This window comes from Thalassophryne amazonica, chromosome 14 (genome assembly GCF_902500255.1).
Source record: "Thalassophryne amazonica chromosome 14, fThaAma1.1, whole genome shotgun sequence".
NCBI classification, from domain to species: domain Eukaryota; kingdom Metazoa; phylum Chordata; class Actinopteri; order Batrachoidiformes; family Batrachoididae; genus Thalassophryne; species Thalassophryne amazonica.
Window position 1 is genome coordinate 39,463,260 of NC_047116.1, and position 144,179 is coordinate 39,607,438.

General features: G+C 40.8%; 1 protein-coding gene and 1 long non-coding RNA gene across 2 annotated transcripts; one reads left to right on the forward strand and one right to left on the reverse strand.

Annotated features, from left to right (window-relative positions):
- Positions 1-28,757: 28,757 nt before the first annotated feature.
- Positions 28,758-101,606, reverse strand: ikzf2 (IKAROS family zinc finger 2). The gene is given in 15 exon segments (XM_034186505.1): positions 28,758-30,135; positions 30,138-30,402; positions 30,404-30,472; positions 30,474-30,679; positions 31,589-31,621; positions 31,624-31,719; positions 32,260-32,352; positions 32,355-32,382; positions 32,384-32,397; positions 43,070-43,237; positions 48,865-49,041; positions 71,095-71,112; positions 72,854-72,955; positions 99,082-99,128; positions 100,833-101,606. Coding segments are annotated over 14 exon segments (1,569 nt in total). The 5' UTR covers positions 99,110-99,128; positions 100,833-101,606; the 3' UTR covers positions 28,758-29,863.
- Positions 101,607-108,432: 6,826 nt separating this feature from the next.
- On the forward strand, positions 108,433-121,814 carry LOC117524839. Its single transcript, XR_004564875.1, has 4 exons — positions 108,433-108,442; positions 110,087-110,091; positions 121,310-121,317; positions 121,685-121,814. It is a non-coding gene; the product is annotated as an uncharacterized LOC117524839 (long non-coding RNA).
- The last annotated feature ends 22,365 nt before the right edge of the window (positions 121,815-144,179 follow it).

Here is a 144,179-nt window from a genome sequence, read left to right on the forward strand (position 1 = left end):
TACACAATTTCTCGGATACTCACTCAACTGAAAAGGCCACCGAAAAAGCCGTCTGAATCTTCCGAATGGTTTCCAACATGGACGTGCTTTTTGTTGTGCGCCAATGAGTGGCTCCGTCCCGACACGTGAATTCCTCCGCACGTCTATCGATCTTTTTACATGAGGATAGTTCAATATCAATACCAGTGTTGGTATCGATATTATTGATATTAGCATCGATCTGCCCACCTCTACATTAGACACAAGGGGGTTATTCCTAAAATGAGCAGATTGATGCGATATTCCATTTTGAATCATAAACATGCCTAAATTGTACACACTGTAGCTTTACAGCCGCACACAGGTAAAATAGGTTATAAGATACTCTACAGAGGAACAAACACGATGAGTGTTGTTGGTACGCACTGAAAGGCAGTGAATATGACCCAAGTGGAATAATGTAAAAGGGCTGACATTTACCTTTAGCACTTGGTTTACAGTATGTCTGGTTGCCCTTTAAAGCACTTGCAATCATTCTGAATGTGACTTCTTCTGTTGACCCCTTTTAGATCCAGCTCTGAATACAGTTCGCAGCAACTCCGTCACAGCCAAAATGAAACAGATTTTGTAAAATACACAGTCTGAGGAAATTTATTTTGGGATATGACATTCTACCACTGGCATTTAGATAGGACTTGTAATTGGTGGCGCTTCCTTCTCTGCACTCGTCTGTGTGAAAAAACTCGTTTTGCATTCACATTTATTTCCTGTTTTCAGTTCAGCTACATAGCAGCTGTGGCATCCATTTATGACAGCGGCTTTCTCCTCACATCCCGGCGCCACCTTCCCTCAGTAAACCGTCCTGTGATCTGATACCTGACAAAATGTGTGTCGCTTCCCACTGATTTTTCACAGTTGCTCAGCAGGTGTGCAGTGCTCTACAAAACCTCACTTTGTCTTTTCCATCACGGTTTTTTGTCTTCTTGTGTGAGACATATTCATGTCTCTTCTTTCATGTCTATTTCTCTGTCCCTCTCCCAGTCGCCTCTACAGTCTCACTTCACAAGAAGACACAGTTTCATAACCTGTTTCGTTGACTCCTCCTTTTTTTTTGCCTCCCATATTCTCTTCAGGCGGAAGACGACGTTGATTGCAGTGTTCACGTTTTTGTCTGCACGGTTCCATTCTCTCCTGCCATGCATTTTTGTACTTATTACTGTTGCCCTCTCTAGACATGGCTGCATAACGTGGGTAAGTAAAGGAAGGAAAGCGGCAGTTCCCCCACAGTCCTACTTCCTCCCCACGCTTTTTTAAGCGCTCTGACCACAAACCAACACTACCGAGAGGCTTTTGCAGTGACACCAAGTCTTCCTCATCAGCATGATGGTGTCTCTGCAGATTGTCAAAAAACATGCATGAAAAGTTGACAAAAGCATCTCATCTACTGTCTGCACGTTTAGTTCCAAATATGCATCAAATTTAGTTGCAAACTTCATGATAGTGGTTTAAAAAGTGTAATGTGCAACAATATTACAGCAACATACTTTTATTATATTCTGTGACTTTTAAACGGTCTGTGTGAAATGCATATTTTAAGATATGAAAAATATTGCATTAAGGAAGTCATAATATGCAAAATTGCATTGAAGGAGTCATATTATGCAAACTAGTTTTTAGGTACCTTTTACAGGTAAAATATGTTTGGGGTTAAACAGCTTCCCAGTTCAAAAATTCCCAGAAAGCTGCATCTGTGCACTTGGAAACCTGCTGTAATCAAATTTGAGGCTTGAAATGACTTTTCATAAAGTTTTGTGTTACTGAACTCCTGTTTGCTGTGAGAGACACGCCCACTGAACCACACTGTGCTGCATGAGACACACACACACACACATACAGTGTTTGGACGTAAGATCGACATGTCAGCTGGATTTGTTCAATAAATTTACATGAGTATAACTATTTGCAGAGTACATGTATCAGTGAGCCATTCGTTTTTCATATTTTATTTTATTCATGAAACCAAAAATAAATAAATTAAAAAGAGAGAAAAAAACAGGCATTTGTTTCAATATTTGTTTTAATGAGCCCAAATGAAAGATGGATAAAGGCTCCTTTTCCAGCTTCTGATTTATTTATTTTTTATTATTTATTTTTATTTTTTTTATTTATTTATTTCTCAAATCAAAAGGGGAAAAACACAGATTTAGTCCATCCAGAGAAACTATTCGCAGCGCTTCACTTTTCCACATTTTGTTATGCTTAGTCCAAAATATTTTATTCATTTTTCACTCAAAAGTCTCCTCACAACAACCCCAATAATGACAACATGAAAAGGATTTTAGAATTTTCATTCCTCAAATTTATAAAAAAAAATCACAAAAGAAATAACATGTAAGTAAGTATTCACAACCCTTCTTTGCTCAATACATTGTTGATGCACCTTTGGCAGCGATTACAGCCTCAGAGTCTTCTTGAATAATGATGCTACAAGCTTGAGCTCTGGCTGGGTCACTCAAGGACATTCACAGACTTGTCCTGAAGCCAACTCCTTTGATATCTTGGCTGTGTGCTTAGAGTCATTGTCCTACGGTAAGATGAACTGTCATCCCAATCTGAGGTCAAGAGCGCTCTGTAGCAGTGTTTTCATACAGGATGTCTCTGACATTGCTGCATTCAATGCTTTCCCTCAATCCTGACTAGTCTCCCAGTTCCTGCTGCTGAAAAAACATCCCCACAGCATGATGCTGCCACCACCATGCTATTGTTTGTAGCTAAAGCGCCTTGTGGTGCTTCTTTCAACAAGAGGGTGACTTTGTCCTCTCCATGAAAAGCAATTCTGAATTGAAGTCATATGGCAGGGCCACCATGATTTACCACATCAGCAGGCACTCACCAGTAGATGACAAGAAGTTGTTGGTGTGTTTGGCTCCATGCCCATTGGAGAAGAGCACCAGGAACCTCCTGCAGGTGGTTAACATGATACCGGTGTTAGCATGTAACCTCTCTTACAGCACGGCTCCTGCTGCAGGAAAAAGAGGCTCCAGAAGCGGCACTCCACGTGGGTAATTTTCACCACATTATGCATCAATAAATTACTGTATAAATGTATGGATAACATATTAGGAAACAATTGTGAGTGAATACATTGCTTCTGATGACATCAATGACATTCCTCGAGGTAAGGCGAAGGGAAAATATTAGGCTTGAGCCACAGTGTTGTTGTCCATTCAGTTGCTCCCATTTTTTTGTTTGGGGTCGCCACAGCAGATACAGTCAGATCGGCATTTGGCACAAGTTTTACGCTGGATGCCGTAACTCAGGGCCTCACTCCATCACCCATTGATTTAAAAAAAATGCTTTTGAAATGGTCCATTTTATTTGGTTTTGAAATATTAAAACACAAATGAATAAACTAGGTTTGCACACACAGAGTTGTCAGGCATGTGCTCTTACATCAACAGATTCTTAGTCCATGCTATCAAATCACTCACTACCACAGTACATCAAGGGCAGTCCCAGATAGTTAGAAAGTTAAGTCTCACCACAGTCACAATTGTTCGAAAATGTGGGTGTGTAAGAAACTGAACTGGGTGTGTGTGGCTATGTGCACTTATAAGTGCACGGCATAGCTAGTTTTTGTTAAGCTGCAAAGGGCCGGTCCAAACATCCACCATTACCTGGCAGGAAAAACAGGAATAGGTCTCGTCACTCTGCAATTGCACAACAGGCTGAGGATTCACACTTGGCTGAAAAATGTGGAACTGCCCATGTCAATTGAAACCATAAAGACAGGGCTTCACTGCTTGTTTGAAGCTTCCGCCAAGCAAGATTTTTTCAGAAGCATTTAAAAAAAAATACACAAAACATACTGTGTTGTTCTCATGAGTCACTCTGAAACCCATGCACATGTATTATTATGTTAATAATAATATATGTTAAGTTTTTTTTTACACCACATGCTTAAAATCCAAAAAGTCAAAAGTTATTTTTGCTAATATGTACGAGGTCTGTCCTACTAAAGTATTGTACCTTTTATTTTTTTCAAAACCTATATGGATTCATTTCATATGTTTTTACGTCAGACATGCTTGAACCCTTGTGCGCCTGCGTGAGTTTTTCCGCGCCTGTCGGTGACGTCATTCGACTGTGAGCACGCCTTGGGAAGGAGTGGTCCTGCCCCCTGTCGTCGGATTTTCATTGTCTGGAAATGGCGGAATGAAAAGGACTTTTTTTCCATCAGAAATTTTTCATAAGCTGTTAGAGACTGGCACCTGGAAACCATTCGAAAAATTTATCTGGCTTTCGGTGAAAATTTTATGGGCTTCACAGAGGAATAAGGACTTTAACTACAGCTTTAAGGACCCCTTTAAGGACGGTCGGTGCGCCGCGCTCCGAGCTGCGACGATGAGGCACAAACCACTAGATCATTTCTAAACGGATCGCTCTGTGGATACGAGACCGTCATGTGTTCTTTCTCTGGTTATCACAAGAGCTGGACATCAGCCATTTTCGGGCAGATTTCACTTTTTACAAGAGATTTTGTCATGGAAAGCCGCGAGGAGGCTTTGCGCGTCACGACCGATTCGCGTGATGAAGCGAGACAAAGGAACACCTCCGTTGCGGAGTGTTAGAGGACAAGTTTGGACATGTCCAGCTCTCCACAATTCTCTTATACTCACTCGACTGGTAAGCACTGAAAGCCGAGATAGGCATGACCCAACTTGTCCTCTAACACTCCGAAACGGAGGTGTTCCTTTGTCTCACATCCAAAGCGAATCGGTCGTGACACGTGAAGCCTCCACGCGGCTTTCCATGGACAAAATCTCTTGTTAAAAGTGAAATCTGCCGGAAAATGGCTGATGTCCAGCTCTTGTGATAACCAAGAGAAAGAGCACACGACGGTCTCGTATCCACAGAGCCATCCATTTAGAAATGATCCAGTGGTTTGTGCCTCGTCGTCGCAGCTCAGAGCGCGGCGCACCGACCGTCCTTAAAGGGGTCCTTAAAGCTGTAGTTAAAGTCCTTATTCTCTGTGAAGCCCGTAAAATTTTCACCGAAAGCCAGAGACATTTTTTCGAATGGTTTCCAGGTGCCAGTCTCTAACAGCTTCTGAAAAAAGGTCTGATGGAAAAAAAGTCCTTTTCATTCCGCCATTTCCAGACAATGAAGATCCGATGAGGGGGCGGGACCACTCCTTCCACAAGGCGTGCTCACAGGCGAATGATGTCATCGACAGGTGTGAAAAAACTCACGCATGCACACGAGGGTTCAAGCATGTCTGACGTAAAAACATATGAATGAAATCCATATAGTTTTTGAAAAAATAAAAAGGACCGTTACTTTATGGACAGACCTCGTATATGTTGTGGGCACGAAAGAGCGAAGCTCTTCAGCATCTCACCATGTCATTTAGGTTGTTCAGAATGTGTTTCAGTAAATGCTTCTGGGGAGCATTAGCATGGCTAAAAACCTTTAGCTTCGAGGGGGCACAGCTCTTCCTCCCCCCCCCCCCCCCCAGACCGCCCAACTATGGCCCTGTTAACCCCCGCCATTTTAAGCATTTTGCTTTATTCACATCTCACATGCCTGGAAAGTCCCACCATCTTATCCTTAACCTTCACACTTTATTTTCAGTAAATGCTTCTGGGAGCAATAGCATGGATAAAAACCTTTAGCTTCAGGGAGCCACTGAACTCCTATGAGATCCCACAAGATCTTACCTATTCTCAATCCATGAAGGTCAATCCAGGAAATGTTCAACACCAGTCCTCTTTCACTGTGGACTCAAAATTTGTTACTTCCTGTTTGCGGCGCCCTGTAATCATAAGTGAGCTTGAGGCGCTTTGCTTGTATAAATCACACTAATTGAGGACAGTGATTTTGAACTAGATGTTTATTGCAATTTTAGGCTGTACACGTCTCGTGATGTTTATGTGCACAGGGTAGGTTTGATGCCCAGTATGAAGTGACTGGATGAGTAGATCATCCCCTCCAAATGTGAGACCATGGTCTTCTGTCGAAAAATGGATCAGGGGACTGTTATTGCCCCAAGTGGAGTTGTTCATGTATCTTTGGGTCATACTCAACAGAGGTGGTAAGATGGAGTGAAGGATCAATACATTGGGGCTGTGGACACGGTAGAGAGAGATGAGCCAACAGGTTGATTCTTGATTTACAACCCCTGGCAAAAATTATGGAATCACCAGCCTCAGAGGATGTTCATACTTCAGGTGTTTAATTTTGTAGAAAAAAAGCAGATCACAGACATGACACAAACTAAAGTCTTTCAAATGGCAACTTTCTGGCTTTAAGAAACACTATAAGAAATCAGGAAAAAAAATTGTGGCAGTCAGTAACAGTTACTTTTTTAGACCAAGCAGAGGGAAAAAAATATGGAACCACTCAATTCTGAGGAAAAAATTATGGACTCATGAAAAACAAAAGAACGCTCCAACACATCACTAGTATTTTGTTGCACCACCTCTGGCTTTTATAACAGCTTGCAGTCTCTGAGGCATGGACTTAATGAGTGACAAACAGTACTCTTCATCAATCTGGCTCCAACTTTCTCTGATTGCTGTGCCAGATCAGCTTTACCAGGTTGGAGCCTTGTCATGGACCATTTTCTTTCAACTTCCATCAAAGATTTTCAATTGGATTAAGATCTGGACTATTTGCAGGCCATGACATTGACCCTATGTGTCTTTTTGCAAGGAATGTTTTCACAGTTTTTGCTCTATGGCCAGATGCATTATCACCTTGAAAAAATGATTTCATCATCCCCAAACATCCTTTCAATTGATGGGATAAGAAAAGTGTCCAAAATATCAACGTAAACTTGTGCATTTATTGATGATGTAATGACAGCCATCTCCCCAGTGCCCCCTTACCTGACATGCAGCCCCCATATCATCAATGACTGTGGAAATTTACATGTTCTCTTCAGGCAGTCATCTTTATAAATCTCACTGGAACGGCACCAAACAAAAGTTCCAGCATCATCACCTTGCCCAATGTAAATTCGAGATTCATCACTGAATATGACATTCATCCAGTCATCCACAGTCCACGACTGCTTTTCCTTAGCCCATTGTAACCTTGTTTTTTTCTGTTTAGGTGTTAATGATGGCTTTGTTTAGCTTTCTGTATGTAAATCCCATTTCCTTCAGGCGGTTTATTACAGTTCAGGTCAAAGACGTAAACTCCAGTTTCCTCCCATTCGTTCCTCATTTGTTTTGTTGTGCATTTTCAATTTTTGAGACATATTGCTATAAGTTTTCTGTCTTGACACTTTGATGTCTTCCTTGGTCTACCAGTATGTTTGCCTTTAGCAACCTTCCCATGTTGTTTGTATTTGGTCCAGAGTTTAGACACAGCTGACTGTGAACAACCAACATCTTTTGCAACATTGCATGATGATTTACCCTCTTTTAAGAGTTTGATAATCCTCTCCTTTGTTTCAATTGACAGCTCTCCAAGGTGTGATCACTCCTTTGTAGATGAAGACTAACGAGCAGATCTGATTGATGCAGGTGTTAGTTTTGGGGATGAAAATTTACAGGGTGATTTCCATAATTTATTCCTCAGAATTGAGTGAGTCCATATTTTTTTTTCCCTCTGCTTGGTCTAAAAAAGTAACCGTTACTGACTGCCACAATCTTTTTTTCTTGATTTCTTATAGTGTTTCTTAAAGCCAGGAAGTTACCATTTGAAATGACTTTAGTTTTGTGTCATGTCTGTGATTCTGCTTTTTTTCTACAAAATTAAACAACTGAATGAACATCCTCCGAGGCGGCGATTCCATAATTTTGCCAGGGGTTGTAGCAGTCAATTTACACTCTTTTCATCACCAATGGTCATGAACTTTGGGCAGTGTACAAAAGAACAATATCGGTGATATAAGCGACAGAAATGACATTCCTTCTTTGGGTATCTAGGCTTACACTCCGGGACAGAGTGAGAAGCCTTGAATATCCAACGGAAACTTGGAGTAGAGCCGCTGCTTCATTGCATGGAAAAGAGCCAGCTGACATGGTTCAGGCTTCTGGTGAGGATGCCCTCAGTCATCTCCTTCCAGGCACGTCCAACTGGGTGGAGGCCACAGGGAAGACCCAGGACATGTTGGGGGATTATATCTCTTGCTTGGGAACAACTCGAGATCCCCCAGAAAGCGTTAGAGGACTTGGCTGAGGATAGGATATAGTGGAATAAGCTGTTTGGTCTAACTGCCACTCGAGCCAGACCCAGCTAATGGCCCCTCTACACCATAGTGCGAAGTGCGGACAGCGTGAAACAGTTCGAAATTAGCAAACCACAAAAGATCGCGCCCGACGTGCAGACGTGCTCGCCAACAGCGCAACGGTTTATGCGCGTCATGGTGTCTGTTTAGGGCAGGAACAGCAGCTCACGCTGCTGCAGCTGCTCGCATTGTGTTCCATGGGAAGAGCTGCAGCACATCGTGCTGCTGATTTGGAGGAAAATGAAATGTATTTTCTCAAAAAAAGAAAAAAAGTGCTGTAATAACTGACCAAACTGCATTTGCTATGGTGTATTTCTGCTGATATGTGACTGAAAGTGGCGTATTTGTCGTACTGTTGGGCTGTCATATGGTCCTGCGGTGCCCCACTCACATCCTGTCAGACAGACCGTGATGTTCAGATGGCCTGCTGCATGTCCACAATAACTGACGCTGCCGGTCCAGCGGGACCTGTGAGCATGCGCGCTCTCTAGCCCGTCACAAGCGATATATGTTTTTATGTTTCCGATGTGAGTACAGCAAGCGCCCACACACATGCGTGTCTGTCAACACCGTGCGTGTTCTGCATTTCTGATGTCCAGGACCAGAGATGTCAACAACTGCCACGCCCCTGTCCATAAAGGCACAGACCAAAGTGTCTCTCTCTGATCAGATGAGATGCACCTCGCCTGTGGAAGGGGGGAACCACACGCATGCACGTGTTGGGGGGAGCCGAGCGACGCCACATCATGGCAACTCCACAGTCATGTGGAACTTAGGACAAATTTCACAGCAGTATGACAGTGATTGTCTGCATACTGTTGTCGTACCAAGAGTGCGCTGGCCACACATTTTCTAAGTGCCTTGCGAGCGGTGTTAGATGTTCATGTGTGTTACCTGAAATTTGGCCGACACCTGCCACGAGAGGGTGCAATGGGTTCGCACAGCGCACACTTTGTCTTTGAAGCGCTTGTGTGCACAAATAGTTGTAGCAACAGGTGTACGAGGCGCTGGCGACAGGGATGACATTACACGGTTTGCACACAAATTCCTGCATCATGTGCCCTAAGTGTGTCCTTCGTCCAAACTTCACACTATGTGTGAACTGGCCCTAAGCAAAGAATGAATGAATGAATTATCATTATTAACACTCTGGGGCTGACGCCATCGTATATGACGGCTAAGACCAAGCTTTACTAAATTATAAATAACTTTTTAATGATATGAGATAGAAACTTACTTTATTTTTTTGCTGAAAAGTTAACTCCGCAGACTTTCGAGCCAGCCATTGGCCATCTTTGTACTCCTCATAGAAGCCGTGTGATGACATGTGCAATGTGAGTGTCCAATCGGAATTGGTTCACCGTCACATGGTTTTGCAAAATCCAATCGTAGGGCAGATTTTACCTCACGTGAAAGCCAAAAGCTCGTTTTCAGGAGTGATATGTTACTAGTTGGCCCTTTTGAAAAGCCCCCTGGGTGCTCCAGTGAGTACATACTATTGGTCTCCATGCAGCCTGCGCCATTATGCACAGTGATCACTGAAGCAGACGGAGAGCCTCTGATGACAGTCTCGTGTGCTCAACCAAGAGTGTGTAACCATCAGGATTGCTCCACTAGTTTGCATGTGAATGTTACTGGATAACTCTGTTGCTTTCTCAGCATAAGCACTGTTTACCATATCAATGGAGCGAGGGGGTGGGCTGCTCCTCAGACTGTAAGGAGCCAAGGTGGGCCAAAGTATGAATGAAAGCTGCTTTGAACAGCGCAGACACTCCAAAACACAGTAGAAGTTTGTGATTAACCTTTGTGTAATAGCAGACAGAAATTGCTTTGAGATGAAGACAACAAAACGCACATGTATATATTGTTCAAAATGTGCATTTGTGTTTATTGTTTGAACCTTTTTTGTTGTACAGTCTTTCACACAAGACCTCAAATACCTTTATAAAGTGTCAAAACAGTTGTTATTATAATTTGCTGTGTGTTTTGAATAAATGTGTGTGGAAAATTATTTTTTGCTTACTTTTTCCTTTCTTATTTTGATTGTAAACCTTTATTACACTTAGAAACACATCAAAAGCATATATATTATGAAAGCACAGGTTGTCCTGAAAAAAGGAGACATAAAACGTGAGTGTGGGATGCAGGGAGAGCTGTTAACAGCAATAATAAAACATTTGTCTGCCACGCGAGTGAACTGTCACAAAAAATGCCCTGGGACCCCAGACAGTACTACTACTACTACTACTACTACTACTAGTACTACTACTACTGCTGCTACAATGATTGATCTTATTATTACTGATAGCCATGGGCATAGAAACGGGGGGAAACCATGTACATCCCCTTCTGCACACATAAACACACACACAGAACTCCATACTGAACATAAAAAGGCATGCCCCTTTCTCCATTAATCAACACTCAACTTTTTTTCATCAGTTTTAGAGTATTGGTTTCATCTTTTATGTCCAGCCTGTTTGGGTCATAGTAATGGAGTGCTCTCTTCAAGGTGGATAATGTCACATTTGTAATGCCACAAATTCCTTCATCTTTTCCTGAGGTTGTGGTGGACCTTTATGATGAAAGCCAATTCATTCCTCGGTGTTCATTTCTTCCTCCTTCCTCAGTGATGGAAAATGACAATTAATTTTTACAACACTCTCCACTAAACTTCACTTTTCGCACAGTTGCCCCGGAAACCCCACTAACATACCATGCAGTCACTGTCTGTGTGACAGGCTGGAAATTTAACTAATGTTGAAATGCTCGATGTGGCATTGGTTTTTTCATTACGTCTTCAAGCCATACATAACAAACAAATGAGCAGCTGAACCTGAGACCTCTTGGTTGTAACATAACTCGAATGTGGTGAGTATTTTTAAGTAAAATTATATGCAAAGACAGCTGTGTTGTTTGATCAGATGGAATATGCCCAGTTTTTGAAAGTTTTCATCCAAAGTGTATGTAAAATTATGCCTGCAGTTGTATTTGGATGGCACTGTAGACAGCTCTTGTCAAACTGAATCTGCAGAAGAAACTTCATTGTCAGTGCGATCTGAGAGAGAACAGCTTCCATACTGCTTTCAAAGCTCCCTCAACCCTCAGAATACACAATGTGGGCAACATGAATACCAATAGTGTACAGGTTATTTCTTTTCAAGTATCAAGATTTGCAGTCTAACCAGTCATTTGTAGGTGATTTAACAGATGAGCACTTTTTTTAAATTTTTTATTTTTTGTGGGAAGAAACTCAGCAATGACCCAGCTGCAATTACATCCATTATTCTCTTCTAGAGACATTGTTGCCACCATGAGTTTCAAATCCTACATTCTTACTAGCAGGTGACATCTTAAGGCCATTCGGAGAATCCAGTTTGGAGTACATCTGGACATATTTCAAGATTTTAGTATTGACTTCTGAAGCCCAACAGCTGTCCTGTTCACTGGGTAAATAAAGATGGATGAAACCCTTCACAAAACCTTTCCCACTTGAAGGATGTGTTTTAGTGGGTTATGAGTGACATGCACAACTGTGCACATCCACACCTCTTTTGAAGAATATTCACTCGACAAATGTCAAATTACCCTAATTGCAAAAATATTCCAAGGTTCACTTAGTCTCTAATTAAATGGATGAGGCAATAAGCGAAGTGCGCAATGCATCTGCGCATGCGTGGGTCAAACGGGGGCAAAAATCCCAGCTACCACACTCACACTGCTCCTATTGAATTTCATATACAGTAGCATTAGCGGACTGTAAAAGTTAAGGCTTACAGGGATTGTTTCAAAGGCTTTAAGCCTTAAGCGACGCATACAATAATGGCAGGGGCGCATTGTGCTGTTTTCACATGTTCAAATGGAATTTATAGGCTTGAAAGTTGGCTGAAAACACATGATTGCAAAGCTCCGCCGAGTCCACACAAAGACGGAAAGAAGAAGAAATGTGGTTGTAAACCTCCATTCATTCTACACAATGTCGCCACAGAAAAGAAAGATCCAGACGGACGTAAAAGACAGACTAAAATTGTAAGTGTCTTGCACACATTTATTTTGTCAATATCCTGAAACTGTGCCGCCGTTGTCGTGCATCGGCTCATGACTGTAATGTCACGCCATGAATGACGTGGCGCGTAATATTGTGATATTGACATGTTCTATAAACAAACTGCATGCATGCACATATCGTTGTATGTCTGTCAACTTATCAAAACAATCGTGACACCAAAGAAGTTATATGTGAGACCCACCTTACTTGTCGTCATTATGAAGCCGGCGGAGTAGCGATTTCTCATCCCTGCTTAGCAAATATTCTGCAATATCCACAGTTTCAGTCTCTGGACTTCGTCTAACCATCCGTCAATTGCCTTCAAGGGGTCAGAAATTTGTCTCCAACTATCAACAAGGACCGGTCATTTTCGACAGCGGCTCTCTCTTTGGCACTAACGGTAGTTTCTGTAACAATGCAGCACACGCAAGCACAGCCAGCTCTTCTTTCCACTTCTGTCCACTGCCGTACATAGTCCTGGTTGTAACAGGCAATCTGTGGAGCTTACTAAAACACTTTAAATCGTCAACTTTCCAGCGGTTGAAATGATCCAAAACACAGCACTCCTCACTGCTTTCTGCTGCCATAGCTTGTGGGTTGGTAGTCGAACAATTTAGCCTACCCATAATGCACTGTGCGGCCTGAGATGCGCACTTCGCTTATAGTACCCATGGGCATGAAGACAGTAAGGGCAATAGAAATGACACATCTGACCCAACGACCTTCACCTTTTTGACCCCAAACTTTGACCTCTGGCTGACCTTGCCTGGATAATTCTGGATAATTATTTCATTTATTTATTTTCATTTATATAGCAGCAAATCACAACAAGGGTGCCTCAGATGCTTCAATATAATATTATAAAAATATAATAAAAGAAATGCCCTTTCAAAATGTGAATAGGATTTTTGCTTTTCTGACATACAACTATTTTCAGAATGAACAGCTATTTGTTTAAAAGAAGTTGTTTCCTTGACAAAATAAAGCATCAACTGGAATTGCACATTATAATAAAGTGACATTAAATCCTGGGAATGGAGCAAAAAGCTGGTGTTGAATGTACAGCTTTCCATTTATCTTTCGTTATTAAATATTGTGTCTTTAAAATGTCACTTGTCAGAGGGAAACACTTTTTCTCAGAAAGCCACAAAGTGAAGGCAGCGTCATTGCTCCTGTGGTGAAAGAGAAGGTGAAATGAGTCAAACAGAGCTGTGATCGATGGGAACAAACAATCAACTGACAAGCAGGTAAATAGAGGATTCTGCAGATGAAACGATACAGTTCGGGCTGCGTTCAGGCTTTTGTTCTGCTTGTTTTGCAAACGCCTTCAGGGGGCTTTGATTTTGTGTGTGTGTATGTGTGTGTGTGTGTGTGTCAGGCACAGATTAAAGAAGCAGAGAAGACACGGCTGCTGACATTTACAGGATTCGAGCACCCACCTGCTCACAGACAAACAATGAAAAGGAACAAACACAGATCATTACGTTATAAACAGGCAAATGCTGAGGTTAGATACAATGCAGCATACATTATGTCCCTGCAACGAATACGCAGGATGTACTGTACTAGTGCCGGTTTAGAACCTACTACCCAACCGTTACTGTAACACGTAGTAGACGGAAGCAAGCAAATAGTAGGGAAACAATTTGGAAGGACTATGCCACCATATGTTCATACCCCCTATGCTGAGAAAATGTCCATTTTGCAGCAGCAGACTTAAAAAAATTTCTCCTGCTGTATATATTTACAATGCCACATCTCCGTGGAAGCTGCTACTGTTTTCATGTGTGTCCACTACCTTTGAGTTTTTCCAGGAAGTTCCTTTTCTTCAGACATCAGTTTCCAGCTATCAAAAAGGATATACTGTAGTGTAATCCTTTTGCACACTTTAGAGGTTACTTATCATCTGAATACTATTCTACTACTAGTAAGTGCTTACTGAGTATTTGGACATGGAATGTGGACTGTGTTGTACTGCTTTCTGCTGACTATTTGCATTCTGCCTTCTGATTCACATTAAATCCCAATTGATTTTCTGGGGAGAAGTGTGCATTTTCCAATCAGTATTTAAGTTTTGCTTTTTTTTTAAGTTTTCATATCTGGGATAATTACATAAAACATTGAATCATCAAACAAACAACCAATAAATTGGCTAGGTGAAATTTCTATGGTGACTTTAGAGTCAAATATTGGGGAACCTTCATTCTTTGCCTGGATCCGGATTCCACAACACAATGCAATAATCGTCCAACTGATCAAGATGTTGCAATGTGATATTTAATTCACAAGCTGAAACAAAAGAGTATCTTCCTGATCTTGGTTTTTCATTGTGATGTTGTATCTCTCAGCTGCAAAACCCGCATATTGATCTGGATCACTCCCAACAAATCCTGAGCCAGAATCCGGATCCGGATCACCTCCAAAATTCAGTGGAGTCTTCCATGCCTGAATATTTATCTGTGAAGTAGTTTTGACGTAATCCTTCAAAGCCCAAATGAAGTGAAATCTTGATCCAGAATCCAGATCCAGATGACGTCCAAAATGCAATGGAGTCTTCAATGGCCTAATATCTATCTATTGTGAAAGTTTTGTCAAAATCTGTGCAGTAGTTTTGACGTAATCCTACAAACAGACAGACAAATAATTCAATGCCAATGATTTTATTATGTCCTTGGCAGACATAACAATACCATTTGTTTTACATATAAAAAAAAAATCAGTTGTAGGTATGTGTGTTCTGTCTATCTTTAATGTAATATGCATTATTATCACTTTATTGAGGCATTGCTAGGCTGGTATCATAGATTTATGTCAACACTACCTAGCTATACCCACCCACTGTGTGTAAACAAATGACGTCATAGTGCGTGCAGCCCAAGAACTGTCCGCAGAGGGAAAAAAACAAAACAACAAAAAAGGCGAGAAGTGTGTGTTGGTCCCAATATGGATATTCCAGATAGTACGACAATGAACAGCAGCCAAAGCAGCGACCTTGATGAGGACACACTGCCGAATTTGGAGAGCAGCGCGTGCCAGCCGACACGACAAACGTTAAAGTGAGCCAACTTTTTATGTACGTGTTACGTGTTGTGTATCTCAGTAAAGTGATAATAATACAAATAACATGCTTTTGGAGGGCGATATGCATTTTCTGAGACCCTCCATCCATGCAGTCGCCCAAAATGACAAATATTCGCCCTCATCTATCTCGGGCGAATATCTGTCATTTTGGGCAACTGGGCATGGACGTCGGGCCTCTGAAAATGCATATCGCCCTCCAAAAGCATGTTATTGTATTGTCATACAGTGTAATATATAATATGTGGAGTAATGTATGTATGGACTAAGTACTTATGGACTGAGAGTGTCTGAAATGTCCAAATATTTATGAAGTTTCCTTCCTTCCTTGATTCCTTCCTTTCTTTCTGTCCGCAATGTGCAGATATTTGCTCCTGATGTTAACAGAAAGTTCAGTGAGTATTTGCCTTTAATCTCACTCAGTTATGTCTTTCATGCTACTCATTGCTTAAATCAAAGACAATTAAAACATTGGTTGCCGAGCAACCCTACTGACAGAAGCTAAGCAATCATAAATGTTTGCTAACTCTCACACCCAAACATTGCTCACTTACTCTGCTGTCTCTGAATAAGCAGAGTGGGATGGTGCAATGTACAAATACTTCTGGACCTGGGTAATGGAAATTGAAACCAGGCTTCAAGGATGTATTATGTAATATTTAAGTTACCATGACAACCAACTAAAAGCGTCTTGACATACATAATCTGTATTATGTTAGCCTACAGATTCTGTTTATCTGAAAAAGTCACAACATTTATGAGCTAAAGTTAAAGAGATAAAGTATTGATCAGTCAAGATCAATGTTCCTTGAGCAGGATTAACATTGCCTCACCCAGTTCTGTCATTGCCAAGCCACTGTCAAAAACAAGGCAATTTACCATGGAAACAGGAGAAAATTAAATAAAAGTTAATTAAATTAAAATCTGTGTTTTAGATGAGATCTCACACCCTGACATCACACTGCTAGTAATAAATTCACTTATTATTATTATTCATTTATATATGTATATATATATATATATATATATATATATATATATATATATATATATATATATATATATATATATATATATATATATATATATATATATATATATATATTAGTATTATTCACTTATCTGTTTTTGTGTGAGCCTTTAGCTACAAATTCAAAGATAATTGTATCACTCTTCTTTCTTTTCATGATCTGTGCCTCAGAGTACAGTTTGTTTGTTTTTTTTTTTTTTGCTACTGCTAGCCATACTTTGGCTCATTTCTCTGTGCTTATGAAAGTTTAGAACTGCGACTGCAAAAATGTAGATGCGTGAGTACCTATGTTAGTCCATCCCAGCCAGATTATCTAGAAGAAAACAAAAAAACAAACAAGAAATGCTATGATATTTTGACTAACCAATTTAGAAGAACACATAGTGATGTGAATCCTTGTTGCATTAGGTGAACTTTGAAGTACTGGATCAATCAAAAGGGTAACTTGTTTTGAGTAATACTCCACAAATGTACTGGCACCTGCTAGATGATGAGTGGAGGTGTTTGCCTTCACGACTGCCAATTCATAAGTGATGGATGGTTAGTGTATGCTGGATAAATTGTCACAAATTATGAGCAGCTACGTGGGCAAATTGCAGATGAAATATACTCAGAATAGGGAACTACAAGTGGAATTAGACAATACATAGAATGGGAGGCTGGGAATAGTGCTAAAACTTTTCATCAGTTCCACCAATTAGTAATACTAACTCGAAACACTGCTCCTGTGAATTTGGAGACCAGTTTGAAATTGTTGTGGACTATGTGTTGGAATGAAGAGATCACTAAAGAAACATATACTTGAAGAAATAGATAACAAAAAAGGAAACTAAAACCATGATCAAACAGTAGATAGGGTGTGTGGCTTGGGACACTACCAAATGCTTTTGTTGTTCCATTATTTTGGACACTGTATCAAAGAGAGGACATCATGCATTGGACAAAATAGGACCACAATATGTCACCAACTGATTCACAACAAACACTTTGAAACATGCCAGCTGAGTTTTACCTGAAACATTAAGAGAGAATATCACATATAGTACTTGTTGTTAGGAGGATTGTTTAAAAAAACAAAAACAAAATAACAAGCAACATATCAATGAGCCCATTTTCATATAACATGCTGAACAGTGTGTGTTTAATCTCTAATAGATAAAATTTAAATATGTGGAGATGAGAAACTACAAATTAGTGAAGCCAGAAAATATACAACTTGCAAAATTGAATAATATAACAACTGATTTTCATAGAAGTACAAGAAAATGTTTGAATGTTATAAATCTGGGTCAGAGAGATGGGATACTTAAAAGTAAAGAAGACAATACTCTAATTAGCTTGTTTATATATATGTAAATAAATAATTATTATTGAAACTGAACCTGGTCCCGAAAAGCTACCATTACATTTTTATTTTCATGTAAATCAGGTGAAGCTCATGTTGGTATCTTAAGCCACAAATGGGAACAAATTCATGAGTGAGCACATATTACTCAATCTCTGCAAAAGTGAAAAAAAAACAACAACAATCGATCAAAAGTGTAACCTTTGAAGAGTACTATGAGTCAAGCAAGACAGCTAGAAATGTAACCAAATGTGTGAATGCAGGTTCTGAGAAAAACAGCAGAGCTTGCTTTGCAAATATTTCAAAAGCTGTTGTTAGCTGACATTCTAAGATAAGTGTTAAACTTTCTTGTGAGACAACTTATTGAATTCTCATGCAAAAAAAAAAAAGTGAGTGCTGTGAATCCACACTAAGTAGCCACTAAGCTAACGTGAGCATTTCTTTTGCACGTAACATATATGTAAAGCAGCTTAACTATTGTAGATTCAGAGATACAAAAGTTGATGGAAAATACATTAATCTCTGGTGGATATTAACAGGGTCGTTCACCTCGATCTTCCATTGGGTTATTGAATTTATCATTCATTTGATAGCCTGAAAATGAGAAAGAATTCTTCCACAAAAAATAAGTTTTTGTCTCTCTCTCTATTATTATATCCAGAAAGGTAATTATCCTTGCTTCATGAAAATTTAGTAGGTACATCTTATATATTATATTCCAATTATAGGGTGGAACTATACTAGTATACTAAGAGTAAAATAGAAGAGTAGAAAAGAGCAGAGAAGAGCCACTTACTGTAGGTGCTGGTCTTGAGAATCAGGGATGGTAGGTTGAAAAGCTTTTTTATCCCATGGAAACTCTCCCTACCCACCCAAGCGGCTCAAGAAAAAAGGTATATATAATAATAAATAAGACATAAGAAAGATAAGACATCATATACTCGTATATAACTGATAATTAAATAATAAGGGTAATAAACAACATATATAAAAAATATGGTATTATATAATATACAAGAGTAGGTTTTAAAACCTAAATATTAATACAGGAGAAGATTGTAGTATAGGTATTGTAGTATTTAGACTAGTAGTAAAATTAAATTATAGTTAGTAGGCTAAGCTACAGTATAAATCTGGTATTTATTATAGAACAGAAGCTATGATGTAATGTGTATTGGTATATATCTAAAGTAACTCTGCTAGCATACTATAGGAAAATAAAAAGCATAATCTATATGCTATCAAATGGAAACCTAAGACCGTGACCTGAATTACTGAGATCTTTAGCTTCACAAAACAAATTATTTGTGCATGATTGAAAGATGATGCATAAATCATTACCTATGATCTGATTAATAATAATAATAATAATAATAATAATAATAATAATATTTTATTTGTAATGCACTTTACATTCATGGAATCTCAAAGTGCTAGTGCAAGTGATTAACTGTTGTTAGCATTTCAAAAATGAATCTTTTGCATACGTATCAGATATGAAATGATGCAAGCAGACTTTCCACTTTTTTGTCAGCTCCTGGTTTTACAGAGTGGTTTCAGACAGCAAAGTTGTCATCAATGTTCTGACTCATTCTTTGATCTGTCTGCTGATTTTGGTATACAAAACAATGCAAACCAAGGCCCGCTGTGTTCTGCCTGCTTAATGCATTAATCGTGGAAAAGCGCGCATATACTCAGCGGTGTACATTCATATTTGACTTTTTAAGCTGATTATACCTAACAAGATGCAAAAAAAAAAAAAAAAAAAAAACCTTCACTGAATACCATGAAATCGTAGCAAGTTACTCTGAGTTCCTGTGTTTGTGGATCTCTGCTTTACTGGTGAAAACAAGTACAATGTAAATTTTGTTCTAGGGTGGATTTCCCCTTTTTGCCAACATGATCACGTGTGGAATTGATATCCAGGTAGTGGCAGAGAAGTGATAGCAAACATTTTTGATCAAGCCATCAAGGTTTGCGATTCATTCACTGATTTATTTAATTTTTGAACAACAAAATACTTCAGTTACAAAGAAACCAGAGCGCTGCGCTCATAGAGTACAAACCTCCGCCAACATTTGTTTTCAGTTCCACAAATCTTTACCTTGGAAAACATTTTCAAGGTCAAAGTCCTATCAGAAGTGGCTTTTCATAAGCTAAATTAGATGTGATCAAATGTCAGGAGTATGTATGTAGTTCGTGCACTTGAATCAATTTTTTGTTTTGTGGTATTGTCAGGTACTTTTTTCAACTTTTGCAGTTTCTGAATTCTTTTGCAGATAATTTTCGCAGAACATTGGTTATATCTGCTATGCACAATTGGTCATTGTTTTTTGGCACTTGGATTCCGACTGAGAACTGGAAGACAAACAGGCATAAAATTGTACAGGCACACTAGCTTAAATGCTGATATGTATGCACAGACATGATCATATGGGGGCAGAACAACCAGGTCTGAGCGCACACAGCACAGCGAGCTGCTTCCACATGATGCGTTGTCTGTCCTGTGGTGTGCCATCCACAGGACACGCGTGTCGGGCCAGACATGCACGCAGGCTGGCTGGACATGTCAGGCCAGCAGATGTGGACATGATAAGAGCGCACTGCTTCATTCATGTCATGTCATGACTGTACATCTGTGACCATGGGTCATCTACAGAGGAATAGACGGTTCATACTTGTATTGTTCGCTCAATAAGAGAGATTCAATAAAATGTGTTTTTTTATGGTGTGTGGTTTTATTTTGTTTTCTCCACAGGAGAGGTGCAATGTGGTGCAGCATGTTCCAACTGTTGTTTTTTTTTTTCCTCCACAACAGGCGCAATTATGGCGCTTTTTCGCCATCTACATCGTCTAATTTCTTTAAAAAAAAAATACATTTATCTCCTTGTTCATTTAAGGCATTTTACGCTCCTGTTATAGGACAGCGATGGTAGCGCAGTGGTAAAGTTTCTGTCTGTTAATGAGAGCTTTTGTAAATTACAGGTTTGAATCCCACATGTGGCATGTATTTTTTTTATTATTATTTTTTACCACAGCAGCTGCGCAATGTGGTTCGACATACTCCAGCTGCTCACACTGTGTTCCCGCTGTGACAGTTTCGTGTACGCACCTGAGTGTACACAAAACCATCGCAGTGGGATCATTCACGCCTGCCCGACTGTGTGTCCCTCCCGACGTTGGCTTGATGTTTTTGTGGTTCACTCATTTGGGCTGTTAATCAGTTCTTACCTATCAGGATATGAATCATCAGTAAAAAAAAGTAATAATCATATATGGGCTCCAGGCTGGTCAAAATCTAACAAACAAACAGAAAAAAAAAAAAAAAAAAAAAAAACAGGAGCAAAAACAATAACCTCCTCCAACTTTGTTGGTGGCGGTAATAAAATAGTTTATATATCTCTTGTAGCTCCAATACCTAAATACCTCTGTTTCAAAATTAACAAACCAGGCACAGTCATCAAAAAATTTCTTTAATAGAGAGAAACCCATGCCTTAAAAAAATATGCATTATGTTCTTCACAGCAGTATGTCTTCATGTAATGTCGTGGATTTGGAAAATAATTTGAACAATCCTGCATCTTCCTTCACCATAAATCAGTGTTGGATTGAATTATATTGTGAAAAATTACATATATTTCATTATTGTACTTCTTTGATAAATAAATCACACGTTTTAGGACATAAAAATGCACACCCTATTCAAATACCTGAGAGCCCTCACATCAGAAAACTGTGATCAATATCAGAGATGATCTATCAGTACATATTTCTGGAAATTTGAATATTCAGTGCCAAAATATACTGTACACCTTTCATATATTAATTCTTAAAATACAGTGCACCTGAACTGTAACTTTTACATTGTTGTAAACATTTTTAAACTTTAAAGATTGTTCACAAAATATTTAGTAGTTACATTTCAACAAAAATGAAATTAATTCTCAATTATTTACAAAGAAAAAAATCCCCACATTCTGAAATAATAGTACTGACTTTTAATTTTTCAAGTAAACTCCTCACTCACACTGAAGACTTTTTTTCTTCCTCTTTGTTCATATGGCTGCTTCAGTTGAACAATATGTATACAGGCAAACCCGCCTTCATCACAACATTGTTATAAAAATAATAAAAACACTTCACCATGAACAAAAACAAAGAAAAAATGCATTAGAACATGATTTCAAAGATGCATTGTAAATACTATCTCTGTCCAGTGTTGCCACAGTTATTTGAAAAGTTACTTTATTAGTTACCTGATACAGTAACTTTATACAGTTACTGTATTAGCAGCAGCCGACAACTAGTAACTTATAAGTAATGTAACTAATAAGGTAACTAGTAATCTAACTTGGTTACTCTTAAGATTGAGTAATCAGCAAAGTAACTAATCAGCAAGTAACTAATAGTTACTTTTCTGAGTACTCAATCTTAAAAATAACCAAGATAGATTACTAGTTACTTTATTAGTTATATTCAGTAGCTGCTAATGTATACTGTATAAAGTAACTTTAAAATGTAACTGTAAAAAGTAAGTAATAAAATAACTTTTCAACACTGTTAACACTGTTGCTGTCCAATATCACTTTCTTGCTGATTTTTTTTTCAATATTCCTTCAGACAGGGATTAAGAACAAAAAAGTTTCAAACAATAGGATGACTTAAAAGTACATTTTAAAAGACCCTAAAAAACATAAGACTTTTAGATACAAATTATATACAAGAATAATACAGGAATGTATAGAGATCATATCGCAGCTGGAGGTGAAAAAAAAAAAACTCCAGTGCCGATACTTATCCGACCTTAAGGCCCTGTCATACCTTGACGATTTAGCCTGCGTACGCCGACCGTATTAAAACACTGGCATACGCTGGTGTACGTCTAATAAATTTATGCTAGCTGGGCAGCAGTTGTGCATAAAAGAAGCAACTCGTAAACACAGAACAAAGCTGCCTTTGGATCAAAAGGACATGATAACATGGACGAGCAGACCACTGAGTTCATTATTACAGACAACTGAGGTTAGAGCACCGATCAGTGCAAGAACATCAGACAGCAAAACCAACAGCAAGCCAAAAAATTTCCAATATTTATGTCTGAGAATGTCATTTCAAGGCCAGAAAGATGACTTAAAAATTGTGTTCTATCAACATGATGATTTTCCATAAAATTTTAATATCTTGATACAATAAAGCTGCCGACAGTCAGTTCAAGGACATAAAGTGCATGGCAAACTGCACAAAGCTTCCTATTTTTCTTACAGCGAGAGAAAGTACATGAGAACAATCTGCATCTGTTTATCCTTCAACATACTGTAGGTGCAGAGCAAAAACAATATGTGGCATTGAAAAGTGGCTCCCCCCCACCCCACCCACCCCCCAAACAAGCTATTTATCATTTGCATATTTGAGCTTCAGGTGTTAGAAAAGGTTAACAGAGGTGACTTGGGATGCTACAGCTTTGGAAAGTACTGTATACAATGTGTTACCGCCCCGCTCTGTCTGTTGTACTTGCTGTCTGGTTTTCTACCTCTCTGCAAAAGGTCACACATTAATGTGGCAGCATTCCAGTCGCACAAAGAACAGGTTTAAGTGAGAAAGAGAGAAAGAAAGAGAAAGAGTGAGTGACATTCGTGTGTTCTTGTGTCAGCGAGCGACCGGAATCGAAGATCACTTTATTAATACCACAGTGCGGCTCCAATGCAAAAGCAACTACCATGCATGTCAATTTACAATGTCAATTTAATTCAATTTCAATTTATTTTCATTCATATAGTGCCAAATCACATCAAGATTGCCTCAAGGCGCTTCACACAAGTAAGGTCTAACCTTACTAACCCCCAGAGCAACAGTGGTAAAGAAAACTCCCTCTAAGGAAGAAACCTCAAGCAGACCAGACTCAAAGCAGTGAATGTCCTTTTTTATCCACAATTCCCTTCATTCTTTTCATGCAGCTTTGAATTATTATTATGTGAACGTCACATACGTATGAATTATTATTATGTGTTGGTCATGTGGATTTTTTGTAGGTCACAGCCTCACCTGCTGTGCCTACAAAAAATATTCAGTTGGCTTGGGCTTTTGTTTTGTAACATTTAATTCATAAAAAATTGATTTCCTGTAAATTTCCTGTATATTTGTTTTGTAAATTGTGTCGGTAGCATGGCCCAAGCAGAGGGTCACCCCTTTGAGTCTAGTCTGTTTGAGGTTTCTTCCTCAAATCATCAGAGGGAGTTTTTCCTTACCGCTGTTGCCTGTGTGCTTGCTCTAGGGGTTAGTAAGGTTAGACCTTACATGTATGAAGCGCCTTGAGGCAACTTTGTTGTGATTTGGCACTATGTAAATGAAATAAATTGAAATAAATTGAAATGAAAAAGGGAATAAATAAAATAAAAATCAAGCTTCATTGTATAATAAAATAAGTCCCTATGATGATCTAATTTGAAATATAAAATATAATTCAAAGTATAAAACAAAAGCTGTAGATGTATGCAACATTTCAGGCTAGTTTTATCAATTATGACAAAAAAAAAAAAATGGAAAGAGCATGGCCAGCCCAGTCTCACGGTTGTTTGTGGCGGCATTACAAAAAGTACATTAATCTATGGGTTTGTGACAGGGGCACTTTTCGTAATAGGACACAAATTCATTTAGTAATGGGGCACAAAATGTGGGGTAAGTCTGGGGGGGTTATGGGTTGGATTTGGGTAGACACGTACGCTATGGTTAGAGTTAGGGGAAAGGGGAGGATTATAAACAGCACAATAAGAAAAACTGCGTCACAAAAATTGGGCACTTTTTGTAACGGGCGCACAAATTCATTTTATAATGGGGCACAAAATGTGGGGTGAATCTGGGGGGTTATGGTTTGGGTTTGGGTAGACACATATGCTATAATTAGAGTTGGGAGAAGGGGGAGGATTATAAACAGCATAATAAAAAAACTGCATCACAAAAATTGGGCACTTTTTGTAACGGGCGCACAAATTCATTTTGTAATGGGGCACAAAATGTGGGGTGAGTCTGGGGGGGTTATGGTTCGGGTTTGGGTAGACACATATGCTATGGTTAGAGTTAGGAGAAGGATCATAAACAGCACAATAAAAAACTGCGTCACAAAATCTGGCACTTTTCGTAACGGCACACAAATTCCTTCATGAAATGGGCATGAAATGTGGGGTGACATGGGGATCTGGGGGGAATTATGGTTAGGGTTTGGGAAGGGTAGACACTTACTCTATGGTTATAGTTAGAGTTAGGAGAAGGGGGAGGATTATAAACAGCACAATAAAAAACCTCATCACGAAAATCGGGCACTTTTTGTAACAGGGGCACAAATTCATTTCGTGACGGGGTACAAAATGTGGGGAGAAAGGGGGGTCTGGGGGGATTATGGTTAGGTTTTGGGGAGGTAGACATGTTATGGTTATGGTTTGAGTTAAGAGAAGGGGGAGGATTATAACTAGCACAAAAAAAAGTCACTAAAATCGAGCATTTTTCATGACAAAAAAACTGAGTGACCATGCATGCAGCGCACTAAAGAAGGGGGCCACCAAATACCCGTGACAACTCTGAAGGCATTACAAGCTTCAGTGGTTGGTTTTAAAGAAACTGTGCAGCTGCACCAGTTACAGCTTTACGCTAAAATGAATGTCAGTTTGAGTTTCCAATAGGAATTTGAGACTTGATGCTCTGACAAGATCAAACTGAGGTTTTGGAACTTCAGAGTAACCACCATGTTTGGTGTAAGCACCCCTTAAAAGCATGGTGATGGCAGCAGCATGCTGCTGGGACATGGCTTTGCTGCATCCCCCCGAGAGGCTTTGGGGTAAAGACTGGAACATGAATTCAACAAAATACATCAAAAGACGTCAGAAAAATAAAGTTTGACAGAACTTGTACAGTTTTGCAAAAAAGTTGGGAGAAATTGCAGTCAGATGTGCAAAGCAGACAATGACCGATCCACACAGATTAAAGGTCAATATTGCTGCTAAAAGAGCATAAAACAAAATGCTCATTTGGAGGATGAGAATACTTGTGAAAAATGAACATGTTTGTTTTTATTTCAGTTATATCATGTTGTACAGATTTGTTTTCAATAAAAAAAATTCTGCAAAGAAGCTTGATTTCATATATATATATATATATATATATATATATATGGACTGCATTTATATAGTGCTTTTCCATCTGCATTAGACGCTCAAAGTGCTTTACAATTATGCCTCACATTCACCCCGATGTCAGGGTGCTGCCATACAAGGCGCTCACTACATACCTCAATAGGGGATTAAGGGCCTTGCCCAAGGGCCCTTAGTGATTTTCCAGTCAGGTGGGGATTTGAACCCATGGTCTTCTGGACTCAAGCCCAACACCTTAACCACTAGACCATCACCTCCCCTAAGTGTACTCACCCCATTTATATACGTATATATAAATGGGGTGAGTACTTTTAACAGGGACTCTACAATATGTCCAAATGAAAGCATGATGGGCTTCATAATGTATGTTGATGATTCAGTTTAGTTGAATTTATTTATACAGTGCCAAATTACAATGTAAGTCACACCGAGGCGCGTCATATGTGTAAGGTGTAGTAGCCTTACCAACCCCCTGAGCGATCACATAGGTAACAGTGATAAGGAAAACCTCCCTCAGGCCTTTTTGATACATTTTACCGTTGTTATAGAAACATTGTTAAATGTCTTATATCAAGCCACATTTGCAAACTGCAGAAAAAAAAGTTGGACTTCCCCAGGCACCCTCATCTACCTTAATTTAAACAAAACACAAGTATTCTCTGAATATTTTTAAAGGTGCCATATTTCATTGCACCCTTAGACAACTTTCTTTTACAGTTACAATTTGCCCAATAAAAATGGAGCATTCTCAGCATTAATAGGGAACAAAACAGCAAAATGGGCTACATCCTTTATTGACTTACTTTACGAACTGGCTCAGATTTTTTTTCTTCCTTTTAAAATATTCTGCATCTTTTCTTCTTTTGTGGCATCAGTCCATTTTTTTTTGTTTCCTTATCAATAATCTTTTTGTCCAGTTTAAGTTTCCCCAGTGCAACATAGGACTCGTTTTATACACTAGGCTCTAATATGAACACGCACATTTCCTGTAGCCTCGGTAGAAAATTGCAAAGCAAAACCCTCAGTGTTAATTCAACTGGCATAGTGTTAAAATAACACCATTCCAGAGTTTCTACAATGCTCAAGTGCTACAACTGAAAATAACACTTTAAAATAGTGTTAGCTTTTTCACACAGTGTATTTTTATATTACAGAGACCATTCTAACACTGTTTTATAGCGTAACAAGAGCACCGCCTTCGGAGAGCACAAACCTCCTCTAACACTAGTTTCCAATTCCACAAACTTTTACCTTGGCAAACATTTTCAAGATCAAAGTTAGAAGTGGCTCTTCATAAGCTAAATTAGATGTGATCAAATGTCAGGAGTAAATCCATAACAGAAAAATGATAGCGATTGAGATACTTTTGATTGAGATATAATGCAAAATGTACACCAAATGGGATTTTCAATATTAAATTCAAATGTCCACCAAATCCACAATCTGTATCAGATCTGGATCAAACGTTGTCAGGCAATAGTGAGTGCCAGTTTGCACCTCACTTTCAAATATGACAGTGATTGGGGCATGTTTGATTCAGATATAATGTAAAATATACATTAAATGGGGTTTTCAATGTTAAATTTAAATGGTCACAAAATGTGTAATCTGGATCAGATCTAGATCAAACGTCAGTCCATAAAGGATACTGTCCTACATAGATGTCCTACATGTTATAGATAGGGATTTTTTTTTCCAATTTTCCAAGATTTTTCCTGACTTGACCTTGAAAATTTAATTATTTTTTTGAATATCAGGATATAAATCTTCAGTAAAAATCCATAATGATATATGAAAAGTTGTGGGCTCCAGGGTATTCACAAACAAACTAACAGGGGCAACAACATAACCTCCACAGGTTACCTGACTGTGTCACTGGACAAGACACTTTATCTGCATCTTCTGAGTCCAGGCTTCAAGTTCAAGTCTGGTTGTATGCACTGGTCCTGTGCATAACTGCATACACCACAATACAAAACCTGCTTGGGTTCTAGATGGTAATCAACCAGGCAGACAACTGGTCCATCCCCATCTCTTAAACGTAGCCATCTGTCTGCTGCACCCAAGGGAAACATGGGCATTCCATTGACCTTTACCAGCTCCTAGGGTCCTCAAAACTGAAGCAAACGGGTGCTGGATTATGCCCACAGAAAACACACTACATGGTCAAAATTTCTTAGGTGGCAATCCCTCACAATACAAGTGATACTCCTCATCTCAATCTCCTGAAGTTCCCATCCACCTAGATGTAAAATGGGTGGCCCGTCTTGGCTGGGGAATAAGATGCAATGGACTTGTGTCTCATCCAGGGAGAGTCATATGCTCTCATCTGGTTAACACTACAGAATCCAAGGATAAGCACTGGGCCAATGGATGTCATGGCATGTATAGGACTTCTTTATTCGTCATTATCTAATTATGTGGACATACCATAGGGAACCCAATTAACAACTACATACACTCTACTAATTTTCTGTACACTTTGAGCTACCATGCAAGTGATACAGCTCCTTATCCAATGAGCTTTCTGAACAGCAGTCGGTAACTCCGTGGATAAGGAGTCGCCTGCTAATATTCATGCTACCTGTGTCCTTGGATAAGAACCTTAATCTGCTGTGTCCCAGTTCACACAGCTGTAAAGGGTTACCGGGGGAGGGGGGGGGGGTCATTAACTTGTATCCGTTTGGTACATCTGGCATTTGTCGGTGCAATCCTTCCGTCCTCTGCACCGGCAAAATGTATATTCGTTTTGTAAATTGTTTTGTCAGTTGTGTTGCTAGCATGCCCTAGGCAGAGGGTCACCCCTTTCAGTCTGGTCTGTTTGAGGTTTCTTCTCATATCATCAGAGGGAGTTTTTCCTTACCCCTGTCTCCTGTGTGCTTGCTACGGGTTGGTAAGGTTAGACTTTACTTGTGTGAAGCACCTTGAGGCAACTTTGTTGTGATTTGGCGCTATATAAATGAAAATAAACTGAAATAAATCTGTTTCACACTACATAATCTGGAGATAAGCATTGGCACCAGTGAGCAACAGGGCCTATATCGCCTTCTTTCAGCAACCACAGAAATCTGAAACATTTTCTAATCTACACACAGAAAGATTGAGAATTACTTCATCTTGTACAGTCACCGGCCAACAACCATTCACTACAGTGTGTGTTCATCCTCCTTTCCCTTACAGAATTAATTGTTTTGATGGTCATCAACTCTGTTAAGTTGCAAAGCAAGCAGCAGCTGATTAAAGTTCTCTGTAACTTCAGTTTACATGAGTACATCAACACTTGATAGAAATTATTAATTGTCAGAAACTGCATCCATTGTTTGACTTCATGTTCAGGCCTGAATTAATTTTCATTTTATTCAATTATTATTATTATTTTTAAGTTTGCATTTTCAATCACTGACACTAAGCTAGGTAACCCAGTATGTCCGCCCGCTCATTAAAATTATGCAAAGGTGTGCAAATCAATAACAAGGCACAGTTTTCTAAATGTTTACATTTGATCAAATTGAGATTAGTTCACAATTGTATAACAATGTAGTGAGCCTGCTCGAGCATGTTCCAATAATTTTAGGAATAATGACTCAATCAAGTCTAAAAATATTCACTCTGGAACCCCAACAAGCACATGATCAAGGCACAGGGCAGTGATCAGATGAGACGCTTTCAAACTCGACATTAAAAAAGCCTCAAAAGTCTTTTGACAGTTGTTCTGTCATACAATCAAAGAGCATTTAGAAAAGAAAAAAAAAACTAAAAAAACAAAAAAGCAAAACAAATCCTTCCCTTAATCTTAATTAAACAGAAAATGTATCTTTGGCCCATACCTTCATGTAAATGTGTAGTTTGTTCACAAGTAGCTTAAAAAGACGTTTATGATTGTGCTACACTTATCTTCAATGCTATTCAGCCGTACAGTCTTAGAGGTCCTCGTATCAGAATCGACATACAGCTCTGTACGAAGCTGCTGCTTCATCTCCTTCTTTGTGTCCCCCCTGTCCTCTTACTGAAAGGTGTGCTCACCACGGACTATATGTGAGGAGAACTCATAGCGGTCTTTGCTGCGGTGACCACAGATGTTGCACTCCATTGGATCTCTGTAACCATGGCAGCCCATGTGGATGGTGTACATGACATGATCCAGAAAGAGCACTCTGCAGTGTTCACACTGGAAGGCACGCAACTCCTGGCCCCTCCCGTCCAATACTCGTACCCCTTCCTGGCTCACAGGCTTTTCTGCAGTAATTCGCATTATCCCAGTCACCATTCCACCCCACTTCTTTGTGATGCTTCTGTCAACCGATCAGCTGAGTAGACCACTGATGGACTAGCTTGCAACCTAGGGCACAGAGGGAGGTTGCTGCCATGGTAACTCTGCTTCTCCTGAGGGCTGCTGCGAGCAGAGTCCGCTGAGTCAACTCCACTGTTGCTGGGAGTTTCCTCTTGGCCTGCCTGGGGTTGTTTGCTATGCCTGGGTAAAACACTGGAGCCATTTGAGGTGGGATGGTTGGGGAAATCAGGGGTCTGAGGTGGCTGATGTGGGTGTGTTCAGAAGCGGGTCACCACTTCCTGGAGGCTCTGTTCGATGATTCAAAGGAAGGACATGGTGGAAGAAGAGGGTTGACTATGGGCATCATCTCGGCCACAGAGAGAGGAGGACCTGGGTGGTGCATCACTGGTCTAAGGGTGTTTGTTGCCAGATAGGGGATGGCATTGCTGATTGGTGGGTCCATCATGTGGGCTGGCAATTCATGCTTCTCATACTTAAGGCCCATCTCATAGCGTAGATCATGGTAATTATAACGTACCGCCTTTTCACCTGCAAGAAATGGAACAACATTGCATAGAATTATTTTATTAACTATAGTCTCATGTTTGATGCAAACCTCAAAAAATACATTTAGTTTTAAAAGTACATGAGAAACATTTACAGAACCAGTTAAAAAAAGAAAAGAAAAAATCTTCATCACACATTTCTTCACATTTGCATCTGGCTGATATTTTGAGGCTTGTATTTATATTTTGCACATTACATTGTGTTTGTGTACACGTTTAATGGCACGGAAAACCCCATCCATCTAGTGCACTCTTTAACCCCTCCAGAACAGGGAAGCGGTGAGCTGTTTCTCTCGATAAGAGAAATGACAAAGTTACAGGTGTACCTAACCACAGAGTGAAAAACATTTCCTTGCTTCTCAGTCTTCTGCGTGCTCGAGCCTGCTGAGTCTCTTCCTCTAATAGTGTGGTAAATAACACCAAATTAAGAAGAAAGTTTAAAAAAAAGAAAAAACAAGGTCTGCGCTGACAACCACAAAAGTACATTTTGCAAAATTGCATTGCATGAATTTACACAGACATCGAAAGAGGAAACAAATGAACAAAATAACTGCAAAAACAAGTAGATGTGAAACACAATGTCTTAAAAATTAATATGCAATGTCATCGTCAAAGTGTATTTTTCTATACCGCTGTCTCCATCAAGGCTCAGATTAATGAAATTTGACTAATGTACTGCAAAAATTTAAACGAAAAAGCTGATATCAAATTCCACAATCATCACCAGTTTGGATTAAATCCCCGTCATCAAGAGGAATCAGTGTTCCAGGATAATTTATGGTCAATTTCAATTTCAGTAAAATAAATAAAATAATAAAAATTCTACTTCTATGGCCATGTCTAACATGAACTGCAGAGGTTTTATTAGAATAAGCTGTTTGGTTGTACCCACCCACAAATTTCTGTGTGGGTGTGCTCTTCCTCTGCCCACATTGCTCTGCAGCCTTTCAATAACAGGCGGCCGATCAAGAGCAGCCATGGCATTGGGCTCTGCTATGGTCCTTGACTCTTTAGAAACCTCACCTGCAAAGGTTAAGCACAGGGAAATGGGGAGTGGGGAGTAGAAACATGGGTAAACAAAAAAAAAAAAAAAAAACAGACCAAAAAAAAAACTCAGGAAATTTCAAACATATCACACTTATTAGGAATTGAATACTTATGAATCATTTATAACGATTAAGCAGATCAGTTAAGCAGGTTCATCCAAACCCTTATTTTCTTTAAAAGCGTGAATAATTTAATTAGCTGTTAGTTTTATAGCAGAGGTCACTATTGCACATGAATTGCACAAATTGTGCATAAAAGTTTCAATAACAATACACATCGGAAATACATATTATTAGAGTACGTGCAGAAAAAAAAATGTAATTAGTGGTGTTGTGAAACTCAAAAAAATTCTATGTATTTCTTCTTTACTCAGTTGAAAAAACCCCTTTCATCCTGGATTAAATAAACTCAGTCAAGTCATTTTAATTGTGAATGTGAATCCAAATTTGCAGTGCACTGCACATATCTTGTCTTTAGGCCAAAGGCGTTTTCACAGTTTCAGTCAAAATGAATTACCTGTGTAGGGGCTGCTGTTGGCGCCCAGCTCCATGCCGATACCCTGCAGATAATTATGGCAGCGCTCTTTATGCTCTTCCAATGAAGTTCGTGCTTGTAGCTCCGCCCACAATAGTTGCATTGTGTGTGGTTTGCCAACTAAAAGTGAAAAGACATTAAAAGAGCAAAAGCATTTAATTTCGTTCACTGATGCACTGAGACAGTGGGTGGCATCCAGTGAGATATGATGCAAACTCGATGCAGTGCGTAGTAGTAAACAGTGTGAAGAGAGTACTACAAAAGAAGCCGGCAGCATGCCTCTGAGATCATGGATGTTCCACTACTAGTGTGAGGATTCCACACAACTTTTGCCAGATAGAAAGAGAAGCTGTGGGCGAAGTACACAAATATATTACTGTGTGTTCTAGAAACCAAAGTGTTTTGAAATGCAAACTTCAAGGCACAACTGACTCCCACTGCTGTGACATGGCATGAGTGAAAAGGGGAGTCATCATGCATCCCATTGCCGGGGTCGGAAAACTTATTCCCAAAGTCAAACGGCAGTAAGAGGTGTCGCATGAATCATACCATGATTTTATTCAGTTTCTTTGTATCTCAGCAAGTGGAAAAAGGAAGATGTCTTAATACTGTACATGTCAATCAAACTTGTCTGTCCTACCTTGGTGCAACAATAGGTGGATTTGGATTTTGGTGTTCAAGTTATTGATCAATGCACAAATTAATGACAACCACTTATGCCAGTGTTTCATTCGATTGAAAAAGACAAAAAAGTCCTTTATTCCTTTTAATTACATGCAATTGCATCCTGACAAACATGACTTATACTACAGAAAGTACAGTATATCATAGACTGTATAGTTTATGTATATTTTAATCTGCTGTGTTTTTTTTACTAGTTTGGGGAGGTCCTGCGACTTATACTCTGTGTGGACTTAAATACCCCCCCCCCCCCCAAAAAAATATGTTTGCTTGCAAAAAAAAAAGAAAAAGAATTATAAGACTATTATACACGGTAAAATTCACCCGATTAAATTAATACAAACAGTGGAACATATGGGCTCACTCTGACTAGAGTGGGAACCATATGTACATGGCAGTGTTAATTCAACACTTACCAGGATCAAAGCACTAAACAAAACAATTCCAATGGTAAAAGAATAAATGACCAATAATCAAAAGTACACTGCAACAATGCACAAATGCATTCAAAAGTGAAAACACAGACACAGAAAGTGTGATCTATAGTCTGGTGCAACTTGGGTTACATGTTTTCCTTTGAAAGAGACATTTTTTATTTATTTTTATTTTATTTTTATTTATGTTTTTGACAGGGCTACTTATACTTATACTCTAGAAAAATATGTTTAATTTTTATTGATTTTAAAGCATTTTATTATTTATTATTTATTTATTTGACATTTAAGGAACGATTAGAACCTGAAGCACTTCAAGAATGTCATTGGCTGAGTTGTCTGGAAAATGGGTAACAGCGTGGATGTTGTGTCAAATGCCTGTGTTCTTTAAATGTGTGTCTTTGTTGAGACTTTACTGCTAAACAAGTCTACCTACAGGCTCAAACAAAGCAACCTGAGCCTGAACCTTGTCAACATTATCAGCACTGATGCATTTTAAGTGTAGAATTTCAAATATGTCCAGAAATAAAATAATGCAAATGAACCAACTTTGTAGATTCAAATATTGAAAAAGTGAAAGTAACAGGAAAAAATGCTCCCTTATAGTGAAATAAAAAATTATTTTAATGTTAATTTACTGTCTTAATGTATTTAGAAATTGTTTAGGGTCTTGTTATCATATACACACCATTATTATTATTATTATTATTATTATTATTATTATTATTATTATTATCAATTCTATGTTTTTCATTTGTTTTTAAATGGACCACAATGGAAATAGTGTTTTCACTTTCTTGTGGCATTCATGTATTTTTAATGTATTTACAATTATATTAGGTACTTATGCTGAACTTGCAAAAAAAAAAACAAAAACAAAAAAAAAACATACCTTTAATATAAAGATGATTTACTGCCTCCTGCTGGATTGAACGTCTGAGTCTAGAATGTAATTATCAATATCTATTGTTCAGTGTTGTTAGAGAATATATGTAGCTTCTCAAAAATATTAGTAGTATCAACATTCAGTTTGGCAGAGTTCATCCTGGACCCAAAATACATAAGCATTCTGAATGGCAAATGTCAGCTCTCCTTGAGTTTGTGCCTGATTGAAATTGTATGCACGCACAATGCACAGACAGATTTTTGTCTTCTGCATTCTGCTGTAAGAAAGTGATTTTGACACTCAAACAGAGACAGTGGCAGAAGACATCAAAAGCACTACACTTTTTACTTATGGTACTGGGAGCGTGACACTTAAATTACTCATGGTAACAGTAACATAATACTTAACTAACCTAAGCCAATTGAACTATAACAACACAATAAATCAATAACACTAACAACATGAACCACAATAACAACATTAAATCCCAAAACCCCCAAACTCCCATGGTGCATTGTAGCACTGGTTAGCTAAAACTGCTAACTTCTCCAAAAATATTAGTCCTATCAACTTTCCGTTATGACAGCGTTCATCCTTGATGACACATTGATAATTTACAGGTAAACTTTTATTTGCACAAATGTCTTTCAGCAAGTCAGTGGATGCAAACATGAACTTTCCAAGTCACTGAATTTGTCGGAATTCTTTTGTGGAACATGAAATGTAACATGCTGATATCCACAAAGTGTATAAATACACATGACCCAGAAACATTTAACAGCAACATAACATACACAGGTATAATGGTGATGCTGCTATTACTAGATGAATCTGTGTGAATCATAAACATCACTGTGAGAACAGAGAAACCAAACACATTCCAGGTCTGAGGCACTCTCACATATGCTCATAGATTTGGAGCGAGGGTGACAGTTCAGACTGCATGTGAACATAAGTCCTCTTTCACTTGCACATGGAGATTGTGGTTCTTTTTTTAAAGTTAGGTGACTAATGTATTTGATCTATGTTACAGTCCTTTAAATGTGCCAATGTAGATATGTCACAGGCCAATCTTCCATCAGCAAGCACTTCTGAATGGAATCATATGGAGATTTAACAGATTTCTGCCATTCAGTAATCTTGTGGTCTATGAAATGATGGCGGTATTAGCTTAACCTGAAACTCTGCTCAGCATGTTTTTTTTGTTTTGTTTTATTAGAGTCGGAACATATATAACAAAACGTGGGGGCTAATGACAAGAGTCTGAGTAATGCTCAAGCGTGGAAGCAACCACAGTACTAACTCATATCTTTCAATACAGTAATATTAATGTGTAGCAAAAGTGAACTTTTATGAAAACAGCATTATGGAAATGTCTTTGTTGCTTTGCCTCATGAAACTAAAACCGCTCACCAGGTCGCATTCTGTCAAAATGTTTTTTAATAACGTAAAGGACATGTTGCACGTTATTTAATGTCCTGGTTAACAACAGACACAAAGTATTCATGATTGTAAGACTATCCGTGTGTAGCGGCTGCACTCTGCGTTGTGTTGTTATGACTCCGCTAATTTGCTCCACTCGGGACGCAAACTCACTATCCTCGGCATGGGAGTCGGACTCTCTAACCAGAAGGCTAAAACCCAGGCTCTGGCTCTGTGACCACAGAATCCTTATGAGCTGTTGGGAGTGAGGTTTACTAGCTAAATATGCACAGCGACACCTACTAGCCTCCGTTACATGTGCACATGTGATCAAAATGAGCTGTCGCTGATGTATTTTTTTGCTAATTATCCCTCTCACTCGGTGAGTCAGCAGGTGCATTTCTGGAAAATGTCTCACTCTGCATTTCTTTCCGTTTTGCGATGTGTGACATGCATTTTAGCAAATGTAGAAACATCCGATGGCCTGGACCTGGACATTATTCGCTGGCTGGTGATCATGTGCCATCTGTGTGTGACATTGCCAGTTGGGACCTCTTTGCTGTGACATGGACCTGGACATTATTCCCTGACTTACAATCGCACGCCATACATGCATGACGGTGCCAGTTGGGACCTCTTTGATGGTGTGGACCTGGACATTATTCTCCGGCTGGCAATTGGGCATGATCCCTGCATGACAATGTCTTTGATGGTGTGGACGTTACATATTTATTGTTGGAAATCATTCTACAGGTAGATATAGCCCAAAATGGCTCCCACTGTGAATGTACACACGTAACTGTCAGCTGTTTTTTCAGGCTGCCTGAGCACACAGATGTATTTCTTAGATTGTTTTTTACAGTGATGTACATCATTGACAACACTTATAAGCATGCACAAAGCTATAGGTGCCCTGACACTTGCACAACTTTGATTCACACACTTCGTCATGATGATCCACCCCGCTATATTCCCAGCTGGATGCCGTGCTTTGTTCCACTGGCTGCCCTGTGTTGTGCGCTGGATGCTGCGTATATAAAATAATTATTTCATAGCAGATTAATCATTTTCTCTCCGAGGTGGCTGTTGAAAATGCCTCTAATCGCTTCTGGAATCACAGAGGACTGTTCCAGCTGCCGTATCCCCCCCCCCACCTTTCTCGTGCGCTTAATGAGGTGGAGAACCCATATGGAACCACCTAAAAGATAATTATTTGTAATGTTTATATTGTAATGGCTTGGTAAAAATGGTTGCATGTTTCATTCCTTCTTATGAGCAGCTGTAAAAGTACATTTATGATCAATTTAACATCTCATTATAATCTTTCAGATGAGCTGCGCTGTGATGTGGTGCGCTGATGCAATCACTCGCACAGTGTTTTTGAATTGTTTGCACAATGTTCACTTGAAGTTCACATAATTAATGCGTGATGGAGATTTTGACATTCAAAAAATTTTTTACAGTTTACAACGGTTTAAAATGTGTTTGAGATGCATACTCTCCTGCACGGCAGAATGCATGCAAGTGCGCGGATCAAATTTGTGCAAGTGTCAGGGCACTAGGAGAGACTCTTTTTAACAAGCTGCATTCATGGCTATTGGACGTGCACATGCACCAAGTCTTCTCACAGTGGAGAGCAGCTGATGCTTTTATCGTGAATACATCAAAATGAACAGTTATCACTTAAAAACGAGTCATCATAACATGACATCACACCTATGTAAACTTTGCAATTGATCTGTGGCTCTGTTCTTAATGTTAGCAGCTACATTCCATTCAACGGCATGCTGGGACTTTTCCACAAAGCTACGTAAACACTGTCGGAAACACTCGGAAAATCAAGTACTCATGAGTACTTTGTTTTCGGCAGTCTTTTCAGCTGTGAAAGCTGTATACTTTGAGAATGGTCACGGAAGTGCACTAACAACCTAAATCTAAATTGTTATTTCTGTGCAACATGTCCTAAAAAAAGAATATATATATATATATATATATATGGATGCAAAGAGTCCACCTTTCAATTTCTATTCTTATTCATGCAAACGGTCCACACTGTGTACTCAGACTCACTTGACTGATTGGATTTGGCTCATGGGAATTACTTGACTTTTCATCTTTTGTCTTACGAAGTGGTGAACTGTTTTAATCATCAGGCACCATCTTGTCTGCATCATTTCACCCAATGCAACTGTGGGTGGAAATTATCATTTGTCAGTTTAGTGTTGAACTTGGCTTGAGGAATACTAGACAAACACAACCTTTGTGCTGATAATCTTCAGTCTCTGTCTTGCTTGCCTATAATTTTCCCTGGCTAGATCCATCATTGGTGCACTGTTTCCCACTTTTTGCTGTAGCTATTTTCCTTGGTAGGACATCAGTACAAATCTGTCATGTTTGCAGCAACACAGAAACGTCCAGTGCCCATTGCAAGACATTCAAAGCAGCTTACTTATGAAACATTAAATCTGAACCACACTTTCATGGCTGAGCAGACTGGGTAGTGGGATGTAAATGTTCTTTACCCAACCTTGGTTATTACAGGGGTTAAAAACAACAAACATACAAAAATTGAGGTGTTAAACAAATTTAAATTTAAAGTGATAAAAGGAAGTGAAATAGAGAAATGGGCACGGTCAATTGTGGACTGAGGTCACATGGACGTCCCAACAGGAGGCTGGAGTCGATGTAAACACCCAGGTATTTGTAAGAATGAACCTGGGTGACCTCAGCACTGTCAGTACCAAAGTGGGGTGTGGTCTCCCACATGTTGTGGATCAAAAACAACCTCCTCAGTTTTCTTGACGTTGACAGTGAGATGATGGACTTTACACCACTGCACAAAGTTCTCCACCTCTTGCTGTGTACACTGATGTATCCGTGTGTTGTGTCCATGAGTCCTAAGATGGCAGTGTCATCAGAGAATGTGATGATGGAAGTGCTGGAGTGTCTGCTTTTGCAGGTCGGTGTAAAGGGTGAACAAAACTGTGGAACTGACCCAGCCTGCAGTGCTCCAGTGTATGATGGATTTAAATCTGATAATGTATGGTCACTCTGACCTGCTGAGTCCCTACTGGTTAAAAAATAGTTTGTATTGAGTTAAAAAAAAGCCCCCGTCATGAAAATTGACTCATTTCATGCTGGGAGCATTAAAAAAAAAAAAAAACGTGAGACTGGGCTGGAAAAAGTATAAGGGACCTAATTGACATGGTGAGATGGTGAGGAGATTCATGTGAGAGGCAAATAAAGAATAATGCTTAAATGGCGGGGGGGGGGGGGGGGGGGGGGGGTGTGTCAAAGGGCCCAGGTTGGTGGGGTGGGGTGGTCATGGGCTGCCCATAAAACCAACATTGGTATTCTACTTCGCAATGATATCTTCATGAACCCACATCTATGTACCGTTAAAGCCAATAGTAGTTTATCATTAACAAATCATGTCAGTCTATTTAAAGTACCTTCATCTCAAGACCTTCATACACCCAAGCAGTTTTGAACTATGGTGTATCACATGCAATCGACATGATATACGAGGTCTATTAGAAAAGTATCCGACCTTATTATTTTTTTCAAAAACCATATGGATTTGAATCACGTGTGATTACATCAGACCTGCTTGAACCCTCGTGGGCAGCAAGAGTTTTTTCACGCCTGTCGGTTACGTCATTCGCCTGTGGGCAGTCTTTGAGTGAGGAGTCGCCCCCCCTCTCGTCGTTTTTTTCATTGTTTAGGAATGGCTCAGAGACTGCTGCTTTGTTTGATCAAAATTTTTTCAAAACTGTAAGGCACAACTGAGTGGACACCATTCGATAAATTCAGCTGGTTTTCAGTAAAAATTTTAACGGGCTGATGAGAGATTTTGGTCTGGTAGTGTCGCCGTAAGGACGGCCCACGGCGCCTGACGGCGATCTGCGCTTCGAGGCAGCAGCGTCTCGCCGTTTTCAAGTTGAAAACTTCCACATTTCAGGCTCTGTTGACCCAGTAAGTCGTCAGAGAACAGAGAACTTTCAGAAGAAGTCGGCATGAGGAGTTTATTCGGACATTCCATTGTTAATGGACATTTTGTAATGAAAGAACATGCGGGCAGAGTCACATGTTGGGCCGGACCCGACCGCGGGGGGTCGCGACAGGAAAAACACCTCAGTTGGAAAACCTTAACGGGCATGATCCAGCAGTCAGGTGCCTCAGTATTGAGGACCTCTGTGGCTGGAGACTGCCAAAAGGACAACCATGTTTAGCCTGGCTGTGGCAGATAGATCGTTACTTTGAGAGCTGGAGTTCGATTGGTTTTCTGCTTGAGGGGGTGGGGGGACCTCTGGCCATGAGAAGTAAGGGTGCTGAAACAGTATTTTCAGTTGCTTTTATGATGCTACAGCCTATAATGGAATCTGGTATCATTAGTTACAACACTTGCTCTCCTTTTTTCTCAGATCTATTGTGTTATTGATGATGATAATGTATGCGTGTGTGTATGTCCAATGCCAGTGCCCTGTCTCAGAGTAAGAGGTTTACTTAAATGTGTGAATTTTGTAACATTTAAACAGTGTGTGTCACTTTCTTGGATGTCTTCTCGGTGGCTTGACAGGGCACCAACCACAGAACCCCCAACCTAAATTCTTATACCATGGCCAGGGCAGTTCCATAATGTATTGGATGCACTGACATGAAGCACCAGCACATGATTCCAGAGCTAACCTGTGACCTTTTCATTTAATCAGTTTTTAATCAAAGACAAATCATATTGTTCTGGATGACTCTCAATCATTCCACCGAGTTTGGTGCAAATTGGATCAAAAGTCTTTAAATTATGTTGTTAATATATTTGTTAAGGACTGAAGACAATACCCCTGCATTTGGGAGATGGTGGTAGTATGTACATTGGCCAATTCATTACAGTTAGATAACCTGTTGCAGAACCACAGCCCCCCCAAAGCCTGCATCACTATGTGAAACTCAAACAGTGATGTTTGGTAAGTCAACTCAAGTATTCACTTCAAGCAGTGACACGTCACATCATGAGGGCTGACCAAACATGATAATCAAGTTAACCTGAATAAATACTTGGCAGACTCAAGGTTATGAGAACATTTGTCAGAAAATAGGCCAAAATTTGAATACTCTCATCACCTTTTCATGACAGGTGTGTATCAACCTACATCAAATGGAGACCTGGATAATGTGAGGTAGAGATACAAACTCATAACAACTGAGTTCAAACAGACGCACGTGCCGCCAAGCACATCTACCAACAAAGAGGTCAGCATAGACTATGAGTAACCATAGTGGAGGTTACAAAGGCAGAAAACAATTATATTGTCTGACCCTGATTTCAAAGGTGCAAAGGAGGGGACAGCACATCCTCTTTGATAAGAAGTGGGTTACAGTTAAGAGACACAGTCAGCGCTCCACGGGTTTCTCAGCAGTTTCCTCCGAAGCGAGTCAAGCAGCTGAGAAACGCCTTGTCCTTGGTACCCAACCACACAACACTCACGCCACTGTTTGAAATGCATACTAAAAAAACACTTCTTCCCACCACTGTAATGCAATCACCAAGTCACTGATCTTTAAATGTAAAAGCTTCATCATGACAAAATATCTCTAAAACAGGAAATGGACATTGAACCATTTTATGAACCATATCAATAGTCATTTCAACTTTCTGAACTACACAGTTATTAAAAATAAAGTGAATCAAACTGATTTGTACATATTTCCTAATATATATATATAGAGCAAAGAAATGACAAAGAATAGAAATGCTGTAATAGATGTTATTTACCCCATGTTGTGGCAACAGAAGTTTTAAATTGAAATGTTCAGATTTTACAATTTCATTTTATAAAATGAAATAAAATAATAATCTATTGATTTATAAAAACACTGTCAAAGATGTCAACATAATGTACTGATGAAATCCAACAATAAAATTCTTGTCTATGATCTGTCATTGTTTTGATGTGGGCATTCCATAGGTCACTATGATGGAGCTTGTCCTGCTAATGGCAGATGGGGAAACATTTATTCATGTTTTTGTGTCTTCCAGAATTGACAGTTGCAATGTTTACTTTCTGGATTACCACGTAAGAGTGTGAGACTTCTGCAAATGGTCTGAAGAACTCTGTCAGAATTTTGATTCTGTCATTTCTTCATATTCTCCCAAAGACTGTGAGAGCAGTTTTCAAGGTTTTGTTGTTGATATATAAGGCTCTAAATGGACATGTACCCACCTATGTTGCCAAATTTGTGAAGCCGTATGTGCCTTCTCATGCCCTGCACATATAGGATGTGGGGTTTGTTTTGTAAGTTGTCACATTCTAGAGCATATTTTCTCCCATGCCCCTACTTTTATAAGGTCCACTTTGATTGAAATGTGAGGAGAATTTGAAAACTTATCTCGATTAGACAGAACTTTCTTAATCCCTTGGGCAGACTCCCTCAGGGAAATTTAGATTGTGGCAGCATTGTAAGCATAGTAAAATCAACAGTGTAAAACTAGCACTGGTGATTTTACTGTGTAGTAGCACGCAGGGTAAGACGGACACAGAACGTCAAAAGTGAAAGTTAAAAAAAAAAACAATTTGCAGATATAAATATGAATACAAACATATTGATTGCTACTGGCTACTACTGTTCCTCTCCTTCCCGTCCCTCTGTCTTCCTGTTACTCCTCCTCCCCCTGAGTGAGGAGTTGCACAGTCTGATAGCTTGATTTATTGTCTGCTGTTTATCATTAGATTTGCAGTTTTATCTTATATTATCTATATCTGCTTTCTTTATTTGTACTGGACATTTAATATTTACTGTTTTATAATATTTGTTGTTCTTTGTTTAGTTGTTGTGGTTTGATGTTTTGATGTGAAAGCCTTTACATTTTATTTAGTTAAAGTGCTACATAAGTATATTCTAAAACTATTATTATTGTGAAATTTTGATTAAATTCAACCCTTTTTCTCATAAACTCTCGGAGATAACCTGAAAGAAATATGGAGGTTTGTCACTGAAAAGAATTCTGCATTTTAAAGGAGAAATGTTATTTAAAATGTACTTATTTCTATTTATTTATAAGTAAAATATTTTTGGAGGTTTTCACTGTTTTTAGAATAATCTAGTTTGGTTTTCCTAATGTGTAATGTAAGGCTGAGATCACCTACAGTGACATATTTTTCAGGGTTCCTATGCTATAACAGAAAACAACATTAAACATGGTGAATTTAAAAATATAAAATTCATTTGATTAAGAGAATGACAATGCTGTCACACCCACACAAAATCTATGACTTTTTATTTTCGTATGTCTGGTGATTAATAGTGCAAAAGTCTTTTGGAGGGCAGAGATGAATGAGTGGAAAGAAACAAAAGTGAGGATGAGTCTTACCAGCATGAGTGCGCAAATGACCTGTGAGGGCATCGCGCCGTCGGCAGGCGTAGCTGCAGAAGGGGCATTTGAAGGGTTTTTCTCCTGTGTGCAGCTTGATGTGCCGCAGCAGATTTCCCTTCTGGGTGAACGAGACACCACATTGGTTGCACTGGAATGGCCTGTCACCTGTGAAAGGCGGGCACAGGAAATCACACCACACTCATTGTGGAAAACGTTTTTAGAAAGCGCAGACAACCCTCCACATACTTTTCATGCCCTAAAGTAAGTCCCTTCAGCGCTACTTTGTTTGCACTTGGGTTTCCCACAGCAGGTGGATCTGCATGTTGAACTGGCACAAGTTTTACGCTGGATGCCCTGTCTGACACAACTGTACATTAGGGCCCTGTCCCACTGGAGTTTAGGAGGATTTGCGTATGGATTGCGCACAAAACTGGCCCATATCCACCAAAACATCCGCAATATCCGTGTAACATGCCTGTATGAGGCGGCCATCATCCGAACATGCCCGTGATCATCCGCAGAGGCATGCATGTCCGCAGCCAGGATTTTTGAGCTGTTCAAAAATCTGGATGCAGATAATGTCCGCCTTACATACTCCATATATACTCAATTCATACACAATACATACTCACTCTATGCACTGTATATCTGCCGTTAACCGCTGATACCCGCAACTGACGAGGATTTGCGGCTTGGCAGCGGACCGGGACAGTGTGCAAAACAGATATATTGCGTGCCCATAATGTCCACATCACAAACTAAAATATGTTGTAGCGAATGCATACAGATTGACCACGACAAAGGCATTTTTATTACATCTGACTTTGCAGCTGGATTTCACTGGTCAACAATGGGTTTTGCTACCTGGTGAATATTAGCTGATATAAGGTATTTCAGGTATGCTGATTCCAAATCTGTATCAGAATTTGTCTAGCACATCAGGTTCTTGAGTTATGCACATGCCAATATTTAGCTAATCTATTGCTATTATGGCGCTTCTCAAGCCAATGTAGATTGTGTTAAAATTTTCTAATTTTAGAATAAAACAGAATTTAGCACTAATTTGGGTGATTTTGGGTTGCTGAATCCAAATATGGTAAAACAATTCAATCAATAAACTGCCAATATTGAGGGCCAACATTGGCCAGAAATTGTAATTTTTTTGTAATGATTGCTTTGATCAGTCTACAGATGAAAACCCAAGTTTTTGTGGTACAGTACAGCAAGTGATGGAATACTGCTGGAGTACTGAATATATATATATATATATATATATGATATATATATATATATATATATATATATAGATATATATATATTATATATATATATATATATATATATATATATATATATATATGATTAATCTAGCCTCAAAAATAGTTGTTCAATGTTCTAAAATCAGAAATGCAAAATATGAAAAAAGAGACCTAGAGATATTGGCAAATGCATCAAATCTAGCACACTGCAAATGTTTATGAGAAAGGAACAATCTATCAAAATCAAAATCAAGACGTGGCCTGAACGAGTCCAACACACAGTTGGAAAACACAATGTAAAACTTGATTGATCCACAGAAAGTATACCTTCCTCCCCTGCATATAAAAACTTGGCCTCATCAAGAACTTTGTGAAGGCAATGGATCATAGCTCAGATGGCTTTAATACCTGAAGCAAAAAATTGGGGCAGTCCAAAGTGATGCCAAGCTTAAAGCTGGGATTTTTGATGGACCTCAAATACGTGAGCTTATTAGAGACAAAGACTTTCCATCTAAGCTCAGACCCCTTGAACTAAGAACATGGGAATCATTTGTGCAAGTGGTACAGAATTTCTTGGGCAGCTACAAAGCCACAAACTATGAAGAACTAGTTGACAACTGCTCAAATCATACAAACGCATGGGCTGCAGAATGTCACTTAAGATTCACTTCCTGCACTCTCATCTTGAGTTCTTTCCACCCAATTTGGGTGATGTGAGGTGATGAGCATGGTGAAAGATTCCACCAAGATATCTCTGAAATGGAGACCAGGTATCAGGGGCGTTATAATGCAAACAAGATGGGTGACTACTGCGGTTTCTACAGCGTGAAACGTCTGTGACCCACAAGCGCAAGAGCAAGTGTCTGGCTCACTTTTGAATTGTTAAGACTAATTGTGGAGTGTATTAATTTGAGTTTCCTCATAATGATGATATTTTGTTATCTGTGTAATTTTTTCACCAGCTGTGTGTTCATTTCTAATAAATCATTGAGAACAATTTGGTGACTGACGTTTATTGGTATAGTCACATACTCAAAATCTTGACATGCTAGAGAAATTCTGTTTGCATATTTGAAATCAGCATACTCAAATTGGTCAAAATCAGTTTGTTTCTCTTCAGGTAGCAGACAAAAAGGTTTTTTTTTGTTGACCAGTGTTTGCGGACAATCTGTGAATGGCATAACAAACACGTCACATAAACCCAAAGTGTGGCAGAAAAGACGTAGCTGCTGCAATCCAGGACTTTTATTTAACAGCAACAAAAGGAAGAGTTGCTGTTTATAGCCACAACTGACGCTGAAGCCTGTTTTCTCGGACACTCTCAAAAAAAAAAAAAAAGAAAAAACAATGTCTCACACCCCCAGCGGCTTCCCCCCTCCCGCTCCCCAAAACTCATGAACAGTTAAACCCTCGCATGACAAAATGAACATGACTCTGTGATCAACTTGTCCAAGTCCAGCAAATGCTCCAGAGGCTGTATTGTTGGTGTGAATAGTGATGCCGAAAGGAGCGAATACTCTTCTTTTATGACTGCATTGCAGATGCTGTGCACGCGCAACACATGCGCGATGCATTCATAATATACCCGTAATACTGCCGTGATAATCTCAATGTGTTGGATCAGTTCCACACTACATGCGTTATATAACCGTGATTGGTTCATCATATATCGCTATAGTAAGTCCCTTCGGCGCTCCCTTGTTTGCACTCGGGGTCGCCACAGCAAATCCAAGTTGGATCTGCATGTTGAATTGGCACAGGTTTTACGCTGGATGCCCTTCCTGACGCAACTCCACATTACATGGAGAAATGTGGCAGGGGTGGGATTTGAAACCGGAGCCTTCTGAACTGAAACCAAGCGCATTAACCACTTGGCCACCACCCCCCTCATCATATATTCGCTATATTATTAATATATCCAGAATTCATACTGGGACATTGTCATTTTGGCCATTTTGTTGTGGACGACAACAAACGCCCGCGATTTGTATACTCAATTCATGCGCAAATTAACCTCTCCCCAGTGGGACACGGGCCCTTACATGGGGAATGTGGCAAAAGTGAGGTTTGAACCAAGAACCTTCCGCACTGAAACCAAGTTGCACTAACCATACTTTTCATGCCCTACCGACCCAAATTAGCTGTTTTTAATTTATGTTGATATAAAGCACGATCAAACATATACTAACTATACTATGAACACGTGATTTTAATTATAATGAAGCAAAGCACGTTAATAACAATAGGACACATTGAATACTGTGTGTATTCTCAGAAGTATGATACAGATCTGAGGTTGTAAAAAAATATTGTAAAAAAAGTATTACATTTTTTGGCAGTTATTTCAGAAAGTGAAAATGTATGTATATATCCTTGAACACACCACACACACACACACACACACACACACACACACACACACACACACACACATATATATTTTTTTTTTCCTCATTTCATACAAAGAAAGATGTAAAGCTTTTTTATTTTAATTATATTGTAATTATGACCTACTGCTCTAAGAAATATATAGTAGAATCACAATAATAGATTATTTCATTTCACCTTTGAGTCACTATTTTTGCAATTTAAATACCATGAATCTCTCATTCTGGTTCAGTACACACAACCACAATCAATGAGGAAGACTGTATGGCAACTTGTCAGTTGTCCAGAATACAATTACTGGCACAGAATGTCACTGCTGAAAAGGGCTGGGTGCACAAAGAGGGCTGTATTATAACATATTCATGGAAAGATGACTTAAAGCAAAAAGTGTGGTTGGAAAAGATGCACAAGCAACAGGGAGGATTTTAGCTTTGAGAAGACTGTCAAGCAAATCCAATTCAAGAACTTGGGGGAGCTTCACAAGGAGTGGACTGAGGGTGGAATCAGTGCATCAAGAGCCACCATGCAGAGATGTGTCAAGGGATGGGTTATGTGTTGCATTCCTAGTGTCACAGCAACTCCTGATCCAGACACAATGCCAGAAGTATCTTACCTGGGCTAAGGAGAAAAAGAACTGAACTGCTTCTCAGTGGTACAAAGCATTATTTATTTTTTAGATGAAGTAAAATTTGGGGTTCATTTGAACTCAAAGTCCCAGAAGTCTGGCGCAAGAGTGGAGAGGCACAGAATCCAAGTTGCTTGAAGTTTCCAGAGGTCAGTATTGAATCGGAGTGCCATGTCATGTCATGGTGCCGGTCCACTGTGCTTTATCAAGTTCAAAGTCAACACAGCCACCCACCATGAGATGTTAGAGCACCTCATGATTCCATCTGATGACAAGCTTTATGGAGATCTTCATTTCCTTTTCCAGCACTACTTGGTATCTGCCCACAGTGTCAGAACTACTGGTAACTAGTTTGCTGACCATGGTACCTGACTGACCAGCTAACTGCTCTGACCTAAACTCCACAGAGAATCCATAGGAGGCTGTTAAGAGGAAGTTGAGACACCAGACCCAAAAATAGAGACAGACTGAAGGCTGCAATCAAAGCAACCTGGGCTTCCATAACATCTCAGTCGTGCCACGCTGCATTGATGCAGTAATTTATTGAAAAGGAGCACCGAGTACTGAGTCCGCAAACATTTCTGTAATATAAATTGCTTGTTGTATTTTTAATCCTATGAAATATTCCAATACTTTGAGATACATTTGTTCTACGTTTGGAGCTGTAGGACGTAATTATCAAAATTAAAATTAAAAACAATGCTTACAATATTTTAGTTTAGATGCAAAGTCCAGAATGCATACATTTCAACATCGAAATTTTGGACATGTACTTATTATACAGTGTTTGTCTGTGTCCAAGGTGCATCACACAGGTTGTAACACACCTTTATGCCCTTATTCACATATTGTATATTTCCAGCATCTTGTCTCCATTGGGTATAACTACTCTATTCTCTCGACAGCAAAGCATTTGACATTTAGCCAGTTGGAAAAGAGAAATACGATTCTAATGTTGTGACAACCAGAACGTCAGTTGGAACAGGTTATGGGGGATTCCAGGGATATCTTTTTCCTGATATAATTCCAAGTCTGAACAACCGCTCCTCCCTCCCTCACCAAAAAAAAAAAAAAAAAAAAAAAAAAAAATCACACCCACTTCGAAGACGACAAATGATTTGACTCACTCAAAATACATGTCAAATGCACTACCCTGGTTTCAGTTGCTAAAAATACATTTATCATGAGTTCAAAACTAAATGAAAGGCATCAGAAGGGCTGTGGACACTCTGCACATCCACGGCATGAATGTTTTTCCACCTCTCTCGCCTTCTTGTCAGACAACTATTGCCTCTGTAACCCCATTGATTCTGGAGATATCCTGGAAAATGTTTTTTTTTTTTTTTTCAGAATACATTCTGGATAAGTTTCACCTTCACCTTTGATCTGTATCAAAATTTAATAATCTGGAGACACGCACCCAAGTTGGCGTGTAATAATGACAATAAATAATTTCAATAAAAACTAAAACGTTACAAGCTTTTCCTGGATTCTGTGAATGTACATCTATAGATCCATACCATTAGGTTGCCGATTTCTGGCGTCGGGTGCCACAGATGGGCGAGACAACCCATCTTGTTGGTTATTTGGGCTGTTAGTCATGGCTTCATCCAGTCCCACTCCTTCTTCTCCAGTTTGACCAATTTCTTCAGGTTCTGCATTACTGCTGTACTCCTCTTCGACAGCATCGTCTTCTTCTTAATAGTCTGCTCTGTAATGCAAAACAGGTTTACATTAGTCATTCACACTGTAGGAGTGCCAAGAATATCATGGGCTCGCTTTACTAAGATCCCAGATAATGTGTATTAAAATATGTGGGATATCCAAACTTTTGTCCGTTAGGGTGGAGTCACTTTTGTGCGTAGACTAATTACTCGATTGACAGATGGCGGTAATGTGACATAGACAGCAGTATGTAGATGAAGTTGTTATGTGTAATAAAGGATGTAAGTGCAAAACAAAATAAAATCAGCCACTTGAAGGTATACACTTTATGCTGCACTACGCATGAACTCTGCCACATAACTGAGCATGTTCACGCACAGACAATTAAACAAATCTCCAATTTCAAGCACATATTAATGTTCCATACAGGGTATTATTCCAATGCACATCGACAACTGTGTGTTCTGTGCATTCCACTGGCAGAAAGGCAACATAATTATTCACAGCTATGGCCTGAGCTCATCCTGGGTAGTATTGACTTCATTCTGGACTGGCGTCAATTGTGATGGTTGGTAGTGATAATCAAAGGAATCATATAAAGGCAAGCCTGGGCAGCGTCTTTCTTGAACCAGGAGCGGCTTTTCATTGCTTACTGAATACCTTCTTGTGTACAGTATCATGAACTACAGCTTTTATGATAATTATATTTCAGTCCATGAAATTAGAACAGGCGCACACTTATTTAGATGATATCTTGTGAAACCACTGTCAACTTTTTCAAATCCTTAAGTGTATTTTTTGACTCGCTTCTATATATCTGAAAATGTATGTAGACCATTATGTCACCATGGTTCTATTTGGTCTCTTAATCTGTGTGTGGACACATTCTTCTGAACATGATAACTGATGAACAACAGTGACACCAAACAGTAGATATCCCCTGGGGAGCAAATGAGTTGATATTAATTAGAATTCAGGAATTTTTCTTATAAACAAAATATTAAGTTGTTTCAGCTTCTCCCGTTTGGTGAGGTTAGGTGATTTGGACACTTTAAATTGTCCGTAGGTGTGCGTGTGGGTGTGAATGTTTTTGTTTGTCTATATGTGGCCCAGCGACAGACTGGCATCCTCTCCAGGGTGTACCCCGCCTCACGCGCTATGACTGCTGGGATAGGCTCCAGCTCCCTGCGTCCCTTAATTGTAGTAAGCGGGTTCTACAACCCCTGGCAAAAATTATGGAATCACCGGCCTCAGAGGATGATCATTCAGTTGTTTAATTTGTAGAAAAAAAAGCAGATCACAGACATGACACAAAACTAAAGTCATTTCAAATGGCAACTATCTGGCTTTAAGAAACACTATAAGAAATCAGGAAAAAAAATTGTGGCAGTCAGTAACGGTTACTTTTTTAGACCAAGCAGAGGGAAAAAAATATGGAATCACTCAATTCTGAGGAAAAAATGATGGAATCATGAAAAACAAAAGAACGCTCCAACACATCACTAGTATTTTGTTGCACCACCTCTGGCTTTTATAACAGCTTGCAGTCTCTGAGGCATGGACTTATTGAGTGACAAACAGTACTCTTCATCAATCTGGCTCCAACTTTCTCTGATTGCTGTTACCAGATCAGCTTTGCAAGTTGGAGCCTTGTCATGGACCATTTTCTTCAACTTCCACCAAAGATTTTCAATTGGATTAAGATCCGGACTATTTGCAGGCCATGACATTGACCCTATGTGTCTTTTTGCAAGGAGTGTTTTCACAGTTTTTGCTCTATGGCAAGATGCATTATCATCTTGAAAAATGATTTCATCATCCCCAAACATCCTTTCAATTGATGGGATAAGAAAAGTGTTGAAAATATCAGTGTAAACTTGTGCATTTATTGATGATGTAATGACTGGCATCTCCCCAGTGCCTTTACCTGACATGCAGCTCCATATCATCAATGGCTGTGGAAATTTACATGTTCTCTTCAGGCAGTCATCTTCATAAATCTCATTGGAACGGCACAAAACAAAAGTTCCAGCATCATCACCTTGCCCAATGTAGATTCGAGATTCATCACTGAATATGACTTTCATCCAGTCATCCACAGTCCACGATTGCTTTTCCTTAGCCCATTGTAACCTTGTTTTTTTCTGTTTAGGTGTTAATGATGGCTTTTGTTTAGCTTTTCTATAAGTAAATCCCATTTCCTTTAGGCGGTTTCTTACAGTTCGGTCACATACGTTGACTCCAGTTTCCTCCCATCCGTTCCTCATTTGTTTTGTTGTGCATTTTCGATTTTTGAGATATATTGCTTTAAGTTTTCTGTCTTGACGTTTTGATGTCTTCCTTGGTCTACCAGTATGTTTGCCTTTAACAACCTTCCCATGTTGTTTGTATCTGGTCCAGAGTTTAGACACAACTGACTGTGAACAACCAACATCTTTTGCAACATTGCGTGATGATTTACCCTCTTTTAAGAGTTGATAATCCTCTCCTTTGTTTCAATTGACATCTCTTGTGTTGGAGCCATGATTCATGTCAGTCCAGTTGGTGCAACAGCTCTCCAAGGTGTGATCACTCCTTTTTAGATGCAGACTAACGAGCAGATCTGATTTGATGCAGGTGTTAGTTTTGGGGATGAAAATTTACAGGGTGATTCCATAATTTATTCCTCAGAATTGAGTGAGTCCATATTTTTTTTCCCTCTGCTTGGTCTAAAAAAGTAACCGTTACTGACTGCCACAATTTTTTTTTCTTGATTTCTTATAGTGTTTCTTAAAGCCAGAAAGTTGCCATTTGAAATGACTTTAGTTTTGTGTCATGTCTGTGATCTGCTTTTTTTTCTACAAATTAAACAACTGAATGAACATCCTCCGAGGCCGGTGATTCCATAATTATTGCCAGGGGTTGTATATATATATATATATACTCAACAAAAATATAAACGCAACACTTTTGGTTTTGCTCCCATTTTGTATGAGATGAACTCAAAGATCTATAACTTTTTCCACATACACAATATCACCATTTCCCTCAAATATTTTTCACAAACCAGTCTAAATCTGTGATAGTGAGCACTTCTCCTTTGCTGAGATAATCCATCCCACCTCACAGGTGTGCCATACCAAGATGCTGATTAGACACTATGATTAGTGCACAGGTGTGCCCACAATAAAAGGCCACTCTGAAAGGTGCAGTTTTGTTTTATTGGGGGGGGATACCAGTCAGTATCTGGTGTGACCACCATTTGCCTCATGCAGTGCAACACATCTCCTTCGCATAGAGTTGATCAGGTTGTCAACTGTGGCCTGTGGAATGTTGGTCCACTCCTCTTCAATGGCTGTGCGAAGTTGCTGGATATTGGCAGGAACTGGTACACGCTGTCATATACGCCGGTCGAGAGCATCCCAAACATGCTCAATGAGTGACATGTCCGGTGAGTATGTCGGCCATGCAAGAACTGGGACATTTTCAGCTTCCAAGAATTGTGTACAGATCCTTGCAACATGGGGCCGTGCATTATCCTGCTGCAACATGAGGTGATGTTCTTGGATGTATGGCACAACAATGGGCCTCAGGATCTCGTCACGGTATCTCTGTGCATTCAAAATGCCATCAATAAAATGCACCTGTGTTCTTCATCCATAACAGACACCTGCCCATACCATAACCCCACCGCCACCATGGGCCACTCGATCCACAACACTGACATCAGAAAACCGCTCACCCACACGACACCACACATGCTGTCTGCCATCTGCCCTGGACAGTGTGAACCGGGATTCATCCGTGAAGAGAACACCTCTCCAACGTGCCAAATGCCAGCGAATGTGAGCATTTGCCCACTCAAGTCGGTTACGACGACGAACTGGAGTCAGGTCGAGACCCCAATAAGGACGACGAGCATGCAGATGAGCTTCCCTGAGACAGTTTCTGACAGTTTATGCAGAAATTCTTTGGTTATGCAAACCGATTGTTTCAGCAGGTGTCCGAGTGGCTGGTCTCAGACGATCTTGGAGGTGAACATGCTGGATGTGGAGGTCCTGGGCTGGTGTGGTTACACGTGGTCTGCGGTTGTGAGGCTGGTTGGATGTACTGCCAAATTCTCTGAAACGCCTTTGGAGACGGCTTATGGTAGAGAAATGAACATTCAATACACGAGCAACAGCTCTGGTTGACATTCCTGCTGCACGTGCCCTCAAATCTTGCGACATCTGTGGCATTGTGCTGTGTGATAAAACTGCACCTTTCAAAGTGGCCTTTTATTGTGGGCAGTCTAAGGCACGCCTGTGCACTAATCATGGTGTCTAATCAGCATCTTGATATGGCACACCTGTGAGGTGGGATGGATTATCTCAGCAAAGGAGAAGTGCTCACTATCACAGATTTACACTGGTTTGTGAACAATATTTGAGGGAAATGGTGATATTGTGTATGTGGAAAAAGTTTTAGATCTTTGAGTTCATCTCATACAAAATGGGAGCAAAACCAAAAGTGTTGTGTTTATATATCCACATCCACTGTCACAAACATATATATGTTTGTCACAGTTTATGTTATTTTCATTAAATTTTGCATTAAATTTCACCATTTAATGCAAAAAAAAAAAATGCAAAAAAATGCCTGTAATATGCAGGCTCAGGCACATATAGCACCTAAACACAAGACACCCAATCCAACGTACTTCACAAGAGCAACATGCAACATTAGTGGACCCGGATCAGTTGGGTGACCACCCACTCTGGCCACTACAACAAGAATCAGTTTAAGATAAAAACATTTACATAAGTAATGTATATACAACTAATCTCTCTCTTTCTCTTCTCTCTCTCTCTCACACACACACAGAACACGCACTGACCCACACACACACACACACACACACACACACACACACACACACACACAAAACCATTGCAGTTTGTAAGCAATAAACAAGTAAAACTGATGCAAAAAAATAATAAAATGCAATAACCAATTAAAATTTTAACAAAAGAAGAGGAAAAGAATGATTCAAACACAACTAAGTCCATGCCAGTTACAAGAAATAGAAAACAGAATTAGCCATGCATTAACACCAAAGAATTCAATCTTAAGTCTCCTTAGTCCAGAGAATTTTGTTTCTCATAACTCCAGGCAGATCACCATGTGCCTTTTACGAAGACTTCCGTCTGGCCACTCTGCCATACAGGCCTGATTGGTGGATTGCTGCGGAGATGGTTGTCCTTGTAGAATTGAATTGAATTGAATTTATTAGGTACATATATGCTTAACAAAAATGCCTCGTACACAAACAAACAAACTCATAGACAAAATAGTTAAAAGAAAGAAAAGAAAACAATGTACATAGTGCCCAAAAGGCATAGGCAGAAGCAATGCTTATCAACGCCTACACCCCTCCGTACAGTCAAATTAAACCAGACTATGTGCCTGATCATGAATAATCATTTCCAAACAAAATGTGAAGTCACATATCTCCCAAACAGCTCCTTTTACGTCTTAGTTACCACCATACGAGGTCTGTTAGAAAACTATCCAACCTTTTTATTTTTTTTTAAAACTATATGGATTTGAATCATGTGCGCTTGCATCAGCCAAGCTTGAACCTTCGTGCGCATGCGTGAGTTTTTTCATGCCAGTCGGTTGCGTCATTCGCCTGTGGGCAGGCTTTGAGTGAGCACTGGTCCACCCCTCTCGTTGAATTTTCATTGTCAGGGAAATGGCTGAGCGACTGGAGCAGCGCTGAATCAAATTTTTCCAGAAACTGTGAGAGACAGCCAGGTGGAAACCATTCAGAAGATTCAGACGGCTTTCGGTGAGGATACTCTGGGCGTCACACAGATTAAGGAGCGTTACAACCGGTTTAAAGACAGCGCGCAATGGCGGAGGGCGCGCTGCGCTCCGAGCGGCCATCGACAGGCTGAAATGACCAGATCATTTCCAAAGTGAAGGCTGTGTTGATCCGGGACGTCGTCTGACTACCAGAGAAATTACAGAAGAGTTGGACATCAGCACTTTTGCGGCACATTCCATTGTTACAGGAGATTTTGTAATGAAAGACGTGTGGAGGAATTCGCGCGTCAGGACAGAGCCGCTCATGGCGTGCAACAAAAAGCACGTCCATGTTGGAAGTCTCACAGGACAAGTTGTGACATGCCCAGCTGTTACACAATTTCTTGGATACTCACTCGACTGAAAAGCCACTGAAAGCCGTCTGAATCTTCCGAATGGTTTCCAACATGGACGTGCTTTTTGTTGCGCACCATTGCGGCTCCATCCCGATGTGCGAATTCCTCCGCAGTCAAGTAAGGTGCAATCAATGCGCAATACAGAGTATGTAGTGATTTATCATCAAGAATGTGCTTAGCCTTATTTAAAAAAACTGTAATAGTTTTTGATACTTTCTTTTGAATATGTTGAATATGAGCTTTCCAGTTGATTCTTTAATCAATTATCACACCTAACAACTTGTTCTCTTTGACACATTCTATGTTTACCCCTTCTATATTTAACTGTATTTGTGCATCTTTTTTATGATTTCCAAATAACATTATTTTAGTTTTGGACCAATTTAATGACAGTTTGGTGATATCAAACCAACTCTTCAACTTTATCATTGCAAATTATCTCCTGAACAAAACAGGTTTGTGTCATCTGCAAAAAGAACTGCTCTGAACACATCCAAAACTCTACATAAATCGTTAAAGTACAAAATAAATAACTTTGGTCCTAACACAGAACCCTGGGGAACCCCACAAGCGATGTCCAGATACGAAGAACAGCAGTCTCCAAGTTTAACAATCTGCTTCCAGTTTTCTAAATAGCTTTTAATCCAATTCAGAGCCACTAATCTGATCCCATACAGTTCCATCTTTTGAAATAATATGTTGTGACTGAATGTGTCAAAAGCCTCTCTTAGGTCAATAAATAAACCTCTTACTATTTCCCTGTGATCCACATGTTTATTGATCTATTCTACTGCATCAAGCAATGCCAGTGCAGTGGACCTTTTTGCTCTAAAACCATACTGACAATCATCACGCAGGTTGTGTCATTCTACAAATTTATCCAACCTGCTATTGGATAAATTTAGAAGGAAGGTTCTTCTCTCTCCACAGAAGAATGCCAGAGCTCTAAGAGAGTGACCTGGTGGAACCGAACATCTTCCATTTACTGATGATGGAGGCCAATGTGCTCATTGGGACCTTCAAAGCAGCAGAAATGTTTCTGTACCCTTCCCCACATTTGTGTCTCGGAACATTCCTGTCTTGGAGGTCTACTGACAATTCCTTTGACTTCCTGCTTGGTTTGTGCCCTGACATGCACTGTCAACTGTGCGTCCTTATGGCCCTATCCCACTGGGGAGAGGATTAATTGCGCATGAATTGAGTATACCAAGTATGGGCCAAAAATGACAAATGCCCCAGTATGAATTACGGATATATGAATAATATATAGCGAATATATGATGAATGCGATCGGCTCCAGCTGCAGCTTCCTCTGATTCAGGAGGTGATTAGAGCCATTTTCAACAGCCAATTTGCAGAATAACATGATTAATCAGCCACGAAATAATTATTTTATATAGGCAGCATCCAGCGCAGAGCGCGTGGCAGCCGGTAGAACAAAGAACGGAGTCCAGCTGTGAACACAGCGCATCTGATTTTCATCCGCCGCAAATCAGATGCAAAGCAGATGTAATAAAAGTGCTTTATCCGTGGCCAATCTGTATGTAGTCGCTACAAGTTATTTTAGTTCGTGATGTGGACATGATGGGCATGCAAAATATTCATTTTACACACTGCCCTAGTCCGATGCCAAGCCACAAATCCCTGTCAGTTGCGGATATCAGCAGATGACGGCGAATATACAGCGCATAGATTGAGTATGTTTGTGTATGTATTGAGTATGTATGGAGTATGTAAGGCGGATGTCATCCGCAGGCAAAATTTTGTGCAGCTCAGAAATCATGTAAATGGAAAGGGTGCCTCTGCTGATAATTGCGGACGTGTGCGGGTGTCAGACGACTAATACAAGCATGTTTTAAGCATATTGTGGATGTTAAGTGAATATGAGTCAATTTTGTGCGCAAGCCATACGCAAATCCTCCTAAACACCAGTGGGACAGGGCCCTTATATGTAGACAGGTGTGTGCCTTTCCAAATCATGTCCAATCAACTGAATTGACCCCAGGTGGACTCCGATTAAGCTGTAGAAACATCTCAAGGATGATCAGTGGAAATAGGATGCACCTGAGCTCAATTCTGAGCTTCATGGCAAAGGCCGTGAATACTTATGTACGTGTGAGTTAGAGTGTTTTTTTGTTTTTGTTTTTTTTTTTAATAAATTTGCAAAAATCTCAAAAGCACTTTTTTACATTGTCATTATGGGGTCCTGTGTGTATAAATTTGAGGAAAAAAAATTAATTTCATCCATTTTGGAATAAGGCTGTAACATAACAACATGCAGAAAAAGTGAATTGCCGTGAATACTTTCTGAATAGATTGAATTATTGAATATTTGCAATAATAAAAGACAAGGTCACACATTTCTCACTTTTTTCACAACTTCATGGGTTACATTTCACTGCTGAAAGTGGACTTCATGAAGAAGAAGATAAAAAAAAAAAAGCCCAAATTGGCCTAAATTTCCAATACTTTAGATTGGCTCAGACCATCCTGAGATGAATAATTTTTTCCTTGTTTAGTCAAGATGCACTTGTGTGGGGAAAGAACCTGTCCAGTGGTCCTTGGGTAATGTGAGCTTTCCACCCCAGATGAAACTGTCTCTGAAACATGTCTTTCCTGACATGAGGTGCAGTGGATTGATCTGGCAGGTTAAATTACAAAGTGTAATCTTTCTTTGAAATAAAGAATTATTTGGTGGTTATCACAGGAGGATATCTGACTAACTTTGCATGTTAACACAAGACAATGTTAAGATGGACTGATGCAGTGAGAAAGAAACAGAGAGAGAGAGAGAAAATGAAAAGAAAAGGGGAGAGGGAAACAGGCTGGTCTGGTTCCTAGCGCTCTCTGTCCCTGGGGAGAAAGGGAGTGCCAGAGGCCCTAAAGCTTTTAACACCTGTCGAGCAACAGGAGACCGGCTGGATGACAAGTGAAGAGTTGTACTTGTTCTTTCGTGTGTGTGTGTGTGTGTGTGTGTGTGTGTGTGTGTGTGTGTGTGTGTGTGTGTGTGTGTGTGTGTGTATATGCGTGTGTGGTAACAGCACCAGGAAATTATTTACCACCTGCAGTCACTAGTTGTCAGTCGCCAACAATTACTGATAGTAGACATGATCACAATGCAAATTTAAGCATTGTTACCATTTTTAACAGTACTCTTAACAATAGTAAAATCTGATCTTAAGAGACTATCACGGGAAAATAAATGTTAAAAAAAAATGGTAAAAAATAAATGTTAAAAAAAACATAGAGCATCAGGGGAGGTGAGGGTTTAGTGGTTAATCGTTGGGCTTCAGACCAGAGGATCCTCAGTTCAAAATCCAGACAGACCAAAAAATCACAAAGAGCCCTTTGGCAAGGTCCTTAAATCCCTAGTTGCTCCTGGTGTGTAATGAGTGACTTGTGTGGCAGCACCATGATATTGGTGTGTGTGTGTGTGTGTGTGTGTGAGAGAGAGAGAGAGAGAGAATGTGAAGCATCTTTTTAAAACGTTTTGAGCTTCTAACATAGATGGAAAAGCTCTATATAAATGCATCTCATTTACATTTACTCAGTTGAGAATGTATGGCTGCCAAAATGCAACATGTCTTTAAAACCATTTATCCCCAAGCAACATTGCAACCCTTTGGCTACAGGTGGGGATTGAACCCATGACCTTCTTGCTGTGAGGTCATGAGTTGATTCCCACATGTGGCCTTTCTGTGTGGAGTTTGCATGTTATCCCCGTGTTTGTGTGGGTTTCCTCCAGGTGTTCCAGTTTCCTCCCACATTTAAAAGACATGCAGGTTAGGTGGATTGGAAACTTTGTAATTGTTCAGGTCTCCTTTGCAAAAGAGATCTCAATCTCAGTTGGACAAACCTTGTTAAATAAAGATTAAGTAAAAAAATAAAACATATTATTAGTATTATTATTATTTTGGAAATGGACGCTGGATTTTTGCCTTAGCTTACATAAGAAAATGATATGTATCGAGAATAGGTCTGTATAGGACCAGATATCTTGAATCAAGTCTGGGAGCATGTGTTGGTGCTGTTTCACTGGGTCCACCACACTACAGAACTACCTTGGTTCTGAATGGTAACCACCCTGGGAGACAACTCGCCCTTTCATCCATCCATCCATCCATCCATCCATCCATCCATCCATCCATCCATCCATCCATCCATCCATCCATCCATCCATCCATCCATCCATCCATCCATCCATCCATCCATCCATCCATCCATCCATCCATCCATCCATTTTCTTCTGCTTTATCCGGAGTTGGGTCACAGGGGCAGCAGCTCAAGCAAACCCTCCCAGACCTCCCGATCCACACACACCTCCCCCAGCTCCTCTGGGGGAACCCCAAGGCATTCCTAAGCCAGCCGAGAGATGTAGTCCCTCCAGCGTGTCCTGGGTCTTCCCCAGGGCCTCCTCCCAATGGGAAGTGCCCGGAACACATCTCCAGCAAGGCGTCCATGCCCGAGATACCCGAGCCACCTCAACTGACTCCTTTTGACATGGAGGAGCAGCGGCTCGACTCCGAGCTCCTCCCGAGTGACCGAGCTCCTCACCCTATCTCTAAGGGAGCGCCCAGCCACACTGAGGAGGAAACTCATCTCGGCCGCTTGTACTCACGATCTCATTCTTTCGGTCATGAGCCAAATCTCATGACCATAGTTGAGGACTGGAACATAGATCGATTGGTAAATCAAGAGCTTTGCCCCCCTACTCAGCTCTCTCTTCACCACAACGGTCCGATACAGCGACCACATCACTGCAGATGCTGCACCGATCCATCTATCGATCTCACGTTCCATCCGTCCCTCACTCGTGAACAAGACCCCGAGATACTTAAACTCCTCCACTTGAGGCAAGGACACTCCACCGACCTGAAGAGGGTGAAGCACCTTTTTCCGGTCGAGAACCATGGCCTCAGATTTGGAGGTGCTGATTTTCATCCCAGACGCTTCACACTCGGCTGCAAACCGCCCCAGTGCACGCGAAGGTCTTGATTTGACGAAGCCAACAGAACCACATCGTCCGCGAACAGCAGAGACGAGATTCTGTGGTTCCAAAACCAGACCCCTCTACACCCTGGCTGCGCCTAGAAATTCTGTCCATAAAAATAATGAACAGAACCGGTCACAAAGGGCTGCCCTGGCGGAGGCCAACGTGCACTGGAAACAGGTTTGACTTACTACCGGCAATGCGAACCAAGCTCCTGCTGCGGTCATATAGGGACCGGATAGCCGCCGCGACAGGCACCAGAGACCTTATGACCACAGCTACGAGCGGCCGTATCAACAATGGAGGTGGAGAACATGGTCCACTCGGACTCCATGTCTCCAACCTCCCCTGGGATCTGCGAGAAGCTCTCCCGGAGGTGGGAGTTGAAGACCTTGCTGACAGAGGGTTCCACCAGTCATTCCCAGCAGACCCTCATGATATGTTTGGGCCTGCCAGGTCTGACCAGCTTCCTCCCCTTCCAGCGGATCCAACTCACCACCAGGTGGTGATTGGTCGACAGCTCTGCCCCTGTCTTTACTCGAGTGTCCGAGACATGTGGCCGAATGTCAGATGATACGACTACAAAGTCGATCATCGACCTCCGGCTCACAGTGTCCTGGTGCCACGTGCACTTATGGACACCCTTGTGCTCAAACATGGTGTTCGTGATGGACAAACTGTGATTAGCACAGAAGTCCAACAACTGAACTCCACTCTGGTTCAGATCGGGAAGGCTGTGCTTCCCGATCAACCCCCTCAAGGTCTCACTGTCACCACCCACGTGGGCGTTGAAATCTCCCAGGAGAACACTGGAGTCCCCAGTCGGAGCGCTACCCTTCCACACATCTCCACGTAATCATCTATGTATTTGCAGCAGCCAGATGAAACGCGGGCATCTTCCTTGGCCTTTATCCCTTGGTGGGGTCCTCAGCAGTGAGGCACGTGTGTGCTGGATCATGCTCACAGAAAGTGAAACATGGTTTCAATGTCACAGGTGTCATTCCTGTCACAATGCAAGTGATACTCCTCTTCTGAGTCTTCAAATGTAACCGTCTGTTTGGCACAGAGTCATTCAAGAGTTACCTAACGATGCTCTGAAGTGACCTCGTACCAAAGAGATCAAGTTACAATCTTTGGTCACTGGGTAGAATCCAAGTCTCACAACCCTATAATAAAACAATAACAATACCCTAAATCTGTTGTTTTTACAGTAAAAAAAGACAGAATAATTGGGTAAATCATATGTGTGTTTGTATATATATATATATATATATATATATATATATATATACGAGGTCTGTCCATAAAGTATCGTCCCTTTTTATTTTTTTTAAACTATATGGATTTGATTCATATGTTTTCACGTCATACAAGCTTGAACCCTTGTGCGCATGCGTGAGTTTTTCCACGCCTGTCGGTGATGTCATTCGCCTGTGAGCACGCCTTGTGGAAGGAGTGGTCCTGCCCTGTCGTCGGATTTTCATTGTCTGAAAATGGCGGAATGAAAAGGACTTTTTTCCATCAGAATTTTTTCAGAAGCTGTTAGAGACTGGCACCTGGAAACCATTCGAAAAATGTATCTGGCTTTCGGTGAACATTTTACGGCTTCACAGAGAATAAGGTCTGGTAGTACAGCTTTAAGGACCCCTTTAAGGATGCTCAGTGCGCCACACTCCGAACTGCGACGACACGGCACAAGCCACCGGACCATTTCTGAGCTGATGGCTCTATGGATACGAGACCGTCATGTGCTCTTTCTTTGGTTATCACAAGAGCTGGCCATCAGCCATTTTCTGGCAGATTTCACTTTTAACAAGAGATTTTGTCATGGAAAGCCGCGCGGAGGCTTCACTCATCACGACCGATTCGCTTTGGAAGCGAGACAAAGTAACACCTCCGTTTCGGCGTGTCAGAGGACAAGTTTGGACATGTCTATCTCGGCTTTCAATGCTTACCAGTCCAGTAAGTATCAGTGAAATTGTGGAGAGCTGGACATGTCCAAACTTGTCCTCTGACACGCCGAAACGGAGGTGTTCCTTTGTCTCGATTCCAAAGCGAATCGGTCGTGACACGCGAAGCCCCCGCGCGGCTTTCCATGACAAAATCTCTTGTTAAAAGTGAAATCTGCCAGAAAATGGCTGATGTCCAGCTCTTGTGATAACCAGAGAAAGAGCACACGACGGTCTCGTATCCACAGAGCCATCAGCTCAGAAATGGTCCGGTGGCTTGTGCCGTGTCATCGCAGTTCGGAGCGCGGCGCGCTGAGCGTCCTTGAAGGGGTCCTTAAAGCTGTACTACCAGACCTTATTCTCTGTGAAGCCCGTAAAATTTTCACCGAAAGTCAGATACATTTTTCGAATGGTTTCCAGGTGCCAGTTTCTAACAGCTTCTGAAAAAATTCTGATGGAAAAAAGTCCTTTTCATTCCGCCATTTCCAGACAATGAAAATCCGACGACGGGGCGGGACCACTCCTCCCACAAGGCGTGCTCACAGGCGAATGACGTCACCGACAGGTGTGGAAAACCTCACGCATGCGCACAAGGGTTCAAGCTTGTCTGAAATGAAAACATATGAATCAAATCCATATAGTTTAAAAAAAAATCTTTATGGACAGACCTCGTATATATATATATATATATATATATATATATATATATATATATATATATATATATATATATATATATATATATAAGAACCTGTAAATGTTACATCATAAAGTTGTAAAATGTACAAAAAAATTTAAACCAGAATTTTAAACCAGTAATTCCAAAAGCAGATTTTTTTTTCATACTTACCCCATTTGGCTTAGATCCATATAGAAGGTTTGATGTGGGACTGACATCTAAATCTGGTTATTCTAACAGCTCCACCTGTATAAGGAGAATAGTCCTCAGGCAGCCTTGGACCTGATATATTTTACTTGACAGACGAGCATTCTTTCTTGTTTCTGCCACCGTCTTGTCACATAATATGAACTACCATGAAAATACAATGAACTGTATGTCATAGTAACATATTAACATATGCTTACTGTATTTGTACAAAGCATGTTAATATGAGGAGCTCTGAAAAAAAATCATGACTGTTTGGAATTGAGTAGGCTGTATAACAATAGGATAAAATGGATCCCACACTTTCAAACTAAATCATACTATGTGACAAGATAGTATGCTTGCCAAACAGAATATTCCCAGCTCAAGGTTGTCTTTACCCCTTTGCCTATAGTACTACCTCTGCCAATGAAGTTGGAGGAGGTTATGTTTTTGGCCATTTGTTTGTCTGATTGTGATCAGCCTGGAGCCCACAATTTTTCATATATTGTTATGAAATTTTTACTGAAGATTTATATCCTGATAGACAAGAACTGATTAAATTTTCAAGGTCATAGGTCAAAGGTCATAGTCAGAAAAATCTTGGAAAATTGTAAAAATCCCCATCTTTAACACTGAATGAATTTTCAAAAATTCATAACTTTTTCAAAAAAGATGGATTTTTTTTTCATATTTGAGAGTGTTATGTAGGATGTTATCCTTTGTTGACTGAAAAAGCTTGATTCGAATCTGATTTTGTGGACATTTGAATTTTATATTGAAAAGCCCATTTGGTGTAGATTTTGCATTATATCTCAATCAAAAGTGCCTCAATCACTCATTTTTTCTGTTCTGGGTTTACCTACACCATAAAAATTGGATGGAGGTTCCAATTTTATGCCTGTTTGTCTGTCTTACAGTGATCAGTCAGAAACCAAGTGTACAAAAGCAATGACAAATTGTGCATAGCAGCGATAACCGACGTTTTGTGAAAAATATCTGAAAAATAATACAAAAACGAAAAAAGTAAAAAAAAAATCTGACACACCACAAAAAACAAACAAAAATCTTTGATTAAAGTGCATGAACTAAATACATAGGACTGACATTTGATCACCTCTAATTCAGCTTATGGAAATCTACTTCTAACAGGGCTTACACCTTGAAAAATTTTTCCTAAAATTTTGTGGTATTGGAAACAAGTGTTGGCAGAGGTTTATGCTCTAGGAGTGTGATGTTCTAGTTGTTATTGTTATTATTATTATTAACAATAATAATATTTTTTTATTTATTTGCAAATTACAAAGGTTTTACAGTAAAATTTACAGTGCTTTCTGCAAAATTTCCTTTTTTTTTCATAATTTTTCTGGTATTACATTTTTCCAGTGACAAGATGATGTGCTTGCCAAACAGAATATATTCCCAGCTCAAGGTTGCCTTTACTCCATTTGCCAATATTATTATTATTATTATTATTATTATTAATTACAATAGTTTTATTTATTGATTGATTAGCAAATTACAATGGTTTTACACTATAAAATTTACAGTATTTTCTGTAAAAAATTCATTTTTTTTTTTAGAATGTTTCCATTGCTGCCCCCCGTAAAAACAACAGAATGTGTAAAGACATTTACACATTCTAAAGGCTTTTGTTCCACTGCAAAGACAGCTTTGAGATGAAGACGAAACACATAGTTCATATTAAGTCAAGGCATGAACCACTGAACCCACTTTATTATTTAAAGACGTAACTAGAAAATACACTGAGAGCCCATACTTCTGTCAGCGCTTCCTCCATGTGTAACTATTGGGGATAAATGGCCAAAGGTTGCAGAAACAGGTTAGGATCATTCCCCCCAACTGTACCATTACGAGAAAGGGAATTTTTTTCCAACATTTTTATGAATTTCTCAAGGGTTTGATATAGCACTGTACATATACCTGAATTTTTCATGAAGAATTCTGCATTTGTAAACTGCATAACTTCAGCCCTCACTGGCTCAAACTCACAGTCTCCAGTATGGGAGGCAGGTGAGCAACAAGGATAACATCTGGTAGAACATCAGTTGTCCTTGGGGAGTGAGGTGTTTGTTCACTACCCAGCACATCCTGCCAGCCAACATTACACATCATGTTTTGAGAATTTCAAAATAATATTGAAAAATGCCCTATTTTATGTACAAAAGTCTTTTTTTTTTTTGCCTCTTTAGCCCTCCTTAATTGGATCCATGCCCAAAGTTACATTTTAAGAAAATCGGAGTTTGTGTAATCCTGCTTACAAACAGGCACACGGCACCAAAATCATTGCGTTCTTGGCAGAGGTAATAAAAGCATATAGCCATTTTACTTAATCTAAGCATTTATTATTCATGGGCACTGAGGCCTTTTAAATAAATCACACAATTCGTAAATATACAGTTCATTTCCTCTGAGGACACAATTTCCACACAGCAGTTGCATTTTTTTTTTTTTAATCTGTTGCTGTGCGTTTCCAGTGTCACAGTGCAGAAGAAACACTTATCCCAATACCCATGTTACGATGGAGACTTGTCTTTGACAGCTGTATCCTGGCAACACGGAGCAGACCTGAACGTCCTTGCTGTTCAGCTCCTTGAATCTTTACATTTGTCTCATCCAGTGGTATGCACACAAGCGAGATGAAGCTCCACTCACGAGAATTGCCGCAATAAAAGCTTCTAAGAAGATTGTCAAATCTAACTTCTGTCACCTTGATCCTGCAGATAGTGTCTCTGCGGTGCATTAAATTATGCATAATGAAGGATGACAGTCAGAGTTTGCTCTTGAATTTTGACAATGCAATTTTGAAAATTTTTTTTTGTTGTTTGGTTTTACAAAAGAGCAAGCTTTACTTTGTAGTCAAACCCCCAAAAAGACAATTGTATTAATTCACTTCCATGATGACAGCAGCTAAGATCAGTTTGAATTATGTACAAGTGAGAACAGAGCTCAGTTCGCCTCCCACAGTCTCTGAATATATAGGAAACAAAACAAGGTTTCTTTTTAGGCACTCAAGCTTAGTGTCTTATTTAGTTTCCCCTTTTTAAACTTTGCTGCTTCATTGTGATGTGGTAAGCGCTAATCTGACATATAGACAAAATGGTGTGGAAAAAAAAAACACACAAAAAAATTAGGCTCAGCCGTTAAACACACACAAAAAACTGAATGAACTCAATTCAATCTAATTCTATCTAATAAATATAAGTAGCCCCAACTCATAAAAGCACATCCATACAAGATAATTTAATTTTAATTAGTTGGGACCACTTATAATTATTAGATGGAAATCCAGTCCAATGAGTCAGTTTTTTTTTGAGTGAAAGTGACTCATTGGATGAACTCAATTCAATTATGTGCAGGATTTCACTCAAATAAATATACGAGGTCTGTTAGAAAAGTATCCGACGTTTTTATTTTTTTCAAAAACCATATGGATTTGAATCACGTGTGATTACATCAGCCAAGCTTGAACCTTCGTGCGTATGCGTGAGTTTTTTCACGCCTGTCGGTTGCGTCATTCTCCTGTGAGCAGGCTTTGTGTGAGCAGTGGTCCACCCCTCTCGTCGGATTTTTATTGTGAATAAATGTCTGAACGATTTGGAGCTTTGCTGCATCAATTTTTTTCCAGAAACTTCTGAGAGACCTCTAGGTGGTAACCATTCGGAAAATTCAAATGGCTTTGAGGGACGATTTTATGGGGATTACACAGATTAAGGAGTGCTCCAGCCGGTTTAAAGACCGCCCACAGCTGCTGAGAGCGTGCCGCGCTCCAAGCGCCGATCGATAGGCTGACACCCCGCTGAAACAACCAGATCATTTCCAACATGAAGGCTTTGTTGATCCGGGATGTCGTCTGACTTACACAAAAATGGCAGGAGACGTGGACATCAGTACTTTTTCGGCACATTTCACTGTTACAGGAGTTTTTTCATGGAAAGAAAAGCGGATGGATGCGCCACCGTGCCGCTCATAGCGCGGCACAAAACCACATCCGTGTTGGTCTCACAGGACGGCTTTGAGATGGCTTTCAGACGGCTGTCGGTGGGTTTTCAGTCGTGTGACTAACCGAGAAATTGTGAATGAGCCTGGACATGCCAGAACATGTCCTGTGAGGCTTCATTACGGCGTTGCTTTGCGCCATGCGGCTCCACCGTGACGCGTGGAATTCCTCTGCACATCTGTCTCAATGTGCCGAAAAAGTGCTGATGTCCACTTCTTCCGCAATTCCTGTGCTAGTCAGAGGACGGCCCGGATAAAACACAGTGTCCAGTTTGGAAATGAACGGCACATTTCACTGTTACAGGAGTTTTTGTGATGGAAAGAGGAGCGGAGGAATTCCACGCGTCGCGGCGGTGCCGCATGGCGCAAAGCAACGCTGTGATGAAGCCTCACAGGACATGCTCTGGCATGTCCAGGCTCATCCACAATTTCTCGGTTAGTCACATGACTGAAAACCCACCGACAGCCATCTGAAAACCATCTCAAAGCTGTCCTGTGAGACCAACACGGATGTGGTTTTGTGCCGCGCCATGAGCGGCACGGTGGCGCATCCGTCCGCTTTTCTTTCCATGAAAAAAACTCCTGTAACAGTAGAATGTGCAGAAAAAGTACTGATGTCCACGTCTCCTGCCATTTTTGTGTAAGTCAGACGACGTCCCGGATCAACAAAGCCTTTACGTTACAAATGATCTGATTGTTTCAGCGGGGTGTCAGCCTGTCGATCGGCGTTTGGAGCGCGGCGCGCTCTCAGCAGCTGTGGGCGGTCTTTAAACCGGCTGGAGCACTCCTTAATCTGTGTAATCCCCATAAAATCATCCCTCAAAGCCATTTGAATTTTCAGAATGGTATCCACCTGGAGGTCTCTCACAGTTTCTGGAAAAAATTGATGCAGCAAAGCTCCAAATCGTTCAGACATTTATTTGCAATAAAAATCTGATGAGAGGGGTGGACCACTGCTCACACAAAGCCTGCTCACAGGCGAATGACGCAACCGACAGGTGTGAAAAAACTCACGCATGCGCACGAAGGTTCAAGCTTGGCTGATGCAATCACACGTGATTCAAATCCATATGGTTTTTGAAAAAAATAAAAAGGTCAGATACTTTTCTAACAGACCTCGTATGTAGCCCCAACTCAAAAAAGCACATCCATGCAAGATAATTTAATTTAGTTGGGAATACATATATTTATTAAATGGAAATCCAGTCCAATGAGTCAGTTTTTTGAGTGAACAAATGAATATATATATATATATACACACAGTAGTGTTCAGAATAATAGTAGTGCTATGTGACTAAAAAGATTAATCCAGGTTTTGAGTATATTTCTTATTGTTACATGGGAAATAAGGTACCAGTAGATTCAGTAGATTCTCACAAATCCAACAAGACCAAGCATTCATGATATGCACACTCTTAAGGCTATGAAATTGGGCTATTAGTAAAAAAAAAATAGAAAAGGGGATGTTCACAGTAATAGTAGCATCTGCTGTTGACGCTACAAACCCAAAACTATTATGTTCAAACTGCTTTTTTTAGCAATCCTGTGAATCACTAAACTAGTATTTAGTTGTATAACCACAGTTTTTCATGATTTCTTCACATCTGTGAGGCATTAATTTTGTTGGTTTGGAACCAAGATTTTGCTCGTTTACTAGTGTGCTTGGGGTCATTGTCTTGTTGAAACACCCATTTCAAGAGCATGTCCTCTTCAGCATAAGGCAACATGACCTCTTCAAGTATTCTGACATATCCAAACTGATCCATGATACCTGGTATGCGATATATAGTCCCAACACCATAGTAGGAGAAACATGCCCATATCATGATGCTTGCACCACCATGCTTCACTGTTTTCACTGTGAACTGTGGCTTGAATTCAGAGTTTGGGGGTCGTCTCACAAACTGTCTGCAGCCCTTGGACCCAAAAAGAACAATTTTACTCTCATCAGTCCACAAACTATTCCTCCATTTCTCTTTAGGCCAGTTGATGTGTTCTTTGGCAAATTGTAACCTCTTCTGCACGTCTTTTATTTAACAGAGGGACTTTGCGGGGGATTCTTGCAAATAAATTAGCTTCACACAGGCGTCTTCTAACTGTCACAGCACTTACAGGTAACTCCAGACTGTCTTTGATCATCCTGGAGCTGATCAATGGGTGAGCCTTTGCCATTCTGGTTATTCTTCTATCCATTTTGATGGTGGTTTTCCATTTTCTTCCACGCATCTCTGGTTTTTTGTCCATTTTAAAGCATTGGAGATCATGGTAGATGAACAGCCTATATTTTTTTGCACCTGCGTATAAGGTTTCCCCTCTCCAATCAACTTTTTAATCAAACTACGCTGTTCTTCTGAACGTCTTGAACGTCCCATTTTCCTCAGGCTTTCAAAGAGAAAAGCATGTTCAACAGGTGCTCGCTTCATCCTTACATAGGGGACACCTGATTCACACCTGTTTGTTCCATAAAATTGACGAACTCACTGACTGAATGCCACAGTGTTATTGTGAACACCACCTTTTCTACTTTTTTTACTACTCGCCCAATTTCATAGCCTTAAGAGTGTGCATATCATGAATGCTTGGTCTTGTTGGATTTGTGAGAATCTACTGAATCTACTGGTACCTTGTTTCCCATGTAACAATAAGAAATATACTCAAAACCTGGATTAATCTTTTTAGTCACATAGCACTACTATTATTCTGAACACTACTGTATATCACAGTATTTTACATGTACGAACCTCCTAGGTATATCTATTTGCCTGAATGATGGTAAAACTGACACCATTGTGTTTGGACGTTCTGGCATGCCAAATGTTGTACTATGAAACTTTGGTGTTCTGGATAATTATCTGAAACCCAGCTGTTAGGAATTTGGGAGTGATATTTGAAAGCTGTTTGAGGTTCAAATAACAGATAAACTTTGCTGTCAAAGCATGTTTTTTTTTCCAGCTATGTTTTCTGGCTAAAGTAAAGCACTTTCTCAGTAGAAAGTATCTTGTGGACACCGCATCATATGGAACAGAGGTCACGTGGGTGACGTGAAAGTCAGATCGCCCACTTCGTGTTCTGATCTGATGGTCCATTTCAGCCTGGGGCAGCCTATCCATGGGCTACAGCAAGGAAGCCTCTGCACGCTTGCTGCAGCCTACAGCATATATCGCCACAGCGGTATATGTTTTTATTTATGTCCATGTGATGACAGCAAACAGACACACATGCGTCACAGTGGGCAGTTGTTAGTCCATGTCTGTCCAAACACAGTATGTGTTGTCCAGCTGTGATGTCCAGATCCACAGATCTCCACAGCTGCTTCTGTCGGCGGTCACACCTCCTGTCAATTCAGCACACACACCAAAGCTACACTCGTGGGGAACTTAGACAAAATTTCACTGCCAGCATGACAGTGATTGTCTGCAGACTGTTGTCATGCAAACACATTTTCTAAGTGCCAAACCAGCGGTGTTAGGTGTTTGTGTGTGTCAGCTGGAATTTGGCCGACACCTGCTGCGAGAGCAATTGATAGGTTCGCACAGTGCACACTTCAACCCCTGGTATGGACAAATAGTTGTAGCAACAGGTGTATGATGCATTCAAGGCAGGGATGATTTTACACATTTTGCACACGATTCCTGCTTCATGCGCACTTCGACCAAACTTCGCATTATGTGTGAAGGGGCCCTTAACCAACACTTCCAAATGCGAGCACATTATGCCTGTGCTTTACTCACTCCACTGGTTTCCAGTTCCTTTTAGAATTCATTTTAAGATTTGAATGTTTTTAAAGCTATTAATGGCCTTGCACTATCGTACTTGTCTGAAATTTTAACTCTCCGCACTTACAGTTCAACATCACACAGGTGTCTGGTCAGCTTTACTTAGATGTCAAAATACAAACTCTGGGGTGATTGTGCTTTTGGGGTAGCTGGCCCCAGACTGTGGAACAAGTTACCTCCTGATTTACGCACTATTTCAGACCAACCACTTTTTAAATCTAAACGTAAGACATACTGACAGCTGGCTTTTAATACCTTGTGGTGCTGTGACAAGGTTTATATTTATAACTCTATTGTAAATACGTTTTATTTTTGTGCATTCTTTAGCTTTGATTTTACTGTAAAGCACTTTGGATACCATCTGGCTGCTGTAAAGGGACGTATAAATAAATGCTGATTGATTGATGTGCCATGGGCTGTATACTTTGAAAAGCTGTGAAGTCTACAATGTTGAATGTCAGTAATATGTTTTATGTTCTAATGTTTGCGTTTAATGTGATTATATATCTTGCAATGCAAAATCTTCAGGCAGAATGCATGTATAAAAACTGTAGATTCTCAAGCCAAATGTGAAGTATTTCAAGTAATATTATTCCATGTTTTTAATTTTAGATTTTTGTTCTATACGTATGTGACAGACAGGGAAGTACTATCATTTGAACTGCACTGTGACTTTGAAGTCATAATTCATACTTAACTAATGCATCCAGATGAAAGGATGCCTTAAATGGAGTATTGATTTAATCTGATGTCAACGTCCCCCAGTTGCTACATCTTAAACATTCGCAAGATGCTCGAGAGTCATGATTCAGCCTTCTGGGAAAGAGCACGGGGGAAATTCAGTGACCCCGTTACTCCACAAGCCCTTCCCAGGTGTCTCTCAATCTCATTTAACAAGGTCCCAGAGACAAGAATGATACTGCCAAGATAAGAAGATAAGATAATCTTGCAGCAAGTCTGACACTCTCACCAGATACAAGATGCCTCAGTTCAGGAAGTCAGAGAAAGCCTAAATTTTCCTCTTGATCCAGGACAACTGCAAACCCAGACACTCTGACTCCTCACTCAACATTTCAAGTGTTGCAATCAGTGCATGGAATGATTCCAGAATGGATACAGTATTGTCCATCAAGTCAAGATCATTGAGCCCTTTCTCACCAACAAAGACACCCAGGTTACTGCACTCCATGATCTTACCCAACACACAACAACCCCATCAACTCAAGCAATTCGAAAAGTTGTGAAAATATACATAGGCTAGCCTACGATGCTAGAACATGGATGATACGTAGTTGACATCTTGAGCATAAAACCAGATTGCTCATCACTTAGCAGCAAGTAGCAGTAACTGAATCCTGTTGTGAATGATTGTCACAAGTGCCTTGCCCAGCACAGACAGCAGGGTAAAGCCATGGCAGTTGTTGAAGTTCAGGTGATTACCCTTTCCTTTCTAGTTAGGGACATCAAATACTTTGTTGTATTCTGTTGGGATGATGTTTATCTCACAAATGGAAGCAAGGGTTCCTGCAAAAGCAGAATATTATCAGGCATACCATCTGACAGCACAAGTAGGAGCCAGTCTGCTATAGATTTAGAGGCATCACCAAGTGGGAACCAAGATAAAACATACTGTAACTGGACAACTGACTGCTTTGTTGTTTCATGGCCATGTGTACTACTTCCTCCATATTTCATTGACAGCTCAGCAGACAAAAAGCTCTCCATCTAATTTCAGAAACTACATAATCAAATTTGAGTTCACTTAAACTGAGAGATGGAAAAAGTATTGGCAATCTGTCAAATATTCAAGAGAACGCGGCCCTCAAAAACTTGGCTTTACACACTGACAACTGCATGAGAGAGATGAAAGACTTTCAGAAAGAGGCATGAATTAATTATCTGGTCTGACACAATATAAAACCAGCAAAAACACATTTGTTAGTAAAGCAGAAATTTTCTTCTCAGAGTTCAACTCTGCCAATCATTCACTGGACATAATGCCTTTGTTTACAGGTTAGTGTGCCATCTCATCAAAATGCATATGTATTTATTAAACACTCACCATCTGGGGAATTAGAAGCTTGAGAAACTGTCTGGCCATTGGGTGTCGACACCTCTGCTAACATATTTAAGTTCTCCTTCATGGGAGAACATTGGCCATTACCTGAGAAACAAAAAGCAACAGAGAGTCTTCACTTTATTGCACCATACCCATCCATTGAAAACATGAAACAATGTTGAGAGTCATCTTATACATAAACATCAGATGTGTTTATGGGTATGTATGTCCAGCACCCCCCCCCCCCCAACCCACCCACCGACCACCACCATAATTATTGGCTTAATTATCCTTCATCCAGGTGAAGCTGGGTACCTCTGCTAGCTAATAAATAGTGGTGAGCACAGATAACCAAAAAATTAACTTCGAAAACAGATAATCAGATAACTGAAAAGTTATCTTTGATAAAGTTAAAATGATAGACTACCCAAAAATGTATCGGAAGTTACAGATAACCGATAAGTTCCCGTATTTAGGCAAACTGCCACACATGTCCACTTTCCACCGCATCGTCACTTTGTCTTTGCATTTTCACTTTTTTTCCTGCAATTTGCCCAAAAACTCAGAGAAAGTCCTGTGTTTCTGTCCTCGGAAGTACAGAAATTCTTTCATATGCGTCATATTTTACCCCTTTAGCACCTGCCCTCAAACGAGGTAAATAAACAGAGTTTGTACAAAGCTGGGATTTTGGAGACTGTCTGATGTTCTACTAAGCAGTGACGTGTGCCACATAATGAAACCATCCACGATTGCAAAGTCAAAGGAATGAAATGTGTGCTGAGTGACATATTTGAAATGTCTAGCTAAATGTATTGAGCAAACCTTCCAAGACAACAGTATGCTAACATATTGGTGAGGGCATAGAATATATTAATATTGTGATTCAAGTATGCACTATGTGGAATTTACTGGATAATCTTGGATGGGACACCAGTCCATTGCAGGTTACTTCCCCAGATTAAGCGTAATGTCCACATCTACATACTGGTAGCCCAACTCTTATCCTACTGTACTACTATGCAATAGATTGACATATAGAGATATAGATGCATGTATTTAAAAAATGTTCTGCTGATTCTTCACCAAACTTAATGTGAATACTTAAAGCAAACCAACATACTGTAACATTACAGAATTCTAAAGGTGGAGGTAATGCAATCACCCATGTCCTTCACTCCATTTGAATATGTCAAAAAGCAGCGGACTAACATTGATAGCATTCTGAGGTAAGTTGGGCCATGGGTCAGTAAAAAGTTGATTAAATTTTGACAATGGCTGAGGTTGTCCACAAACATTTCCTTTATCTCTTTCAGTGAGCTCAAAGAGTACATAGGTTTACCAACGTGCAACAGTCCTCTGTTTATTGTTCATTCAACTCAAACAGAAATGAATACAGTACATTTTAAAAATATGTATCAAAAGGATTGTAGATCCCAACCTGGGCTCAAAATTGAACTAAATTTGCTGGATACAAGGCTACAAATTTTCCAGCGGGAGGAATTAATGATGCAACCAGCAGTTCATGGCAGCATTACGAAATGTACTATAATTTCCGCAAAAAAAAGCTGCAACTTTTTTCACAAGTTTTGAACACTGTGGCTTAAACAATGATGCGGCTAATTTATGGATTTTTACAGGCTTTATCATAAGTTGAAATACGTCAATTGATGTGTCCATTGATTCGCTGAAAGCTGTGGTCCTCATGTGGCATAAATTCACACACAAAGTAAATATAAAGTCTCACCTGTTTGTTTTAATGGATTCATCATCACGTCCTGAAGAAACATTATCCACATAAAGCCTCTTGATTTTGGAAAACGACGTCTGAAAATACTTTAATTTCTTGCCGTGTCTGAAGTAAACTCCCTCTCGGGCACTTTGCTCCATCAGATCAGTCATATCAGATCAGTCAGCAGAGCCTTCTCTCTCCCTTTTCCCCCCACCAAGTCTGTCTTTGCACCACAAGTTGAAAAACTCACAGCACCTCATTAATGTCTCGTTAACCACAGACACCAGGCGATCCTGGCTGCACAAGATGAAATTATCTCATGATCCACAAAGAAAAAAAAGTTAAAAGGTACTCAGTTCTGCATGTGGAGCGGAGATGCCGCGGACCACCGTACCCGCGCTGAATGCCATGCTGTTCATGTAACACCTTCAGGGAAAAAAGCATTTATGGTACGTATTTAATTACAAGTTTAAAAATCTTTCTAACATCTTTCTGCATAAATATCTCATGTTACAACGTGGAGACCTGTGGCTTATAGACAAGTGCAGCCTATTTATGTACAATTTTTTTTTCTTTTTAAAACTGGTGGGTGTGACTTATATTTAGGTGTGCTCAAAAGTCGGGAAATTACGGTACATTAACCTATGGGTTCATGACGGGAGCACAAAAATGGGGCGCTTTTCATAATGGGAGCACAAATTAAATTTGTTGAATGGTTATGGTTAGGGTAGACACTGATGCTATGGTTATGGTTAGAGTTAGGAGTTGGGGAGGATTATAAATGGCAAAATAAAAAACCATGTCCCAACAATCGGGCACTTTTCGTGACTGGGGCATTGGAAAAAAAAGTGGGACCGCGCTGTAATGATGTCACCAAAAACAAAATGGCACATTAAATGTAAAATGCACATTTTGTATAAAATTCATAGGAATATGGACAAAATGCTGTACTTGGGTTTTCATATCATATCATACAAAATGCATCATGAGAATATGTTGAAACATTACATCCTTCATCGGGGTAATAATGTTGGCCGTTGTTAGCCTGGCAAACTGTTGGACTATCTCAGGACCCATCCAGTTTGCTGTATGCCCATATGGCACATTAATATCCAACAAATAGGGCTTGGGTTGCATCCTCTCAGCAGTCAGTACATAGTTCAGACCACAGATAAGCTTGTGTCCACACACAAGAAGGGCCCTTATCCCATTACACAGTGGCCCCATCAGGGTCACCGTAACAATACAGTTGCAACAAGCAAACACCCCTGCTGACTTATGTGTCGGATCCACTACAAAGAGCTCTGCAGTCATTCTGCAGCAATATAACTGAAGGTTTTCTACATGCACACTGACAGCTAAGAAGATCGAGCAAGCAGAAAGAAAGATGGCATAAAAATGTCGACAACTCATGTAAACAATATCAATAGCGTGTAGAATGGCTGCGCCACATGCTACATCTGAAACTGAAATAGGGAGAGCCTTGTTACCATTTGTTGCTCCTGAATATGCCTGAAAAGATCCATCATACATCAAAAGGAAATGTGTGGCAGGTCTCTCCTTGCTGTGACAGCTCCTTTGAGTAAGACAACCTCTTCAGTGGTATTGTTCCATTGTTGCACCGGCCCCACAAAACGCATCTTGCTGGGAGAGTGTCCATGACACAATCCCTGAGCCCGAGCTCAGGTTGCACTTGCTGGGGTTGGAGGGAAATCTCAGGTGACTGACACGAGCTATCCCTTGGCAATGCTGTCCTGGAGACAGGAGTGGCCCAGAATTGTTGTGAAGGATTTTCCATTACTGTAGCAGAAGCTGACTGCTGCCTAGCAGCACTGTAGCTAAACAGCTCCTCAGAAACTAATGAGTTTTGGGATGTATGGATGAAAACAATCCTGTAAGAGTTTAACGCTGGTAGAAGTGGACATTCACAATATGAATTCGTATAAATATTGAAATCTATGTCCTATATCACATGTGGTTGGGTGGGCCCTCTTGTTGGGCAGCGGCTCTGTGGTTTCTTCTCGCCAACTTTCACCACAGGATATTGATCCTATCAATTTACATGTCCCATCTTTCTCACGTGGGGGCGCTCTCTGAGCTGTGGCATTGCCATGGCTTTGGGTCCCCTACAGGTCTATGTGGACTTGATGCAGTTTCTCACAATCATCTACCAATCTATGCACATACAGTATATTCATAGTTTTCCCACACACACCACTCATGTACAATTCTGCACTTTTTTGTGATCGCTGCTAACACCACGAGTGCCTCCCTTATTAGTCATTTTCTTATTTTTTTCTTTTTGCGTTTCTTCATCACCTCTGTTGTTGTCCTTGTTGTTATTTTACACACTGTTTTTATTGTCATGTGTTGCCGTCACTGTCGTGGTTTGTGTTGTTTGTGTGTTACGCCCAGTGGTGAACCCAGCTAATCAGCTAACGCCTAATTAGCAAAGCTAACTTTTTCATGAGCTGACTAGCTTTTCAGTTTACTTTAAAAATCATTAACAGACCAATTAACTGCCCTGAAATGTAATTCCGCTAACTTTACATCAGCTAACTATGAATAAAGTTTTAACAGTTGAAAACATTTTTAAACCCCAAAATCGTGTTTGTTCTTGTTGGTGCTTATCCACTAAACCAACAAGTGAAATGAACACATTGCAACAATCACCACCTCAAGGAGATTGGAGAAGCCAGAGTAACGGGATTAACAAGATTATTTCAAATGACTTTCCATGCATGCTTTTATATCTAAATATCTTTTATTCTTTTAATATCTTCTGTTCTGTAAATAAACCAGTTTTTAAAGGGAAACCGCTGTTTAATTTCATGTTTATTAATTTTTCATGAACACCCTGATCAGTATCTGAGCTTAGCATGCTGAACCCTTATGGGAATCTCTATATTTATGCACCACATATTATAATTCTCACTTATTCAGATCTGCTTTTCAAGGGATTTAGCCCCCCCCCCCCCCCCCCCAAAAAAAAAAAAATGCATGTGTGTCCCTCTCCTGTCCTAAAGGCACTTCAGAATTAAGTCAAACCTAGCACACCTTGTGAAGCAGGGTTGGAGGGGGCTTGGTGAGGCAGGGTCGTAGTACTTTTCAAAGTAATAGTATCCATGGTACTTTGACATACAGGGAATGACATAGGCTATTGTGCACTGTAGTAGTAGTACTAATAGTAGTAGTAGTTAAGGGGAGAGACATTTTTTGTGTTGCAGTACTGAGTCAAACTTGGCACATATAGTTTGACCTACGCGGAAGGACATAGGCTATTGAGCACTTTAGCAGCGGCAGTTGTGGTAGTAGTAGTCAAAGTAATAAAAGCAGATGTCTCTTCTTGAGGCAGCTTTAACAGTTCTCTGGAATCCGGGATAGGTGGGAGGTGATAGCTTTTTTGGTAAAGGTGAAGTTCTCATTTCAGTCTCTGAGTCAAACCTGCCCTGAGATGGGAAATTGGCCAGTAAATAAATAAAAATTGTATATCATTCAGTTGGCACCAATATGGGACAAGTGCCCAAGTGCGGAAGGACATAGGCTATTGAGCACTTTAGCAGCGGCAGTTGTGGTAGTAGTAGTCAAAGTAATAAAAGCAGATGTCTCTTCTTGAGGCAGCTTTAACAGTTCTCTGGAATCCGGGATAGGTGGGAGGTGATAGCTTTTTTGGTAAAGGTGAAGTTCTCATTTCAGTCTCTGAGTCAAACCTGCCCTGAGATGGGAAATTGGCCAGTAAATAAATAAAAATTGTATATCATTCAGTTGGCACCAATATGGGACAAGTGCCCAAGTGCGGAAGGACATAGGCTATTGAGCACTTTAGCAGCGGCAGTTGTGGTAGTAGTAGTCAAAGTAATAAAAGCAGATGTCTCTTCTTGAGGCAGCTTTAACAGTTCTCTGGAATCCGGGATAGGTGGGAGGTGATAGCTTTTTTGGTAAAGGTGAAGTTCTCATTTCAGTCTCTGAGTCAAACCTGCCCTGAGATGGGAAATTGGCCAGTAAATAAATAAAAATTGTATATCATTCAGTTGGCACCAATATGGGACAAGTGCCCAAAGGTCTGTACATTTTGAGTAGCAGTGTCAATAATTCCACACAGTAAATAAATAAATAAATAAAAAACTATATTAAAACCAGCTCATCCATTTACTTTCCAATGTTATTAAAAGTGTGACAACAGTAAAACGTGTGCACAGTCAAATCTCTCAAATAACCGACTGTAATTAGCACAAATGTGTAATGGTTCAAGTGAAGCCACTGTTCTAGATTTCAGTGCACGGCTGGTTCAATACTTGATTTATTTTTGATATACAGTGGGTGTTTTGCATTCCACAAGGAACAAATGTAGTACAGTTCTGAATGGGTTTACAAATGTACTACGCCACAGACGCACACGTACAAACAGGCTTAAGTAAGGCTTTGCGTTGGTGTCCAGCATTTGGTGAGTCATTGCTGTACGAACAGTAAGATCAGGATAGTAAACAATGGAGACTTGACATTGGGGGGGGGAGCATTTTGAGTAAAACACCAAATTGCAGTCATAAAATGTGCACACAAACCGAAAGGAACAAATGCAGACATATAATAAAAACAAAAGTTGTAGGTGAGATAACGTGAAGCTCCATCAAGATGCTTTTTGATGACAGAAATGAGCAGTGCTTCAAATGAAACAACATCATCGACACACGAGGTGGTGGAACAGAGTAAGATTATTTTCCTGAATGATGACGATGACACACTCAGTTATGTCTTGCTGGATATGTACTGGTTTTTCCTGTCAAACCTTAAAACACACACACAAGCGTGCGCACACAGACACACAACATTCAAACAAAAAGCGAATCTACTGAAGCTACTGACAAACTTTCAGAAACGTCTGAATTCACACCTTATTCCAAGGATATTTGAGGCTATTTTGTTTGTTGTTGTTTTGTGTGCAGTTCTATAGTAATTTAAAACCTGTAAAAGTGGATTTCTCAAATTCTATCTGGAGTATACAGTGATTGTACGAGCCACCAAGACACCCATGACAACTCAGAAGGAGTTATCGGTTTCTCTGGCTGTGAAAACTACAAATGCGGCTTTTGGTTGTTGCATCACCAATTGTACGGCTTCAAGGTGGACAAATGCACGGCATTTACATAATGCTTTTCCATCTGCATCAGACGCTCAAAGCACTTTACACATCAAATGCCTGACATTCACCCTGATGTCAGGGTGCTGCCATGCAAGGCGCCCACTACACACCAGGAGAAACTATGGGATTAAGGACCTTGCCCTTAGTGATTTTCCAGTCAGGCTGGGATTTGAACCGAGGATCCTCTGGTCTGAAGCCCAACGCTTTAACTACTAGACCATCACCTCAGAGAGAAAACTGACCCACCTTTCGTCAAAAAAGTGACAGCTGCCAATCAAAATCGGCCACGTCACTAAGCCCCGCCCCCTCTATGACGTCATAGCCAATCAGAATCGATGACGTCACTATGTCCCGCCCCTAAGCCCCTCCCCTAGTCCCGCCTCCAAGCCCCGCCCCTTATGACGTCACAGCCAATCATAATCGATGACGTCATTATGCCCCGCCCCTAAGCCCCGCCCCTGATCCCGCCTCCGAGCCCCCGCCCCTTATGACGTCACATCCAATCAGAGTCGATGACGTCAGTATGCCCCGCCCCTAAGCCCCGCCCCCAGCTCCTCCCCTAGTTCCGCCCCTGGCTCCTCCCCTAGCCCCACCCCCAAGCTCCTCCCCTAACCCCGGCCAAGCACCGCCTCCAAGCCATACCTCCCCTCCCACCCAGGGTCTAATATTTTAATGTCATTTTATTTCATGAATTAAAGAACGATTAAAAATACCTAGATCTTTTTAATGTATTAAAGAATTAACTAATTCTGAAATAATTAAACATAAATCACTGTCTATTATTTAATGACCCTTTAATATCTTTAATTCTTAAATTATTACGTTTCCTTTTCTGTTTTTTAATTCGTAAATTAAAGAAGGGGAACAAATACCCGTCTCTCTCGGCTGTAAGTCTTTGCAGCAAGACGGTCAAATACCCACGCATAGAGCCGCTCGCGGAAACATGACCCTGTGTGTGTGTGTGTGTGTGTGTGTGTGTGTGTGTGTGTGTGTGTGTGTGTGTGTGTGTGTGTGTGTGTGTGTGTGTGTGTGTGTGTGTGTGTGTGTGTGTGGCGGGACACCCGCTGAGCGGAGATGCTGCCCCGAGGTGATGAACCCGAAGAACAATAAACAATGCTCCTTATCACTCACGCCAGATGATGTTTTCTTTTAAGATATTAGCCGATCGATCATGGGGCGCGGGACACCCGCTGAGCGGAGATGCTGCCCCGAGCCCGAACAATAAACAATGCTCCTTATCACTTACGTCCCTGGGAACGAGTCAGCGAGCATTTCCACTACGACCGGTGAAGAGTGAAGATGCCTGGACCCCCAGCTATGGGTATAAAATAGAATAAATTTGCGGAAAAAATCCTGGAAAACCATGTTGTTTAATTAAGTTTTCTTGTCTTCGAGCAGAGTGCGAAAACCGCATCAGCTTTCAGGGTAAGTGATTTAAGTAATCTGTTTTGATAGAAATGAGTGTTTTTAAATGATGCACGCCGTCTGAAACTGTTTTTTTTTTTTTTTTTTTTTAGACAAAACCACGCAGACGGTCCAGAGCGCGTTCGGACCCGTCCTCGGTAATATATTTGAAATAGTACAGAATATCCGCTTGCGAGGGTGATGCTTTGTATTCATTTATTTATGTTAATTCTAGAAATCAAGTCAGAGCCCCCTGAAGAAGTTCGAAGGCTGGAAGCCCCGACTTCACCACGCAGATGTAAGTACAGCGATCGAGATTAAATCACGATTAAAACTCTGGAATAACCCGATTTTTTCTGTCACAGCCCATGGAGAAGCGGGTCAGTGGGAGAGACCCGTAAAACGATCCGCGGATGTACACGGTAAGGAGTCGGAGTTTATGTATTTATTTATTTTAAATATTTAATAACTAACGATTTTCTCTTTTTTCAGCACGCGGTGGAGGGAGACCGTCTATTTTCCACAGAGACGCAAGGCTCGAAGATATTCTGAGCTGGGATTAACCTCATCACGCAACTTTCTTGAAAATGTGTAGTCTGTTTTTATTTTTTTTTTATTTTTTCTCTTATTCCGATGGAACGGGAGAATTCATTTTGAAGAGGTATATTAACTGAATTTCTTGAGGTAGATTCTTCCTGCTACAGATTTTAAAAGATGGAAGGAGAGAATTCACATCGGGAAAATAACTTCGGACGTGTATTGGATTTAAACGCTTCAATAATCGACTCAGCGGGGAGCGCTCCTGGAGCAGATGGTCCATTACCCGAGGCGTTAAATTCGCCGCCTCAAAATAACATCGAGTCCGGAGAGAGACTTTTAAGCCGTGTTCGTTTAACACCGTTAAATGAGGCTCTTAACAATTTAGCGGCTGAACGAGAATCGGAAGAAATTAACCCCTACATCATTTCTGCGATTAACGCTATAAATTCGACGGTCCAGTCTGATACTGAAGAGCCCCCTGACCCCCCGCACACCTCACCTCCAGACGAGTCCGGTCCCGCGGCGTTGAACCAGGTACGTCTGACTCCGTTAAATAACGCTGTAAACCTCCTCGCGTGTGAAGTTAATCCTCACGTCCAATCCGCGGTGGATGAATTAAATCAAACGCCTAACGACGCTCGCGCTTTTTCACCTTTAAGAAGTCCCTCCCCGCGCAATGCGCGCGGAGAAGAGATTTTAAACAGAGCTCGTTTAACCCCGATAAACGCGGCGATCTCTGTTTTGATGGAAGACGGAGATGATGCACGACCGGGACCCAGCCGACACTCTCCCATGACGGGTGGTGGGGCTGCTAACGTCATCAGGAGACCTGCTTTTAACAATATCGAAATCAGGCTGCCTCTCAATTTCCAGCGCGCCGACGAAATTCCCGACTACGCGGAATTTTACCGTAACGTCGTTGGGGCTCTTCATAACTCGGTCGAAAAGGCTTTAACACACGCCAGGGCCGGGGACTTTATCCAAATGGAGATTCGTGGGGACTCAGTCTACAACGAGGCCGCTTTGATCAGCTCATATAACGACGCTGGCGATGTGACGGGCTTCCAAAATCTGTTAGAACGATTGATACAATCAAATTCCAACGTTTTAGCCGACGAGTCTCTGGAATTAGTGGTTCAAGTCATCCGCAACCAGAACGGCGCGGGGAAGCGCAGAATAGATGACCTCCTCCATCACGAGGTTCTGAGGAAAAAATCCAAATGCCTTAATATCGTGTATAATCCTGACAACAGTTTATGTTTCGCGATAAACCTCGTTCAGTTATTGAATCCTCATCTGAGTACGCACGAGGCGGAGCAGCGCGGACTGGCGTTACAAAATAGCGTCGGATTAACGGAAGCTACGCCGGTATCTTTAGAGCAGGTGGGAAAATTTGAAAACGCTCTGGGTTGTAAAATTGTGGTGTTTTTCAGAGCCGAAGGGGAGAGAAAGCTGACAAAATTCCAGACAGGAATACCGGCGCAGCAGAAAACTCTTTTCGTTTTTCTGTTTAATAATCATTTTTACGGAATCATCGATTTAAAGAGATTTTTGGGAGTGAATATGTATGTAAGTTTTGCTTTGAGGGGTACAATAACCACGCCTCCCATAATTGTCCGTCATATTGTAAAATTTGTGAATCCACGCAGTGTTATGAGAAAAATAACCCTGTATTCTGCAGCGAATGTAACAAGGAGTGTCGCTCTCCCACCTGTTACAGCCTGCATAAACAGCCGAAGTATCGTCCTTCCGCCGGTAAGTTCGTTAATGTGTGTGATAACAGAAAAAAATGCTCTCGATGTAAACGTGAGTATTACATAGCGTTTTCTAAAAACAGCGCTCCGCACGTGTGTAAGCAGAAGAGGTGTCATATATGCGGCGAGGCTCTCCAGGAGCCGAGCGAGGGTCACCTCTGCTATATGACCCCGCTCAAAGCTGAAGAGACGCATTCAGAGAAATATGTTTTTTATGATTTTGAAACGTATGTCGATAATAACGGGGAACACGTACCGTTTTACGTCAGCGCTGTAACAAAGACGGGTGATTTTTGGAGCGCATGGGGGACAGACTGCGTAGCCCGCTTCTTTAAACATTTTAGAACGAGAAAATTCAAAGAATACGTGTTCATCGCTCACAACTCAAAAGGTTTTGACGGCTATTTGCTTCTAAAGTATTTAGTCCAGCAGGGCGTAACCCCCGCTGTGATTATGACCGGGAGTAAACTATTACTCATGACAGACGCCGCCTTTAAACAGAAATATATAGATTCGTTATCTTTCCTTACAATGCGCTTATCTCAGATGCCTAAAGCCCTGGGGATCCGGCTGAAAGACGAAATCATCCGCAAAGGTTACTTTCCGCACCTGTTCAGTTCAGAAAAAAATCTGAACTATGTCGGTCCGTACCCTGACTCAGCGGCTTACGGGGTCGCAAATATGTCAGAGGGAGAAAGAGAGGAATTTAACGCGTGGTACGTGCGGTATAATAACGCAATTTTCGATTTTAAAGCCGAGGCCGTTATGTATTGTGATAACGACACAAAAATCTTGGCTGCAGCCTGCTCCAAATTTATGTCTGAATTCATCGCTGAAACACTCGTGGATCCTTTACCTGCGTTACAATCGCCTCGGCGTGTATGAAAGTCTTCCAAACTAACTTTCTTGCTCCAAAAACGCTGGCGATCCCCTCCGCCGACAATTATAGAACGAGGCATAAAAAATATTCGGACGTGGCCGTGCAATGGTTAGAATGGGTTGCTGAGACGCAAAACATTATCATCGATCATGCTCTAAACAGGGGCGAGAAAAAAATAGGAGGTTATTATGTTGATGGGTATGCTCAGATTGACGGCCGGATAAAAGTGTGGGAGTTTCTCGGATGTTTTTACCACGGGTGTGCAAGGTGTTTTACACAGCATGAAATAAACCCTCTCACAAACACCTCATTTGGAGAGCTCCACGCAGCGTGTCAGAAAAAAATAGCCTTTCTGCGGGCTATGCCGGGCGTCACCCTCAACGTAATTTGGGAGCATCAATGGCTTGAAATGAGGCTGAGGGATGAGAGCGTTCGGTGTTTCCTCGCCCACAGGGGGTTACCGCCGCCCCTCGAACCTCGCGACGCTTTATACGGCGGTCGGACTTGCGCGGCCCGTCTGAGGTACACGGCTGAGCAAGATGAGACGGTCTATTACGTCGACGTGACCTCGCTGTATCCTTACGTTAACGTAAATTTCACATATCCCACGGGGCATCCGGAAATTATAGAGAGAAATTTCAGAGACCCCAGGACTTATTTCGGGCTCATCAAAGCCATCGTGTACCCGCCCCAGGGGCTAAAATTCCCCGTCCTCCCACACAGAACTCCTCACGGTAAACTGGTGTTTACTCTGTGTCGCACCTGCGCTGATGAAAATAATCAAGCTGCAGCGTGCACACACAGTCAGCAGCAGAGAGCTCTGTCTGGGACTTGGACGACCCCGGAATTCCACAAAGCTCTGGATACAGGCTATGCTGTAGCTAAGATTTTTGAAGTCTGGCATTTTGAGGAAAAAAGTGATAAAATCTTTGAGGGGTACATAAACACCTTCTTAAAACACAAGCAGGAAGCCTCTGGTTTCCCTCCCGAATTTGATAAAGACTCCGAGAGCAGAGAAAAATACATCACGGACTACTGGCTGAATCAGAAGATTCGTTTAGACCCAGAAAAAATCAGTCACAATCCGGCAAAACGTCAGATGGCTAAGATCTGCCTCAACTCCTTCTGGGGGAAATTCGCCCAGAGGGCAAATCTGACGCAGACCGCGCTCGTTAAAAATGCTGACGATCTGTTCAGGTATCTGTTTTCTGAAGAGTACGAGGTCACATATCTAACATTCCTCAGCAGTCAGGCGGCTATGGTTCAATGGAGGTACGGCCCGCGGCACGTCAGCCGACCGGGTAAAAACCGTCAATATTTTCATCGCGGCGTTTACAACGGCGTACGCGCGTTTGACCTTGTACGGTTTTATGGAGGCTGTGGCAAATCCTGACAGGATTCTGTATTATGATACCGATAGCCTGATTTACGTTTGTAGGCGGGGTGAAACCCCGCTGCCTACCGGTAATTATCTGGGGCAGCTCACCGACGAGTTGAACGGCGACGTCATCACAGAGTTTGCAGCGGCGGGACCTAAAAGTTACACATATAAAACCGCACGAGGTAAAACGGTCATGCGTGTGAAGGGGATCACTCAAACCCACGAAAGCTGTCAGAAAATAAACTTTGACAGCGTCAAAGATCTGGTCGAGGGTTATATAAAAGATCCCGCCCTCGCTGCATCTATCATAACGCCGCAGCAGGGAATTAAACGTCATAAAAGCAGTTTCAGTTTGACAAACGTGTCATTTCAAAAATCCTTCAGGGTGGTGTATGACAAGCGGCGTCTTTTAAAGGACGGGGAAACCGAACCGTTCGGATTTTGAACATGTCTCACTCTGGAAATACGGTGGAGATTGACCCCAGACTTCAGCTCCCATTCTCCTGTCTCATCGTTGGACCGAGTGGTTCGGGAAAGACTGTGTTTGTGAAAACATTGCTGGAAAATTGTAGCCACGCTATGAGACATGTGCCTGACAACATTGTATGGCTGTATACGTCTGAACAACCTCTGTATTCTGAACTGAAGAATAAAAATATTAAATTTGTAAGAGGACTCCCTGACTCATTTCTGGACGACAGCCTTTTCCCTGAAGGTCAGAGCCATCTGGTTATTTTGGACGATCTCATCTTTCAAGCAACGGATCATCCTGAAGTTGTAAGAATTTTCACCCAGTACAGACATCACCGGAATATGAGCGTCATCATGATCACACAGAACGTGTTTCATAAAGGGAAATACAGTCGAACCATCAGTTTGAATTGTAATTATATGGTGCTGTTTAAAAATCCCAGAGACAAGTTACAGATGAACATTCTGGCTCAGCAAATGTTTCCCGGCAGAAAACAATTTTTTTTGGAGGCACTTGATGATGCTACGAGCGTACCTTACGGGTATTTATTACTGGATTGCACGCAGGAGTGTCCAGATCAGTTCAGACTGAGATCGGGATTACTCCCGCACGAGTGGCCCACAGTTTATTTACAGAAAGATAAACGGATATGAGCTCTCTTTTAAAAAGGAACGCCCCCGCTCTTAAAGCGCTAATCAGAGCCGGGGCGAGGGAGCGTCACCACAGCCTGAAGACCTGCAGGGCGGAGCTTCTGAAAACTTTATCCGAGATCGCTTTGAATATATTAAAGGGGAATATCGCCTTGAGCGACTCTCAATTCCGGGCCTTGAAAAAACGAAAAAGAGTTTTACGTCTTCTGGCCGACAGAAAAACCAGTTATAAAAAGAAGCGGGGAGCGCTGATTCAGACGGGCGGCTTTCTCCTGCCTCTGCTCGCCGCGGCCCTGCCCGTTATAACGAGTCTAATAGTACCCAGAGGATAATGGCGTTCAAAGCGGCGCAAAAGATGTTTTTACTCACTCCACAGCAGATGCTTCAACTCAGTCATTCCGTTCCGCCGAGCGGAAATAACATCAGACAAACGGCGGAAAATGATTTAGACTCGCGAATGCGTGGTATACTGGAAGAACGTACTCACTCTCCTTATGAAAAAATTAAAAAGTATGAGGCTCTGCTGCAGCGCTATTTAACCCTGATCAAGCAGGGGGAACTCGAATCACGCGTTTCACCCCCGCAAGAGACTCGCGTCGCTAAGCAACCTGAGGAGGAGGGGGTGGAGGAGGAGGAGGAGGAGGATGAGCTCCCCCGCATTTACGGTTTATTTCAGTATTCAGCTGTAAAAGTGTAGGAACAATCTCCCCTCTGGACACCCCCATCTGTTTCACCCGGCACGCTATCACATCCACAAACAGAGTGTATAATGTAAGCAGATGCATCGTATTACACCGTGTAAAATCGTCAGTGGTCAAAACAGAGATTTTCAGTAATACGTTGTACAGAGATTTTTCAGATGAATGGAGAGCCGCGCTGTAGATATGATCTGTCCAGACTCCGGGCCCGGGGCGACGTCTGATAACGTCGAAAACCCTCTCCATAGCGCATAAAGGCGGGGCGTCTGGGATCTCCAGCCTGCGAATGACTACCCGCTCCAGCTTATACGAGAGTCCACGTATAATATAAACTTCCCGCAAGCTTTGAAAGAGAATCATCACACAATTACCCATGACTGTAAAACAATATAATGATATTTAAAAAAAAAAAAAAAAAAAAAAAAAAAAAAAAAAAAAAACAGGTTTTTCTTCAGTCGTCTGGGTTATAGACGGCTACCATCCCCTCCAGGTCGAGATCTGCGTCTTCACCGAAACATGTGTACAGTTCGTTGATCTTTGCTTCAAAAGTATCAGTGTATTTCAGCTCAGTGAGGATGTTTTCTACCACCCCCTGAACCCTCGCAGCCGATGGGTTGAGGAAGCGCTGGGCTAGGAGCTTTACCACAGCCGGGATGAAGGTCGGTCTCCAGAGTCTCACCATTAATCTCTCAAAATGTCCGGTAAAGAAATATTCATTTAACGGGTCCAGGCACTCGTGCTGGCGCTGGCTGGGGTGATCGATCTCACACCCGTAACAGAGTTTTTGTCTGTAACTTTTGATCACAGCCAAAAGTAAGTGTGCCACGCCGACTTTCACCGTTTTCAGGAATTCCTCTGACAGGAACCCGTCAGGCCGGTCAGATGCGAAAGATGTGGCGTATTTCTCAGCCGGCTCGAGGTCTTGTACCTCCCGCGGACTCGCGGCCTCCGTGACAGCGGGAAGAGACCCCACGCCTCCCGGGCTGGAAAGCGCGTGAGAAGGATGGATCTCGCCCCAGACCGCCTCGAGCTGAACTCCCCACGGGCTCTCGTACCCACCGCGGGTCCGTGAAGCCTGGCTCAGGGAGGGCCGGTCTCTTCCACAGTCGAGCGCGCAGTCACAAGCGATGTCGTCGGCCGCTGCAATGGGAGAGGTTGAGGAGCTCATGCTGGTTCGTCGTCCGATGCTTGAATGAGATGTGGTCCCCTGGTTTTTATAGAAATCCCCGTGCATGCGGGGAGGAGCTACGTCAGAGTTTTTTTTATTTTTTTTATTTTTTTTTATTTTATTTTTTATTTATTTTTTTATTATTTTTTTTAAGTAAAAAGAGGGGCCAAGTTTTTTCGGACTTCGATAACGTCCCTCCAGGCCAGGCACCTTGTAAAGAGGCCCGTAATCCTGTCGTTGCAGGTGTTGAACATCTCATGCCAGCTCTCAGCCGCAGCTGTGACGCTTCTGACGTGGCCGCTGGCACTAACCCGCTCCAACTTAATTTCACCCTCAGAGACAGTGTCAGGAGGTCCACGCTGGAATATCACCCTATAGCGAGGCCCCTGGGCGCTGAGCCAGGTGAGTTGGAAGCGTGTTTTCTTCTTTTCCGGCGTCCGATCTCCTGGAGGTTCAGGGTTGACCGTGTCGCGAATCATCGAGCCCGCCGCCGCGGAGAAGACACCCCAATCGGCGGAAGTAAGCGCCACCCGTGGGGTTCCTCGAGTGGCAGTCTCACCCTCGGCCAGAGTGAAGAAACTTACTTGGGCATAATACGGGTCGAACGTGTAAGTTAAACGTTCGTGCCCCTCCAGGCTGTACGTCAGATCTTCCTCCGGTATCGGCTGGCTCAGACGGCTGACGTACATTCTCGCTTTTTTTGGGGCAAGCGAGCCTTCTGTTGTCATGGTGATGTTAACCGGGGTCTCGCAGATGTAGCGGAGGATCGGAGTTCGTCTCGCCATGGTGAATGCTGTATGTCACTCTATCGTCGAAAGGGGATTTTTAAACCCTTCTTCGTCCGCGGGGCGTAATTCCTTACCTTTTGCTCTAAAAACACCGTTTGGCGTAAGTGATAAGGAGCATTGTTTATTGTTCGGGCTCGGGGCAGCATCTCCGCTCAGCGGGTGTCCCGCGCCCCATGATCGATCGGCTAATATCTTAAAAGAAAACATCATCTGGCGTGAGTGATAAGGAGCATTGTTTATTGTTCTTCGGGTTCATCACCTCGGGGCAGCATCTCCGCTCAGCGGGTGTCCCGCCACACACACACACACACACACACACACACACACACACACACACACACACACACACACACACACCACACACACACACACACACACACAGGGTCATGTTTCCGCGAGCGGCTCTATGCGTGGGTATTTGACCGTCTTGCTGCAAAGACTTACAGCCGAGAGAGACGGGTATTTGTTCCCCTTCTTTAATTTACGAATTAAAAAACAGAAAAGGAAACGTAATAATTTAAGAATTAAAGATATTAAAGGGTCATTAAATAATAGACAGTGATTATGTTTAATTATTTCAGAATTAGTTAATTCTTTAATACATTAAAAAGATCTAGGTATTTTTAATCGTTCTTTAATTCATGAAATAAAATGACATTAAATATTAGACCCTGGGTGGGAGGGGAGGTATGGCTTGGAGGCGGTGCTTGGCCGGGGTTAGGGGAGGAGCTTGGGGGTGGGGCTAGGGGAGGAGCCAGGGGCGGAACTAGGGGAGGAGCTGGGGGCGGGGCTTAGGGGCGGGGCATACTGACGTCATCGACTCTGATTGGATGTGACGTCATAAGGGGCGGGGGCTCGGAGGCGGGATCAGGGGCGGGGCTTAGGGGCGGGGCATAATGACGTCATCGATTATGATTGGCTGTGACGTCATAAGGGGCGGGGCTTGGAGGCGGGACTAGGGGAGGGGCTTAGGGGCGGGACATAGTGACGTCATCGATTCTGATTGGCTATGACGTCATAGAGGGGGCGGGGCTTAGTGACGTGGCCGATTTTGATTGGCAGCTGTCACTTTTTTGACGAAAGGTGGGTCAGTTTTCTCTCTCACCTCCCCTACACCAACAATTTTATTTGATGTAAAAGTCAGAATTCACACAGGAGATTCAAGCTGAGATCGAATGTGTTTCCTTTGAAGAAAATATGTTTGTTTTACTCCACCACGACCATGTGACTGGTGATGCAACAGGCAAAAGTGGCACAATCCCTATACTTTCTAAAAATCAAATTCAGAAAACTATATAACTTCATCGCAGCTGTCATACCTTTCTTGGTGGCTTCACGAACTGGTATCCTTGCAAACAAAGACTGGTCACCATTTATTGGTATCATCTGCAATTCCTTTTCCATTGTTCAAGTACAACAATATTTCAAAAAAAGTTCTCAGCCTCACCCAGAAAACGTCACAGGAGGAAAATTGCTCTTGGATTATTTTTCAAGACAGTCTCCCATAACTTCAATGCACTTGGTCCACAGATGTTCAAGCTTTGCTGTCCCTTCACAGAAAGTCACATCCTGAGCCTCCAGATATTTGTGTTTCTTGGTGAGGCAGAGAACTTTTGGAATGTTACTGTGTTCTACTCATTTCTTTTCTTTTTTTTTTTCTTTTTTTTTGGTGAAATATTTTTACATTTTAAAAATCTTGAGTAAATTAAAAAGCTGTGAAATCATCTGCCTCTTAAACCCAAGAGTCCCCAAATTGGGGGACTTGCCCCATTTTATAACATTTGAACGCTCATAACTAACCAGTGCTGACACCAACATACACTTATTATACATCAAAATGTCAAGCGATGTCTCCTCTACAAAAGTATCGACTTCAGTCACATATTAACTAACCACAGCTCAAACACCAATCAAATAAAGACATAAATCTGAATTCATTTTTGGGCAAAAAAAACCTTATTTACTCCTACCAAATATTATTTACTGACTATTTTTTGCATCCACAACATCCCCTAGGACCTGTCTTTTAGCTGATCAAAAGTTTAGCATTTTTGACCTTGTACAAGCTGAGAAATAAATCATAATGTACGGGTATGTGTTTTTGGTGAAATAGGTCCTAGGGCTTAAGAGGTTAAATATACTTGATGATCTTGGTAAAATATTAAGTAAATTAAATTAAATTCCTTTGCAAATATTCTGAATGAAATTGACCAATCAAATTAAGTATATTTGAAAAAATATAATTTGTTTAACAAATGCTAATTTATTTCAATGAAATAAGCTTAATAATAAAAGTAAAGTTAAGATAAAATTAACTGTTATTTTTTAGGCATTTCATTTGCTATATCCAACTCAAACAATCAACTGAATGTATTTCAGAGATTTTATTAAATCAGAATAGCTGTTTCATACTGTGATAAACAAAGCCACTGAATTACTTTTTAGAAACCCTCTCTTCCTCTATCCTCTCTTCCTCTTCTTCTCAATACTCGTTTGAAGATTATTGCATCACAGAACATACATGAATAAGTCTGTGACATACAACTTCCTCAAACAAAGTCTTCAGTATATACGTATGACCAAATATTCTTGGACAGCAGAAAGTCATAATGCACTAATGACAGCTGAAAGCAGTAATCAGTGATTTACAAACTCAAAAGACCCGCCACAGGAAGTTACAATTAAAGGCCCATCACACATAGTAAGAATGTGCAGGAATCAGCCCGACATGGCAAATATTGCCATAATCCAACCAAGCTGGGAGGAAAAGAGGCGTGGTCAGCAGCATCAGAACGCATCCAGATTAGCCTATCCGCACCTGCACGGTGGCATCCAAAGCACATGTGGACAGCAGGTAGATGACACAGACTGCTGTCAGACGGCCATAAAAAGCGCAGCCCAATGTCCAGATGTCTGGATGGTAAACATGGGACCGAAGTTGGAAGGAGCGCTGTGTTTCTCATGCGCTGCACACAATTGCCACGCACACAGGCATAGGGCTGAAATTATCACTCAGCTGTATGTGTGTGTGTGTGTGTGTGTGTGTGTATATATATATATATATATATATATATATATATATATATATATATATATATGCATAATGCTGCATGAGCCACTAAGTGCATACGTGCCGCTGGACAGCTTCAGTGAAAGTTTGGACAGTGCGGACATTATTATACGTGGCACGTGCAGGTCATACCAGCAGGATTTGCTGTGCCAGATCCATCTCGAGGTTCCCTCATATGCGCTCAAACCATTTCTGATCCTGTTTTGCCACCATCCGAATATGTAAATTGTGGTCAGATGGTCCTCAAATTGCACATGGACTGCCGTCGGATAGGTGTTCCATCTCAACGGCGCCCGGAGGGTCTTGAACATGTGCAACACACTCGGGGCCGCTGGCCGATTTTGACCAACTGTGTGGACTCTCAAAGATGGCTGTCAGAACGTTTTGGAACTGACTTTCTGATGTGGGCCGACTCGTCATTCTGACGCCATTCTGAGTGATTCTGGCTGTGTGTGACGGGGGTATAACAATGAACAAAATGAGTCAAAGATAACTGAGTAAACCAAACCACAGCAAGTTCATTTTCGAATAGCCATAAATGAACTGTGATGTTGAAGCCAGAAGAATACGAATACCCATTAAGCATAATAATATGGACAACCAAATGGAAAAAAATCTATGAAGAGAATGAAGCGAAAAGAACTGGTTCTGGAAAATTAACCAATTTTAACATAAATACGTACATTTAAAAATAGAACACTCTGCCATTACCCATTTCCTCTAGGCTGGACTATTGTAATTCATTATTATCAGGTTGTCCTAAAAGTTCCCTAAAAAGCCTTCAGTTAATTCAAAATGCTGCAGCTAGAGTACTGACGGGGACTAGAAGGAGAGAGCATATCTCACCCATATTGGCCTCTCTTCATTGGCTTCCTGTTAATTCTAGAATAGAATTTAAAATTCTTCTTCTTACTTATAAGGTTTTGAATAATCAGGTCCCATCTTATCTTAGGGACCTCGTAGTACCATATCACCCCAATAGAGCGCTTCGCTCTCAGACTGCAGGCTTACTTGTAGTTCCTAGGGTTTGTAAGAGTAGAATGGGAGGCAGAGCCTTCAGCTTTCAGGCTCCTCTCCTGTGGAACCAGCTCCCAATTCAGATCAGGGAGACAGACACCCTCTCTACTTTTAAGATTAGGCTTAAAACTTTCCTTTTTGCTAAAGCTTATAGTTAGGGCTGGATCAGGTGACCCTGAACCATCCCTTAGTTATGCTGCTATAGACGTAGACTGCTGGGGGGTTCCCATGATGCACTGTTTCTTTCTCTTTTTGCTCTGTATGCACCACTCTGCATTTAATCATTAGTGATCGATCTCTGCTCCCCTCCACAGCATGTCTTTTTCCTGGTTCTCTCCCTCAGCCCCAACCAGTCCCAGCAGAAGACTGCCCCTCCCTGAGCCTGGTTCTGCTGGAGGTTTCTTCCTGTTAAAAGGGAGTTTTTCCTTCCCACTGTAGCCAAGTGCTTGCTCACAGGGGGTCGTTTTGACCGTTGGGGTTTTACATAATTATTGTATGGCCTTGCCTTACAATATAAAGCGCCTTGGGGCAACTGTTTGTTGTGATTTGGCGCTATATAAAAAAAATTGATTGATTGATTGATTGATTGATTGATATACACACATATTGTAAATGATCCACCAATAAAAGCTAAACAGCTGCCTGTTAAAATGTATTTCCATATATATATATATATATATATATATATATATATATATATATATATATATATATATATATATATATATATATGTAAATACATTTTTTTTCTTTTTTTTAATGAAATACAACATTTTATTAATTGTAAAACTACGTACTTTTGTGATTTACAAATTAGAGTGTCCAGTCTGCAATGTATTTTAAACGCCGTTTACAGGATAAAGTCTCAGAGTATAAGTATGAAAAAACACACTAAGAAAGGTCAATAGTTAGATACACCATAGATCACAAAGGGATTGCAAAGTGCCTGTAAAAAAACAAAAGAACACACTTTGCAGAGAATTATAAAGTATAGAACTACAGAGGTAGAAAATAAATATAAAACATAAGAATAGGTTTATTCATGAGGATAATAACCATATAACATAAAACAGTACAGACATGATACACAAGGAGGTATATATACATATGCATACATACATACCCACACACACACACACACACACATATATATATATATATATATATATATATACATACCCACATGCACTTACATCTACAAAACACATATCTGTGTATATTAATAGCAATAATCATAACAACATCAATCCATACCACAGCAACAACAACAATGATTAAACAACCTTTCAAAATAGTGTGACATTGATTATTGCGTTGTATCTGACCCATTCTTTTTTTTTTTGCCTGTATATATATATATATATATATATATATATATATATACCCACATGCACACACGTCTACAAAACACATATCTGTGTATATTTATAGCAATAATCATAACAACATCAATCCATACCACAGCAACAACAATGATTAAACAACCTTTCAAAATAGTGAGACACTGATTATTGCGTTGTATCTGACCCATTCTTTTTTTTTGTCTGTATATATATATATATATATATATATATATATATATATATATATATATATATATATATATATATATATATATATATATATATATATATATATATATATATATACAGTATATATCCTGCCTCCACTGTCTGCTTATATATTCATTTATTCATTTTCAATGCCTGCTTATTCCAGTTAAAAGTCTGGAACCTATCCCAGAGTTCAATGGCTCAGAGGTGGAATATTTATATTATTACTTTTTTAACTATTCAAGATTTTTGTAGTGAAGACTACACCTTACCTAGCTATCAACAAGAATCGTAAACAGTAGACAGTGAACTGTTTGCCATTATCATGGCCTTTATCTGGATCTGATGCTTACCAAAGACCAGATCAAATAAAGTTAATTTATTATGAAACCAACCTGCAGTGTTTACATGTTAGAATAGCAAATTATCAGAGTAGAAAAACTTGAATTAACTCTCTTATAGAGCTAATTTAACATGATAACAGAGTTAATTAACTTTATTTCGAGTGGGACCAAATGTAGACCTGGTAAACTGTCAACTGGCCTCAACAAAATTTACTGTGCACCAGTGACACTGCTATCTTAAACACTGAAATTAATGTCAGCATTTCTTCCGTAAATGGTTCCTCAACACAAAGCTTGATAAAACTCAGTAGACAAATGTGTAAAACCTGTTATATATCAGCATTCTTGAGCTATAGACCAAACTAAACACATCCTATTGCAGAAAGTAATGGTGCAGCTAATTTGAATGTAGTTTTTTGAAAAGGACGTTTTGATAAAACAACAAAACTACATTTGTGCACCATCACTCATTCCCGCACTGATTCATGATGAGATCATTAATACATAAAGGGGTGGGGTGTGGGTGACTCGGTGTGTGACAAAAAAAACTCAACATGCCCCTTGTTTAGAGTCCAAGTTTGAAGCACTAGCTAACATGTATGACTCGGTTCAGGCGTTTATTTAATTACATTTTTGGAGACTGCATGGTGGTTCCCCTAATGGTTTACTTTGGTGTGGACATTAAAAGTTATGAGCCGCTTATTTTCTCAATAAGTGGATCTAACAAATGAAGCTACCGACAGCAGCTAACAGTGCTAACACCGTTACCATACATTAAATGTGATGCAAATTTCACTCAGTGCAAATATTGCATCAAATACATCTTAGATGATCTGTCAGGATGTTTCAGCACACAAGTTGTATTATTACAGATGTTTGCAATAAAAATACTCCAAATGACAGATACGGCATTTCGCCGGCGTTTTGACCACTGTACTAGCCGCAAATATGCAGATAAAACGCCGCTAAATCTGCCGAATAAAGCGGCATTTTGACGCCGTAGCATCCGGCACACGTCAGGCAACGGGGGTTAATACCCAGTTCTATCCTTTACAATTGCAGGTTAAGACGCGTGTGAGAACAGCGGTGTTCTGCTGCCGCCGATAATGCCCTGTGTACTGCTAGATTTATCCAGGCAAATCCTGCGTTACTCCAGGAACTTTTGCATATAGGCACCGACCCCAGACTATAATAGGCTGAAGCAGCAGGAATACATGCCTGTCACTGCAGAGGGAGGGAGATCATACTCAGCCTTTTCTTCTCTTTCCTTTTCCCCTCCTCAACGTGTTGCTCGTCTCCACCACAGGCCTCTCCTCTGCTTCTGAACCAGACCTCTTGGTAAGTCCTTGCCACTGCCAATTTTCTTTTAGGAGGTATACTGGAGCTTCTCTGCAAAAATATCTGGAGCTGGCCGCGAGTGAGAGGCCAGCATGCAGCGCGCTAGTGTTTTTATACTGACCGCCGCCTATCGGCCATTTTGAACGCCGTTACCGGGAGGTGGCGTTTAGAACGGTGTACTGTCCGCTAGCGCCGCCATTTTGTCTGCCTCTGTTGCCGGTTAAAACGCCCTTGAGGATGCCGATGTGGGCTCTATCGCCGTTTTACACGCCGTTGGTTAGGGATACAACGCCGGCCGCCAATTACGGCGGTGTAAACTGCGGCACTACAGGAAGTGGAAGAATGAAACGGTGATTAAAAAGTATCAAACGCCGTTGTTCGCGTTGTCTCCGTCGTCACGTGAATTCTCCGGGAGCGCTCCCGGAATTATTCGACATGTTGAATAATTTTTTCAACGTAAAGCCAGAACTAAGCCACACCCCCTAGTGCCGGCATTAACAACGGCGTGTGATCCTTAAGATGGCCAAAACTCTTCCGGGACACTTCCTGGAGCTCTTATCATCTATGTGTAAACGGGGCTTTAGTTTAAGTTTTACGCTGAAGATGGAGGGCATGTTTGGGCTTAATTTGCCCCACTCAGGTCACACAGGGTGTAACCCACTCTCCTCCTCTTTATCCAAATATAGGTTTACCATGACATAGACAGAGAAAGCACTGTCTACTACGGTGTTAGATAATATCTGTGCTAATTCTTTATTTTATGTTACCTATCAAGTATTTGTGTTATTTGTTTGGAAGTTCTGAGAAATATAAGTTAAGTTTCACTTCCATTATATGTCCAAGTTTCAGACACAGGGAGATCTCCCCCTGTTGGTGAGAGCCACTAACATTACAAATGTGAGACTAAACCACACCCGTTGTTAACACCCACAATGTATAAAAGTGTTGTACAAGCTACTTCGTGTGCCTTCACAAGATGGACACTGTCTGTGAGGGACACAGGCCTGGTTTTAGTTGTGAGCTTTAATAAACTAAAAATGAGGAATACAATGGTTTGGTTCTTGGTAAGGGGCAGTAAATTACAGGAAAGAACAGGGTGGAAATAAGAACGGCTATGTTGCAAGTAATTAATCATCAAAAAATTACAACAATATAATAAAATTGCAGGTGAACAAAATGGGACAGTGTACTTAACCCCACCAATGAGTGTTTTTTTTTTCTCTACAACAGCTGGCAAGGCTACTTAAAAGCTAAATAAGAACACGTTAAATTTTGGTTGTCTCATTTTTTGACAACGGCAGAGGAAGCAATGGGTACAATCCGGAACTGAAACAATTATGCATGTAGATATTTAGCAGGTCCAGAGCATTCATTTGGCTCAAAAATCACTTATAAGGGCTACATTTGCTTTCAAAATAAATTGTTCACTATATTTTAAGAGTACACAATGAACTTGGAGCAGTAGACATTAGTGCTCACCCATTTCATTTTCATTTACTTTACTTGTTCATGTTTATCGGTGTTACCATGGAGGCGTTAACAGGTTGAGTCACATGATATCTGGAGCTCAATCATTTGTTCCAAAAGTACCATTTCTAAAGCAGCCCACAGATTACTGGGAGAGGAAGAATCTCCATTGCTTCCCCCGACACTGCCCCTACCCCACCTGCTAAATGTTCCTACAAGCACAAACCCCCAATGGAGACCTAAAATTCCCCGCTTATGTCATCAACAACTTCTTAACCGTAGGCAGACATACATACCAAGGTGTCTTAGTGTTTAACAATACTGTTACAAATTATGTTAACATTAAGTTAAACAATACAAATGTTAAACTTTTTTTAATATAACTATGTTTGAAAAAGAAAAACAATGCATACCACAGAAAAATGAAAGACGCCCAACAAAGATCTTGAAGATACATGCCCAAAGGAAACTAGCAAAGGGCAATGGAGCACCACAAAGTACATATCCAGTGACTGATGCATTCAACAGGATGTAGATGTAGGTAATGCAATAACTTTTCTAGGGGTGAGCACAAAAAAGACTGCACTCGGGGAAAATCCCTTTGGCTGCTTATTAAGTTGAAATTGCAAAAATATTTTGTTGTTGTGGTGGTGGTGGCTCAGTACTGTGAAATAAATCTGAAAATAACATGACAACTAAGATAGCATTCACATATGATGACATTTTTGTGACAACATTGTGACATCTATGAGCTAAAATTGGCATATAAATATTCTTTCCCTCGTGTTATTTAGGAATTAACAAATGTTGTTTCTATGCAACATATGAGAATACTTACTAGTGCAGTAGCCATCCGGAGCCTCCATTTCAGATGCTTTGGAGATGCTAAAGGGATCAAATAGAAATTTATGGGTTACTTATTTACATTAACACACTTGATTATACATATTTCTGCTTGCTGATAGAGGATCAACAAAAATTCTTTTTTTACATAATTTGTATTAACGATGTGTATTCTGAATAACATATCAAGCATCAGATATGTCTGATTTTTAATAGCATTCAACAGTGCTTCCATCCAAGTATAGAAATGTAAATGTGAAAAAAAAAATCACAATTCACAATTGCTATGCATGAAGCCGAGCTGACCAGCTTTAAACATAAGGATTTGGGTGAATAGGTGTATGTAAAAAAATTAGCGTATATGTTTGTCTTATTTTTTAAGTATTTATCTGTGCTTAGTTCTCAGTAAAAACACAACTGTATAGTATTGGGCTTGAGATAAAATTGGCAATAAATCATAACTTCACTTGAATGAAACTACTTTTTTAGGGTTGTTTATTGTGTAAGTCAAATTATTCATTCATCCATTCATTTTCTGAACCCTCTTACTCTCGTTAAGTCACGGCAGGGTTAGTGTAAAAATACGACAAGCGTTGCTAAATCTTCAGCATAACATTATAAAACGGATGCACATTCTTTCTGAGAAAAAACAGCAATGGCTCAAATAATATAAAAGTAAGTCCCTTTGGCTGCTCCCTTGTGTGCACTCGGGGTCGCCACAGCAAATCCAAGGTGGATCTGCATGTTGATTTGGCACAGGTTTTACGCCGGATGCCCTTCCTGACGCAACTCCACATTACATGGAGAAATGTGGCAGGGGTAGGATTTGAACCCAGAACCTTCCGAACTGAAACCAAGCACATTAACCACTTAGCCACCACCCCTGCTCAGCAATGGCTCAAGTAATAAAAAAAAAAAAAAAAATCAATAAAATGAAGCAAATGAGAGCTGCATTTCAAGTTTTTGCACAACTCCTCTTTAAAAAAGCAGACTAAATATATTGAAAATTCACTTAGTCCTCTTTGGATTATTTCAGGTGGAGTACTTTAGATATTGGGTTGCAAATATTACTTCTGTAATCAATTAATCAGCTGATTATTTTATTGACTAATCAGCCATCAAATGTAAGAAAATGGTAAAATGTCAATCATTGCTTTCCAGAGTCCAAGATGATGCCGTCAAATGTCTTATTTTGTCCACAAACCAGAGATATTCACATTACTGGCACATAGGAGCAAAGAAACTAACAAAATATATCAAAAAGCATATTTAAGAAGCTGAAATCAGAGAATTGTTTTTAATGCTTCAAACTGATTAATCACAGTGATGACCTCTAAATTGTTCATTTAATAGTTGATTAATCACTGCAGCTGTGTTCTGATAGGGTTGGACTATGTGCCACAAAGGTCATACTTTTACTGAAGTAACTTTGCTTTTGATTGTGAAACACACAGGCCCGGGGAAAACTGCCAGAATGTCCCAGAGTGTTCAATCAAAATTTCAAAAAGAAGGAGATTAAGGGGAAAAAAAAACTATTGAATCCATCATGCAGATTATTGTCTGAATCACAGCCATTTGAATTTTTAGTCCAAACTTCAGTTTTTACATGAGCATCTTTTTGGAAAAAAGGAGCAAAATAAAGCAAAATAGGAACAAAGGAGCAAAATAAAGTGTATATATATATATAGTGTGTGAAAGATATAGTGTGAAAGACATCAAAAACAGAAAGAGGGTTCATATATTTACCTTCCAGTGTCTCCCCTTCTCAAAACCAGTTGTTGAGTTTAGTCAAGGAACAAGGGAAGGAGGGGGCGCTCGTCTCCTCCTCCCTTTGATAAAACAAATAGTCAAAATTACCTGCGAGCTCTCACAAAAGGATGATTATTATTTATTTTTTTTTTCAAGTCAGCATATTTTTCCCCTCTTCAATAGCAGCCTGGTGGAAGCGCATCTTGAACAACACATTAAAAAAATGGTGTTGAACAAGTTGAGAAAAGAGAAGTCGAAGGATGAGCGCGTCTCCACCATCCCAGGTGCGCGTCTTTGGCTCTTTGGCGCGTCCCGTCCACTCGCACACCCGTTCTAAAGCTTTCCTTTCCTTTTATCCCTCGTCGTTTGGCTCTTTGTTATTGTTTTTGTTGTTGTTGTTTAATATCTATACCCGGTTGATATTGCGCGCTGCGCCCTGCGCGGTGCGCTCTGACAGCGCGGGACACCGACGCGGGGAAGGACTCAACTGCACTTTTGTAAAGTCAAGGAAGAGCGAGAGATGGATCAAACTGGATCCACCGGTTCCTAAGGAATTAGTCGAAGCGGCAGGGAGCAACCGAGCTATTTTAAACAAGCAAGGGATTGGAAATCCGTGGGTTAGGCATTGCTGAAAAGAGCGGAGGTGTGACTCATAAGATCGGACCAGCAGCGCTGCTACGGGCGGAACCGGTGGGTAGATGGTTGCGCAGGGCCACCATGAGCAAAAAAATAAAAATAAAATAAAAATAACTGCAACGTTATATTTTATATTTAAATGAGCCACCACTCATTTACATAATTTATGGGGGGAAAAACACATAGACTGTGCACACACACACACACACACACGCGCGCAATGAGATCAATATTTACCTGACCGCGCATCGATGGCTATTTGTATCTATTAATGTATTTTATTTTAATGAGGTGTTCGAGCGCACCGCGGTGTTTCTCGAGTCAAGTGGCTTTGTGCTGACTGACTGATGCAATTCAACAGGTTATCCGATCGCCGCAGTCTGCGGCTGAGCCGTCTGGCGTTCCGACGTCTGCGCTTCTTGGCGCAGACATGCGCCTCCAGCAGCGTCTGGGTGTCTGTGTTAAAACGGCAGCGGCGCGCGCTTATCTTTACCTTAATTTATCTTAATCTTTAGATAATCCCCATGAAGTTGCATAGCGATCCACGCCGGATGCCTCGACTTCATTGTTGGCCGACGTGCGCCACGCAGCGTGGTTCGGTTCCCCGGCGGCGGCGGCAACAGTTGTTCGATCCACCGCTGACTTCCTCTTCCATCTCCTCCGGAGCTGCAGACGAGCCGCTCCGACTGTCTATTCTGGGAAGTTGGTGTGACACAGAGAAACGGATCACAGAGCGCGGACCGAGACTGCCTCTGTGCTCGGTGATCGATTAGGTTACAGGGAGGCTGCAGTGCTAATATGGTTTTAAATAACCTGCAGATACATTCTGTATTGATGTTCATATTTGATTGGTTTGGTAAAAATGTAGATGATCTCTTGCAGCCAGGGGCGGTTTAACACTCAGGCTTGCCTGGGCTGAAGATCAGGGGGACCAAAGCGATATGAGGCTCCATATTTTTCATCACATGCATTAAGTTTTGTGGTGCTCTGGAGCCCTGTCTTGATCATCTAATCTGGTCTAACCTTCACAGCAAAACTGCAATCCAATCTATTGCACACAGGGAAAATCATCCCAGAATGCATTGCATCGTCAACATCCTGTGTTCTGTTTTAAATTTTAGTCAGCCAAATTTCTGGTCCCATTCTTTACAGTGACATCTATGTTTTATTTCTTGATTTTGTCTTTGAGAAATCTGCATACATTTATCTGATTTTGCATACATGTGACCGTGAAGGCACGTGTAGGACGAGGTGGTGGGTTAGCAATCTCAGTAGGATAGTTGTGACTTTGAAGCAGTTTCCACTGGTAGCTGTTAGCTCTCTGCTTACTGGCTTATTGACTTTTAGGGAAAATGAAAGAATCAAGAAACACAAATGCGATGATGGAAATCAAATATTTCATGACTGTCACATGGAACATGAAAATATCAAAGTTTACAAAGGTGTGCGATGCCAGAAGCAGCTGTGAACCAGTTCTCCAAAACTGAATGGCTTTGTTCATAATTTCAATGGGAACAAATGAAAAAAAAAAACAGGAAACACAAATGTAATGGCGGCAAAGGGATATTTAATGTCTAATGACCGTCATGTCAAACTTGTGGAACTTAGAAATACTGAAGTATACAAAGCCATGTGAAGCCAGAAGCTGTGTTGGATAGCAGGGTAATATTCTCTGTAGCTGCTGTGTGCCACTTCAGTAAAATTAGTGGGATAGGATCGTGTTTCAGGGTATGTATTTATTATTTATTCCTTATTTCAGTGGTTCTCAAACTTTTAATACTGCGTACCACCTGAGAAACAATTCAGCTGTCTGAGTACCACCATGATGACCGATTTTAAAATATAGCCATACCTATAAGCCTTCTCAATTAGTTTTAAACACACAGGAGAGATGTTTATTCCTTATTGTGGTTATTTATTGTTACCTGAATTGTTACCTTACTGAATCAGACAATGTGGCACCAAGTCCAACTTTTTTGCTGCCTTCTCCCCACACATGATGTGTGTTATTTTTTTAGCAAGCGGTAGACGTTGCTTTGAGCAGATGGTGTGTGGCTCACCTGAGCTAGCTACGAGCAGGCTAGCTTCGTAGGAAGCCTCCTGTGCGTCGGCTGAGGGTGCAGTACAGGAACAAATGGCGGACTTTGACTGCTTCAGCTCGTCACGTTTTCTTCGAAAAAAGTCCACCGGCTTGTCTTTTAAAGTCGGGTGTTTAGTGTGTAGGTGCCGTTTGAGATTGGCTGGTTTCATTGAGTCGTTGAACAGTACCTCAGTACACACAACACATTGTGGCTTTGGTTCTTCCTCGGTCCCGCTCCAAAAGAACCCGAGCTCGAGATATGTTGGGTCATAGTTTCGTGCAGCTTTGCGGCGCTTTATGTTCGCAGAAGCTGCCAGCATTTCAGGCTCAGCGTTGCATCTTTCGTTAGCACTTGAATTAGTGCTACTCCGTTCTGCTTCCACATTGCTCTAACCAATATCCTCTCCATCCTGATCTGCAACTTTTCTTTTCTCTGTCTTTTTCTCTCCACTTAGCCACGCTTTTAAACTCATTTCGACGTTAGAACATTACATTTATTTACCCTTCGCATTTACGTTTCTGTTCCTGCTTGCACCAACAATTTGAAGTGAGTGATCCCATGCTAGTGATCCCATGATTCCGTGCAGCCCGTACGTGCCTACGTAAGCAGAGTACGTTTGCAACAAATATTTTTTAAAAGACACAATTTTAATTATCTCAAGCTACACATTTTGTTTGAAACGTTGTATTTATAATGCATTGTATTTTTCCAATTTTTTTTTTTTAAGTGAAAATGTGGAAAAAATGTGGAAAATCATGACATTCCCCCGCGTACCACTGGTGGTATGTGTACCACCGTTTGCGCACCACTGCCTTATTTTGTCCACTTTGCTTTACACTTATTAATGTATTTGTAATGTTGTTTACACCAGTCACAGCTCAAACAGAAGTACCGCTGACTGTAAATGTCAGCTAAATAAGGCAATAATAATAATAATAATAATTATGCACCTGCTACAATGGCTGAGATGTGACAGGGAGAATTGGGGTGTGTCCAACTTCTCATTGCTATTGTCCAAAATCTAAGCATGAAGTAAACGTGGTATCTCAATGCCAATTTTTGGCCCAAATTTCATCCTGATTTCAAAATTGAGAAAATAGAGCCTGTTTTTGTGAAACTGTCTTCTGCTGAAGAGTGTGACATGCTTTTCATAGGTTTCAGGTTGCAGAGGAGGATCAAACAGAGGCTTGACCTAATTCTCCCTATTGCACATAGTGACCTACTAACCAGCGTAGGGGTGCACTATTATTATTGCCTAGTTTTTCTAAGATTTGCGGTTGGCCGTACTTCTATCTGCATTGCAACCCGTGTAGTATTCATAAAGCAAATAAGCATAAAGCAGTTTGGGCAAACTAAGTAGGAAATAATAACCCAGTCTCACGGCAATTCATGGGACTGGGTAATGAAAGTACATTAATCAATGGGTTTCTGACAGGGGTACGAAAATCTGGTATTTTTCATAATGGGGGCAAGAATTCATTTTGTGACAGGGGCACAAAATGTGGCGTGAATGGGGGGTATGGGGGGTCATGGTTAATGTTTGGGGAGGGTACACACTTTCGCTATGGTTATGGTTAGAGTGAGGAGAAGTGGAAGATTATAAATAGTAAAATAAAATAAAAAAAATGTCACGAAAAATGGGCGCTTTTCGTGACAGGGGCACGAAAAAGAAACATGAGACCGGGTTGAGAAATAATACTTTGCAACATAACCATATCCCACTGATTTTTATTGTCCTTAAGTGACACACAGAAACCACGTAGAACATTGTTCTGATGTCAGATGCTGCTTCGGGTTCCACGCAGCTTTGTATGCTTTGATACTCCCAAGTCCCACGAGGTTGACATGATAGTCATTGCACATCTGACTGCTATCATCACATTTATGTTTCTCGATTCTTTCATTTGTCCAACCACGGCCAATAAGAAGGTAATCATAGACATTGCTAATACCCCCGTCACACGAGAGGCAGAATAAGCCCGAATGCCGTCCGACTGTAAATTTGACCCATGTTCGGTAAGTGTCGAGGTGCATCTGAAAACGTCAGATGGTAGTCAGAGAGCCTAAACAGTCGAGCACAGTCGTGCGGCCAGCCTGAATGTAGAGCACATGCATTCAACTGTTTAGGTGCGTTTGAGGTGGGAACATATCAAACAGTGGTCGAAGTGTAGTCTGACCGCAATCTGACTATATTCTAAATATTCATACGGCAGGAAAACGGCATTCGAAGCATTCTGATCGTGTTCGTGGGGCAGTTTGAAATCATCGGCCACGTCAAATCCTGGCCAACTGTGCCGGAACGCACCACGAGTGCACCTCGAGTGTTGCTGGAATATATTTCTTCGACTCACAATCGAACCTCCATTGTGAGTGCATTCATCATACTCTCACCGCATTCTGACAGCTGTCTGGGTTTCCTAATGTGTTCCACCTACATTTGTCCTGCATTCGGAGGCTAATGCGCACAGCATGTGCACGGATCATTCAGGGCAGGTCGAAGTGCAGTCTGAGCATTCGCATGGCTGTCTTGTCTGCAATTCTTATTCCCTCCCAGATGTGGCAGGAAACATTTCGCCTGATTCGGCTTGATTCATGTGCAGTCTTGCTAAGTGTGACGAGGCCTTAACACTTAACAATGCTCACTGTTTCCACACTGCAGCTGTCCCACTGAGATCACTACCAAAGCCATCCACTGTCATCACTCTGACAAAATCGAATACACTGAGCAGCTTTCTCAAAGACACATGTAGAAATAAATTCATCGGTGCTACACAGCAAAACAATTCACTGGGTGAAAGTGACACCTGAAGTTTATGACGGATGGTTTTGCCTGCATGCAATAGGGAGAATTAATGATTATTGTGCAAGCTTGTTGACATCTGCCCATTTTTACACAAGAGTACCATCAATCTGTATCACTTAAATCTGTTTAATCACTTTTGAATTGCTTTTGATATCACAATTTTACCCTATCTCACAAACATTCCATGTCGCTCAAGATGTTCTACAACACAATTTCACTGCACGTTACACCAGTTTAAGGAATCAGTTGGATGTCTGATTTTTCCCTTTTTTTATACCCACAAAAAATTGGGTTTCAAACTGGTAAATGTACTGCATTTATATGGCGCTTTTCCATCTGCATCAGATGCTCAAAGCGCTTTACAATAATGCTTCACATTCATCCCGATGTCAGGGTGCTGCCATACAAGGGGCCCACTGCACACCAGGAACAACTAGGGGATTAAGGATCTTGCCCAGGCTCCTTAGTGATTTTCCGGTCAGGCTGGGATTTGAACCAAGGATCCTCTTGTCTCAAGCCCAACCCTGAACCACTAGACCATCACCTCCCCTATCAAAAATCAGCACTGGGAGACCTCCCGAAGGCACAGGGTGAAAAGAGTTTGTATTCAGTCACTTAAAGTTGAGTCACCCCCCTTTTTTTAACCATTTAATTTCTAAAAAGGATTTTCTTCAGCAAAACGATAAATTTGTCCCTTAATATTCAAATAAAGAATTAACAAAGTCAATTACTAAAATGATAAAAATTCAACATATCTGGTAACAGTTTATGATTTTTACCAAAATGAGTTAAAAGAGCAACAAGAAGCCATGACACAATGAGAAACTCAGTTTCCCTGCATGCCTTTCAATTATCAGTCTGAGCAATTATTCTAAAAGTAGCTGCGGCACCTCCTGGGCCATAAAGGTACTGCAGGTGGGCCATAAAAAATACATTTTCAAAAAGGGCTTTGATTTAGAAATTTTACAATCAATTTTGTATGACATAAATGTATTATTTCAAAAGGGCAGCACAGTGGATTAGTGGTTAACACTGTTGCCTCACAGTGAGAAGGTCATGGCTTCAATTCCCGCCTGTGGCTTTTCTGTGTGCAGTTTGCATGTTCTGGTGTGCATGTCCGCGTGCTCTGATTTCCTCCCACATCCAAAGACATCCGGGTTAGGTGAAATGGAATATGTAAATTGTCCGTAGGTGTGCGAGTGTGTGTGTATTCAAAATTAATCAAAAGGTTAAAAAAATGTCATTTAAATTATCCGTATTCTTCATATTTGACCTAGTTTAAGATGTTGTACTCATGGAAATACATCATATTGATCTCATGCATCAATGAAAATTGTGACTATTGGTTTTTGGGGTGGGCACCAGAGGATTTTAGATTTTCAAAGTGGATCCCAGTGTTCTTAAGTGTTACATCTGAACATAAACCAAAATTGTCATGACACATAAATAAATAAATAAATACTGCAAATCTGATTCATAAAAGTACTTGTATGCACACCTACTCTCATTATATGATTATAGAGTGCATCCAGAAAGTATTCACAGCGCTTCACTTTTTACACATTTTATGTTACAGACTTGTTCCAAAATGGATGAAATTTTTTTTTTCCCCTCAAAATTCTACACACGATACCCCACAATGACAATGTGAATTTTTTTTTTGAGAATTTTGTAAATTTATTCAAAATAAAGAAATCACGTGTACATAAAGTATTCACAGCCTTTGTCATGAAGCTCAAAATTGAACTCAGGAGCATCCTCTTTCCACTGATCGTCCTTGAGGTGCTACTGTTTAACTGGAGTCCACCTGGGGTAAATTCAGTTGACTCGACATGAATTGGAAAGGCACACACCTGTCTACACGTAAGGTCCCACAGCTGACAGTGCATGTCAGAGCACAAACCAAATATGAGGTCAAAGGAATTATCTGTAGACCTCTGAGACAGAATTGGCTGGAGGTACAAATCTGGGGAAGGGTACAGAAACATTTCTGCTGCTTTGAAGGTTCCAATGAGCACAGTGGGCTCCCTCATCCATAAATGGAAAATGTTTGGATCCAGCAGGACTCTTCCTAGAGCTGGCCGCCCGTCTAAAATGAGCGACTGGGGGAGAAGGACCTTAGTCAGGGAGGTGACAGGAACCTGATGACCACTTTGTCAGAGCTCCAGCATTCCTCTGTGAAGAGAGGAGAACCTTCCAGAAGGACAACCATCCACCAATCAGGCCTATATGGTAGAGTGGTAAGACGGAAGCCACTCCTTAGTAAAAGGCACATGGCAGCCCACCAAGAATTTGCCAAGACACCTGAAGGACTCTCAGACCATGAGAAACAAAATTCTCTGGTCTGATGAGACAAAGATTGAACTCTTTGGCCTGAATGCCAGGTGTCATGTTTGGAGGAAACCAGGTATCAACATCAAGCATGACGGTGGCAGCATCAAGCGGTGGGGATGTTTTTCAGCAGCAGGAACTGGGAGACTAGTCAGGATTGAGGGAAAGATGAATGCACCAATGTACAGAGACATTCTGGATGGAAACCTGCTCCAGAGCACTCTTGACAGCAACAGTTCATCTTTCAGCAGGACAAAGACCCTAAGCACACAGCCACGATATCAAAGGAGTGACTTCAGGACAACTCTGTGTATTTCCTTGAGTGGCCCAGCCAGAGCCCAGACCTGAATCCGATTGAACATTTCTGAGATCTGAAAATGGCTGTGCACTGACACTCCCCATCCAACCTGATGGAGCTTGAGAGGTGCTGCAAAGAGGACTGGACAAAACTACCCAAAGCTAGGTGCACCAAGCTCAAGGCATCATATTCAAGAAGACCTGAGGCTGTAATTGCTGCCAAAGGTGCATCAAAAAGTATTGAGCAAAGGCTGTGACTACTTATGTACATATGATTTCTTTGTTTTTTTATTTTTAATAAATGTGCAAAAAAAAAAAAAAATGTCATCATGGGGTGTTGTGAGTAGAATTTTGAGGTAAAATAAAATTACTCCATTTTATAATAAGGCTGGAACATGAAGTGCGGAAAATGTGAAGTGCTGTGTATACTTTCCGGATGCACTGTAAATCACACACTGCCTGGAATTACGTGCAGGTGGATGTGCCTCATATCCGGCCCTCTGCATGCCCACATTCAACCACAAATTGTCAATGCAAAAGACCTCATGAATATTCAAACATGCATATAAAGCCCAAAATGTGTACTAGTAATGGCAAATGAGACCAAGAGCAGGAAAAGAAACATTTCTGGAACACACACACACACACACACACACACACACACACACACACACACACACACACACACACACACACACACACACACACACACACACACACACACACACACACACACACACACACAAAAAACAAAAAAACAAAAAAACAGGTCACAGGAGTGCAAAGGATTCTGGGACAGCTGTAACTACCTGGAGACTTGTTAACTCCACTCACCGCTTTTATTTTTATCATCCCACTCTGTGGTGACCACACACACAAGCACCTCAAATCCATTTCACAAGAGTTTCTTTTCTTCACTGCTTTTGTCATTATTCTGGTGAGGGACACGAGCAACACATGGTTTTTATGTGCATAATGCTTTAGAACATGTGAGATTTATCAACAGCTGAAACTAACTGATACGCATCCAACTGGTATGTGCCTGTTTGAAAATTAAGGATTTTTTTGGACATTAAATTTATGCACAGTTAGATATATTAGAGCTCTTGTCTTTTCAAATAAAGTTGCATACACAATTGACAATCAATCTCGATGTGCACGACCTGATGGAAAATCGGTGTCATAATTTGCTGCAACCTCAATTGTGAAATATTATGACTGTCATTCATAATAACTACAGTACTACTACATAGCAACTCTACTAAGATATAATAAACCCAATGGCAAGTGATAATAACAGACACTGATATGAGGTAGATTTGGCTCCTTGATATCAATGATGGCTATGATGGCCAGCTCCTTAAAAAAACAGCTGATACCCAATCGTGGCGTGTAATTTGTGCTAAAAGTAAGAGCATTGTGAGCAATCGGGAAAGTTTTAAACATGTTTGTGACACTGGGTTAAATCATGATCCACAAAATGCGAATAATCAGATCTAACTGGTGTAGTTTGGGGGTACTCTTGTGTAAATGTAGGTGAAAGTGGACAAGTGGGTACAACATGCAGTTACTGGTCACTGAAAAGGACCCTTTTTCTGATCCTCGACAGAGGTGTCAAGAAGGTTATAAAAGCTTTCCAGGTTGAAAATTGAAAGCAATAATCCGGTCATGTGGCATGAGGCAGGGTACAACCTGGACAAGATGCCCGTTTGTCATCGCAAGTCCACATATAGACATACACATTCACATTTGTATGCACTCCTACAGTCAATTTTAAAGTTTCCAATTTAGCTAACCTGCATATCTTTAGATGTGAAAAGAAGCCAGAGCACCAGAGTGAACTCACACAAACCCGGGACGAACATGCAAACTTCAGACAGAAAGGGCAGGAAGCGATCCCACAACCTTCTTGCTGTGAGGCATCAGTGCTAACCACTAATCCACTGTGCCACCGAGATGCACAAAAATTTATATATATATATATATATATATATATATATGTATGTGTGTGTGTGTGTGTGTGTGTGTGTGTGTGTGTATGTATGAACACACACACACACACACACACAGTATATATAAATAATTATACTGTATATTCAGTGCTTAATTTGTAAAGTGGGAGGTCCCGGAGCGCAGAGGATGGGTGGCTCCGGTGCAGAAAAAAAAAAGAAAGCCGGGGGGGGGGGGGGGGGAAGGGGAGGGGGGCTTGCGAACAACGCTGTGCGCCACACCGAAAATAAACTGGGCATGTATTGTAGGCCTAATAACACTAGTCACACCAAATCCGGATAGAGTACAAATTCCTGTTTAATGATGTACACTGGTCCCTCATTTATCGCGGGAGTTACGTTCTCCGCGTTCACACCGGGCACGTTGCCCTCCTCCCCAAGTTGAAAAATCTGAACTTTTTCGTCTCTTCGCGCCGTTATGACCAATCAGGGACTGAATATGTAGTGACGTGGAGATGTCTGGCGTTTGACTGAAGATGTGAACATGTCCTGTCTCTGGTAGCAGCCTGTGAGCAGGACTTATGTCTCTTTTGTCTTTTATTTCACAATCATGACAGAGTTTTTGGAGCAAGCAGCAGCCCCACAGCAGGGGGAGCGGAGTTTGTCTTTTTATTTTATGTGCGATTATTGAGATTATGGAGATTATTTTACTTATTAACTACACAGATGTATAATAAAGCAAATGGTGACTGGTTTCTAAATACAATTATGACAGGTTTTTTGGGGAAACAGCGAAGAGCAGCCTCACAGCAAGGCTTTGATGGCCTCAGACAATAAAATAAACTCTTCAATCAAGTGTATAGAGGGGAAAAATATTCAGAGACCATTAAAAACAAAGAAACAGAACATGTGAGTACAGAACAAATTTATTCCAACAACCTTCTACACAACACTTTCAGTAATCGTTATCCACCTTACATATCAGTCTGATCCTATACTATTTAATTTCCCTTAATTTATTTAAATAACAGGTATATGTCGCAGACATGAATGAGAGAAGTGATCCTTCAGATTTTTTTTTTTTTGGTAAATGCTTCTGGGGAGAATTTGCATGGCTAAAACCCTTCAGCTTCAGCTAAATAGACTATCTTTAAATTTAATTGAAATCACACTGTTCTAAACCAGAGAAGCATTATTTTTTTGTTGTTGCATTCATATTAATGGTGGCAACAGCAGTAGCAGTACTAATAGTAGGTGAAGTGGTGACGGTGCAGGCCAGCTGTAATAGAATACACAGCAAATGAATGAGAAGGGAAATTCAAGAAGTGAACACTGTCAAATATTTTTAGAGAGTATGACCTGTCCTGTCCACCAGCATGGACTACCAAAACTTCCCAAAATTTCCTGTATATTCATATTGTCAATTGTGTCTGTCCAAGTAGAGGGTCAGCCCTTTGAGTCTGGTCTGCTTGAGGTTTCTTCCTCAAATCATCAGAGGGAGTTTTTGCTTACCACTGTCACCTGTGTGCTTGCTCTGGGGGTTGGTAACGTTAGACCTTACTTCTGTGAATCACCTTGAAGCAACTTTGTTGTGATTTGGTGTCATATAAATGAGATAAATAAATAAACTGAAATGACTGAGTATTAAAGTTTCCTTTAAATATAATTTTGTCCTTCTTTCTTGCTTGTGTCAGCAATATTACATCTCTTTTACTGGAGCGCCCTCATGTGGTAAGTAAGGGATATCATTATTTGACTTGTGTCAAGTGTGCCATTTCTTATTTATTTATGAACATTTCTGTTTATATCTTGACCAGTGGAGACAGATGTGGTTGTTTAATAATATAATATAATATATTATAACATAACATAATAAAGGGCATCATGGTGGCTTAGTAGTTAGCACTGTTGCTTCACAGCAAGAAGGTCATGGCATTGATTCCCACCTGTTATCAGGCTGGATGGTCAGGAATTGTTGGACACAAATGCATGGCTCAAACAAACAGCTCTGGTTATTAAAAGGTTTTACTGTTGAGGATTGCAGAGGTCAAAGAAAAGCAGCGGTACAAAAATCATCAGGCAAAAATGCATGGTCGTTGCAACAGGATGGAGGTCAAGAACACACAAGGAGGGAGGCAGGCAGGACAACGGAATGCAGGCCCAGAGCTGGAATGAAGGCACAAGGCACGACAAACTGGCAAAGAGGTGATAGTCAGCAAATCAGGAACAGGTGTGCATGGAAAGCACCAGAACAAAGGCGTGGCCAAAGAGAGAGAGAGAGAAACACCCACCACCAAGAGCCAAGAGACAGACAAGAGAAGTAGAGACAGACAGACACAAGCAGAAAAACCCAGCAAGAGAATAAACAGACAAAACAAATTAACTAAGAAAAATAACAAACAGATCAGAGAAAATAAATAAAAACGTAACTAAACAAACTCAAGCCCTGACACCTGTGGTTCTGTGTGGAGTTTGCATGTTCTCCCCGTGTTTTGCGTGGGTTCCCACATCCAAAGACATGCAGGTAGATTGGAAACTTTAAAGTGTGTGTGTGTGTGTGTGTGTGTGTGTGTGTGTGTGCGTGTGTGTGTGTGTGTGTGTGTGAGAGAGTGATTGTGTTTGTCTTCATGTGGCCCTGTGACAAGGTGTACCCTGCCTCATGCCCTGTGACTGCTGAGATGGGCTCCACCCCTCTCCTCTCCACCGTGACCCTTAATTGGAGGAAGTGGTTATAGAGAATGAATGAATGATGGATAATATAATAAATGATGACTGTCACGTGCACTTGTCTGACTGATCACATTGTGGATGAACAGCTCCCCCTGGTGCTTGTGGTTGCATATGATTTGAATCACAAAAGTTTCCAGATTGACATAAAAAAAGGTATGTCATATAAAAAAAAAAAATGCAAATTCTATGTCATCCCCCCCCCCCCAAAAAAAACAAAATCAATGCAAATTGTATGCCATCTTTCAAAAAAACAAAAAAAACAATGCAAATTGTATGTCATCTTTCCCCCCAAAAAAAGAAATACAATGCAAATTGTATGCCATCTTTCAAAAAAAATAAATAAAAAATACGATGCAAATTGTATGTCATCTTTCAAAAAAAAAAAAATACAATGCAAATTGTATGCCATCTTTCAAAAAAAAAATACAATGCAAATTGTATGTCATCTTTCAAAAAAAAAAATACGATGCAAATTGTATGCCATCTTTCAAAAAAAACGATGCAAACTGTATGCCATCTTTCAAAAAAAAAAAAATACGATGCAAATTGTATGTCATCTTTCAAAAAAAAAATACGATGCAAATTGTATGCCATCTTTCAAAAAAAAAAAACGATGCAAATTGTATGCCATCTTTCAAAAAAAAGAAATACGATGCAAATTGTATGTCATCTTTCAAAAAAAAAATACGATGCAAATTGTATGCCATCTTTCAAAAAAAATACGATGCAAATTGTATGCCATCTTTCAAAAAAAAAAAAAATACGATGCAAATTGTATGTCATCTTTCAAAAAAAATACAATGCAAATTGTATGTCATCTTAAAAAAAAACAAAAACAATGCAAATTGCATGCCATCTTAAAAAAACAAACAAAAACAATGCAGACTTTAACTGATATTCTAAATGGTGCCAAAATAATTTTCATAGATGATTTTTTGCAGTTTGTTCAACTGTAACATTTACTACATTTTATATGCGTTTTAAGCAAATTAGCATTGATCAATAATTGTCTGAACGAAGACATTGCACTTAGTTGGTAAAATTAATACTGTTATTGCTAATATTAATAATAATAGCACTCTGTACTTGGCCCCACAAATCTTAGAAGCATGGTGTCTAACCAGATCGTTACTCTGGATGGCATTTCCCTGATCTCTGGTAATACTGTGAGAAATCTTGGAGTTATTTTTGATCAGGATATGTCATTCAAAGCGCATATTAAACAAATATGTAGGACTGCCTTTTTGCATTTACGCAATATCTCTAAAATCAGAAAGGTCTTGTCTCAGAGTGATGCTGAAAAACTAATTCATGCATTTGTTTCCTCTAGGCTGGACTATTGTAATTCATTATTATCAGGTTGTCCTAAAAGTTCCCTAAAAAGCCTTCAGTTGGTTCAGAATGCTGCAGCTAGAGTACTGACGGGGACTAGCAGGAGAGAGCATATCTCTCCCGTGTTGGCCTCCCTTCATTGGCTTCCTGTTAATGCTAGAATAGAATTTAAAATTCTTCTTCTTACTTATAAGGTTTTGAATAATCAGGTCCCATCTTATCTTAGGGACCTCATAGTACCATATTACCCCATTAGAGCGCTTCGCTCTCAGACTGCGGGCTTACTTGTAGTTCCTAGGGTTTGTAAGAGTAGAATGGGAGGCAGAGCCTTCAGCTTTCAGGCTCCTCTCCTGTGGAACCAGCTCCCAATTCAGATCAGGGAGACAGATACCCTCTCTGCTTTTAAGATTAGGCTTAAAACTTTCCTTTTCGCTAAGGCTTATAGTTAGGGCTGGATCGGGTGACCCTGGACCATCCCTTGGTTATGTTGCTTTAGACGTAGACTGTGTTTCATAATTATTGTATGGCCTTGCCTTGCAATGTGGAGCGCCTTGGGGCAACTGTTTGTTGTGATTTGGCGCTATACAAGAAAAAAGTTGATTGATTGATTGATTGATAGACTGGTGACCTGTCCAGAGTGTACATGGCCTCATGCCCAATGTCTACTGGATCCAGCTCCTCCCATGATCCTTGATTGGAGTAAGTGAGTGTCAGAGAAAAAACAAAAACATATAAATGGCATTCAGTTAAATTAACTGAATGCCACTCCCCTGATTGCTCAGTTTAGCCAGCTCTTGGAGGAGTCCTGGTGGATCTACATTGCTTGCATTTACAGATGATGGAGGCCACTGTGCTCATTGGGACCTTCAAAGCAGCAGAAATGTTTCTCAACCCTTCCCTAGATTTGTGTCTCAAGACAATCCTGTCTCAGAGGTCTACAGTCTCTGACATGCAATGTCATCTGTGGGACCTTATATGTAGACAGGTGTGTGCCTTTCCAAATCCTGATGATTTATTTTCAATGCAAGTGCAGAAATGTTCAAACAGTTTGTGAGTCCAAAAGAGCACAAAAAGTCTAGCCAAATAAGGAGGTGGCATAAAACAGAAAACACAGAGGACAACAGGTACACAGCAGAAATCAACAATATACTCACAGACAGTGGTGGGCACAGATAACCAAAAAATTAACTTCAAAAACAGATAATCAGATAACTTAAAAGTTATCGTTGATAAAAATAAACCAATAAACCACCCAAAAATGTATTTAAGTTACAGATAACCGATAATCGATAAATTCCAGTATTGTCTCTGGTACACTTGCAACTACGAACAAGCTGATTTTGAGTTGTAACACCACGATCGCTTTTGGAAGCATCAAAGGGGACGACAGTAGAGGTGGGCGGATCGATCCTAATGTCGATAATATTGATACCAACACTGGTATTGATATTGAATGATCCTCGTGTAAAAAGATCGATACTCAAGCTTTTTATTCTCTCCCGCACGCACTGACTGCTGCACACGCAGATTCATCAAAGTCTACTCTCTGTCTGTAAGAGCAGCGCAGTCACACAACACGGAGCAGCGCACCCTCCCCCCTCTTGTCTTTTGTTGTTGCGCCATCTTGTGGCTCAGCGGTGCCTGCCAACAGCCTTGCAGGTAGGCTCAGCCTGGCCCGCCCACTCAGCACTCTCCTCTACCTCAGGAGATTTTGTTTTAAGTTGTGTTGAGTGATATTTTTTAAACAAAAATGTTGATTGTGATAATAAAGTATTTTGTTGTCACGTACAATGTTTGGCGAAATTCTATCCTAGGTCTTTTGTATCCTTTGGATCTATGAAGCTTAATTATGAAAAAGTATCTGTATCGATATCGGTGATACTGGGCCTGTATTTATTTGGTATTGGATCAATACCAAAATTCCCAGTATTGCCCACCTCTGGATGACAGACCCAAACAATGCACTTCTGTCTTTGAGCGTCCTGCCTCCTCCTAGAAGCTCCTGTTTACTACATGACTTCCAGCAAAGACGCAAGCTGAGAGGAGCTATGAAGCTCAACTCTCTACTCAAGCACAATGATGCCATCAGGCGGAGGAAGTCTTGGAAAATAAAGCAATGCTGAATTATGGTTTGGTGCATAAATAAAATGAATACTGGTTGAATAACTGTCAATTTTGTCATTTGTACAAAGTTAAAATATAACATATCTTTTAATGTTGAATAATGCACTAATTCTGTTTTGTAACAAACACAGACAGATCACAAAGGATTCTGGGTAAAATGTGCCTCGGCTAACACTGATTGGTTTGACTCATTCATTGTGTAAACCAACACATAAATGTGATGTGTGTCGTGTGTTGGCATTTATAGATAAATGTGCTTTTGTAAAAATTCCATTTTTTATTTATTAAAAAAAGGCATGTAAAAAAATATAAAAATAAAAAAAAGCCAAGTTGTAATTAGATAACCGATGATATAACCTGTGTCAAAAATAAATAAATAGAACACTGCCATGATCTACTGGTGCCACACGTTCAGTACTTAAGATGGGTTTACACTGTACGAGTTTTTGCCCTTTTTCAGCTGATTTTTCATTTGCACCGAGTTTCAGTTTAATCGCGCATCCTGCATCGTGTAGTATACATGGACTAACAAGCTGCGTTTAACATCTCATGACCACCTCCTGATCGGCGATCGTATGGTCGAATGAAAATCAAACCTGTTTGATATTATTCTGGTTGGCCGTCGTGAGGGTATCCCGCTGCTGAAGCGCTACAAGCATCCAACCTCTCGCACTGTGCATGTACAAACACCACAGACCTGTCTTGTAATGTTTTTTTTTTTTTTTAACTTTGATGTCTCCCATCTAGAGTTTTTGTAAATTAAGTTTGAAAAAAAGCTTCTGTTTACGTTTTGCTTCTGGAAACACGAGTCCGGCGTGTGTTTTTTGAACGTACAATGTTTGTGAGAACATAAATATTGCGTTCTCAACTTTTACACCGTGTGGTTCTGTGGTACAGTTTGAGCTGGAATCGAGTACAGTGATTGAAAATACCAGCCCAGCTTCAGTTTGAATACTGCCATGAACACTATTGGCCAGTAGATGGCAGCAGAGACCATGAAAACTGGGGAAAAAAAATTCCAGATAATCCGTGTCTGATACATTTAAGATGTGTGGAATTTAACAAATGCAAACACAATAACAATGTCTGTAAACCCACAGAATATATTCACAAGAGTTTTAGGCACTAGAGTTAAATGCTGTTGTCCATGGAGCCTGAACAGAGTGTCTGAAATGCATTTGTCCTGTCGCGAGTGTACTGAGATTACCCTATCCTATCCATAATGCACTGCTGTGCACAGCATGTCCACACTAAAACCTTAAAAATTAGCACATTACTTTAAAACTAAAACATATATCTGATATTTTCACTTTATAAAACTTCAGACGTGACAGTAATTTTAAATAACTTGTCTGAAATTAGTTTGGTTAAAAGTTGAACCATAAGTTAAAAATGTATGCCTCTGGATGACTTGGGTCATATGGCCAGCGTATCAGTATGGGGTTAAAAGAAATGATTTTTTTTTTTATGTGTGTGTGACCAGTTCTCCTTTGCCTGCAGAGGATAGAGCAGTTTCTTTGAGAAGCAACTCTCTTCTGTTTGCAGAAGGTGGAACTACACATCTGCTATGAAACATTTAACAGGTAGGTGCTCAACTGATTTTAAATTTTTAAAATGTTTGTAGTTGTTCAGCTTTGTTTGCTACGTTAACGGTCTAAAAATTATTGGGCAAAAATTTATCGTAAGCTAATTAGTCCGATAATGGTTTTTAAAGTTATCTGATAATCCGTTAATGAGAACATTATCTTCGATAATTATCGGTTATCGGATTATCGGAACTGTGCCCACCACTTCTCACAGAACGCTAGGAGAAAACAGATACAATGAACTGACAATTGACAAAGAGCAGGGGAGTGCTTAAATGCTAAACAAACTAATAAATGACAGGTGTGTGAAATAAGGGAGCTGGAATACTGACTTACATGACAACAAAACAAGCACAAGGAGACTCAAACGTTAGACATCTGAAGGTGAGTAGAAATATAACACAACAGTACATATAACAATAACAAAACATACTTGATGAAGAAAGGAAATCACACAACCAAAATCCATATCCAGGAAATACATAATGTAATAACTAATGTGGAAATGAACAAAGTGTACAAAAAAAAAAAGAAATCTAAGAACAAAATGTGAAGGCAATAAAAACACAAACCACAACCACACCTAAATGATAACTAATAACTAAATCAAGAACAGAAAGGTAACGTGGAAGTCAAAGGTAAATATGGTGCAAACCAGGGGAACATGAGGTGAACAGGGGAACATGATAATAAAACACAAACAGAGGACTGATGACAGAGACAGCTCAAGGACACAGACCAAGGATGAATTACAAGGGAGAGACGAACCGTAAAGACAGAGAGGGGACATGACACAGATGTGAGCTGAGAGCAAGCGAGTGCACACATGCATGCACACACACACAGACACATACACACACAGGTTATGAATCCAAGAACACAAAAAAAAAAGTTTTCAGTGATAAATACAGAAAATGGCATCAGCCATTGTTAGACCCATTCCATCACCACAACAATATAAACACTATCCACAATTTAAGTCTTCAAGTTTTATTTCACATACAAGATGTTCTGAGGGATGAACCCAGTGACCATGATCTGCAATATGACCACACAATGCTATATATGATAGAAGAGCAGACCTGTACCTATGGTAGTGTTAATACTACCACCAATTGACAAAGGAGGACACAAAGAAATTTGACTTCTTTCATTATATATTTATGACATCACACAGAAAGACCCTTAAAGCTATAGTCTGTATCATCTAAGTCACACTGTGATGGATTGAGGAAATGTAAGCATAATGGATAAGAAATTTTGATATTTGTTCATGTCCATATTCATCCTGTATAAATCCTTTTTTCTCATTTGTTAAATGCCTTCCTTGTCAGCTGATGTCTGGTGAGTCCATTGGAAAGTTTTGAGCATGCTCAAAACTTTGAGTGAGCATCGGACAGAGAGCTTCCCCACTGGTTGCATGATTGTTTGCTGTTTTGTCCTGTATTTGGTCATTAGATTGCCAGTGGGCATTTGGTAGATGGTAGTTTTATCTGTGTGTTATCTGTTTGTTGCATCTGGAAGTCCTCCACACGCATTCAGTGGTTATCCCAAGTCCACCAGAAATGGACAGATTAGGTGTTTTTTGCAACTGAACAAATTATTTCAATTGGTTAAAATCTGTTTACTCAATCCGTCATAGTGTGACGACACCTTAGGATTTGGAATTTTGTTTTGCAAAAATGGAGTATAGCATCCATGTTGTTCTTGGTGTATAATTGTCCTCAATAAAGAATCAATGCATTTTTTTTCTGCATAGAATGAGCGTTTCATATCTACATGGGAGAAGGCCTCCTTGTGGATGCTGCCATATTGCAAAGGCATGTTGATACAGCAGCCCAAAAAGGACATACTTTGTCTTTCACATTTTGCAATGCAGCCATAAGAGTGAAGAAGAACAAAGAGGAAGCAGTAAATGCTTCCCTTTACACTGTCAACATGTTGCTTTTCCAGGATAGTAAGTTTGAGAACCCTCAATTATGGAGGTTCGCACTTATTGGTTATCACAACTAAAGGAAAGAGAGCATAAATCTTGTCTCCAAAGAAAGAAAAACTTGAAGAGAAACAACACTGTGACCGATGACAGCATAAGGCAACCTGCAGTCTCACAACTAGATGGCAATAAATCTGACACACTGTCGCTTTAAAGAAAAATTAACATTTTTGAAGCTGATCCAGTTTGCCATCAAAATATATTTGCATGTCTCAAAGAAATCAGGTGTGTGGGAGCATGTCCTGCTGCCATGTGTTACTACATTCACCACATAACCACCAATAACCCTGAGTCCTGGATAGCAATCACCCCAGTCATGCAACTGATCTATCCCCACCTTCCAAAACTAACTATCCATCTGCTGCTGCCAGGTGAAAACAATGGAAATGTAAATGTTTTTAGAAAAGGATACTACTACTTATGAGAAAGTACATGTGGAATTGACAGGCATTGAAATGCAAGTCTCACAATGAGCTCATAATGAGCTCCATTGCAGGCACTGAATTCAGTTAAAATAACCCAATGAAAAAGATTAAGCATGTGATGTCCTGCTTAGTACTGACAGAGGGCAGTAGTGATCTTCCAGATTTTTAGGAAAAAATGTATGAGAAGAAGCATGGGTTCAGCTAAATATAACATATAAAGACCTTGGCCCTACTGATTCGGTATATTTGTGCACACTGAGAAACATTTAGTGATGAGCATCCAGATTTATGAAATTCTCTTTGGTTTTAAAAATATGATGTTGATTGCTGTATTTTCACATGACTGATGACAACATGTATCCCAACAATATTTCAGTATGCTGTTTTGTATGATTCACATTCACGAATCATTATTGGCCAATATCTGCAAATGGCTCCAAGATATTATTAATTGTTCTTGATTAATGAAAACATTCTTGGCAAATGCTTTTGCTTTCGTCCGTCTTGCGCCGGTCCAAGAATTTCACCTCTAGCGGCAGAATACGAGTTCAGAGAAAGAAAGCCCCAGTTCAGAGAAAGAAAACCCACAAAATAGAACCGGAGTCCTATTCCATTATTCCTAGCTGGGCTATTCAGGTAACCGGGCCTGCTTTGAACACTCTAATTTTTTCAAAGTAAACGCTTTAGACCCCCCGGGACATTCACCTAAGAGCATCGAGGGGTGCCGAGAGGCAGCTCGCCTCACGGTGGGCCATCAGTTTGATCCCAAAATCCAACTACGAGCTTTGTAACTGCAGCAACTTTTGCACACCTATCAAGGTTCTCCACATACTCATACGCCATTTGGCATGACGAACTAAATCGGCAGGCCTTTGCAAATAAACAGCAGTAAATACGACTATATCAACAATGGTTGTGAGTGCGCATACAGTTTGTTTTCAGCGGCTATCCAAAATGGCGGTGGAAGTGACATAGGCTCAACAGTACCTATTACTAATCGTGTGTGCGTATCATTAAAATCCTTTTAATGGATGCAACATTTTCTTTCTTACAAGTTGGTCCTGGTACCCAGTGGTGGGCACAGTTTGGCATATGGGCTAACAAGCTAATGTTTTCTTTCAGGTACCTTTGAAAACCTTTTGCAGACCACTTAATCATACATGTCATGCAGTGGTGGGCACAGTTCTGCTAATCCGCTAAATGCTAATTAACAAAGCTAACATTTTTATTACCGGATTAACTTTTCAGCTAACTTTGAAAACCATCAGTGGACCAATTAGCTTCTGCTAAATTTAGTTCTACTAACTTTCAGTCTCACAACATTTTCTTTTTTGCTGGTAAAGTGAGTAAATTTAATTGTCAAAAACATTTGTAAACCTTAAAATCATACATGTCAGTTCCTCTTTATGAATGCAGAGAGCGAACTAACACATCCGGTTCAGGTCAAAAGAAACTAGCTTATCAGTAGCCAACAGTGTAATCCGATGTGGCCGCGACCAAGTCAGTACTAAAAGTTAGTGGTTAGTGGTCAAGTGAGGGCTGGAGCGTATCTCAGATGTCATTGGGTGATATGCAGGGTTGGGGATGCTCCTTTTTTTACCCAATCATGACACTCACAATTAGTGTCCACAGTTCCCAAATGCGAGTCTATGGCAGGCCAGATATATAGACAGACAAACACATTCATACTCTCACTCACAACTACAATCAATTTAGGGTCACTATTTTACCAAACCTGCATGTCTGTATAAGTGGGGGAACCCGGATGGAACCCACGGAAACATGGGGAGAACATACAAACTCCACAGAGAAAGGCCACAGGTGAGACTCGATCCCATGACTTTCTTGTTGTGAGGCAACAGTGCTAACGACTAAGCCACCATGCTGTTTATGGTTCAACATATTAAAATTACAGGTCTTTGCGACCCCCCTGCCCAGGCTTTTAGAGTCAAAATAAAAAATAAATAAAATAAACCCATGCCACCATGCTAAGTTCATATAACATTAATTAATATTTATCATCTTAGTGCGATCACAATTAACTTTTGGTTTGTAGATTAGTGGTTATTGAAGCTAAATTTTAAGTAAGCTGTGCCCACAATTGCTGGTACAGGATCACTGTTTGATGCCTATGAATGAAACTATCATCACATCATATCTTGATTATGTATGAAACTATACAAACATATTGACAACCACAAAATTTGCGTTATCAGTTTTCTGTTTTTTTTGTGTGTGTGTGTCCAGATTCATCTGTCATCATCTCATTGTTCTGGTTTTGGATTTAACAGTAGTCCATTTCTTTCACCGACAACCTCTATAGTGCCAAGGACTTTTAAGGAGTCTCTTCTTACTGGCACACCAGAGTGATGCTGTCAGAATAAACCAGTAAAATGCTGACCAGCAACTGTACAACCCCAGTTCCAATAGGGTTGAGACGGTGTGTAAAATGTAAATTAAAAACAGAATACAATGATTTACGAATTCTCTTCAACCTATATTTAATTGAATGCACCACAAAGACAAGCTATTTAATGTTCAAACTGATAAACTTTATTGTTTTTGTGCAAATATTTGCGCATTTTCAAATGGATGCTTGCAACACATTCCAAAAAAGCTGGGACAGTGGTATGTTTACCACTGTGTTACATCGCCTTTCCTTCTAACAACACTCAATAAGCATTTGGGAACTGAAGACACTAATTGTTGAAGCTTTGTAGGTGTAATTCTTTCCCATTCTTGCTTGATGTATGACTTCAGTTGTTCAACAGTCCGGGGTCTCCGTTGTTGTATTTTGTGCTTCATAATGCGCCACACATTTTCAGTGGGGGACAGGTCTGAACTGCAGACAGGCCAGTCTAGTACCCGCACTCTTTTACTATGAAGCCACGCTGTTGTAACACATGCAGAATGTGGCTTGGCATTGTCTTACTGAAATAAGCAGGAACGTCCCTGAAAAAGACGTTGCTTGAATGGCAGTATGTGTTCTTCCAAAACCTGGATGTACCTTTCAGCATTGATGGTGCCATCACAGATGTGTAAGTTGCCCATGCCACGGGCACTAACACACCCCCATACGATCACAGATGCTGGCTTTTGAACTTTGCGCTGGTAACAATCTGGGTGGTCTTTTTCCTCTTTTGTCTGGAGGACACAACCTCTGTGATTTCCAAAAACAATTTGAAATGTGGACTCATCAGACCACAGGACACTTTGCATCTGTCCATTTCAAATGAGCTCAGGCCCAGAGAAGGCGGCGGTGTTTCTGGATGTTGTTGATGTATGGCTTTCACTTTGCATGGTAGAGTTTTAACTTGCACTTGTAGATGTAGCGACGAACTGTGTTAACTGACAATGGTTTTCTAAAGTGTTCCTGAGCCCACATGGTAAAATCCTTTACACAATGATGTTGGTTTTTAATGCAGTGCCACCTGAGGGATCGAAGGTCACAGACATTCAATGTTGGTTCAGTTTTCCTACTGAGTAGTTCTTTCTGTGCCACTTCTTTTTGTTGTCTCTTTTCTTCCTTCGTCTTCTCCCTGTAGGTACACATTTCATTTCTCTTTTTCTCCCGTGCTTTTTCTAACAGACATTTATTCTGAAGTAGCTTATCTGTTTTCTTGGCTCTTTCAAACTTCTTGCATTCACCATCTTTTGCCTTTGCCTTTCAGATGAAAAGACATGTATGTATGTTCATGTTTGAGGCAAAAAAAATTATCATGAACTAATTACAATTTTTTGCTTTATACAATTTATAGAATATTAAGTGCACTAATTCTGTTAAAATTACCCATGCGACATTTTTTTTTTTCTTTTTATTCCAAAAAGTTTGGAAAACCATGTAAATTAGTGAAACCCACTTGCAGAAATCATACAGTATGTTTTTGTTACTTAAATTAGTAACTTGAGATACGCAATTGATCCCAGTAGTTGGGGCCTGTGGACACTACAATTTTTGTATGCAAGAAGAACAGAGATAATATCCTGGATTTTTACGGAACTCATCAATGTTGTATAAAGTTTTGTATGATTCACATAAAAGACATATATGTATATATTGTAAACATAATTTATTCTTGTAAACATGCAATAAATTCTACAGTCAATCAGACCACAGCACACTATTCCACTCTGCATCTGTCCATTTCTAATGAGCTCAGGCCCAAAGAAGGGGGCGGTGTTTCTGGATGTTGTTGATCTATGGCTTTTGCTTTGCATGATAGAGTTTTAACTAGCACTTGTAGATGTAGCGACAAACTGTGTTAACTGACAATGGTTTGCTGAAGTGTTCCTGAGCCCACGTGGTAAGATCCTTTACACAATGATGTTGGTTTTTAATGCAGTGCTACCTGAGGGATCGAAGGTCACGGGCATTCAATGTTGGTTTTCAGCCTTGCCGTTTACGTGTAGAAAGTTCTCCAGATTCTCTGAATCTTCTGATTATACTGTATTATGGACTGTAGATGATGGAATCCCTAAGTTTCTTGCAATTGAATGTTGAGAAACATTGTTCTTAAACTGCTGGACTATTTTTTCACACAGTTGTTCACAAATATTGATCCTCCCCCCATCTTTGCTTGTGAACGGCTGAGCCTTTTGGGGATGTGCCTTTTATACCCAGTCATGACACTCACAATTAGTGTCCTCAGTTCCCAAATGCTTATTGAGTGTTGTTAGAAGGAAAGGTGATGAAAGGTAACACAGTGGTAAACATACCACTGTCCCAACTTTTTTGAAACGTGTTTCAGGCATCCATTTCAAAATGAGCAAATATTTGCACAAAAACAATAAAGTTTATCAGTTTGAACATTAAATATCTTGTCTTTGTAGTGTATTCAGTTGAATATAGGTTGAAGAGGATTCGCAAACCATTGTATTCTGTTTTTATTTACATTTTACACAACATCCCAACTTCATTGGAAATGGGGTTGTACCATCCCTAAATGTGTCAAGGTTTTGTTAAAAAGTCTGCTCTTGAAGTCGATCAAAACCTTGAATTCCCAATTGTTCAACTGACACATTTCTTATCAAGTGTATGATATAAGAAGTGAAGACAATGAATTTATCATCCACATAATTGAGAGAGTGGCGACATGATGAGTCAAAAAAAAAAAAAAAAATCGGTCACGTGACTCATGATGATATCTTGGGTTCAAAATAGAGTTTGCTATTTATCTATCTGCATGTAAATTCAGCTATTTTAATTTCTTTATTTGCTGAAAATGCCAGGTCGCTGTGCATTTGGATGCACAAATAGACACAGGAAGGGCTTCAAGATGTATAGATTCCCATCAGATCCGAACATTAGAAAAATTTGGGAAAATAAAGTCAGCCATGTGGGATGGAAGCCAACTTCATTGTCAAAGTTTTGAGAGGTAAATTTATTGTTCAGTCCCATGTACAGCAAAACTCATTTAAACCATCATTGTATAAACCAGATATTCTGTTGGGAAAGTGTAAGTACACGGACCCACAACAGGGGGCGCAAATGAACGGACAATGGAATAGGTCAAATAACAACACTTTACTGTTGTGAATGTGCACAACAAATACAACAGATTACAATAATGGACAAAAGTCAATTCACAAAGGTGTCGTGTGGGCAGGCTCGAAGATAGGAGACGCCTCTCCAAAGTAGAACCGGAACCACACGGTTTCCTCCACCACCAGACCCCGGGAATACTGGAGCCGCCAAGTCCCGAACTCCCAGGTGGCCACTGCCTCCGCGTGTCGGACCTGGTACTGCTGGCGAGGAACAAAGAACAATTAACTGAGGGCGCGTTTGCACCCAGGAATCCGAACGGTAGGAAAGCTACCTCCACCTCTCGTTGGAAAAGTTATCTATAGAACAACGCACAAAATCCAAAAGGATACAATCCGTCAGCTGAGTTACGTTACCTTCTAGGTAGAAACGATATCTCGGCAAAGAGGTGGAGACGTTGTCCTGCTGATATACTCCTGCCGATCAGATGATTGGTAACAGCTGTTGCAGGTGATGCGTGACAGCTGTCACCCTGGCTGCTCCTGTGAGGCGGCTGCGCCCTCTGGTGCCTGGAGCCCACACTCCAGACAGGGCGCCCTCTGGTGGTGGGCCAGCAGTAGCTCCTCTTCTGGCGGCCCACACAACATATTCACAGTCATCGGACAAAAAATGTCCCAAAGGTTTTGTATTGTTTCCCATGCAATAAACACCGTATATAATGGATTTTGTACAACGGATTTTCGCACACATCGGATAAAATTCACCATCTGATCGCAATGTATTTCCATTAAACCCCTCACATGTGGGACCGTAGTCCTTTCTGTGAGTAAAAGCCTGACTGTTTATTTTTTTCACACTGTGTTCAGGCTCTAATTTAACAGGTCTGTTCAGGCTGCGGCTCAGACACAAACAGCTGTGATTTGACACTTTGCTACTTTCACTGCTTTGTATGCCATCATATCTTAATAGTTTTTGTTTGTTTGTTTGTTTGTTTGTTTGTTTTTTACAGTGCACACGCTGATTACATTTTGATAAAGGATCCATACATTTGGGGATAAAAAAAATTCGGAGAAAATTTTGACCCGGGCATTAAATGAGGAGCAGTTCCCAATTCAGGAGTCCCTGTAGATGTTTGGTGCCTCCTGACTGTAACTAATCCGTTACACACATATTGCTCACATCGGATCACAATGTATTTCCATTAAAAATCCCTGAGCAGTCTGGACGTGCACAGTAACAGAAGTAAAGGTTTACAATCAGAAATAAGAAAGGAAAAAGTAAAGTGGAAAATAATTTTCCACACACATTTATTCAAAACACACAGCAAACTATAATACGAGGTCTATTAGAAAAGAAACCGACAGTTTTATTTTTTAAAAAAACTATATGGATTTGAATCACGTGTGATTACATCAGCCAAGCTTGAACCCTCGTGCGCATGTGTGAGTTTTTTCACGCCTGTCGGTGACGTCATTCGCCTGTAAGCACTCCTTGTGGAACGATTGGTCCAGCCCCCTTGTCGGATTTTCATTGTCTGAGAAGTTGCTGAGAGACTGGCGCTGTGCTTGATCAAAATTTTTTCAAAAACTGTGAGGCACATGCGAGTGGACACCATTCAAGAAATTCAGCTGGTTTTCGGTGTAAATTTTAATGGCTGATGAGAGATTTTGGATTGTTTCTATCACTGTAAGGACTTCCCACGGAGTGGGACGTCGCGCAGCGCTCCGAGGCGACGTTGTCATCCTGTTTCAAGCTGAAAACCTCCAAATTTAAGCCTCTGTTGACCCAGGACGTCGTGAGAGAACAGAGAACTTTCAGAAGAGGTTGGAATCAGCAGTTTATCCGGACATTCCACTGTTAAAGGAGATTTTTTTAATGAAAGACGTGCGGGCGGATTGGCGCGTCGGCTCGCAGCCGGATCAGCGCGCCCACCACAGGAAAAACACCTCCGTGTTGATAACCATTTGTAAAATCCAGGTGGCTTTTGGTGGCTTTCAGTTGAGTGAGTATCTGAGAAATTGTTTAACAGCAAGGCATGTTCCAACTTGTCCTTAAGGCTTCCAACAGAGGTGTTTTTCCTGTGGCGGGGGCGCCGCGTCAGCTGCGAGCCGACGCGCCAATCCGTCCGCACGTCTTTCATTAAAAAAATCTCCTTTAACAGTGGAATGTCCAGATAAACTGCTGATTCTGACCTCTTCTGAAAGTTCTCTGTTCTCTCACGACGTCCTGGGTCAACAGAGGCTTAAATTTGGAGGTTTTCAGCTTGAAACAGGATGACGACGTCGCCTCGGAGCGCTGCGCGATGTTCCGCTCCGTGGGAAGTCCTTACAGTGACAGAAACAATCCAAAATCTCTCATCAGCCATTAAAATTTTCACCGAAAACCAGCTGAATTTCTCTAATGGTGTCCACTCGGATGTGCCTCACAGTTTTTGAAAAAATTTTGATCAAGCACAGCGCCAGTCTCTCAGCAACTTCTCAGACAAAGGAATTCCGACGAGGGGGCTGGACCACTCCTTCCACAAGGCATGCTCACAGGCGAATGACGTCACCGACAGGCATGAAAAAACTCTTGCATGCCCACGAGGGTTCAAGGTTGGCTGATGTAATCACACGTGATTCAAATCCATATGTTTTTTTTTTTAAATAATAAGGTCGGATACTTTTCTCACAGACCTTGTAAACAACTGCTTTGACAATTTATAAAGGTACTTTGGGCTCTTGTGTGAAGGACTGTACAACAAAAAGGTTCAAACAATAAACACAAATGCACATTTTGAACAATATGTACAAAATGGTCTATGCGTCTTGTTTGTCTTCATCTCAAAGCAATTTCTGTCTGCTATTACACAAAGGTCACATTACAAACTTCTACTTCTACTGTGTTTAGGAGTGTTCTGTACTGCTCTGAAAGCAGCTTTGACACTTTGGCCAATGTACACCCTGAGGAGCGGCCCCTCTCCCCCTTGCCCTATTGATATGGTGAACAGTGCTTTATGCTGTAGTGAGAGAGCTGTCCACAGGCTTATTCAATAACATTCACAGGTAATGAGGAGTGGAGCATCTCTAAAACTCACACACTCTGTTTGAACATGTGAGATTGTCATCAGAAGCTCTCCGTCAGCTTACTTTCACTGATCGCTGTGCGTAATGGCGCAGGGCACATTGGAGCAAGCATCCAGATGGCTATTCAAATGGGCCAACTACTAACACATCAGTCCTAAAAACTATCTTTGGTTTATTACGTGAGGTAAATCTGCCCTACAATTGGATTTTGGAAAACCATGTGACAGTGAACCAATTCCGATTGGACACTCACATTGCACACGTCATCACACAGCTTCTATGAGGAGTATACAGATGGCCGATGGCTGGCTCGAAAGTGCGCGGAGTTAACTTTTCAGAAAAAAGTACGTTTCTATCTCATATCATTAAAAAGTTATTTATAATTTAGTAAAGCTTGGTCTCAGCCATCATATACGATGGCATCGGCCCCAGAGGGTTAAAGGATGTCATGGAGAAATGGCATAGAACTTTGGTGGGCCATGCGGCTGTCCTACTGACTCTATTAGGAACTCTGGGGGGGGGGGCTGCACGACAACACTTCTGCCTCCTCTGAGGACTGCGGCTTGTGGAAGGGTCGGCCTCCCATTTCAGTGATGAAATCCTGCCGGCCAAAGGTGAGTCCTCCCGTCTTCGAATGATACCTCTACTAATAAAATTTGCACAGCGAGAATAATGTGGGTCCATTTTTTTTTTTTTTAATTGCTTGAAGGAAACCATTTGTATGGCAGACAGTATGGCAGACTGGACCCTATCCAAATGATGCAATAGTCCACTCATGCCCACCACTATTATATATTTACATTTCAGCACCCGCGATGCACTGATGAAATATTAAATGTGTGAATTTATGTGAGATCTAAGTCAACTTATATATTTAACAACTGGGGAGTCATTCTGGAATAATTATGCTTCACTATCACATGTATCAATGGCAGTTTATTTGTTTATGACAGCGTACATGTATATGCAATGTGTGTTACTGAGTGGAATAGAATGTATGACTTACGACTCACTCACATGCAGAATTATTATGTGTATTATATGTGTAATGCTGCCACCATTCACAGTGTGCTTACATATGTGAAGGTTTTGCTGTCTACTGTGTTATTATAAATCACAATGCATGCATTAAAATCATTGTGCGCATCATCATTGTGCGCATCACTTAGCTCCCATTTTATGCGTGTGCAATGGTTATAAATGAGGTTCCGGATCTCTTATACCGTTTATGTTGGGAAGGCAGGTGAAAGAAACTACCTTGACAGTTTTCTGTGAACACAACTAGCGTGGCGTTACCTCACCTGAATCACTTTGTGCTCAGTGGTATTTGTCTTGTTTAATTTTTCCAGGACAGCTTTGCTCATTGATCCTCAGAAAACAGCAGCAGAGTTCTTTTTCAACAGGAGTGCCTGGCCAGATATTAAAATGGAACATAATGGAATGGTTGCACATTTGTCAGGGCACAATTTAGGAGTCATTTGTGCATTGCATTGTGGATATTGTTCTCTGGAGAAATGTTTCAACTTTGATGAATATTTCCAAATTTTATTGGCTGTGATTGTACTACTACAGAAGGATGTAAGAATGTATCACAACGACTCCCCGCAAGGTGACTGGTGAAGGCACCTCTCAATCTCCAATACCTTTACCCCAAGCACAAACAACACTTGGACCGAATCCTAACCACAATCTCTGCAGGGGCCTTCTTTCATTGGTAATACAACCCCTGGCAAAAATTATGGAATCACCGGCCTCGGAGGATGTTCATTCAGTTGTTTAATTTTGTAGAAAAAAAGCAGATCACAGACATGACACAAAACTAAAGTCATTTCAAATGGCAACTTTCTGGCTTTAAGAAACACTATAAGAAATCAAGAAAAAAGATTGTGGCAGTCAGTAATGGTTACTTTTTTAGACCAAGCAGAAGAAAAAAATATGGAATCACTCAATTCTGAGGAAAAAATTATGGAATCACCCTGTAAATTTTCATCCTCAAAACTAACACCTGCATCAAATCAGATCTGCTCGTTGACATTGACCCTGTGCCATGACATTGACCCTATGTGTCTTTTTGCAAGGAATGTTTTCGCAGTTTTTGCTCTATGGCAAGATGCATTATCATCTTGAAAAATGATTTCATCATCCCCAAACATCCTTTCAATTGTCCAAAATATCAACGTAAACTTGTGCATTTATTGATGATGTAATGACAGCCATCTCCCCAGTGCCTTTACCTGACATGCAGCCCCATATCATCAATGACTGTGGAAATTTACATGTTCTCTTCAGGCAGTCAGCTTTATAAATCTCACTGGAACGGCACCAAACAAAAGTTCCAGCATCATCACCTTGCCCAATGCAGATTCAAGATTCATCACTGAATATGACTTTCATCCAGTCATCCACAGTCCACGATTGCTTTTCCTTAGACCATTGTAACCTTGTTTTTTTCTGTTTAGGTGTTAATGATGGCTTTCGTTTAGCTTTTCTGCATGTAAATCCCATTTCCATTAGGCGGTTTCTTACAGTTCGGTAACAGACGTTGACTCCAGTTTCCTCCCATTCATTCCTCATTTGTTTTGTTGTGCATTTTTCGATTTTTGAGACATATTGCTTTAAGTTTTCTGTCTTGACACTTTGATGTCTTCCTTGGTCTACCAGTATGTTTGCCTTTAACAACCTTCTCATGTTGTTTGTATTTGGTCCAGAGTTTAGACACAGCTGACTGTGAACAACCAACATCTTTTGCAACATTGCATGATGATTTACTCTCTTTTAAGAGTTTGATAATCCTCTCCTTTGTTTCAATTGACATATCTCGTGTTGGAGCCATGATTCATGTCAGTCCACTTGGTGCAACAGCTCTCCAAGGTGTGTTCACTCCTTTTTAGATGCAGACTAACAAGCAGATCTGATATGATGCAGGTGTTAGTTTTAGGGATGAAAATTTACAGGGTGATTCCATAATTTTTTCCTCAGAATTGAGTGATTCCATATTTTTTCCTCTGCTTGGTCTAAAAAAGTAACCATTACTGACTGCCACAATCTTTTTTCTTGATTTCTTATAGTGTTTCTTAAAGCCAGAAAGTTGCCATTTGAAATGACTTTAGTTTTGTGTGATGTCTGTGATCTGCTTTTTTTCTACAAAATTAAACAACTGAATGAACATCCTCCGAGGCCGGTGATTCCATAATTTTTGCCAGGGGTTGTATGACTCATCCACACTCCTGCCAGTTCCCTAGTTCTTGAGAATCTCATTTGTTGCATCAGTGTGAAAGGTTGGTATCTCACAAAAACAGCTATATTTGGTATTTGTGGATAACTATACTCAACAAAAATATAAACGCAACACTTTTGGTTTTGCTCCCATTTTGTATGAGATGAACTCAAAGACCTAAAACTTTCTCCACATACAAAATATCACCATTTCCCTCAAATATTGTTCACAAACCAGTCTAAATCTGTGATGTTGAGCACTTCTCCTTTGCTGAGATAATCCATCCCACCTCACAGGTGTGCCATACCAAGATGCTGATTAGACACCATGATTAGTGCACAGGTGTGCCTTAGACTGTCCACAATAAAAGGCCACTCTGAAAGGTGCAGTTTTATCACACAGCACAATGCCACAGATGTCGCAAGATTTGAGGGAGCGTGCAATTGGCATGCTGACAGCAGGAATATCAACCAGAGCTGTTGCTCGTGTATTGAATGTTCATTTCTCTACCATAAGCCGTCTCCAAAGGCGTTTCAGAGAATTTGGCAGTACATCCAACCAGCCTCACAACCGCAGACCATGTGTAACCACACCAGCCCAGGACCTCCACATCCAGCATGTTCACCTCCAAGATTGTCTGAGACCAGCCACTCGGACAGCTGCTGAAACAATCGGTTTGCATAACCAAAGAATTTCTGCACAAACTGTCAGAAACCGTCTCAGGGAAGCTCATCTGCATGCTTGTCGTCCTCATCGGGGTCTCGACCTGACTCCAGTTCGTCGTCGCAACTTCGCACAGCCATTGAAGAGGAGTGGACCAACATTCCACAGGCCACAATTGACAACTTGATCAACTCTATGCGAAGGAGATGTGTTGCACTGCATGAGGCAGATGGTGGTCACACCAGATACTGACTGGTATCCCCCCCAATAAAACAAAACTGCACCTTTCAGAGTGGCCTTTTATTGTGGGCAGTCTAAGGCACATCTGTGCACTAATCATGGTGTCTAATCAGCATCTTGATATGGCACACCTGTGAGGTGGGATGGATTATCTCAGCAAAGGAGAAGTGCTCACTATCACAGATTTAGACTGGTTTGTGAACAATATTTGAGGGAAATGGTGATATTGTGTATGTGGAAAAAGTTTTAGATCTTTGAGTTCATCTCATACAAAATGGGAGCAAAACCAGAAGTGTTGCGTTTATATTTTTGTTGAGTTTTCACTTTGTATTGAATCATGCATTATAGAATTACAAATTTCAACCTTGACCTTGATAACAGGCACGTAACATGTCGTACCAGTGCTTTTGGGGTGTGTCCAAGTTATTATGTTCTCGTGTGCGTAAGATGAGCGCAAAGATCAGTGCTGGGAACAAAGTGGTTGGTTTACCCTGTTCTTCAGTTTTGGGAGTGTTAGTGTTGGCCTTATAGAATAATAAGATTATCTGTCACTTGTGATTCGATTAACCCACACACAGTGCACAGTGATGTGTTATTAAGTGGATGCAGGTGAGAGGCTTAAGGTACTCTTGTGAGGTCATGAATTTGCACGTACAGTGTGGAATCAGCTGGCTACAGAGACATAACACTGGAAGTTGCTGCGACAGCTGGATTAATACATATGACCCCGGGGGTCAGATAGGCTCCCCGTGCACCCCCACCCCCACACACATCTAAGTGCCACCTGTTTTTTCATAAGCCCTGATATGCCCCTGATATGAAATGGGAAGGTAACAGTGCATAAACTCATTTGCACTATGTGTTACCTGATGATTTATTGATATACTGTAAAATGATGCTCGCGAACCAAAAATATGTTGAAATTTACATCAACTTTCAAGATGTTGTGCAATGGAAAATATTTTATCTAAGAACTTATGTAACCCATCAAATTAACCAGTGAGATCTCTATTTTCCTCCAAACAAAAGTTTCTTTATATTTGAAATTAAATTATGATTTTATAGTACATCAACAACAGTCCTGCTTCTAAACCAAAATTTACTCAGAAACACGGCAAATGTCACATATCAACATTTCCATTCACCAAGTTGCCAGATTTCAACATTGAATCATTTGTAATATGTTAAGACATGATACCAGTTGTTATGTGTCGACGCAGATTGAGGAGCGAACCTGCGTCAGACAGGACCCAGCACTAAAAATAACCAAGAAGCGGTTCCATCAACAAAAAACAATTTATTTTTCACCTGTGCCTAAATAAATCATACAAAAAAAAACCCCAACCCAATGTCCTTCAGGAGGAGTGACTGCTGGCACGCTCTCCAGTGTTCACGGGGAGAGAAGTCCGATGCTCCTGGACTCACTACCAACAAACAGACACCCCCCAGGTGGACACGACAAACTGATTCTCTGTTGAAGCACAGAAGATGTGAGGCACGTTAGCTATTATAGCAATTTCTTTCACAGAACACATGCTATCAGCAACACATCAAGGGTTATACTTTTTATCTTTATGCACATGAGCAGCTTCTCACAATAAGTGGAGGATCACTTATCCTGCACGCCACAACAGTGAGAAGCAAGCCACACCATTCTCATCACAATTTCACGTATACTATGTAGCAAAACCTCAAGTTATTATCTACAATTAATCCAACAGTTAATTACCTTTACTGTGTGCTGACAGCATGTGTCCTCACCCTTCCTTGCTTCACAGGCTTATTGTGTCAAACCCAGGTGCGGTCCTCAGCGTCTCACAAACGAACATCACAAAGTCGAGTTCCCGGCAGTTCTGCTTGGCTCACACCTGCCTTAAAAGCAGAACGCCATCCAATTATCTGCTACAGCTGAAAGTCTTTAGGGCTGCACGTGAGCACCAGTCCCAGGTGCCTCACATGATATTGACGAGGGTGAGGATTCTTCAGCCAGCACCTTCTTTTCCACAGACAAATCAGCTTCCATGCCACCTGAGGAGCAAAGAAAAGAAAACAACACCAAAACCTCCAGCCACACCCCCCGACACACAACAGTACCCCCCCATCAACGGGAAGCCCCCCGGCGACCGACCAGACCAGGACCGAGAACAGCACCTCCCTCCGGGGTCCATCACAGACAGCAGGACATGCACCGATGCTGGAAGGCCGGCTGGAGACAACAAAAGCCCCAAAACAAACCCCAACAATCCAATACACAATGAAAAACACAAAACCCACCCAACAACCTCCCCAGGGGACCGTCCCATCAAACCCCGGGAAGAAAAAGAAAAACATCCCCAAACACCAAAACCCAACATAGTCCCTCAAACACAATATAAACAAAAAAACACGAAAGAAAAATAACAAACAACCCTCCCAGAATGACCTGCAAAGACCAACCCCCCCCCAGAAGGCCTTCATTGCCTGTTCCAGGAGGAACAGCCAGAACCAAGATCCCACACAGGTCCCCAGGTGTACACAGAGAAAAACGGCGCCCCCCAGGGGACCGTACCATCAACCCCAGGAGGCGCCCCCCCCCCCACAACCCCGGAACCCCAGACCCAGGCACACTCGGCCAGTTAGCCCCAAGCCAATTCCCCCCCAGAGGACCGTTCCATCAACCCTGGAGGCGGAACCCGGAAGGAAACATAACAAACAAAAATCAACCCCCGGAGGACTACTAAAAACAACCCCGGGGGATGGTAAAACGACCCTAAACCCCGTCTCCCTCCCCGGCACCCCGAAAGACCCTAGGCCCTACCCAGAGCCCGTCGGTAGCTCAATAGCAGCGAACTGCTCACAATACTAAGCCAGAGAAGGGAACAGGAAAAAACTAGCCCAGCTCCAACCCCAAGGCGCAGCGGAGAACTGGAAAAACGTCCGGTGCCTCAACTCGACCATACCCCAGCCCCTCGGGAGGGGTGGAACCACCGAAATGGCAAACGGCAACAGATCGGGCCACCCCTCCGACTGAGGTAAGTCCCCGCAGCACCATACCCCGGCAACACCAATGACAGACGGTACAAAGGCACGCCGAGGCTGGAGTGGAACCGGGCCCTAACCAAAACAAAAAAACGCCTCTAACACCCCCCCCCCCCCCCCCCCCCCTAGGTGCAGAGGTCTTCTGAGAATACTCAGTGACCAACCTGCACCACCCCACCACCCACAAGACAAACGGTCTTGGGGCAAGTGAGGCTGGGGTTAGGAATGTAGAGAAATAAAAAACAACAAAAGAAAACGACCCAACAAACCCAAACAGAAAATACCTAAAAACACAAAAAAGCAATAAGGACAAGAGTCCAGGCGGACATCCAACCGCCCAACAGCCACTCCTCCCCCTCCAGACAAAACTACAAACCACCAACCAAAAAAAAAAATAAAAAAGAGAAAGAAAAAAAAAAACAATTACCCGTGGTAGGTTTTTTTTTTTTTTTTTTTATATGTGTATTATATCGCCGGTCCCAGAACACTTGGAGTCATGTCACCGTTACTCTTTTCGACGTCTAAATCGTCGGGGCAATACAGAAATCTCTGCTCGACCGAGCTGCATGGACTCGTCGACAGGAGGAGCCAGAGGTCCCGTCGGAGGAGCCTCAGTGGGGCGAAGAAGAGGCGGCCCAGACCTGTGTCGGGGAAAGCCCCGAGACGAAAAACCCCGCTCTAATGGGCGTCCTCTCTCGCGTCCATGCTCCCTCATCTGATCATGTAGACGAATTACCAACGATATTAGCTCATCTAAATCGCCGGGTTCGTCACGGACCGCCAGCTCGTCCTTTAATGACTCATTTAACCCGTCCACAAACACACCCCGCAAAGCTGCGGCATTCCAACCTGACCGAGCAGAAAAAATCCGAAAGTCTACGGAATACTCCGCCGCACTCCACCTCCCCTGCCTAAAATTCAGTGACCGTGGAGCAACGGTATTCGTTTTCATCGGATAACCAAAAACCAGTCGGAACATCGCTGATGCCACAGCTGACGCAGCAGGAAGCGAAACAACTTGCGCTGCAAGCTCCGTAACACGGGCGTCTGTTTGTTTAAATTGATTCGCGAGATGCTGTAATTGCTCCCATATTTTCTCCAAGTGTTCTTGGACTTTCTTGGCAAAAGGAATCGCCTCTGCCGCTGGGTCCATTATGAAATGGCCGGGAACTACTGTTATGTGTCGACGCAGATTGAGGAGCGAACCTGCGTCAGACAGGACCCAGCACTAAAAATAACCAAGAAGCGGTTCCATCAACAAAAAACAATTTATTTTTCACCTGTGCCTAAATAAATCATACAAAAAAACCCCCAACCCAATGTCCTTCAGGAGGAGTGACTGCTGGCACGCTCTCCAGTGTTCACGGGGAGAGAAGTCCGATGCTCCTGGACTCACTACCAACAAACAGACACCCCCCAGGTGGACACGACAAACTGATTCTCTGTTGAAGCACAGAAGATGTGAGGCACGTTAGCTATTATAGCAATTTCTTTCACAGAACACATGCTATCAGCAACACATCAAGGTTTATACTTTTTATCTTTATGCACATGAGCAGCTTCTCACAATAAGTGGAGGATCACTTATCCTGCACGCCACAACAGTGAGAAGCAAGCCACACCATTCTCGTCACAATTTCACGTATACTATGTAGCAAAACCTCAAGTTATTATCTACAATTAATCCAACAGTTAATTACCTTTACTGTGTGCTGACAGCATGTGTCCTCACCCTTCCTTGCTTCACAGGCTTATTGTGTCAAACCCAGGTGCGGTCCTCAGCGTCTCACAAACGAACATCACAAGGTCGAGTTCCCGGCAGTTCTGCTTGGCTCACACCTGCCTTAAAAGCAGAACGCCATCCAATTATCTGCTACAGCTGAAAGTCTTTAGGGCTGCACATGAGCACCAGTCCCAGGTGCCTCACATGATATTGACGAGGGTGAGGATTCTTCAGCCAGCACCTTCTTTTCCACAGACAAATCAGCTTCCATGCCACCTGAGGAGCAAAGACAAGAAAACAACACCAAAACCTCCAGCCACACCCCCCGACACACAACACCAGTAATATTTTGAAACCAAAAAAAACCCCCTCAACATTATGTCAATTAAAACACTGCTTTAAGCTTCATGAGAAATAGCTATTTACAGGGTTGGTCTTATCATATTATAAATGATTCCATGTTGAAATCTGACAACTTGGTGAATGCAAATGTTGATATTAGACATTTGTCGTGTTAAGGAATAAATTTTGGTTTAGAAACGGTACTGTTTTTGATGAACTATAAAATCATAATTTAATTTGAAATATAAAGAAACTTTTTGTATTTGGAGGAAAAATAGAGATCTCACTGGTTAATTTGGTGGGTTACATGAGTTCATAGATAAAATATTTTTCATTGCACAACATCTTGAAAGTTGATGTAAATTTCAACATATTTTTCAGTTCACAAGTGTCATTTTACAGGATATCAATAAATCATCAGGTAATACATAGTGCAAATGAATTTATGCACTGTTACCTTCCCATTTCTTATCAGAGGCATATAAGGGCTTATGAAAAAAACAGGTGGCATTTAGATGTGTGTGTGTGTGTGTGTGTGTGTGTGTGTGTGTGTGTGTGTGTGTGTGTGTGTGTGTGTGTGTGTGTGTGTGTGTGTGTGTGTGTGTTGGCGGGGGGGGGGGGGGGGGGGGGATGCATTGGGTGCCTATCTGGCACCCGGACTATATGTGTATATTGCATAATTGTGTCTGAAGAGTTTTCACTGACCATCATGCATGTCTATGCATGTTAGATGATGTTTCAGATGATGTTGCCTTTGAGATGGAGCTCACATGCAAATTCCTGAAGTGACTGAAGTACCAAGATCCATCACCCGCAGTACTTTTGAAGGTAAGTTAATAACTGTTCATTCTGTTTAATTGGACATTTGGTGTCATATGCTCTGTTGTGGAACAGTGATTTTTTTTTTTTTTTTTTCCTGTTGGGGTTCATGTGTGTGATTCATGCTTGTAATGTGTTTCATGATGCACTGACAACAAGCTGGTGACTCATTCAATCAAAAAAAAAAAAAAAGATATGGGTAAGTCATCTTTTACGTTTTATTATCATTAATGTAACCCTAAACCTAGCCTTAACCAAAATGCAAATGTTTGTTTCTGAATATTAAATGCAAAACATTGGTGGCTCCAGGTGCTCCGGCTTCCTCGCACATCCAAAGACATGCAGGTTAGGTGAACTCGAAACTTTAAACTGGCTGTAGGTGTGTGTGTTTGCACGCCCTGCGATAGTCTAGCGTCCTTCCAGGGTGTACCGTGCTTCACGCCCTATGACTGCTGGGATAGGCTCCAGCCCCCCTCCCCAATGACCCCTAAGTGCAGTAAGTGGGTATAAGAAATGGATGGATGGAAGGAAATGCCAAACATGCATTGCCCATATGTGTGGAAAATTAGAACAGGTAAGCAATATTGCACTTAACTTTTTTATATATCATATCATAGGAATTCATCATGAAAATCTGTTGAATTAAGACAACAATAGCAAACACAGAAAACAAAAAATCCTACAATTCATCAATTCAACAAGTTATTTGCATAAAAATATATCTGGCAAAATTTCACAACACAGAAATAAAAACAGCACAACAGAAGTACTCGAAACTAAGCAGCAGCTTCTGCTTGCAGGAATTTAACTGACTTCTGACCCTTCAGTACATTCATTCATTCTTTTTCTATACTCACTGATTCCAGTTAAGGGTCACGGCAGAGCTGGAGCCTAGTTTCCAGGTGACCTAACATGCACGTCTTTGGAACTAGGAGGAAGACAGAGCACCTGGAGGCAATGCACGCAAACACGGGAGAGAATATGCAGACTCCCCACAGAAACAATCTCAGTGTGAGCCAACAGTGCCAACCACTAGTTAAACTCCTCTGGGAAGAAACTGGTGTTTGCAGTGCTTCATAACACAAAGGATGTTGTAACAATACAAAGTGTTTCTGCCTGAATTTTCCACAGATGCTTTATCAAATTAAATAGTTGCATGTGCAAGAGGGCATACTTCTTTGTGCATTTTTTTATTTGTTTCTTCTTTTCTTTTTAATTTTAAAGACTATTTAATGCAACGACTTGTTGAATTGATGCGGAGGTGCAGTATTTTGTATTTGTAAGCATTGTTTCTGCTTTTGCTGGTGCTGTCTTAATGTGGATGTGTTGTCACCTTATTGGCTACCATAATTTTAGTATCAAAATACAGGTTGTCACAACTATGAAAAAAGTTTTATCACCAGTGTACAATTTTTGCATGAAACCATGTTCAAAATCCAGACCACTGGGAAAATTGTGTTTGGAAGTTATTATCGAAGTTGCATATGCACATATGTTCACAAGTGCACAAGGATGTTATGTCATTGGTTAACTTTTATTTAAACACATATGCTCAATAAGAAAAAAATATCTTGTAAAATGGAACTGAGAACTAATTACTTCTACAAAACATCAACAGCAAGGCCAAAAAAAAAAAAAAAGACCTTCTCAGTTAATTCAGTGAAACAGCCATTACTGGATTCACAAAGTCACCACTGAATTTCTTTGGAGAAGAACCTCCAAATTCTTGTTGCAATTCATTCCAACAGCAAAGCATTTAACTGTAAACCAGTCTGCCTAAGACAGAGGTTTTTCAAGGAATTTTAAAGCTGCTTTATCTTGTGAACTGGATTATGTGCCTCTGGTGTCAAGACTGGTTACTTTACAGATGGTGATCTTGAGAAATTTTCAGTGAAATCGTAAAAAAAAAAAAAAAAAAAAAAAATAATTTCTTTCATTGACATGTGATAGCACCCAACAAAATAATTTCCTATGACCCACTGCATCCACCTCTGAAAGATGTTCAGAGTGTGCATCAGTATATTTCTAAACTAACTGTCAACAGCAAGTAAACCATCTGATATCAAAGCAAAGGCTAATGTGACTGCCATTGCAGACAGACACTGCTTGAAATCACATGTACATAATTATTCACGCCCTTTGCTAAATACTTTGTTGGTGCAGCAGCAGCAGTTGTTTGGCAGCAATTACAGCCTCAGGTCTTCTTGAATAGGATGCCACAAGCTTAGCACACCTATCTTTGGGCGGGTTTGTCCATTCCTCTTTGCAGCACCTCTCAAGCTCCATCAGGTTGGATGGGGAGTGTTGGAGCACAGCCACTTGCAGATCTATCCAGAGATGTTCAATCAGAATCAGCTCTGGGCTCTGGCTGGGCCACTCAAGGACATTCACAGAGTTGTCTTGAAGACACTCCTTTGATATCTTGGCTGTGTGCTTAGAGTCATTGACCTGTTGAAAGATGAAGTGTCACCCCAGTCTGAGGTCAAGAGCGCTCTCGAGCAGGTTTTCATCCATAATGTCTCTGCACATTGCTGTACTCATCTTCCCTCAATCCTGACTAGCTTCCCTGTTGTTGCTGCTGAAAAAAATCCCCACAGCATGATGCTGCCACCAACATGCTTTACAGTAGGGATGGTGCCTGGTTTTCTCCAGTCATGACGCCTGGCATTCACACGAAAGAGTTCAATCTTTGTCTCATCAGACCAGAGAATTTTGTTTTTCGTGGTCTGAGAGTCCTTTAGGTATTTTTCAGTAAACTCCAGCTGGGCTGCCATGTGCTTTTTACTAAGGAGTGGACTGTAGTAGAGATGGTTGTCCTTCTGGAAGTTTCTCCTCTCTCCACAGATGAATGCTGGATCGCTGAGAGAGTGATCATTGGGTTCTTGGTCACGTCCCTGACTCATGCCTTCCCTGACTCCACCAGTGTGGATCTGTTGCAGCAACCCTGAGTGAAAACAAGGGAGCAGCCAAAGGGACTTACTTTATTAAAATACAAATAAATAAATAAATAAAAAAGAAATTACATGTACGTAAGTATTGTTCAGATCCACCAGGACTCTTCATAGGGCTGGGCGCTTGTCTTTCCTGAGCAATCGGGGAGAAGAGCCTTAGTCAGGGAGGTGATCAAGAACCCAATGGTCACTTTGCTGGAGCTCCAGCATTCTGTGTGGAGAAAGGAGTACCTTCCAGAAGGACAACATCTCTGCAGCAATCCACCAATCAGGCACATATGGTAGAGTGGCCAGACGGAAGCCACTCCTTAGTATAAGGCACATTGCAGCCCACCTGGAGTTTGATTAAAGGCACCTCAAGGACTCAGACCATGAGAAACAAAATTCTCTGCTCTGATGAGACAAGGAATGAACTCTTTGGTGCGAGATCTGAAAATGGCTTATTCATGAAGACTTGAGACTGTAAGTGCTGTCAAAGGTGCATCAGAAAAGTACTGAGCAAAGGGTGTGAATACTTACGTACATGTGATTTCTTAGTTTTTTTTATTTTGAATATATTTGCCTGTTTTTATGTTGTCATTATGGGGTGTTGTGAGTAGAATGTTGAGGAAAGAAATGAATTTACTCCATTTTGGAATAAAGCTGTAACATTACTACAGTCTCAAGTCATGAATCAACAAGTCCCAAGTCAAGTCTCAAGTCATAATGACCACCAATTGTTTGCAAGCTGACTTTAGTCTTGACTTCGGACTTACAGACTGATGACCTGAGAATGACTTAACAGTGACTTCATCCCACCTCTGATATACAGTTGTATGTAAGCATTTGGGCAGACCTCATGATTTCCATGATTTCCTTTATAAATCATTGGTTGTTTGGATCAGCAGTTTCAGTTAAATATATCATATAGCAGACAAACAGTAATATTTCAGAAGTGACATGAAGTTTATAGGACAGAAAGTGTGCAATAATTCTTTAAACAAAATTAGGCAGGTGCATTAATTTGGGCACCCCAACAGAAAAAAAAATACATCAATATTTAGTAGATCCTCCTTTTGGAGAAATAACAGCCTCTAAACACTTCCTATAGCTTCCAATGGGAGTCTGGATTCTGGTTGAAGGTATTTTGGACCATTCTTTACAAAACATCTCAGGTTTGTGGTTTCCGAGCATGGACAGTCCGCTTAAAATCACACCACAGATTTTCAGTAATATTCAGGTCTGGGGACTGAGAAGACCATTCCAGAACATTGTTCTTGTTCCTCTACATGAATGCCTAAGTAGATTTTGAGCAGTGTTTAGGGTCGTTGTTTTGAAAGATCCAGCCCTGGAACACCTTCAACTTTGACACTGATTCATGAACATTGTTCTCAAGAATTTGCTGATATTGACTGGAATCTATGTTACCCTCAACTTTAACAAGATTCCCAGTACCTGCACTGACCACACAGCCACACAGTATGATGGAACCACCTCCAAATTTTACTGTAGGCAGCAAGTGTTTTTCTTGGAATGCTGTGTTCTTTTTCAGCCATGC